This window comes from Ictalurus furcatus, chromosome 17 (assembly GCF_023375685.1).
Source record: "Ictalurus furcatus strain D&B chromosome 17, Billie_1.0, whole genome shotgun sequence".
Lineage (NCBI taxonomy): Eukaryota > Metazoa > Chordata > Actinopteri > Siluriformes > Ictaluridae > Ictalurus > Ictalurus furcatus.
The window spans coordinates 3,757,575-3,880,074 of record NC_071271.1 but is presented as its reverse complement, the minus strand read 5'-3'; the positions used below and the strand labels follow the sequence as shown (position 1 = coordinate 3,880,074).

Genomic DNA, 122,500 nt, shown 5'->3' with positions numbered 1-122,500 from the left:
AACTAGAAAATGGGAGTTAGTGACTAGGAAGTCAGTAAAGGGGTCGGGGGGTTCGAATCCCGACTCCGCCCTGTGTGGGCGGAGCTTGCATGTTCTCCCTGTGCTTGAGAGGTTTCCTCCAGGTACACCTGTGTCTTCCTGCAGTCCAAAGACATGCCTCGTAGGCATTTCCAACTTGAGTCCAGTCAGAACTCTGCGATGTCAGTGTAATATTATGTACACACACACACACACACACACACACAGACAGTGCAGCTCTCCTCAATGAACCCTATGTGCATAATTTGTATAATCTTCATTTGTAATGAAGTCTATGAGCACAACCTCTCCAAGCCATTTTCTCTCTCTCTGTGTGTGTGTGTGTGTGTGTGTGTGTGTGTGCACGTTATCTCTCATGCACAGACTTTAGTCACTGGTGCTTATTTGCATATCAGGCCGTGTTGCTGCACATTAATTGGTCACCTTTGTTGTAACTGCTCACCTTGGAATGTCAAAACTCTTAAGAGGTGTGAGATCTCTCTCTCTTACACACACACACACACACACACACACACACACATGGGGTACAGATGGCATCATCTTTTGCCCGACATGTGTGGTTGATGCCCTCAGAGTATGCTGGAGTGTGATTGGCTGCAGCTGTATCCATGACAACGGCATTTAGAAATATTGCAAGTGATACAACTGTGAACCGATTTACGGATTTGTGTGTGTGTGTGTGTGTGTGTGTGTGTGTGTGTGTGTGTGTGTGAGAACTAGATCATGTTCATAGGCAGTATTGGCTGGGAAAAGAGGGAATTACACTGCAAGATGTCAAAGGGAGGAGGGACTGGGGAAATGAGTGTATGTGTGAGAGAGAAAAAAGAGAAATAAATGAGAAGTGAGGGAGAATAACTACAAAAAGAGGAAGAAAGACAAAGAGGTAGAGGATGTGAATGGGATGGAGGACAAAAAAAAATGGTGTGTACTGTATGTGAAAGAAGGAGAAAAGAGTCAACGAAATATATTTCTCGCTTGATCAGTTTCTGAACCTGTAACCACGCCGGCACGCCATCATCACCACCAGCCGATAAAATCGATTTCTCCGCCCAGCAGCACTCCTGGTGAGGTCCTTCCACTGACGTTATTACTCCAGCTCGATGTAGCTACGCTTATACACAACTCTAACGTTAAAGGAAAACTTTACCCTGAATGATTTTTGCTTTGTCTCTTGTCTCCGCCCCTTCTCCTCCCAGTGACGGCTGGGCGGACCGTTATGACGTGACTGACGGGTACGTGCGTGAGGCAGCAGGTGGGATCACAATAAAACTGCGATCCTTGGACGTGAAGTGGTTCGACGATTACTACTTAAAATTACGTCCTGACAACAATCTGCGCAATCCGTGGTTCCCGGAGTTCTGGCAGCATCGCTTCAACTGCAGACTAAAGGGTCATCCTCAGGAGAACCCTGACTACAACCGGACCTGTAGCAGTGAGTACACACACACACACACACACACACACACTCACATACACAAGCTATTTTTCTTTCACTTTGTTGTAGACATAACAGCCAGGTTTTCCTCTCATAGTCCGACTGATTACCCCCCGTGTACACGATCTATCTAACACACACAATGATGTACAGTATGCGTACACACTAGCTACGGAGCCATTGTTATGCTAGTAGAATCAGAAAGACGTGGGCAGGTGGAGGTGGGGGATGAGACTCATCGCATCTCTTGGCAAAGAGGTTCACTTATTTGTCTATGTATTCCTGAATATATTTACACATTAATGGAGGAGAGACAGCTTTTCATGTGATAATCACTGCCTCAGCCTATTTCGACTAAAAACCCTTATCAATAATCACACACCTGCCCAAGCACAGCTCTCACTTAGCTCAAAACCACTTTTAGTAGCCTACCCTTTTTCCAACCACATCGCGGTAAACTAATTTACAAACGACCGAAACGCAACTTAACCCAAACATACTGCAATACAATCAGAGTAAACTCAGAAAACTTTTCTGTTTAAAGTTTAACACGAACCTGCCTGGCCCAAACCAGTCAGATTCATCAAAAACCAATTTAATAACCTTTTTATTTTATTTTATTGCAAACCCTGTTCAATAATCGACAGTTGACTTAAACCCAGTTCAATAACACAAATTCAACCCCAGTTCAATAACCCAAAGTCAAAACTAGTTCAATAATCCAAACTCAAACATAGCTCAATACCCCAAACTGAAAACGAGTTTAATAACCCAAACTCAACCCCAGTTCAATAATCCAAACTCAAACATAGCTCAATAACCCAAACTCAAAACTAGCTCAATAGCAGACTCAACCCCAGTTCAATATATCAAACTGAAGCCTAGTTTAATAACCCAAACTCAAAACTAGCTCAATAACCCAAACTGAAGCCTAGTTTAATAACCCAAACTGAAGCCTAGTTTAATAACCTAAACTCAAAACTAGCTCAATAACCCAAACTGAAGCCTAGTTTAATAACCCAAACTGAAGCCTAGTTTAATAACCCAAACTAAAGCCTAGTTTAATAACCCAAACTCAAAACTAGCTCAATAACTCAAACCAAAGCCTAGTTTAATAACTCAAACCAAAGCCTAGTTTAATAACTCAAACCAAAGCCTAGTTTAATAACCCAAACTAAAGCCTAGTTTAATAACCCAAACTAAAGCCTAGTTTAATAACCCAAACCAAAGCCTAGTTTAATAACCCAAACTCAACCCCAGTTCCTTAAACAAATAACTAACATAGAACTAGCCCAGACTCATCTCAGGAACTCACAGCTGGTTAAACCCAAGTCAGCAACCCAAAGTTCTTATAACGTTTTGGTTTGATAATTCAGCAATCCAAAATAATAATGCAAACCCAGCACAAATTCCTTTAATCCACAGTGGGACCAAAACATTTATACTAACTCACAACTGGCACAAACACAGCTCATTCACTCAAACCCATTTCACTTCCCAGCCTGATTTAAATAACCCACAGAGTCAAACCGTCCGCAATCATCTCCAAAACCCATGCCAATAAATTAGAATGAACCCAAACACCTTTTCAGTAAATGAGAAATGGCCCAAGCCACTCTCATTCAAGCTGCAATCAGCTCAGATCCATTTTAGCCATAATTAACCCACGATTCACCCAAACTCAAACCCATTTCCACAGCTGATAATTAGAATGAGTTTAAACTCACTTCAGTGAACCATAATGGACCCAAACACGTTTCAGACCCGGTCCAAAACGTTTCCAACGACATGTCTGGCCAAAACCCTTTAAACTAGATCAACAATTGTATACCTGCCTCAAAAACCTCAATTAAGAACAAATAACATGTCTCCAAAGACCTGTCTATTCACACCCCAGATCCGACTACACCGCGCCGGATTACGCTCTTTTATTCTTCATTTAGTGATTCCTTTTTCACCAAAACCAGTCTGTTACACGTAGCGTGCCTGGCCATTCTGTTCCCTTAACTCCTCTGCCCTCATTGCCCCTCTTTCTATGATATTCCTTTCTTCCTTAACATTCTCTCTCTCCTCCTCTGATTCTTTTCCGTTTCATTCTCCATTCATACCCGAAGCACACGACTGTTCACGCGTCACATGAAAGCCGCACGGTTTCAAATAGCTCCATTTCAATAAGAAAAGAAGAGGGGGATATGAATGAAACGCAATTTGTGACCGCCAGTGAATTACTGAATTTTGGTTTGAATGAAAGTGTGTGAGTGTGTGTGTGTGTGTGAGAGAGAGAGAGAGAGAGAGAGAGAGGTAGGTGTTCTGAGGTTAAACTCCAGGATTGTTCTGATGTAGTGGATGAGGTTGGGAAGGAGGAGAGTGTATCAGGACTTTGATACACACACTTACTCGACACTCATACTCCTACACACTGAGCTGCAGTAGTCTACCCTGCTATCTTGAGGGCAACTCATGCATCATATACGTATATGTTTCAATGATATGGAAACAGGAGATGCCGTGAATGAGTGTGTTTTGAAAGCCGTAGCTGGAATTACAGTCATTGAGTTCATACACAAGAGTCTTGGAGGTCACTGGTATTCGTGTTTGGATGTATATGTTCACAGATTCTGTAGCTACCATGTTAAGCTGAGAGAATAGTTGATATGCTTGATTTTGTGGTCAGATCTCCCTTCAGTGGAGAGCTGCACCAGGACGAAATTCTCTCATTATTCATTATTATTATTAGGTGGAAAAAAGAAATTGGTAAGAAGGAATTACTGATGTGACATTGATCTGACAGGTGCTATAATTGGGTATATATATATATATATATGGGTATTTTGGTGGGGTGCAAATAAAATATCCCTGACTAATGACTCAGAAGAAGGACCTGAACATTTAATTACTATAGCAGCTGCATTTAATTTCAATGTTCAAGGCTGTATTAAGCACCAGGTTTGTCAGGAAAATCAAATGAACACCAAAGCCTTTGATCGGTTACAGCTTACAAATGTATGTATTTCCAGTGAATGCTAAATACTGAATATTTTTTTTATCCAAAGTGACACTTGTCAAATGAATGGAATTACAATCCAAGCAGTGAGCTATTAAAGCAGAGCAGAATTTCAACTGAGGTAGATACTTCACTCGCTGTCTCACAGACGTCTGTCCTTCCTTCTGTGTCTTCGTCCCGTCTAGAGCGAGATTCGCTTCGGCAGCAGTACGCTCAGGACACTAAGATGGGTTTTGTAATAAATGCGATCTACAGCATGGCGTATGGGCTTCATATGATGCAGAGAGCTCTCTGTCCTGGTATGGCGGGACTCTGTGATGCCATGCGGCCAATCGACGGTTCCAAACTGCTCGAGTTTCTCATGAAGACCAACTTCACAGGCGTCAATGGAGAGAACATCTACTTCGATGAGAACGGAGATTCGCCGGGAAGGTACGAAGAGCATTCAGTCAGTCAGTAGGTCAGACGCTGAGTCAATTCAGTCTAACTCAGTTACCTCAGTCAGTAACCGAGTCAGACATCCAGCGAGTCGGTCAGTAACCGAGTCAGACATCCAGCGAGTCGGTCATTAACTGAGTCAGAGATCCAGCGAGTCGGTCATTAACCGAGTCAGAGATCCAGCGAGTCGGTCAGTAACCGAGTCAGATATCCAACGAGTCGGTCAGTAACCGAGTCAGACATCCAGCGAGTCGGTCAGTAACCGAGTCAGACATCCAGCGAGTCGGTCAGTAACCGAGTCAGACATCCAGCGAGTCGGTCGGTAACCGAGTCAGACATCCAGCGAGTCGGTCAGTAACCGAGTCAGACATCCAGCGAGTCGGTCAGTAACCGAATCAGACATCCAGCGAGTCGGTCAGTAACCGAGTCAGACATCCAGCGAGTCGGTCAGTAACTGAGTCAGATATCCAGCGAGTCGGTCAGTAACTGAGTCAGACATCCAGCGAGTCGGTCAGTAACTGAGTCAGATATCCAACGAGTCGGTCAGTACCGAGTCAGACATCCAGCGAGTCGGTCATTAACCGAGTCAGAGATCCAGCGAGTCGGTCGGTAACCGAGTCAGATATCCAGCGAGTCGGTCGGTAACCGAGTCAGACATCCAGCGAGTCGGTCGGTAACCGAGTCAGACATCCAGCGAGTCGGTCGGTAACCGAGTCAGACATCCAGCGAGTCGGTCAGTAACCGAGTCAGACATCCAGCGAGTCGGTCAGTAACCGAGTCAGACATCCAGCGAGTCGGTCAGTAACCGAGTCAGACATCCAGCGAGTCGGTCAGTAACTGAGTCAGACATCCAGCGAGTCGGTCAGTAACTGAGTCAGATATCCAACGAGTCGGTCAGTAACTGAGTCAGACATCCAGTGAGTCGGTCAGTAACTGAGTCAGACATCCAGTGAGTCGGTCAGTAACCGAATCAGACATCCAGCGAGTCAGTCAGTAACTGGATCAGTCATTCAGTCGCTCAGTCAGTCACTAGGTTAATCAGTCAGTCGGTCTTTTGGTCAGTCACTCAGTCAGTTAAGCTATATAAGTGTGTGTGTGTGTGTGTGTGTGTGTGTGTGTGTGTGTAGTTATGTGATCATGAACTTTAAGAAGATGGGGAAAGACTATTACGACTACACTAACGTGGGCAGCTGGGACAACAGCGGCCTGCAGATAGACGATGACGAAATCTGGCCGAACAAAGACAGCATCATTAAGTCGGTCTGCAGCGAGCCCTGCGATAAAGGACAGATCAAGGTCAGTGTCTCCCACACAACGAACACTTTCCCCTGTCTTATACTAACCACGTTATTCTCTATGTTGACTTGTATCACAGTTTAAACACCAGAATCACCAGAAAAAAACTCAACCCCATTTAACACCTCCCTTCACTAACCACACCCCAATTAGCCCCACCCATAACGAGCTACTTCACTGACCCTGACTTTACTAAGCCTGCCCCTCATATAACCCTACACGTTAGTAGTTCAGCTCTTCCTTCCTTCAGGTTCCGCTGTAGCTGACTCTCTCATTGTCATTGGGACTGAAAGCCTACATCATTATTCTAATTTAGTGCGGCAATCCAGGTGGTGTAAGATGAACAAATGTTGCTCAGGGTTGAAGAAAAATCCTGAAAGGAGGCTGGTGTTGGACAGAAAGGGAGAGAAGGAAGTTAGAGTTTTCTTTCCCAGTGGACTTTAACACAGTGGCAGAATTAGTGAAATGTCACTGTGTGCCTTAATGACATTTCTCTAAGTGGTTACAAAATGTCAGCTTTAAGTTCGACCTTGATTTATCACACATTAAATGGACTGATGAGTTCCAGCAGGCCTGCAGTGATTCACTTCGCTAAGCTCATTTAACACTTTCAGAGGTGACAAATTGGATGAAACTTTTTTTTTTTTACATTTAGTCCAGCTTCAACCTGTAATTGGCTTCAGGGCTCCTTAATTAATCAGGAGCTCATGGAGAACCCTGGTCTGTTTACTGTTGCATTGAAGCACATGCATGCATTTGCTGTATCTATCTATCTATCTATCTATCCATCTATCTATCTATCTATCTATCTATCTATCTATCCATCTATCCATCGTGCACTCCACTAATATTGTCACCCTTGGTAAATATGAGCAAAGAAGGCTGTGAAAAATTGTCTTTACTGTTTAACCTTTTGATCTTTTGTTAAAAAAATTCACAAAAATACTCTTCACTCATGGATATCAAACAATCGCAAACACAACACAGGTTTATCCAAAAAAAAATCTTTGTTAAATATAGGTGTGCAACAATTATTGACACCCTTTTAGTCAGTACTTTGCGCTACCTCGCTTTGCTGAGATAACAGCTGAGTCTTCTCCTATAACGCCTGATGAGGTTGGAGAATACATGGCGAGGGATCTGAGACTGTTCCTCCATACAGGATCTCTCCAGATCCTTCACATTTTGAGGTCCAGTTCACACCACAGGTTTTCTATGGGGTTCAGGTCAGGGGACTGGGATGGTCATGGCAGGACCTTGATTTTGTGGTCAGTAAACCATTTTTGTGTTGATTTTGATGTATGTTTTGGATCATTGTCCTGGAAGATCCAACCACGACCCATTCGAAGCTTTCTGGCAGAGGAAGTCAGGTTTTCATTTAATATCTGTTGATATTTGATAGAGTCCATGATGCCATGTATCCTAACAAAATGTCCAGGTCCTCTGTCAGAAAAACATCCCCAAAACATTAAAGATCCACCACTATATTTAACCGTGGGCATGAGGTACTTTTCCATACGGCTACTTCTCTGTGTGCGCCAAAACCACCTCTGGTGTTCATCTCCAAAAAGCTCTATTTTGGTTGCATCTGACCATAGAACCCGATCCCATTTGAAGTTCCAGTAGTGTCTGGCAAACTGAAGACGCTCGAGTTTGTTTTTGGATGAGAGTAGAGGCTTTTTTCTTGAAACCCTTCCAAACAACTTGTGGTGATGTAGGAGACTTCGGGTTGTAGTTTTGGAGACTTTCTGACCCCAAGACGCAACTAACGTCTGCAATTCTCCAGCTGTGATCCTTGGAAATTTTTTCTCCACTCGAATCGTCCTCTTCACAGTGCGTTGAGACGATATAGACACACGTCCAATTCCAGGTTGATTCATAACATTTCCAGTTGACTGGAACTTCTTAATTATTGCCCTGATGGTGGGAATGAGCATTTTCAATGCTTGTGCTATTTTCTTGTAGACACTTCCCATTTTGTGAAGCTCAACAACCTTTTGCCGCACATCACAGCTATATTCCTCGCTCTTACCCATTGTTATCAATGAATAAGGGAATTTGGTCTATGTGTTACCTCATATTTGTACGCCTGTGAAACAGGAAGTCATGGTTGAACAGTTTCCTGTCCCTAGTTACCACCCAGGTGTACTAAAAAATGTAAAATATCAATGAGAATATACATCATATATTTTTTTCTCATATGAATTCATAAGGGTGCCAATAATTGTTGCACACATATTTAACAAAGATTTTTTTTTGGATAAACATCTATGTATATATCTATCTATCTTCATTATCTCTATCCTTTTAGTCCCATTCTGTAAACCTTATTGGCAAGCCGCCTTAAAAAATGCGTAGTGCTCCTCCTATTCGTGTCTGCATCTGTCTCCCCGTCTCACTGTCTTTCTCACCGTCTCCGTAGGTGATCCGTAAGGGCGAGGTGAGCTGCTGCTGGACGTGCACCCCCTGTAAGGAAAACGAGTTTGTGTTTGATGAGTACACATGCCGAGCCTGCGAACTCGGATCCTGGCCTACTGATGACCTCACAGGTACGGACACAGACAGACGGCCAGTAACGAGTGACGAATTAAAGTCAACAAAATGCCGGGGATTTGTTTGAATTTCGCTGACATTTCTACCCTAAGGGGCGTGGTTTCTTCCAGGATGACCCCGCCCCATGCACGATGGCTCGCTGAATGCTTTGATGAGGATGAAAAGAATGTAAATAACAGGCTTTGTTTTTCGCAGTCACCGTATTGTGCTGTGTTTTCATTTACTACGTGAGTGAAGTGTGTGTGCAGGTCTGAAGAATCTGTCCTCCTATACTGGGACATATTTGACTTGGCTGGTACACGTACGTGGACGCCATCCTGCAGCCATGTTTCTGTCCTCATACGAGACAAGTATTTCAACATGTACAGCATGTATATAGTGATGTAGCGAATTAAAAGTATGATACACTCGATATATATACTCGCTTAGCTCCCACGTGCACACGTTACGATTTCATGACCTCAGATTAACGAAGTGGGTTCATGACGTTGTGCGCATAATTAGCTAAGCTATAACAAAATAAAACGCAAAAAGATACCGAACACAATCCGTATGATTTAAGTTCAACCGAATTTCCGTGATTAATCCGACTGTCACATGGAGGACTATTCACGCAGCCGTATATCAGCGATATACTAGACTAATGTTAGATGCCGATGCTTGCCATCATCTCGTTCCTATATCGTCATGGTAGACTTTCGTTCAATTGCTAAGGAGTTAATCGCTTCCTGCTTGTATGGTACACAGTATCACATTTAACAGCAAAGTAAAAAAAAAACAGTCCGCATTTTCTATCCCGAATATTCCCGCCCCGCCCCGCCCCGCCCCGCTTCTACTCAAGAAATCTCAGAGGCGTGAACTACACCACGGAGAATTGAATCATCTGAATGTGGAGCAACGTACACTGCCGCGTAACCCGACTCTGAATACGAGTAACTCTCCCAGTGTAAGCACTGAGTTAAGTCTTGGACTCTGAATAAAGGCGTGTGTGTGTCTCTGTCTCTCAACATACAGAGAGAAAGAAGCTCTCTGTCTAAGTGCGTAAATCAGATTAGTGAAGTAATCTGTCCGGGTAGGTGTTTATCTGCATGGCTGGGTGTGTTGTGGTGTATTTGTGTGAAATAGACAATGAGAGAGAGAGAGAGAGAGAGACAGGACAGCTTGTAAACAAATTGCTTTCGCGTCTCTTGGAGGCAAATTGTTTCATTTCACCGTGTGATTTTTCATTAGCCGTTTAATAAGGAGATGAATACACGAAGACGTGACATCTGTCGAGGCAGTTAATAAAGCAGAGATGCCTTCAGACAGACGGATTTTGTTCAGCTTACAAGATTTCACATTCAGGTTTCGACGGGTTTTCATTTTCGTTCCGAGCGTCATTGCTTCACTTCATTTTGCTTCACTGAAGTGATGAATAATTACACAGTCCGAGAGAGAGAGAGAGAGACAATGAGAGAGACAGACAGAGCGACAGGTCCTACGTTTGGATATTTATGGTTTCTTCCTTATCAAGTGTAATAAGAACAGGAATAAATAACAACAATAAGCAGCAATAGGTTAATAATGAATAATTCATGAGGTTGATGAATAATTAATTAGCGCACTGTTACACTGCAGAACTTATTCGCATTCATACTGCAGAGTTTTTAATATTAACGAAGAGCAACACCGCCACAAGCATCTTTCTCTGTCTCTCCGTCTCTCACCGCTTCAGTCTTACTCTCCCCAGTCTTTTTCTCTCTCTCTCTCTCTCTCTCTCTCTCTCTCCTTTCTCTCTCTGTGTATGTCTCAATCTAAATTCCTCTCTCACTGAACAAGTGAACGGTGTCGAGGGCATTACTACGGATACCGTGATTCCTAAATAAAGAGTAAAAGGCATGCTGTTAGGGGAAAATAAAAACATTTACGGCGTAAACGTGAAGCGGCCCGACGTGAAGCACGTCCTAAAGTGTTTTATTCCTCTTATACGATTGCATTTATTTATTTATTTATTTATTTATTTATTTATTTATTTCTTAACACCGTCCCATTGCACGTTTTATCCGTGGCATAAATGCTTTTATGGAAAAGACAGCTAAGATAAATCGATGAACGTGTTCCTGTCGTACGTGCTTTGATCAGGGTTGCCAGATCTGCGCGACAAAAGCATCCCGACAGCCCAGGCACTATACGAAGACTTCAAATGTATGAGGAGGAGAACCTGTTCTCGTACGGCGGTTTCGTATCTTAACGCTCGAGGGGGTTTCAAGCAGAATGCCGGCTGATTGCACCTAAAAACAGACACGGACACATCTGTGTACATCTGGCCCTCTATCTCTCATCTTATCTATGCGTCTCAGTCTCAGTTTTTCTCTTTCCTTTCCTTTCTATGCCTTGTTGACTGACGTCTCCATCTGCCTCTCTTTCTCGATCTCTCAGTATGTCCTTATACAGCTTCCTCTGTTTGTTTGTTTGTTTGTTTGTTTATTTATTTATTTCCTACACTCTCTGCTCCGCTCCGCTCTGTTCTGCATGTCTGCTTCTCTTCTCTACTTCCTGTCTCCTTCTCTGTATTTTGGTATGTACGTACGCACTACTGTGCCGCCCCGTCATTATAATAGTGAAATAAATCATAAATAATAGACAACTTGTCAACGCTCGAGATCTCAGGCAGTGACGGACTGTCACATCTTTCGCAGTGTGTACCGCTTGTGCGTCCTTCCCCAGAGGAAGAAGTGTTAACATTTGGCTATGAAAATAAGCGAGTGCAGCTCTGTATCGATCTCTCATGGTAAACACAGTCTCTCGCTGAGCCTGTAGCTGCTCATCTGTCAGACAGTTCATACGCTCTGTTTAGGGTGCGTAACCCGGCTCTGAATACACAGAACTTTCCCCATTGTAAATATTGACATAACTTTTGGACACTGGTTATGGAATAAATCAATAATCCTTGCGGTTTCTTCTTACGCTCTCTGCAGGTTGCGACCCGATCCCGGTCGAGTATCTGCACTGGGGCGACCCGGAGCCGATCGCGGCGGTGGTTTTCTCCTGCCTCGGTCTCCTCGTCACGTTCTTCGTGGCTGCCGTGTTCGTGGTGTACCGTGACACGCCCGTGGTGAAGTCGTCAAGCCGTGAGCTCTGCTACGTCATCCTGTTCGGGATCGGCCTGGGCTACGTCTGCACCTTCTGCCTGGTCTCTAAACCTCGCATCATTTCCTGTTTCCTGCAGCGCATTGGCGTCAGCCTGGCGCCCGCCCTGAGCTACTCGGCTCTCGTCACCAAGACCAACCGCATCGCTCGCATCCTGGCAGGCAGCAAGAAGAAAATCTGCACCAAGAAGCCACGCTTCGTGAGCTCGTGCGCCCAGCTAGCCATTTCCTCCTTCCTGGTCCTGGTGCAGCTCGGCATCATCGTCACGCTGCTCGTCCTGGAGCCACCGGACGTCGTCTTCCACCATCCGTCCATCCGAGAGGTCAAGCTCATCTGCAACACTAGCAACCTGGGCGTGGTCGCGCCGCTCGGCTACAACAGCGTGCTCATTCTCAGCTGCACCTTCTACGCGTTCAAGACGCGCAACGTGCCGGCGAACTTTAACGAAGCCAAGCACGTGGCGTTCACCATGTACACCACGTGTGTCATCTGGCTGGCGTTCGTACCCATCTACTTCGGCTCGGACTACAAGATTGTCACGACGTGTTTCTCCGTGAGCCTGAGCGGCACTGTAGCGCTCAGCTGCATGTTTGCACCGAAGGTCTACGTCATCCTGGCCAAGCCTGAGCGTAACGTGCGGAGCGCCTTCACCACTTCTACAGCCGTGCGCATGCATGTGGGGCGGGGCAAAAGTACACCGCCGCCCACCAGCAGCCTAGCCAACTTGTGGAAGAGACGCCCCTCATCCGGGGACACGCTCAGGTTAGACACTATATATGTGTGTGTGTCTGTGTGTGTGTGTGTGTGTGTGTGTGTGTGTGTGTGTGCAGCATTCCAGTAAGTGCTCTGCCACTCGAGTTAACCTGTAATGTGATTACACTAATAAATGTGTAGGACACACACACACAAAATTAAGTGCCCATCAAAATACAGTCGTTTATTAGAGCTTTAGATAAAAATAGATAGATGGACAGACAGAGAGAGAGAGAGAGAGAGAGAGAGAGACAGAAACACAGAGAACAGATGGTGAGACATATGTGATTGTGTTCTTGTGACCTACATGTTGTATAGTTTTGGACACAGCGGACCGATAACCATAAGGCTGTTCTGTTCTGTGACGTCTCTGATTGGTTACTCGTTTCAGTATCAGTATCACTGTCTGTGGGGGGAAAAAAAACAACAACGACATCCTACAAACAATAACGTGTAAATAAATGACGAGATGTGACGAGTTTGTCTCGAGAACTGAATTAACGGAAGACGACACGAACCGTAGATATCATGATCAGAACGAAGTCGCGCTATTTTTGAGATACCGGATGCGGTCAAATTCGCCGTAACGTTATTCTATAGACGCCGCCCTGTATTTTTCGCGAGCTTTAAGGGCTTCTCGGTTATGTCCATCCGTGGGGGACAAAGTTCTACATAGAGAACCCTTACAGCGGGTTGAGGAGGCTAAGATAACTTAATTATCCTGTGGATGACTGCATCAAGAGCCCTTGAAGAATGACCTCTGAAATGAAACAGGAAGTAGAACACGAGTCGGTTTCCTGTCGCTTAGGGTTTTTGAGCATTCTGTTTCCAACGAGAAGTAAAAATGAGGGAAAGGGCAACTCCGATAAGAGCGAGAGAGAGAGCTGTGCGGACGAGAGAAAAGTGAACGAATTGACAAAAGAACCCTTGTCTGAGTCAGCGTTAGTTTAGATCAATGTGGGAGATCTCATTAATGGAAAAGAGTCCACGTTTGTTTTCAATTTCCTTCACTGTCTCTTTATGTATCAGCACTCTTCTGCTCATCTCTCTCTCTCTCTCTCTCTCTCTCGCAGCCTCTATGGCACTTTCTCTCTCTTTACAGCGGTTCAAATGTTTTCAAGCACTCAATCAACACTACATGATAAAATCCACATGTTCATAATGAGATAAGTCGTAACTAACGAGGCTAATTAACCCCAAAGGAAGCAGAGGGATAGAGAGAGAGAGAGAGAGAGATAAATAAATATAGCCCTATCATTGCATTTGCAGCTCCACGGCAATTCATTCAAATAAATGATCATGACCTTTTCCTAAACCCAGAAGAATAAAAACAAGACACGTGGATTTAAAAAAAAAAACCACACACATCCGTGAATCAAGCAACTATGAAATATCCTCGTGTCTCAGTCAATCTGCTTAACACAACTTGAAAAATATCGATGGATAGACGGATGAATAATGTTCCCAATATGTCAACTCTTTCTTATTTCTTCTCATATTGTTAGGCAGGTGTCTCGAACCCCCGACTTCAGTTAAACTTCTATTACGTGCCCTAGACTCAACCGAAACACGTAACCATAACAACGATAACGTAAACAGTTTACGTCCCGTCAGTATGTCTTCTTTTAATTACACACACGCTTCGTCTACAGCAGGTGGAAATGTTTTACTAAAAAGACAAAACACCAGAGCAAAACAACATTCACCTAGCCGTAACCATAGCAACAGTCATAATATGTGAGGGGGGAAAGGCGCCAGCTAGATGCGTCCCAGTAGCGGGAATTAGTGTACACGACAGCACTACTGAATACTCGATTCTGATTGGTCAGAAAGGGTTGATTCATTTTCTATAACAGCAGCTGTGACAGTAGTGCAGGTTTATATCAATGTGCTCGTTCTAATACGTTGCTGTTCCTATGGTAACGGCTTACACAGGGGACTTGTATGGCGAACACTCCAAAAACACAGGAGAAAAACATGTGTAATTATTCATATGGGTTTATTTATGTGCTGTGGAAGTTAGACAAGCTTTATTATCTTTAAGACAGAGAAAATAAAAGAGAGGCTGGTAAGGGGAATGATGTTCCACAACATTAAATGTAACTGTAAATGGGTAAAAAGTACAATGTGTCATTCGTCAATGTAGTTAAAAAATTGTTATTGCTGGCAAATTGCTGTGGTATAAGAGGAATAAAACACTTCGGGACGTGCCGTTATAGGAAAATAATCAACTTTGGGGTGATGAAAGAAACTCTGCTTCACACTGGGTTGCATCAGACTACTCTATCGTTGATTATTTTCCCATAACAGCACTACACCCAAGTGTTTCATTCCTTACAAAATTCCTGCCTCATCCTTTATTTCCTGATATTGGAACTCACTGTTAGCTTTGTTTGTTTCTCTTGTTTCCGTTTTTTGTTTTTTTTTTAATGAATAATTTGTTTGTATGTTTGTTTTCCTTGCTTTTTGCAGCTCTAACGGTAAATCTGTGACGTGGGCTCAGACGGAGCGCAACTCCAAAGGTGGCCACTTGTGGCAGCGTCTCTCCTTCCACATCAAAAAGCGCGAGAACAACCAGACGGCCGTGATCAAGCCTTTCTCCAAGGCGTCGGAGGATGTCACGCCTGAAAGCGCTACCGATAAAATGCTATACGAAGTCGCAGAGAGCGAGGAGCGATATCCGATCACGTATCGGCCTCAGACTCCGTCACCAATCAGCACCGTGAGTCAGAGGACGGGAGAAGTTCTAGGGCGGAGCCAAGGCCCTGATGATGAACAGATCATCAGCGTTTCCTCATACGTCAGCCAATCGTCCCGTAGAGAAAGCGGATCGTGTGCTGGAGCGATAGGAGCTGGTGGGGGCGTGGTTGTGAGCGGAGCCGTGGGAATTAGGGGCGGAGTCTCTAGCTCATCCCAGGGCTCGCTAATGGAGCAAATCAGCTGCGTTGTGAACCGTTTCACAGCTAATATCAGTGAACTCAACAGCTTGATGCTCTCAAGTTCACCTCAGCACTCTTCAAAAGTCCCGGCCCCTTACTTCCTGTCCCGAGACATGTCCATGCCTGCCACCATGACGACCTATGCTGAAATTCAACCCCTTCCACCTGTGGAGTCAAACGGGGGCCGTCCACCCACTTCCTGCCCCCTCGGCGGTCCTTCGGGCGTTAAAGAGAAGATTTTGGAAACGACCGTACACGAGTCCCAGGCTTCGAAAGGAGACATGGAGGAAATTCTCGCGCTAACGCCACCCTCGCCGTTTAGAGATTCTGTGGCGTCAGGAAGCATCTCGAATTCTCCTGCATCTGGATCGTCACCCAAATACGACTGCTTGGTACTGAGGCACTACAGCCAGAGCTCCTCGTCCTTATAAGGACCTTGGATGCAAGAAAGTGGCGAGAATATTAATTCGAGACATAAGAGAACGGTTTTCTGGTGTGTGTGTTTACATGTTGTCGCTGTTGAATTTGGCAAACAGCCAGAGCTCCTCGTCCTTAAGAGGACTGTAGAGACAGAGCACAGGAAATGAGCGAACGAGGGTTGAAACAATAATAAAAGCTGATGATTGATGAATAACAGCATCTTAGAGAGGATAGAAGGACCTTAGAGGTGAGGAAAGGAGAAGGAATGATGGGAATATTCAGATGAGATCTGATGGAGGGTAAAATCGCTAAAAATCAGTGAATAACGATGTCCCAGAGGATGTAATACAAACAAACACAAGTGCAGAAGTAGAGCCAGTGCTCTAGACTCAGGCAAGAGGGGTGGTGTGATATCGAAATGATGAATAATATCTTGGAAGAAGAGATACGAGGCAACTTATGATCTTAAAAAAAAAAAAAAAGAGGGAACAAGGGTGCCGTTGTACAGATGAAAAGATATGTAGGAAATGAAACTTGTATATCCTGAAGGAAATATACAGGGCTTGATGGAGGGATGAAAGTAATATAAAGGAAATACAGGATGGAAGGAAGTAAGAAGGGAAATAAAGAGGAAGGAGTTGAGCAAAGGGAGGGAGTGGCAAATGGAGAAATAGCAGAGACAACAGAAGAGAAAGAAAGGAAGAAAGAAGGGAGAGAGAGAGAATGTGAGAAAAGCAGACAGAAAATTGAAGAACATTGAGAGACAAAACATGGGAAGTACAGGATGAAAGTGTGAGAGTAAAAGGAGAAAGAGAAAACGAGAAGAAAAATAATGGTGCGAGAAAGCAATGAGACAAAAAGTGAGTGTGCACATGCACTCTGTGGAACACTGATCGGTCGGCTCGGCTGTGAAGCCCGTTATGACGTCATGACGTGGCAGATGGAATTCAAATAGACGGACGTTTCCATCTTTCAATATGTTTTCATCTTTCAAAATGAATTTTAAAAAGTGCCTTGCAAGCACTGTAATAACGGCTTCCTGGACATGGTAAGGACATCTGAGTGGGTTTTACTGTCCGATTTAGCCAAGAAATGAAGAGACGTCGAAATCGTTGTCCTTAGAAGGACCCTAGAGACAGAATGGATAGAACAAGAACGCGGATAATACTTTAAAGAAGTAAGAAAAGTATAAAAGTGATGAATAACTCCTTTCTAGAGTAGACATGAGGAACTCTTTACCGTCTTTACACGAAAGATAATGAGACGAATATGAGCATTTGGTCTCGCATGGGTACAGCTTCAGTGACTGGAAAAGATGTAGGATGTGTAATAAGGAATTCTCAAAGAGAGTAGAGAGGGTAAAAGAAGGAAGCAGGTGTAGGACTATTAATTAAAGGAAATATATGCGAAAGGTGAAATATACCAGTGCTGAGTGGATGAATAATGGCATCCTTGTTCCCCAAAGTACTAGTAAACCTACTCTGCACATGTACAGTATGATGGAATTCCTTAAGGTCTAATTGTGTACCTTTGATGACTTACCTTTCATCCCATAGGTCGTGGGTACACGAGTAGCTGGTTTGTGTGTCTAAAGCGCTGAACTACGGCCATTTCATTTCGATCAATCAGATTAGTCGACTCTGGTGCGGCAAATCATTGGTTCGGTCCGCTGAAATACTCGCCATTTGACGACCCCCGCTAGAGATCCTCAAACTAAAGATATATAAACAGATTTGAAGGTAACACCCACCCCAATAAGGTCCACATTAGAACCTTTATTTCTGAGAATGCTGTGATTGTTGAATAAATGGTTTACTAGAGCGAGGCTGTCAATTCCAATCCGTCGATGAGGCTATGCTTGAGCTAGCACAGAGGAGAAAGTGTGGAAATACTCATTTGAGACATAAGAAAGATGTGTAATGCTGAAATGGATGAATAACAGCATACTAGACAAGACAATAATACAAATACAAATACCACCTGAATTCCTCATCCTTAAAAGGACCTTAGAACATGAGATGGAGAATGGGGACGACGAGAAACAAAGGCTGTAATGCTGAAATGTATTGAGAATAGCTTCTGAGATGGAATACAAGAGCCTCCCTTGTCCTTAGGATGACTGAAAATAGGACGAGTGTCACAGACGTACAGTGTTTATTGTGCGTGTTTACATGTTTTCACTGTTAAAGTACACCTGGCCAAACGTAGAGGCTACTGAAGCGTCTTAAAGCATCAAGACTTTCTACGGACATGTGACATAAAATAATGGGTTTTTTTTTTTTCGTTGTTTTGTTTGGTAGTGGCCTTAAATATACACGGCTCTCATCTAATTAGAGATATTTTTATGAACTGTTTACTCTGTGCGTGCGTGCGTGTGCGTGCGTGTGTGCGTATGGGATAATGGGTACCAGAAAATTGACAGTGATATGAGGACTGTCCATCCAAAGCTGGCATCAGGCATGGAGTTTAGAAAGGGCTGAGAAACTCTTAAAACTGGAAAGTGTGTTTAAAATGCACACACACACACACACACACACACACACACATATGGACAATTTAAAAATAAGAACTTGAGTTCGAGGACCTGACCTAACAGACTCTGCAAAAAGTGCTGTTTAATTTCTTGCAAAATCCTGTAAATATCCACCAAATTGTCATCTTTTATTTGTTCCCATTTTCTACTTTCCGTTCTAATTTTTCTCTTCTTCTTTTTCTCTTTTTTTCTTTCTCTAACCATCTATTTTCCTGTGCTTTCCAAACACCCAGGATGTTCAATTCTAAATTAATGATTGTGATGATTTTTTTTTTTTCTGTGAACCTTGAATAGCGTGGGACCAAATTTCTCGTACCTCTGTGTCTGCTCTTTATTTAGCGGTGTTTGTTTTCGCCGAACTGAACACAATACTAGTGAATCAAATACTAGTGAACCTAACGGTGTAATCTACTGGAGTGTTAAGATAATGATTGTCGCAATGAATCAGATTAATAAATCTATTCAGTTGAGATTGTCCCAGTGAACCACGTGAATGAATCGATTAATTTGAGATTGTCCCGGTGAATCAGATGAATGAATCGATTCAATTGAGATAGTCCCAGTTGATCGCATGAATGAACTGATTCATTCGAGATTGTCACAACGAATCAGATGAAGGAATCGATTCATTTGAGAATGTCACATTGAATCAAGTGAAGGAATCGATTCATTTGAGATCGTCCCAGTGAACCAGGTGAATTAATCAACTCGTTTGAGATTGTCACACAATGAACGGATGAATAAATTGATTCATTTGCTAGCTGTTTAGCTAATGATAATCAACAGAGTAATAATTCACAGCATTTTATTCAAATGTTAATGCTCCCTGTAACACGCAGTTTCGTTCATAAAGGGCTTTTAGCACAACAAAATCCACTTTACCCAAAAACACACCATGAAAATCGCAAAAATCTACATACATACAAAAGGCACGGTAAGAGAAAACTTTATAAAATTTTTTGTTTGCCTCATGAAAACCTCAAGAAAATATCTAGATTGGAATCTAAACGAATGATCAAACATGCAAAAATTTAAAAGATGTCATTTCTTACAGATCACACATACCACATGTACCGATAATGAATATGACACTATTCAGATAGCTAGTTGTTATACAGTATAATGAATAGAAAATGACTAGTTTGTAGTGCCAAAGGAGCTTATTTCATAAAATATTGACGTCAAATGTTTCTATGTTGACAACACTGTATTGCTTTTTATAAAAAAAAAAAAAAGTTTTTAAAAATACAGAAAAATGTAATATATACTAAATATTCCAGATGTAAAGCAATACTACAGTGAACACACACACAAAGTACCGAGAAATGCACTGAATTTGATTCCTATATTAATTTTAGCTGAATGTGGGTCACACATAAAATACTATTAAATGTAATAACATGTGTAGTAAACACAATGTACCTCATTTGAACACTACTGCAAAAGTGTATTTTTTTTTTTGCATCAAAAGAAACGATAAAGAGACGTGATGAATATTTAAGGTGGGACTAAGGTAAAAATTAAATTTCAAATAATTTTGTATGTTGGAATTAATTGGGGGAGCTTATTAAAATTTTTAATCATTTTCAATTCAAGAGCTGTATAAAAGATTAGAAATATTTATAATAAGAGATTTTATAGTGAAATAATTAGGAATTACAATCCCTCATGGTGTGCAAATAAATAAATAAATAAATCATGTAAAATGAACTTAAAACCTATATATATTATATAAGAAATGAAATTACAATATAATTAATTTGCCTGTAATTAAAGACCTCAGTTGTTCTATTTAAAATGTTCACATTTTTATTTATTAAATGAAAATATTAAATGAAAAAGTAGAGTAAAATAAAATACCGCTTTAGCCCTACGTGTTTGACATAAAAAATTCTTTTTTAATTTTTTAAATTTTTTTTAAAGATCTCTCAGAAACTTCTCGTCTTAGGTTTTTCACGTAGCTCGTGTGAATTGTCGTTTACATTTTGTTATTAGAGAAAATATTTATTAGTTGATATGTGGAAAGAAAATTGGGGTAATAGAATACAATATCTGATCTTTTATTCAAAATATACACGAGAAAATGAGAATAGTACACTCGTGTACCAAAAATCTGAGTGTACTCCTAAGTTTTTAATTCGATCAGTTATCAAAAACACATAGTGCTCGGTCTTCTACTTGGAAGAATCCGCTATTTAAAAATGAGCTGTGTAAATCCATAAAATGGAAAGTTAGTTAAAGGTGAAACGTAAAACGAACATCTTATATACTACATAAAGGATGGAATATTGTTGGAGAAATATTATTTACATTTGAGTAACACATTCATTTTTTTGGTACCTGATCAAAATCGATCATCGGTAGTGGGCTCAAAAGTTTAAACTTTGAATCCCAGCCCGTAACACACACTTCTCAACTTGTGCTGTGTAAATGAAGCTGTAAGTGCTTAATTGATTATTATTATTATTATTGTTGTTCTTATTATTATTATTATTTATTTTTTTTAGTAAATTTGGTTGCTTTTTTTTTATTTGTTGGATATTTTGCCTTTTTGGATATAGAGTTGTGTAGACTGTATAATTATATCGTTAAGGTGATTTATTATTTTTTTTATGATTCTGAAATAGTTTCATGTTGTGCGAAAATGATGCTTAGAGTCATCTTCCTTTTATTTTCTTTTTTTATTTAAATTTATGGACATTTCGACATCATGGTGTTGCTGTGTGGGAAGATTCCATATCTTTTGAATTGTTATTAAAAATCTGGAATAGAACCACGACTCTGTGATTTAATGCAGTACGAATAGAAGAAATCACCTCGGGTGTGTGCTTGCTATAGGGAAATAATAAGTGACTAGGCGTGAAGCGGGGTTACTCTCACCACCCTGAAGTTGATTACTTTCCAATCCTGACGTGTTTTATCGCGGTCAGGGTACAGATGTTTGTTTATTGAAAAATGACAACATACTTATTTATTCATTTATAGTTAATAACATTTCATGTTGATAGGAAACATTGATATATGGAATGTCGATTCAGAAATTAAGATTAAGAATGTTCCAGAATACAACGCTGTAAACTGTTAGGAACCTTCCAGCTTTGAGCAAACGTTTTAGTGTTAATGATACATTTAAATCTACCAATCACTTAGTAAAAAAAAAAACTATAATAATATCATTATAGTAGTAAACAATAGTAGATATCCCAGGAGTTATTTTAAAGTATGGGCCTCTTGTACTGACATACCGACTAGCAATAGTAACGTAACGTACGCAAACTCAGAATGCAAATCATAATTCTAACTTTATTCCCAACCGTTTTGGTCACCTGTCAATTCCCTCCCAGTTCTCCGCTGTCACGTGACGAAGGTGAAGGCTAACACATGCTTCACATGCAAGACACCTGAAGCCAGCCAACCGCTGCTCATCAAACTACTGCTGCGTCGCAGGGTGGCGTAATACACTCCGAGGAAAGTGCTATCTACCTTCTTCTGCATACATGAGCTCACAGCAGATGGTTGTGGATCTCCCGATGGTAGTGTGAACGCTTTTCTGTTATGCCACTCGGGAACCCATAAACTTTAAATACACACTTGGCTACCACTGAAGTTAAGTTCTAGTATGTGTGTGTGTGTGTGTTGTGTGTTTTTCTGTCAGATGGCACACTTATGTAATTACAGTGTGGGCGAAAATGATATACGGTAAGGGTCTCCAACACACACATTCACTCTCTCTCTCTCTCTCTCTCTCACAAACACACACACACCATACAATCACATGCAAATTGGAGAGCATTTTCAGAAATTACACCAGTCACCCACCTCTCTCTCTCTCTCTCTCTCTCTCTCTCTCTCCCCTCCCCTCTCTCACACAAACACAATGGAAGTGTGTGTAGTCTCATTAGAGCCCCTCTCTCTCTCTCTCACTACCCCTACACACACACACACACAATGGAAGTGTGTGTAGTCACACACACACACAAACACATGCTCCTTTTAGACAGAGAGCTTATTATCTCTGGCCACCCAGAGATAATAATGTTTGTGCGTGTGTGTGTGTTTTGTTCGTGAAGCACTGTGATAAACACTTGATTTCACATCTATGCTTTCTCAATTTAAATCAAATAAATATTATTACTTAATATTGGTTACACACACACACACACAGGCTGTAATGATATAAATAAAAAATACACTTTGTGACTAATTCCTGAACATTCCACCCCTACTGTGTGATTATTATGGGCTGTGAGTCACGGTTGTCGTGGAAATCGCTTGCTTTATGGTGATTGGTTGGTAGTGTAATTGGGACACAGTGTGTGTGTGTGTGTGTGTGGTGGGGGGGGGGGCATTGTGGCGCACTGTGCAACACATATATAACACATTCAGCATATCTGATTGCACTTTGCATTTATTTATGTATATTTTATATACGAATACACTTTTGCATATATTGATCAATCGACGATATCTACGAACCTTAAGCGTTCTTCGGTTTGTTTCTCCGGTGAAACCCTAAACGTTCTACACAGTGTCCTATAAAAGACAGTTTCCCTATCATATAAAGAAGCAAAGAACCGTCAATTATCCAAGTAACCCCTGAAGAACCATTTTTCCTAATTGTATACCTTTTGTTAAATTGCAAACGATCTGATTGTGATGGGATTTGGGGTAATCGACAGAACGTTTACAGCAACAACGGTACTGCGTTTTACATAGCTCGTTAATCAAAAGCAATTCTGCTAATGTCTCCTAAACGCACTGTGTGTGGTTCTACATTTCCACATCGCGCTCTTAGTGGAGTACTAGGTGAATAAAAAGCCTTAAGGCCCGTTCACCGACGCCTTTTTTTTTTCATTTTATTTTGTGTGTTAATTTTTGCATATCATGGATTCCTCCATGTATTTCATACACTGCAATTATAAAAATTAACACGGCAAACAACTTGATCCATAATCCGTAATAGCTAAATAAATGTTATATAATGTCATACCACAGTGCGGTTGAATGCTCAAATCGGATTGGTCCAATCTGAAAGTGTGTGTTATTTTCATATAACTGTACCTCCGGCTGTATCGTAAATGACAGATTAATATTAATGCGCTCGTTCAGATATGACTTGTACAGCGGACGCGCCACATAGTCTAAGACGAATAATAAACGCTTTTGAAAAAATTATTGTTTAGTAGCAAAACGTAGAATCATTGGTGAGGTTTTTTTTAGTCAACAATTATTTAACAGATAGAGAAAGAGAGGTTTAAGGTGGGACTTTATCGCAGCCATAAAGTGTGTGAGAGCAGGAACTAACTTCCACAACATTGGTTCTGTACTTGTACCCTGCACAATGGCAATAATGTTGAATCGAATCGATTCGAATCTAATTAAATCTAACTTTAAACTGTTAAAAAGCATGAAAAATTGTAATCATAAGCAAATTGCCGTCGTCAAGAGTGCTCCTGTATTAAAATAATGCACTTTCAAGGGCTTTTCTCCCATAGACAGCTCTCTGGTCTTCATGTTGGTTTATCCTTTTTAACAGCAAGTGCAGTCTTCACAGGCGAAACCCAGGGCTCAAACCAAGAATATACATTCAGAGCTATTAATTCTTTTAAAAAACAATCTAACAGGTCACACCTAGGCAACAAGAAACACCTGTCAGCCACATGTTCCAATATTTTTGTTCACGGCACACAAAAGGTGCGATGTTCTAAGTTGTTTTACACATCTAGATGTAAATATCAGGAAACGAAAGCTGAAATTCGACTTTTGAGTAACTCAAACCCAAATGTCTTCAGCGTATAGCAAAAAACCCTAAAGAATAGACCTAGCCGGTTCCGATACCTTCCGAGGGGACTGTATGTGTACAAACTTTAATGGTTTGTATCCTCAAGGGGTCTAGACGTAAAACCGTTGCCACTACAGCTAAAGAGACGGTATAGACTTTCACACTAAACGATTAAACACAGAACAAGTGGGACCGTGCACATGAAACGTCTGTGGCAGCAAATTAATTTGTCTGCAAATTAATCAAGCCTGAATTGAATCAGAGACCAATTAAATTTAATCAGTCTCTCCACATAGACTCTGATTAGATCACTGATTAAGGCTGAATCCTAAATTACTCCCTGCTCCCTATCTAGATAGAACTGGAAATAAAGTCTTCTTGCACTCGGTGTCTCTCTGTAGTGCCTTATACAACCAATAAAAATAGTTTTTATTCATCTAAAAAATTCACAAAATCTTAATTTCAAATCACGCACTGATTTTAGTTACTCATGTCTAAGTGGTACTTTGGGGAAAACATTAACCAAGGCTAACAACAACAGCTCTATTGCTAATCTCTCAAATGTTAGCTAGCATTGATTAGCATTCAGCTAGTTTGTATAGGTCTAATCACTAGTTGTCACAATACAAACTGCCATGATGAATACAACGTGTACGTAGCAGCAGCAGCAAAGGTTAAAGGTTAGTTTTGTTAGGAATGTAGATCAACTCCAGGATCAACTAAATGTCTGATGTTAAAAAGTTACCTAATGACTTTCTGAACATATCATTATACAGAAATGTAGCGATGTTGTGAGTAGAAAGTAGCGATTTTATTTTGAAATGTAGGAAATAAGACTAAGTATTAGGCAAAAGAAAAACTCAAGTAAATACAGATACCCACCTCTGCCTAGATATCATGGGAGTCAGCATGATTCAGCTTCAAAATGAAACTCAATAAATGCTCTTGCACATCCAGTTCAGGTTTTTTCTTCAGACACATGACATATAAGATAAGATAAGATAATACTTTATTAATCAGTTATACTTTATTAATCCCAGATGGAGAAATTGATGAAAATATGAGTAACATTATGTAAAATTCTTATCCACAATAGTAAATCTGAAATGACAGAAGTGGTACATGTAAACAGAATCGTAACTAGAATAAAATAAAATAAAAATAATTTTTTTTAAAAAAACAGCAAAATATTGAAGTGACTGTGTATACATACAAATTCTGAGGCATGGTTACGATAGATAGACAGATAGACAGATCAACAGACAGACAGACAGACAGATAGACAGACAGACAGATAGACAGGCAGGCAGATGGTCGGAAGGGCCGACCAACTGAGACAGATAGACAGATCAACAAACAGACAGATAGACTGATAGATAGACAGACACATGGATAGATAGATAGATAGATAGACGGAAGGGCTATTATACCAACTAACCCACTGACAGATAGACAGACAGACAGATAGACAGACAGAAAGATTGACCAACACATAGCTAGATAGATAGATAGACAGTTAGAAAGCTAGATAAACAGACAGACAGACAGACAGATAGCGCTGACCAACTGACCGACAGATCAACAGACAGATAGACAGACTGATAGAGAGACAGACACATGGATAGCTAGACAGACAGACAGACAGATAGACAGATAGATAGACAGTTAGAAAGCTAGATAAACAGACAGACAGATAGTGCCGACCAACTGACCGACAGATCAACAGACAGATAGACAGACACATGGATAGCTAGACAGACAAACAGACAGACAGACAAATATATAGATAGATAGACAGGAAGAGCTGACCAACTGACAGACAGTCAGACAGACAGACAGATAGATAGACAGACAGACAGGCAGACAGACAGACAGACAGATAGATAGATAGACAGACACAGATAGACAGATAGATAGGTAGATAGATAGACAGATAGATAGATAGATAGACAGACACAGAGAGATAGACAGACAGATAGATAGGTAGATAGACATATAGATAGATAGACAGGAAGAGCTGACCAACTGACAGGCAGGCAGACAGACAGACAGATAGATAGACAGATAGATAGGTAGATAGATAGACAGATAGACAGACACAGAGAGATATACAGACAGATAGATAGGTAGATAGATAGACAGACAGATAGACAGACAGACAGATAGACAGACAGATAGATAGACAGACAGATAGTCGGAAGGGCCGACTTTATTTAAAAAAGGGACATGTTTTAAAATGTAAGTAAATGATATAAGATAAACGTTGCACCATGTCTGTGTAATAATAATCCACTTATCTTAGTAAATAATATTTAAATTGTGGGGGGTTTTTTTTGTCTTCATGAGAAAGTACCGCAGCCTCGTACACGGCCCTAAACACTTCCTCTTCCTGCCTCTGCGTCACTGTCACGTGACTGTGGTCACATGATAAGAGCGGGAAGTTGCCCAGTGTTGTTCATGTTTGTGTTCTGGACGGGAAGAAAGACGCCAGGAGTCTCCACAGCTGACCGAGAGAGAGAGTGTGTTCTACTTGTGTCCAGACGTTCGTTGTTTAAAGCAGGAAGTGCGGGAGAGTGTGCGGGATGAAGGCGTTTTTGCTGTGTTTGGTGGTGTTGTGCTGCTTTGGCGGCTCTTTGGGTGACACTCCAGCTAACTGTACCTATGAAGAGCTGCTGGGAAGCTGGATATTCCAGATCTCTAATGTGGGACAGGATAAAAGCATTGACTGCTCCACTGCTGGTGAGAGATATGCCCTTTCCTGTAGTATGGCACACCCTGGAGGAATTCTAATTATTATGCTTTAGAACATTGTGTACTCTGGTGTTAATTCAGTTGTGTGTGTGTGTGTGTGGTTTTGTGCAGGTCCGACAGTGAAATCCGTGACTGTGCATTTACAGAAATTATCTCAGGCTGTTGATGATCTTGGAAATACCGGCTTCTTCACCATCATCTACAACCAGGGCTTCGAGGTGGTGCTCAACGATTACAAATGGTTCGCCTTCTTCAAGGTTGGTGTCTCGTGTATCCCCCTCCCCCGGGTTCTTTTCCATTTTAGGTGAGACCATGTGACACCTCATGACTAGACTTGCTCGGAAACTTGAAGCTTCCTGTATCACACCAGCTCACATGACTGTCTCGTTAATGAAGTCTAGTCCTAAGTCATGATTTCTCTACTCTGTGTATCTCATTTCAAGCTGTTCTGGATGGAGTTCTTTGCTTAAAAACAGAAATGGGTATGAAGTAATACCTTCTAGGACGTGTTCCTGTAGGTTATGGATGGACGCTTTGTGGATTCGACTCCCTAATTCCTGTGAAAGTGGACTGTATAGTGGGAGGGATGAACCCTTCTCCCTCCTGCTGTTATAGGAAAATAATCAAGTGTCTGTGGTAACTGTTAGTACCCTGTGGTTACTGTTAGTACCCTGAAGTGGATAATTTTTGTAAATATATAAAAGCATATTGTGAAGTGAGGCTTTTTTTTATATTTTTATATATATATATATATATATATATAAAATTCCTTTACAATTTCCCTTCATCAAGCCGTGTTGATGATTCAGCATAAAAGTTCAGCTCACTTCCTCCTCGAGTACCTTACGATGGTTGCAGTCACATGCTATGACATGGTGTTTTGACATTTCAGCTGTGAAACATCACGACTCAGCACTTTTTTTTTTTTTGCTTCTTTTCGCTTTTACCACACACACACAAACACACACGAGACTCGGCTTTCACAGCTCACGAATAAATTACTAAATAAACTCGCCATGATGAAAATGCACGTTGCATCGATTTGATATGTGTTTTTAACATTCCTTTCTCACTCTTTCTTCCTCCCTCAGTATTCCCAGGAGGGCTCTGTGGTCAAGAGTTACTGTGATCAGACACTTCCTGGTTGGGTTCATGACGTTCTGGGGAACAACTGGGCCTGTTTCACTGGGAAGAAAGTTCAACCTGTGGCTCCTAAAACCTACTACATCCCTGCGCCTGCCCCGTGAGTGTGTGTCTTAATGCTGTGTGTGTGTGTGTGTGTGTGTGTGTGTGTGTGTGTGTAATTACTACCTTTTATACTCGTGTACGTGTGTTTTCAGGTTCCTGCAGCTTTATAAGCACGATCTGAGTTTCGTGGAGCACATTAACTCGGTACAGAGCTCATGGAAAGCCACGACCTACAGAGAACACGAGATGTTCACCATCCAGGAGCTAACACGGAGAGCCGGAGGCCGCAGATCCCACTTCCCCCGGTGTGTATACGCACGTATGTACGCAGACGTGATGGTTCAAATCACGCATGCACTCCAGAATCGTGTCGGAAACGATGGTTCAGACGGTGACGTTGAAAATTATACTTTGGTTTTTATTCTATAAACACGTAACGGTTAAATGGTTCTTCAGGGGTTCATTGAAGAATTTAATCCGCAGAGTGTTTTTCTTTGTTTTCGTTTTGTTTAAGCTTTTTTCACTTTTAGTTTCTATATTTTTAGTGGGTTTTTTCCTTTTTTTCTATTTTTTTTGTCGTGTTTTTCATGCGTGTTCTTTTTAATTTCTTTCTCTAGTTTTCTTTTTTCCTTGTATTTTTCTTACTTTTTTTTGTTCTTCTTTTTTGTTTTCTTTGTAGTTTGTTGTATTTCTTTTCTTTCTTTTTTTTCCTTTGTGCATTTTGTAGTGGTATCTATCTCCTATGGCATTTTTTTTTGGGGGGGGTAGTATTTTATTTTATTTTTTTTCACTTTTTTTTTTTTTTTTTTTTTAATTTTTTTTCTTTCTAGTGTTTGTTTATTTATTTATTAAATACTAGTATTCTTTTTCAAGTGTTTTTCCTCCTTTTTCTTTGTACTATTTTTGTAACAGTATTTCCCTTCTTTCTAGTATTTTCTTTAGTGTTTTTTTGCCCCTTCTTTGTAGTATTTTTTTCCACTTTTTTTGTAATCTTTTTCTTTAAGGCATTTTTTTCTAGTGTATTTATTTATTTATTTATTTATTTATTTATTTATTTATTTAAATACCAGTATTCTTTATTTCTAGTGTTTTTCCTCCTTTTTCTTTGTCGTATTGTTTTGTAACAGTATTTTCCTTCTTTAGTGTTTTGTCCCCCTTCTTGGTAGTTTTTTTTTTTTCTTTTGTCACTTTCTAGTATTTCTAGTATTTTTCATACTAGTATTCTTTCTAGTGTCTTCCTTTCTCTTTATTTGTAGTATTTTTTTTTTTTTTTTTTTTTTTTGGAATAATTTTTTTCTACTTTATTCTTTCTTTCTTTAATTTTTTAGTATTTTCTTTGCTTTCGTATATATTTATTCTTGTTAGCTTTTTGTTGGTGCTTTTTTGCCAGTTGTTTACAGACGAGTGAGCGGCTCACACACACACTATGTAGTGCACTGTAAAGGGTGTGTTGCCGTTGCACGTATTTGGACTTGGCTCTGTACTCGGGTTATGAAGTACCACTGTGTCCATTATGGTGGTGTTTAGAATCCATTTACACACGGGCTGTGTGTTGGAAAGTATTGGCCCCTACACCCTCTGTAGTGTGCTGTGTATCCTGTAGGTAGCCATTTTGTGGTTCACTGATCTGATCTTTTTATTTGTGTTCGTACTGAATGGGTTCCTCTGGTCAGTGTTGTAGGTTCAGGCTAATAAAGCTGTATTCTATTGTCCTGACTCCTCCCCGTGTTCCTCAGACGCGTAAACTCTGCCCCCGTCACCCCAGAGCTTCACAAGATGGCTGCCGGTCTGCCAGAGCAGTGGGACTGGAGGAATGTGAATGGAGCCAATTACGTCAGTCCAGTACGCAATCAAGGTGGGGCTCTGGATCTCCAAAAATTTATTTTAAGTAATCAGGTCAGTTTACAATTTTGAAGTATGAATGTTTTATTTAATTTATTGCTTTTCTTTTCTGTAGCGTCGTGTGGTAGCTGCTACTCATTTGCCACGATGGGGATGCTGGAGTCACGGATCAGAGTCCAGACCAACAACACTCAGCAGCCGATCTTCAGCCCTCAGCAGGTCGTCTCCTGCTCACAGTACTCCCAAGGTACACATACACACTAACTTACTCCATTCTGTTTTAAGACGAGTCACAAGGTGAGTTAGTATTCGAGTGTCGTGGAATGCTTGTTCTTTGAGCGTGCACCGTTTTCCAAGTGCACTACATGGAGTTTGAACTGTCAAGTGGACTTCAAATGCACTTTAAACGCTCTTTATAGAGAACAAATCATGTGCACTATATAGGGCGTTAGAGCCTGTATGTAAATAGACTGGCATAGCAGATTCCTATATTTCTGTATAGTGGCTCCTGGATATGTAGTGCACACTGCATAGGGGCCAACAGATCCATGTTTTCTAGGTTCTTGCACTTCATATGCTGTGGGAAAACGACTCCTAATCCTAAAGTGTCCTACACCCGTGTGTGTGTGTGTGTGTGTGTGTGTGTGTGTGTGTGTACAGTAGGTACACCCTCTGTAGAGTGTCCGTGTACATCACGTGCCCTACATAGGGTATCCATTTTTAAATAAAAAAAGGCTGTTTTGGGATTTAGCCTTCTACTTGATATCAACGTACACTACATGGAGGGTTGGTCCTACACCCAACACCCTACATAACCACTTGAGAAGGGCCTTACATAGTGCACTAGATACCTGACCGGTCGAAGTTGTCATGGAAACGTGACTTGTTTAATTTGCACACTAATGAAGGAATTTGTTTTGTTTTTTTCCTCGAATCTTTCTAGGGTGCGACGGCGGTTTCCCGTACCTGATCGGAAAATACGTGCAGGACTTCGGCGTCGTCGAGGAGAAGTGCTTCCCTTACACCGCCAAAGATTCTCCCTGCTCCGTCTCAGCCGACTGTCCTCGCAACTACGTTTCCGACTACCACTACGTCGGCGGCTTCTACGGCGGGTGCAACGAGGCGGCCATGATGGCCGAGCTGGTGAGGGACGGGCCGATGGGCGTGGCCTTTGAGGTTTACCCCGACTTCATGCACTACAAAGAGGGCATCTACCATCACACGGGTCTGCGTGACTCCATCAACCCTTTTGAGCTGACCAATCACGCGGTGCTGCTGGTGGGCTATGGGCGGAGCCAGGAGACGGGCGAGAAGTACTGGATCGTGAAGAACAGCTGGGGAACCGGTTGGGGCGAAGACGGCTACTTCCGCATCCGGCGCGGGACCGACGAGTGCGCTATAGAGAGCATCGCCGTGGCAGCCAAACCAGTCACTCAGCTGTGAGGTCACTTCCTGTTTGGTTTGGCATCGAAGAGCATGTGTGTGCGTGTGTATGTCTGCCGATTGTGATTGAATACTGCATATTCAAGATTGTCTTTGTTTTTTTTTTGTTTCTTAAAAAGGGAAATTTTAAGACAAGCTGCTGTCGCTTTAAACGTGATCCGACTTGGCTGTGTCCCAAATCCTTCCTTTTGTTTACGACTATAACGTGAGGCATTTGGGATTATGGTCACGAGGTACAAAACGCAGTGACGTCAGCGGTTATTTTAAAATGTACTCTCGATTGGTAACCAGTCAGATTGTTGAAATAATTCTATAGTAATTTAATAACTAAATTTGTTTATAAATTCTCTTATTCAGTTCGTTTCACTCTGGTGCCTTCGATAATCAGGACCGATCTGCTTTATTGGAAAAGGGATTTATATATTTTTTTATTTTATTTTATTTTTTTTTATTTTTCCCTCACGCGCATTAGCTAAAGCTGCTAGCATGTGTTCATTGTTCATGGCTCTGTCCCAATCCCATTTCCACACTTCAGTCTAATAACTGACCCTTCCTCCTCTAGCAGATTTAAAAGGTGGTATAAAGGGACGCAGTGTTTGATTGATTGATTTTAATTTTTTTCAGGTGTTGTGTACAAATCGTTTGTCGAGCACAAAACACACGTGGCAGTATTTCAGTTTAAATTCTCATGACTACCTTGCGATTTAAAAACGTTCAGATGTCGAGATTTGATTTTTTTTAGAACTGATGAATTTTATGCTGATTTTTTTAAAAAAAAAAATTGTGCAATAAAAACTGCTTTTGAAAAATTGTTTACTTGATGGAGGGTTTTATTTCTTTATGCGGGTCTCTTCACATCCTGCGCTTTAAAAATTTAAAAATTTTTATTTATTTATTTATTTATTTATTTATTTATTTATTACAATTTGTCATTCTCTAAATTTAGATTCAAATGTAGCCTGAGGCCTTGATTGGGGAGGAGAAAGTACTGCAAATGTATTAAGTATTACTTTTACTACACATGAACTACTTCCACTGGAGAGATCTTTCATATAGAGCCCCCCCCCCCCCCAAATAAATGTAATTAACTAACTATTAAATTTTAATTACTTAAATACAGTATAAATCTTATTTTTTATATATATATATATATATATATATATATATATGACAGACTCACTCACTTTTAGTAACCATGTCATACTGATCCAGGTGGACCGTTCCGTTATTTTTTTTTTTTTTATATATATATATATATATATATATATATATATATATATATATATATATATATATATATTAAAAAAAAAAAAAAAAAAACACGGCACGGTCCACCTGGATCAGTATGACATGGTTACTAAAAGTGAGTGAGTCCGTAGGGGGTGCCAATACTTTTGCCTCACTCGTGGTTTGGGTGTTTTTTTTTGGTTTTCCCCCTCTCTATTAATATATTACGCAGGGTGCTAATAATTATGGACGGCTTTGTGTGTACATATCTCCACATCTTGGCATTCTCTACCTCAATTCCAACATGCATCCAGTACATAGGGCCCACTACGACGGTCCCTTAAGGTACCGTTTGAGACCCTGTTTACGCTAGGAGGGTTTGCGATTGATTTGGGATCTGGCCGAGTGATCCCTAATCCCTAAATCCTCGCTTATGGGAAAACTCTGCGAAGGGCTCGAGCGGCTCCGTCTCATTCGTCGCTCGCCATGCAGCGGAGGGAGCATCGCTATAAGGTCCTGGTGATCGGAGACCTCGGCGTCGGGAAGACGAGCATCATCAAGCGCTACGTGCACCAGCACTTCTCCGCTAACTACAGGGCCACCATCGGAGTGGACTTCGCCCTCAAAGTGCTCAACCTGGATCAGGACACGATCCGGCTGCAGCTGTGGGACATTGCAGGTGAGATTTTACACACACACACACACTTATTATAAATAAACACTTGACTCTTGAAGATATCTGATGGTTTAAGCTTATCAATAGGTTTGAACTGATGTGGATTGTTTTTTAAAAGAAAAGATTTCCACTCACGTGGTACCCGTCGCAGCATGTGACTCTAATTCCCCCAAATCTCACGTCAGACAAAGCCAGAAGTTCCTGCGTGTGATGCTCACGTGAGAGAGATTTCTCATGCACAGTGCAAAACAGCAGGTTTGGGCTGTGTTCCAAATGTTTAGCTCGTTATCTTCTTGTTCCATTCGGCTCTATCTGTGGCTGAACCTCCGAGCAAAAGGCAGCCAGGTTTTGGGGTGGTGGGTTAAAAAACAAAACATGATGGTCACGTGACAAAGATTTCTCATGAGAAGAAAAAAAAACCCTCCCAAGAACAGGTTTGGTTCCAAACTCAACAATCCAGGACTAGTTGGCGTTCTCTGGAGAACATCTTCAGTTTAAGGATATAGTGGTTTAATTGAAAATATTCTGAAAATTAGCAGTGACTCGGTTTATGCTAGCTGCTAATCAGTGAAGTAGCGAACTAGCTAGCAGGCCACGTTCCACTTTTCTAGTGGCTTTCTACGGGACATTACGCTATTTAAGGGCCCAGTCTCCCGCGCTCTGTCTCTCTCCGCAGGTCAGGAACGTTTCGGAAACATGACGCGTGTGTATTACCGTGACGCCCTCGGCGCCTTCGTGGTTTTCGACGTGGCGCGGTCGTGCACGTTCGAGGCGGTGAGGAAGTGGAAGGAGGATCTAGACGACAAGGTGAGCGCGTCGGGCGGGAAACGGGTCGCCGCCGTGCTGCTCGCAAACAAATGCGACCAGGACAGAGACGACGCCTTCGCCAAAAACTACGGGCGAATGGAGCAGTTCTGCCGAGAGCACGGCTTCATCAGCTGGTTCGAGACGTCAGCCAAGGTACCGAGTCTGAACGCGGGTGAGACGACATGATCGTGAGTGGTGCAGTCTGTCGTCATAGTAACGGCCTGCAACTTAGAACTGCAACCCGTTCTCACCTGTGTGCATTACTAACGCTTATTTCTTTCTATTTAAAAAAAGATATTTATTTATTTTGTTTTTTACTCTTTCTTCTTTCTTTTTAAAATCACTTTTTTGATTATTTGATTTTTTACTGTTTATTTTGTTTGTTTTTTCTTTTTTAACTTTTTAATAATTTAATTATGTATTTTTTTGTGCGATTTCGTTTCATTTTGTGTTTATTTCTTTCGGTCAGTTCTTTGCCTCGTTTCCCCCACCTTTTTAATTTTTTCTTTCTTTCTCTTAATTTTAGTCTTATTTGCCTTTTTTCCACTTATTTGTAAAACAAAAAAAAAATTAAATAAATTATTTTTTACTTTTTTCATTTTTTAAAACTTTTTTTTTACAATTATTTATTTTGGTCTTTTTTTTATTATTTGCCCTGCCTTCTTTCTTTCTTTTTCTTTTCTTTTTCTTATTTCTCTTTCATTCAAAAATTTTTAATTCTCTGAAAATTTATTTTTCTTTCTAAATTTGATTTTACTTTTTAAAATACATTTTCATTTCTTACTTTATTTTATATTTAAGTTTTTACTTTACCTTTCTTCTTTGTTTATAAAAAACTTAAGATCATTTTATTTTGTTTCTGTTTATTTTCTTATTTCATTACACATTCCTTCTCTCTCTTCATCTCTTCTCTCTCTCTCTCTCTCTCTCTTGCTTCCTGCTGAGTCACCAAGTAATGAATATGCAGATGAAGCAAGTCATGAATATTCATTAGCATATCAATCACACTCCCTGGTTGTGAAACTGGGTGTGAAGATTCTCTCTGTCCCCTCCGTCCAACCCAATCCCCCCCCCCCCCTCTTTAGGAGAACATTAATATAGATGAAGCTGTTACCTGTCTAGTGAGACACATCATGGCCAGTGAGACAGAACTGCTCCAGACGGACGGCATGAACATCTCCCCTAAACTGGATTCGGGACGCAGCCCGTCCTGCTCTGCCTGCTTGAGGCCCTAAGTCACTCTATCCTCACTTCACCAACACCCTTCATCCCTTGAAATACTCCTCGTCCCACCTCACACACACACTATTATATACAGCCGTGTGTGTGTGTGTGTGTGTGTGTGTGTGTATACAGTCGCCATGTGTTATAAAAAAAGCAACTGTGCATTCGTATCCATAGCAACTGACTTGAAACACTTCACACATCAGCAACCTTATAGAGCAACCTGAACATCTCTCTCTCTCTCTCTCTCTCTCTCTCTCTCTCTCTCTCTCCATTATTCACACATTCACTTGTCATTTCTGAATCAACAGGAACGTGTTTGTTTTGTTTAATAATGATGGGAAAATTAGATTAAGACCGTACAAATTATACAAATGTTAATCATCCATTTCTGATTACATCATCGACTGTATCGCTGTTATTTATTTGCTGTGTGTGTGTGTGTGTGCGCGCAATGTTTTATTGTTTACATGTTATTAAATGTTGAATGTAAAGTGATTGGACATGTGATTTACTGTGTTACGTAAGGACTTGGGGTCGCGCTGTTACAGGAAAATAATCAGTGACTGGGTGGGGTGATGAAATGAATTTTCCTATGATATAACATCCTGAAGTGATTTATTCCTCATATAGCACAGCACTCTGCCAGTCAGTACAATGTTATTTATTAAAGAAAGAAATGGCATACTTTTTATCTGTTTATGGCTACATTTAGTGTTGTGGAACATCTGCAAAACAAGTTACTTCCTGTTATCACTTGTGTTATAACCTGTCCAAAGTCTAGAGACAGTTTCATCCATAAAACAGAGAGATATGAGTGTGTCAGTGTAACTGGATAGAAAGTGTGTGTGTGTGTGTGTGTGTGTGTGTGTGTGTGTGTGTGTGTGTGTGTGTGTGTGTGTGTGTGTTTGACCACAAACAGACCCAATCGATGAGGCCGAAAGATCAAGTGAAAGGTCAACCATGATCAACAGATTTGTCAATAGTCAGATGTCATGTGACCCAATCACGTACACACACAATGTAGGGAAATGATTTCTTGTTAACCATTGGGGGGAAAATCATTTACTGGAGAGAGACACACACATTCAAAGTCTGCATGTGTGTGTCAATATATATAATATATATATGTGGCAAACTACACACTCTCTCTGTCTCTGTCTCTCTCTGTGTGTGTGTGTGTGTGTGTGTGTGTGTGTGTGTGTGAGAGTTTTAAAGGAAAGACCTTCAGGGATGGGAATATGAATAATGAGATGTTGAGTTTAATTAACGACACAGCTCTTCAGACGAATACAAATGACACACACGCACACACTTTGGCGTCCTTCAGTCGGGAGAGGAGACAGAATTGATGGCGCTGTCTGACCGGATAAACATGGAGACAGCGTGTGTCTTCTGGTTCAAAAAACACACTGATTCTTTTCAGTGAGTCAGATCATTCGGCTCAGTTCACCACTAAGAGTTGCCTCTTATAGACTCTTTGGCTCTCAGCTGGATACAACTCAATTTTTCCTCCAAAACTGTATAAAGTTTCAAATATTCTGACCAGGAATTGTTATTTTTCCTAACTATGTCTGAAATTGTTCAAAGAAATCCTACTCTATGTTCTAATTAGCAAAATAGCATTGCTCTGTTAGATCAGTGATTCATTTATTCATTCCGCTTTTTTCTGGTGGATGCTTGTAGTGGCAACATGCTGAGAAGGTTAGCCTAGACCGCTGGTTCCCAAACTTTTCCAGTTCAAGGCCCCCCCAAATGGCATTAACATTTGACCGAGGCCCCCCTTTTGCAAGATGTCTTTAAAACACGTTAAAAATACAGACTTCTGAATATATCCCCCCTTTTTATTCATAATTACATCTTACATCTTTACATTACATTACATTAGGAATTGATTGTGTGTGGTTGTCCGAGAGTGAGAATTTATTTTTCACACCAAATTGTTGAGGCCCCCCGGGCGCCCCCTGGCGGACTCCAAGGGGGCGGCGGCCCCCACTTTGAAAACCACTGGCCTAGAGTTCCCTATCCCCAGCCACAGATCCTAGCTCCTCTTGGGGATTCCCTAATGTTCCCAAGCCAACTGTATGATATAATCCTTCCAGAGGGTTCTAGGTGTACCCTGGGCTTTCCGTTGAGTGGGGCATGCCTGATATTGTCTCTCTCTTGCTGATACTCTAGTTAGAGCTGACCTGGGGTGTCCTTGTAAGGTGTCCAAGCCGCCTCAACTGGCTTTCTTTTGAATGTAAGGACCAACAGCTGTACTCCAAGGTTCTCCTGTATTGTTGAGATTCTCACTCTATTAAGGAGAGCAATCCATATCCAGTCCATACCATTCCATCTCTCATACTAACTCGGACTGCTTCGTCACCAACGAAGTGACATCCAACATCCCCAACGCAAGCTTCCATGCCAAGGATCTAGTGCGTCTAAGGCTGCCCAATCCATGCTTGCTGCCATACTAGTATTGCACCAACACCCAATGGCTCCATGCCATCATTTGGGGCTGAACCTGGGTAGGAGGCCTGGTCACTTCAGGAACCGCACCCATGGCTTGGCTCCATGGTAGGGTCTCAGTAACCATAATCCTGGCAGGGTACAACTTGAGCTTTTTTTGTACCCATCATAGTCATCTTTAGGATGACTTTTACGAAGCTTCTTCAACACTACAAGGTCTCGGTTGACTGTTTAAATTCTCCAATCTTACCTACTGGCAAGGTGAGTAGAAACCAGAGAACCCAGAGAGTCACCTGAGCTCAGGAACTGGTGACCCTGGAGGTGTTAAGGGCAAGGAATCACCCTACCTACACTAAAACAATTATAATAATACAGATGTACTGTATATACAGTACTTCCGCCCAAACATTTTGACACGCACTAGTTAAATTCTAGTTAAAACTTCATCTCGGCCTTGCTCTTGCGTTCATTTGAACTCGTTCTCGACAAGATCTTGGCTACTTGTGGTCTTGAACTTTGATTGAAAAGGACGAATGTGGCTGACCTAAAACCTATCCTGCGTTTCATTATACTCCTTCGTTCCAGCAAATCCAGTCCCTGAATGGATGAATGGGTCAATAAATGGGTAAATGGATGGGATTGGTGGATTTATAGATGGTTGGATGGATGAATCGATGAATAAAGTGGTGGGTGAATGTATTATACTTTATATCTTCTTTTTCTTTTCTCTCTCTTCTCATCCTACCTGTTGCCCTCCCTCTCCCAACTCCAGAAAGAAAAGAGCCTATCTGTCTCTCCTGGTCCTCCTGCCAAATGGAATTGAAAGCACAGCTGCTTCACGTGGACACAGGTGCTTTTTTCATTTTTTTCCGTTATGAGATGGAATAAGAATGAGATGAACGTCAAACCCAATAAGAAAGGCTACGTCCCAAACCACATAGTGTTGTACTGCATAGTGTGTCAGGATAAAACGCCAACAATAGTACAGACTATTTATGACTGGGTGTCGAGATTAGACTAATTATCTATGAATCTGAAATATTGAAGGTTCTAATGTGGTTTTGAAGTTCTAAGAATTGCCGCCCAGACGTTCTTAGACATCACTGATAATGCATAGAGATTACTCTCCAGCTGGCATAACACACACACACACACAGGCCACCATCCAACGCCACAGCTGGGTATGTTTCAATCATGAGGACGCACACACTTGCGTCAGACATTTTGATTTCAGTCCAGACTTCATCACCTTATTGAAATAAGGTCTCGTTAGTGTGGGTGTGTTCATTTTACGTACTATAAATAACACAACTTCACACATGGTGCTTGGACTCGGATCTTCTAATAAGATCTTTAAATGGATAAGTCTCTCATTCTGTCACATTGAGCGAGATTCTGTCCATCATCAACTATAGATTCGTTTGTCTAAAAAAGAAGCTGGTTGATAAGTAGGGTTTAACTAAACAAGCTGAAAATTAAGACAGTCATCTGGGGACGTGTAAGGTTTAGCGGAATACACAATATCACTAAGCTAGACGAAGTTATATGTGGTTTAGATGGATTATGAGGCTACTTGATGAATGGGGTTTAACAAATAAGGTTATCTGATGTGATGCGAGGATTAGCTAAATATACAATAATGCTAATTGATAAGTTAGGTTCAATCAAAAGGGGTTACATGTGGTTTAATTAATACGTTACGTTTAGCTAAATTGGGTTATATGAGGCATCTTATTAAATGACGTTTAGCTTAATGAGGTTATACGTTCAGATCATTGTCATGACATGAGGATAAATAAGACAGAAGGAGTCTGTGAGGCTGCATCAAGCCCACTGATACTATACGTGGATTACTCTATGCTAAGTGAGGCGAAGTGAGACAGCGTTCTTATCAGTGCTACACAGGGGGCAGGAGTGTGGGGTCGGGTAATAAATGATTTGAGTTATAAACCTACCGAGTTCCTTTATTTTACTCTCTTGTTAGCTTAACAGTCATAACATCGAACACCACATGCCCCCGATGAAACAGCTGGTCTCTGTGAATCGATGTTCTCTGTACTACGTGAAACGTAAAGGTGAAATACTCGGTGAGCTGGGCGATTTAACGATTGCGGTACAATTGAGCCTTTGTAACGTCTTACAAAGACCTTCTCATGAGGTTCCTTTTGCTGACGGGCTGCATTCTGGTCTTAAATGAATAACACGACCGAGTTTTTAAAAAATTATATTTTATGGCATAGAATTAGCAAATACACAAAATGTTAATTAGCATCCGGACTTATGGTATGATGACAGTAAGGATGTTTTAATTAATTAATTATTTATTTTTTAAAAATTATTAGTAATTTACTTTCACTGACATCATCAGCCGGTATCAAAACATCATCGAAAATAAACAAGGAGTTGGAGAACTTACTTTTCTTCTTCCCATGATCTTCAGGAAATTCAAATGATGCAGCTTCCTGTCAAACATGATGAATGCAGGAATGGGTGGACTGGTGGATAGATAGATGGTGAGTACATAAATGTATTTCTGGTTGAAGGGGTGGGTGAATAGATGTATGGGTAGAAGTACTGGTGAATGAATGGATGATTGACTGGTGGTTGCATGCATGATGGGTAGATGGATGGACTTGTGGATGAATGAATGAATGAATGTTTGGTGAATAGATGGTTGTTTTTGTGAACAGATGGAAGAACCGTTCTATTAATGGCAGGATGCACAGTTGGCTAGATGAATGCAGGAATAGATGGGCAGATGGATTGAAGATTAGTTGGCGCAGGTATTATTTGGTGAGCAGATGATGGTAGAATAGATGGGTAGGTGGATGAATTGATAGGTGGATGAACAGATGTATGATGAATTTGTGAATAAATAGATGTATAGGTAGAGGAACTGATGAAGGGATGGATGCTGGATTGGTGGGTGCTAGATGATAGGTAGATGGGGCACACGGTGTCTTAGTGGTTAGCACGTTCGCCTCACACCTCCAGGGTCAGGGGTTCGATTCCCACCGTGGCCCTGTGTGTGCGGAGTTTGCATGTTCACCCCGTCTATGCTTCTGTTTCCTCCGGGTACTCCGGTTTCCGGTGTGAGTGTGCCCTGTGATGGATTAGCCTCATTTTGGCACCCTGTCCAGGGTGTACCCCGCCTTGTGCCCAATGCTCCCTGGGATAGGTTCCAGGTTTCCCCGTGACCCTGTAGGAAGGATAAGCGGTATAGAAGATGTATGGTGGATTGGTGGATGCCTGTATGGTTTGGTGGATGAATGATTGATGGATGGTAGATAAGTAGATGGTAGATGGTTTCATGATTTGATAGATGGATCAATGGTGTATTGGTGAATGGTTTAGTGGCTAGATGAGGATGGGTGGGTGAGATGAATGGTTAGGTCCAAGGATTAATCCAAGGATTAACCAATGTGGATGAATTAAGGACATTCAGCGACATGTATTTCCGCCTTCCGACAGAAATTCAGTCCCTCTCTGGTCCTCAATAGATGGATGTTCCAATGAATGGGTAATGATTGTATGATTATAAATGTTAATAATTATATTTCAAGGTAGAGTGTATCAATGTTTTAAGCCATTTATTCGAAACACGCAGGTAGGTGGTCCTGACAGGAACTCAGTGATGTATACGTTTACTTCACATTTACAAATGTACATGTATACTTTTACTTTACATTTACAAATGTACATGTATACTCTTACATGTACATTTGTAAATGTTCATATCATTGGGATTCCTGCTCATGGAAACTATCAATTATTTATAAAACCTTTCTTCATAACTTGTAATTCACTCATAATTTGTAACACTGGAAAGCCTATAAAATCCGATCAATGCATTCAACGTAGCTGTGATTTATGGGTAATCTGGGCAAGATACAACACTCCGTATACATACAAATAGAGGTGTAAAGCTGTATTATCGTATTAAATTGGCTCATCTCAAATCACCATCTAGCTGTGTGAGGCCTTTATTTTACTATAGTTCATAATGTTCAAGTCTTCTATATGTTGTGAAATAGGATTTCTGAGATTTAAATCAATTTGATGACACTACTTGAGGTGAATTGAAGATACATGAAGCTAGTAGTGCCTATACAAAGCTAAATGAGGATACATGAGGCCTCCAGCAGGGTCTCATCTTTACATTTAACCTCCTATAGCTTCACTTCGCCTCATTTTGCTTTTACTCCATTTTTGTTGAACCTCTAGACTATGGTTGAAGGGGTGTAGATTAATGTAGCCTCATTAACCATCATGAGCCTTCATGCCTCATTTAGCCATGTAGCCTCATATAAGTTTCAGTCCATTTCATTTAGCCTCATTTAGGACCAAGTATTCATAGACGTCCTCTGTATTTTAGTTTCTATCAAACCAGACTAGCATCCTGGTAATAGACACTAACATTGACGAATGAGTCTGTGTGTGTGTGTGTGTGTGTTTGTGTGTGTGTGTGTGTGTGTGTGTTTACAGCCTCAGTAATATTACCTCTAGGCGCCATCTGGCTTCAATTTTGTAACTGACCAATAAAATAAGAAATGGTTTAATAAAGATGGTCTTACTAATGTCTAGACTGTGTGTGTGTGTGTGTGAGAGTGAGTGAGAGAGAGAGACTCCTTTCAATTCATTAACCAATAAACTTGTCTGTTCTTAGAAGACTACAACATTCACAGGACCACAGAATATGCATTTAGCTTAAATATCATCAAACTTTTTTATCTTATTGATGATGAATTGGATGGATAGATAGATGGATGGATGGATGGTAGAGTGGTGAATTCATGAATAGTTTGCTAGTTAGAGTAAGTGTTGGGTGGATGAAAGGATTGGTGGATGGATGAATAGATCGATAAATGGTTGGATGGCTAGATTGATGGATGCACAGTTGGCGAGATGAATGCAGGAATGGATGAATTGGTGAATGTATAGATTGAAGGCTTAGTAGATTTAGATATGGGCTGGTGAGTACATGATGGATGGGTGGATACATGTATTTCTGGTTGAAGGGATGGATGAATAGATGTATGGGTTGAAGTACTGGTGAATGGATGGATGATTGATTGGTGGATGCATGCATGGGTAGATGGGTAGATTGAATGCATAGATTGTTTGGTGAATAGATGGTTGTTTTTGTGAACAGATGGAAGAACCGTTCTATTAATGGCAGGATGTACAGTTGGCTAGATGAATGCAGGAATAGATGGGCAGATGGATGGATGGATTGAAGGATTAGTTGGTGCAGGTATTATTTGGTGAGCAGATGATGGTAGAATAGATGGGTAGGTGGATGAACAGATGTATGATGAATTTGTGAATAAATAGATGTATAGGTAGAGGAACTGATGAATGGATGGCTGACGGATTGGACGATACATGCATGGTTTAATGAGTAGATGATAGGTGGATGGGTTGATGAATGGATAGATGGATGATGGATAGTGGATTGGTGGATGCATGCATGGTTTGGTAGATAAATAGATGAATGCATGGGTAGATGGTTTCATGAACTGATAGATGGATGGATTGATGGATAGTGGATTGGTGAATGCTTATATGGTTTGGTGACTAGATGATGGGTGAGATGAATGGCTAGGTCCAAGGATTAACCAATGTAGATGAATTGAGGACAGGATGGATGGAAGGATTATATTACATGTAGACATGGGTTGGTGAGTAGATGATGAATAAATGTATGATGGATTAGTTGATGAATTGGTGTATAGAGGTAGTGGTGATTGGATGGATTCTTGATTCCATGTATGGTTTGGTGAGTAGATGATGGATGGATGCAGAGATGAATCTGTGGGTACATAGGATACTGAATGGATAAATTGATGGATAAATAGATGGCTAGATAGATGGATGGTTAATGGATAGATGTATGGTGGATTAATGAATGCTTGCATGGCTTTGTGAGTAGATGATGGATGTGATGTATAGATGGTGGACTAGTGGATAAATGGCTAGATCACAGAATAACCAACCTAGATCACCAGATTGTTTGATGGATGGATGGATGGAAAGATGGATGTATTAAAGTATTAATAGATGCAGACTGGTGTATAGATGTATGGGTAGAGGTACTAGTGGATGATAGATGGATGGTAGATTGGTGAATTCATACATGGATTGATGAGTAGATGATAAGTGGGTGGATGAATAGGTTGTTGGATGAATGCATTGGTAGTGGATGGATACATAAATGAGTGGATAGATGGATGGTGGATTAACGAGTGCATGAGTGGTATGGTGAGTAGATAATGGGTGAGACGGTTGGATAGATTGGTAAATTAATGGAAGGATGTACAGTTGGTTAGATGACCGCTGAAAAATGGATGAGTGGATGAATGTATAAATGGATGGATTAGAAAAAAAGGATGGATTGTTGAGTAAGTAGTGGGTGGACAGATGGCTGTGTGGATAAATGTATAAATATGTGGATGAATGAATGGATGATGAATTGATGGGAGCAATCATGGGCCCATGAGTACATGATGGGTGGATGGATGCTTGGCTGATGTATGGGTAATAGGATGAACAGGTGAATAAATTGATGGATGAGTGGATGTATTCATGGGCGGTTGGATGGTCATTTCATACTATAATAATAGGTGGTAACACTTCTGACTTGAATTTTAAAACCTGCTTTACAACACACAGGAAATGAAGAAGAATTTGACGCTGGTCTTGTGCTGCTCTCTAGTGTGCGTGATGGGAATTGCATAATTGTGTGAGTTCACAGTGTATTAGTGTTTTTCAACTTTGTTTGGTGGGGGTGGGGGGGGGGCTGTTATACTTTACACATTTATGAATGAACTCGTGAAATTACTTCACACCACACATTTAACATTAGACAGTGTACATTTAAAATGATTGATTTAAACTCTTATTCAAATTGTTTCAGAATAAAATATATCCTTACTGTCTTTCTATTTCTCTCTTATTCTCTCTATCTCATTCCTAACCCTCTCTTCCTGTTGGTGAAATGATCATTTTGAGGAATCACTCTGTCGTGCTTGAGAAAGGAGCAGAGGACAGGACCAACATCTTGTTTTATAGCATATAATCGGAATTCAATCGGGAAAAAATATTTATGCAAACAAAGGTAAAGTGTAAGTGCAGGGCTGTGTGTATATGATGTACAGACCTATGTTTATTGCAAGACATGTTGCAAAGATTGAGAGAGGGAAAGAGGGAGTAATAGAGTGGGTAATGGCTGTACATCATAAATACAATAGGTGTATGTGAAATAATTGTTTCCCATTCAAAAGGCTGAAAAAAGAAAAAAATGTGCCTGCCTTTTCCAATGACCAATTTTTGGGGGATAATTTCTGGTATTTTGTGTGTTTTTGGAGATTGAAATGGTTGATCTGGAAAAATTTTGGCTGAAACCTGCCAACTTTGGTTAATGATATTGCCTCAAACACAGTTGAACAAAAGTATGTCTAAATCCACTAAAAATGAGCTGCTAGACTGTACCTTGGATGACTGAACACTGGATGTCTGAATGCTGGATGACTGAACATTAGGTGAATATATGCTGGATGACTGTACGCTGGATGACTGTATGCTGGATGACTGTACGCTGGATGACTGAACACTAGGTTATTGTATGCTGGATGATTGTATGCTGGATGACTGAACACTAGGTGACTGTGTGCCGGATGACTGAACATTAGGTGATTGTATGCGGGATGACTGAACGCTGGATGACTGTACGCTGGATGACTGTACGCTGGATGACTGAACGCTGGATGATTGTATGCTGGATGACTTTATGCTGGATGACTGAATGCTGGATGACTGAACATTAGGTGACTGTGTGCTGGATGACTGAACATTAGGTGATTGTATGCTGGATGACTGTGTGCTGGATGACTGAATACTAGGTGATTGTATGCTGGATGACTGAACACTGGATGACTGAATACTAGGTGATTGTATGCTGGATGACTGAACGCTGGATGACTGAACACTGGATGATTGTATGTTGGATGACTGAACGCTGGATGACTGAACGCTGGAAGACTGAACGCTGGATGACTGAACGCTGGACGACTGAACGCTGGACAACTTAACACTGGATGATTGTATGCTGGATGACTGAACGCTGGATGATTGTATGCTGGATGACTGTATGCTGGATTACTTTATGCTGGATGACTGTACGCTGGATGACTGAATACTGGATGATTGTATGCGGGATGACTGAACACTGGATGATTGTATGTTGGATGATTGTACGCTGGATGACTGAATGCTGGATGTCTGAATGCTGGATGACTGAACATTAGGTGAATATATGCTGGATGACTGTATGCTGGATGACTGTACACTGGATGACTGAACGCTGGATGACTGAACACTGGATGATTGTATGCGGGATGACTTTATGCTGGATGACTGAATGCTGGATGACTGAACACTAGGTGATTGTATGCTGGATGATTGTATGCTGGATGACTGAACGCTGGATGACTGTACGCTGGAAGACTGAACGCTGGAAGACTGAACGCTGGATGACTCTACGCTGGGTGACTGAACACTGGATGACTGAACGCTAGATGACTGAACGCTGGATGATTGTATGCTGGATGACTGAATGCTGGATGACTGAATGCTGGATGACTGAATGCTGGATGACTGAACGCTGGATGATTGTATGCTGGATGACTGAATGCTGGATGACTGAATGCTGGATGACTGTACGCTGGACGACTGAACACTGGACGACTGAACGCTGGACGACTCTACGCTGGGTGACTGAACACTGGATGACTGAACGCTAGATGACTGAACGCTGGATGATTGTACGCTGGATGACTGAATGCTGGATGACTGAATGCTGGATGACTGAATGCTGGATGACTGAACGCTGGATGATTGTATGCTGGATGACTGAATGCTGGATGACTGAATGCTGGATGACTGAATGCTGGATGACTGTACGCTGGACGACTGAACACTGGACGACTGAACGCTGGATGATTGTATGCTGGATGACTGAACACTGGATGATTGTATGCTGGATGACTGTATGCTGGATCACTGATCACTAGGTGATTGTATGCTGGATGACTGAATGCTGGATGACTGAATGCTGGATGACTGAACGCTGGATGATTGTATGTTGGATGATTGTATGCTGGATGACTGAATGCTGGATTACTTTATGCTGGATGACTGTACGCTGGATGACTGAATACTAGGTGATTGTATGCTGGATGACTGAACGCTGGATGACTGAATGCTGGATGACTGAACGCTGGATGACTGAACGCTGGATGACTGAACGCTGGATGATTGTATGTTGGATGATTGTACGCTGGATGACTGAATGCTGGATGTCTGAATGCTGGATGACTGAACATTAGGTGAATATATGCTGGATGACTGTATGCTGGATGACTGTACGCTGGATGACTGAACGCTGGATGACTGAACACTGGATGATTGTATGCGGGAAGTCTTTATGCTGGATGACTGAACACTAGGTGATTGTATGCTGGATGATTGTATGCTGGATGACTGAACGCTGGATGATTGTATGCTAGATGACTGAACGCTGGATGACTATACGCTGGATGACTGAACGCTGGAAGACTGAACGCTGGATGACTGAACACTGGACAACTGAACACTGGATGATTGTATGCGGGATGACTTTATGCTGGATGACTGTATACTGGATGACTGATCACTAGGTGATTGTATGCTGGATGACTGTATGCTGGATGACTGATCACTAGGTGATTGTATGCTGGATGACTGTATGCTGGATTACTTTATGCTGGATGACTGTACGCTGGATGACTGAATACTAGGTGATTGTATGCTGGATGACTGAACGCTGGATGATTGTATGTTGGATGACTGAACGCTGGATGATTGTATGTTGGATGATTGTACGCTGGATGACTGAATGCTGGATGACTGAATGCTGGATGACTGAATGCTGGATGACTGAACGCTGGTTGACTGTATGCGGGATGACTGAATGCTGGATGATTGAACGCTGGATGACTGAACGCTGGATGACTGAACGCTGGATGACTGAACGCTGGATGATTGTATGTTGGATGATTGTATGTTGCATGACTGAATGCTGGATGACTGAATGCTGGATGACTGAATGCTGGATGACTGAACGCTGGATGACTGAACGCTGGATGACTGTATGCGGGATGACTGAACACTAGATGATTGTATGCTGGCTGACTGAACACTGGACGCTATCTGCTCTCTTCTGCATACACGAGCTCACAGATGCACATGATTGGCTATTGTCACTGTGATTGACAGGGGAGAGAAAGTATACCCCTCCCACCAGAGAGAGGATGGCCAATTTTGCTCCCTTGGACCTCCTGGCCACGGATGGCTGTGTCATTGTTGATTCGAACTTGTGATCTTTTTATACCTTTTTACATTGCCACTTGAGAACCCTGAAATGTCCTTTAATAGACTAAATACAAATTCTGGTTGTGCTGTTACTGGAAATGTATTAACTTCTACCAACTGGTAACAGTAAATCTACTGTGCGTAAGGCCACAACACACCACTGGGTTGTTGGTTATTTTCCTACATCATTACATAGTTGGCTACATACATATAAGGGGTGCCAATAATTCTACAGCTGAGTGTGTGTGTGTGTGTGTGCAAGTTCTTATTAATTATGTCGATATTATTCATATATATATATATATATATATATATATATATATATATATATACACACATATATATATATATATATATATATATATATATATATACACATATATATAAATTGTTATTATGAATTACCTTTGATTGGGGCGGAGCTTATTATAAGGGCCTCATCGGCTACTCTGTGGTACACACGTTGCCACGCCCCGGTGTTAACCGAAATATATATTGCATCGTTGCTCTTTCACACATAACCCGCCGCACGCGCACACACACACACACACACACACAAATCCTAGCAACTACAACCCAACAAGTGTGCGCGTGCTGCGGATTGGATGCGCGCGCCGTCGCCGAGCCAAGCGACTACTGCGCCGCGGGCTCCTCCCCCATTTCGCAGCGGTGTATGGAAACGGCACAACACACACACACGCACGCACGCACACACATGCTCAGCGCGCGCAGGGAAACGCGCCAGATGTTACTTATACTCTGCACGTGCGGGGAAAACCGGACCGTAATGGCACGCGCGTTCATTCCTAACCCAGCCTAGATTCAAATGATGATAACAACAATTAGTATTATTATGTAAACAATTCTAGGTGCGTTTATTAAAGGCGAGGCCGTCATGGTGCACACCGGGATCTGCGTGAACGGATGATGACACCGACCGCGACGTCACGAGACCGTAAGTCGCACGTGAAATTGATTTCCACGCCTGATTAACACGCCGTGATTTGTGTCTGCCGCGCGTTTCCAGGCATTTACAGTGTTGCATATGACTTGTGCTCATGTTCAGGTTTTCGGATCATGCTAAGCTGCTAGGCTACAGATGACCTGCATGCATTTTATTTATTTATGTATTTATTTGTTTAGAGGAAATTGCAAACATGCATTTCCGGCTTCGATGTCATCCACCTGTGGGTCAAGGCCAAGGGCATCCTTTGGCATGGTATTTAAATAATAATGAATAAAAACCTTGTAGTTAGATGTTGTATCTAGATGGTTCATTTACACCTGGATGATTTTCCTGCTCAAACAGATGTGCACAATATATCGGTTAATTATCGCAATATTCTTGGCCTTTTGCAAAACTGATCCACTGCAGAAAGGCTGCAGTATGCAAATGAACCTCGGGCAATATTTTATTGCATGCTGTAGCTAAATCTCCTCATCCTGACCAATGTGTTAAATTGTAGACATTTAAAGAGGGGTTCGAGCTATTATTGCTACTTTTAGATACTTCATTTTTTGCCTTAGAACGTTTCTTTCCATCTCGTGATATTCCTCTGTGGATCTATAATACTAAAACAGTAAAATAACATTAATAATATAGCGCTGTATTCAGAATCTACGACAGTATTTATGTGGGGAAAAGTTACACATATTCAGAGTTGTGTTACACACCTTGTGCAGCTGAGGTTGCCAGATTTTTCTGTCAGACAAGGACATTATGCCTTTTTTTTTTTTTGTAAATTTGTTGTCAATTATAATACGGTGCCATACAAAATCAGGACGCAATGTGAAAATGAAAAACAGACCATTTTAATACGATATAATTCGAAGGTGGGGCGTGCTGAAATAAAGCGAGGACACCGCTAGTTTCGTAGTTGTAATCATTGCTGCAAATTTGGTTTAGTGTCACAACATGGCCTCCATGCAGTTGCGTTATGGAGCAGCTTTTAATAAAAACCTAACACTTGATCCAGCGATCTTCGCGAGTAACCGTGGATACGGGGAGCCTTCAGTGTTAGCGCTTTGTATATCGCTTTTCAGATCATAATGTTAGTGTTTTAGAAATGTTTCTAAGGTATTTTGCGCACATTTTGCAGGTTAGCGTTAGCTGTTTTTAAGACTAAATTCCCATCCCGTTGTAATGCTGAGATTTGTACGTCTAACTAGCTGTCCAGTCCGTGCGTTAGTTCGCCGTGAACGAGCGCGCCCTTTTCTTTGAAGTGTCCGAATTGAAGCGAGTTATTCATTTTGCACACAATCGCGCGTATTGTTCATTCATTCTCCAAAGACGAACAGCGCGCTCGCGCTTCTGTCGTGCCTGCATTTTTGCTTTGTTTCATTGAGCTTTGTTTCGTCTTTAATGAAGTCGGCCGCGGGCCTACACACCGCCGTGATTTGTGAAACTCTGTTGGCTGTACGTCTGAGAGAAGGCGGGACGCTTCGTGTTACAAATACTTCTTAATTCAAAGAGCAGCTTTGAAGCAGTGCACGCTCCTGAATTAGCCCCAGTCTCCCAGTCAGGACATTAGTGTTAGGGTTACGTCATATTAATTTGCATATGTTAATTATTTACGCAAAGCTGAACCGCTTTGGGAGTCTGATAAACTGATTTCCGAAAAAAACAACAACAACAAAACGAGATGACTGCTTATAGCTACTATAACATAAGTGATAACAGGAAGTAACTTATTTCACAACATTAAATGTAACTATAAATGGATAAAAAGCACTAATTAAAGAAATCGTTCTTCAAGTTACTACCGCAAAGTTGACTGTTTTCCAATAACTGCTCAGCCTGAAGTGCTGAAGTTCCTCATTGACGACTGATTTTTATTGTCACGTTGTACGTTTTAACCATTTATAGTTACATTTATTGTCATGGAAACGAGTTGGTTCCTGCCATCACTTATCACTTCTGTTATAGCAACTTATCTGATTTTTTTTTGTTTGTTTGTTCCCCCCAAAATGTATTTATTTATTTTATTGTTTTACTGGGACGCACGCCATTACCGAGCACTGACTCCGGAGACTCCTTCTATATCAACAATTCTACATTATTCTTTGTTAAATAACATTTTAAAATGTAATAAAAAAATTTTATGCGATTACGTGGAGGCCTTGTGAATGCGCAGTTACTATAGAAATGATCATGTATTACAATAAGTGCATTAATCTAGAGGTTCTAAACGGTTGTAATTTGGCCCGCAGCTGTATCTAATGTCTGAAAGAATGAATCAAGACCTTCTGACCAATCAGATTCGAGAATACGATGAACACCTGGATTATTAAGTGCTATTCAAAGAGCTCGATGCTAAACACCAGCACCGTTTGTTTTTTTGATGAACATCTTGAAGGACTTGAACGGAGTTTTGGATTGTATGTGAGGTGATCTCAGCGAGTATTGAGTGTAGTTCTGTAGAGCTGGAGGACTTCCTGAGTGAGATCAGAACAGCCTCATGCACAGACAGGGGAGATAAATATGTGGATTGCATAAGAACATCTGTTTTTCTTGCTGTAAATGCTGTTTTTGTTTTGGATGTCGTCAGTATATCCAGCTGAGGGTCTTATGAAACATATAACAGAAGAGAACAAGAGACTCCTTCATCTGGCCGTGTGAGGGTCTACTGTCTCTCTCACACACAGACTTGTGGCAGAAGTTCCAGTATCTCAGAGTGTCGGAGCTGCAGCAGCACATTGTGGGGGTCTGAGTGTAAACTCCCTCCCAGTGGAAGTGCACACTCCTTATAATCACACACTTCTCTCTCTCACTCTCTCTCTCTCTCACTCTCTCTCTCTCTCTCTCTCTTTCTTACTATCATATCATTCTCTTTCTTCTTATTCTTTTTTCTTTCTCTTTCAGAATCATATAATTTTCTTTTTTTCTCTCTTTTTCTTTTTCTTTTTCTTTCTTTCCTAGAATCATATAATTCTCTTTTTGTTTGTTTGTTTGTTTCTTTCTTTGTCCAATCTTTATTAGACTCATCATTCTTTCTTTCCTTCCTTGTCCTTTCTTTCTACTTTCCTTGTCCAATCTTTCTTTATTAGACACATAATGCTTTCTTTCTTTCTTTTATTGTCCTTTCTTTCTTTCTTTCTTTCTTTCTTTTTCCTTTTTATTTATTTCGCCATTACTTCAGTCACAAACACATTTTGTATCTTTCTTTCTTTCTTTCTTTTATTGTCCTTTCTTTCTTTCTTTCTTTCTTTCTTCCTTCCTTCCTTTCTTTCTTTCTTTCTTAGACACATATAAATTTATTTCTTTTTCTTTCTTTCTTTCTTTCTTTCTTTTTCCCTTTTATTTATTTCACCATTACTTCAGTCACAAACACATTTTTTATCTTTCTTTCTTTGCCAATATTTTTCTTTCTTTGTTTCTTTCTTCCTTCCTTCCTTCCTTCTTTCCTTTGGATGGTATAAGGGTGCCAAAACTGTATACGAAAGTATAAATAATGCCAAAATAACTGGCGGTCAGAGTGGAAAAGTGTATGTTGGACAGGATGCCCTCATGCTAACAACGTCTCAGCAACCAGCTGGGTTTATAATCGTACTTTATCCAGCTGTTACAAAACGTGTATAAATGCGCGTCACATCTGCAAGTCCAGTCCACGTCCGTATCACACTGCACGTAACATCTGTTTACAGCTGTAGTGAACTTATTTGGAGATGTAGTAATGTCAGTACAGTCTAAAAATAATACTGTTATATTATCGGTGTACGGAAAACAATCGATCGAACAAATCCAGCGCCTTGTCTTCCCACATATGAAGATAAAATGCTAAATATATTTATGAAAGGAAAATTCTGATAGCCTGGACACTGAAAGAAAATTGTGATTGCGACACAAAGCACATCCTGCGTCATAGTTCACTTTTAGAAAAGCCTTCTGAGATTCTTTTCTGCTCACCAGAGTGTAAAAAGAGTGTTGTAAAGAGTAGTTATTTAAGTTACCGTAGCCTTCCTGTTAGCTTGAACATGTCTGTCCATTCTCCTTTGAGCTCCTTCATCCACAAGGTGTTTACACCCACAGAACTGCTCCTTCATCCACAGAACTGCTCCTTCATCCACAAGGTGTTTACACCCACAGAACTGCTCCTTCATCCACAGAACTGCTCCTTCATCCACAAGGTGTTTACACCCACAGAACTGCTCCTTCACCCACAGAACTGCTCCTTCATCCACAGAACTGCTCCTTCATCCACAGAACTGCTCCTTCATCCACAGAACTGCTCCTTCACCCACAGAACTGCTCCTTCACCCACAAGGTGTTTACACCCACAGAACTGCTCCTTCACCCACAGAACTGCTCCTTCATCCACAGAACTGCTCCTTCACCCACAGAACTGCTCCTTTACCCACAAGGTGTTTACACCCACAGAACTGCTCCTTCATCCACAGAACTGCTCCTTCACCCACAGAACTGCTCCTTCACCCACAAGGTGTTTACACCCACAGAACTGCTCCTTCACCCACAGAACTGCTCCTTCATCCACAGAACACTGCTCCTTCATCCACAGAACTCTGCTCCTTCACCCACAGAACTGCTCCTTCATCCACAGAACTCTGCTCCTTCACCCACAGAACTGCTCCTTCACCCACAGAACTGCTCCTTCATCCACAGAACTCTGCTCCTTCACCCACAGAACTGCTCCTTCACCCACAGAACTGCTCCTTCACCCACAGAACTGCTCCTTCATCCACAGAACTCTGCTCCTTCACCCACAGAACTGCTCCTTCATCCACAGAACTCTGCTCCTTCACCCACAGAACTGCTCCTTCATCCACAGAACTCTGCTCCTTCACCCACAGAACTGCTCCTTCATCCACAGAACTGCTCCTTCACCCACAAGGTGTTTACACCCACAGAACTGCTCCTTCATCCACAGGACTGCTCCTTAATCCACAGAACTGCTCCTTCATCCACAAGGTGTTTAAACCCACAGAACTGCTCCTTCATCCACAGAACTGCTCCTTCACCCACAAGGTGTTTACACCCACAGAACTGCTCCTTCACCCACAAGGTGTTTACACCCACAGAACTGCTCCTTCACCCACAGAACTGCTCCTTCATCCACAGAACTCTGCTCCTTCACCCACAGAACTGCTCCTTCATCCACAGAACTCTGCTCCTTCACCCACAGAACTGCTCCTTCATCCACAGAACTCTGCTCCTTCACCCACAGAACTGCTCCTTCATCCACAGAACTGCTCCTTCACCCACAGAACTCTGCTCCTTCACCCACAGAACTCTGCTCCTTCACCCACAGAACTCTGCTCCTTCACCCACAGAACTGCTCCTTCACCCACAGAACTGCTCCTTCACCCACAAGGTGTTTACACCCACAGAACTGCTCCTCCATCCACAGAACTGCTCCTTCATCCACAAGGTGTTTAAACCCACAGAACTGCTCCTTCATCCACAGAACTGCTCCTTCACCCACAAGGTGTTTACACCCACAGAACTACTCCTTCACCCACAGAACTGCTCCTTCACCCACAGAACTCTGCTCCTTCACCCACAGAACTGCTCCTTCATCCACAGAACTCTGCTCCTTCACCCACAGAACTCTGCTCCTTCACGCACAGAACTCTGCTCCTTCACCCACAAGGTGTTTACACCCCCAGAACTGCTCCTTCATCCACAGAACTCTGCTCCTTCACCCACAGAACTGCTCCTTCACCCACAGAACTGCTCCTTCACCCACAAGGTGTTTACACCCACAGAACTGCTCCTTCACCCACAGAACTGCTCCTTCATCCACAGAACTGCTCCTTCACCCACAGAACTGCTCCTTTACCCACAAGGTGTTTACACCCACAGAACTGCTCCTTCATCCACAGAACTGCTCCTTCACCCACAGAACTGCTCCTTCACCCACAAGGTGTTTACACCCACAGAACTGCTCCTTCACCCACAGAACTGCTCCTTCATCCACAGAACTCTGCTCCTTCACCCACAGAACTGCTCCTTCATCCACAGAACTCTGCTCCTTCACCCACAGAACTGCTCCTTCACCCACAGAACTGCTCCTTCATCCACAGAACTCTGCTCCTTCACCCACAGAACTGCTCCTTCACCCACAGAACTGCTCCTTCATCCACAGAACTCTGCTCCTTCACCCACAGAACTGCTCCTTCATCCACAGAACTCTGCTCCTTCACCCACAGAACTGCTCCTTCACCCACAGAACTGCTCCTTCATCCACAGAACTGCTCCTTCACCCACAAGGTGTTTACACCCACAGAACTGCTCCTTCATCCACAGGACTGCTCCTTAATCCACAGAACTGCTCCTTCATCCACAAGGTGTTTAAACCCACAGAACTGCTCCTTCATCCACAGAACTGCTCCTTCACCCACAAGGTGTTTACACCCACAGAACTGCTCCTTCACCCACAAGGTGTTTTACACCCACAGAACTGCTCCTTCACCCACAGAACTGCTCCTTCATCACAGAACTCTGCTCCTTCACCCACAGAACTGCTCCTTCATCCACAGAACTCTGCTCCTTCACCCACAGAACTGCTCCTTCATCCACAGAACTCTGCTCCTTCACCCACAGAACTGCTCCTTCATCCACAGAACTGCTCCTTCACCCACAGAACTCTGCTCCTTCACCCACAGAACTCTGCTCCTTCACCCACAGAACTGCTCCTTCACCCACAAGGTGTTTACACCCACAGAACTGCTCCTCCATCCACAGAACTGCTCCTTCATCCACAAGGTGTTTAAACCCACAGAACTGCTCCTTCATCCACAGAACTGCTCCTTCACCCACAAGGTGTTTACACCCACAGAACTGCTCCTTCACCCACAGAACTGCTCCTTCACCCACAGAACTCTGCTCCTTCACCCACAGAACTGCTCCTTCATCCACAGAACTCTGCTCCTTCACCCACAGAACTCTGCTCCTTCACGCACAGAACTCTGCTCCTTCACCCACAAGGTGTTTACACCCACAGAACTGCTCCTTCATCCACAGAACTCTGCTCCTTCACCCACAGAACTGCTCCTTCATCCACAGAACTCTGCTCCTTCACCCACAGAACTGCTCCTTCATCCACAGAACTCTGCTCCTTCACCCACAGAACTGCTCCTTCACCCACAAGGTGTTTACACCCACAGAACTGCTCCTTAATCCACAGAACTGCTCCTTAATCCACAGAACTGCTCCTTCATCCACAAGGTGTTTAAACCCACAGAACTGCTCCTTCATCCATAGAACTGCTCCTTCATCCACAGAACTGCTCCTTCACCCACAAGGTGTTTACACCCACAGAACTGCTCCTTCATCCACAGAACTCTGCTCCTTCACCCACAGAACTGCTCCTTCATCCACAGAACTCTGCTCCTTCACCCACAGAACTGCTCCTTCATCCACAGAACTGCTCCTTCACCCACAGAACTGCTCCTTCACCCACAAGGTGTTTACACCCACAGAACTGCTCCTTCATCCACAGAACTGCTCCTTCATCCACAGAACTGCTCCTTCATCCACAGAACTCTGCTCCTTCACCCACAGAACTGCTCCTTCACCCACAGGACTGCTCCTTCATCCACAGAACTGCTCCTTCATCCACAGAACTGCTCCTTAATCCACAGAACTCTGCTCCTTCACCCACAGAACTGCTCCTTCATCCACAGAACTCTGCTCCTTCACCCACAGAACTGCTCCTTCACCCACAAGGTGTTTACACCCACAGAACTGCTCCTTCATCCACAGAACTGCTCCTTAATCCACAGAACTGCTCCTTCATCCACAAGGTGTTTAAACCCACAGAACTGCTCCTTCATCCACAGAACTGCTCCTTCATCCACAGAACTGCTCCTTCACCCACAAGGTGTTTACACCCACAGAACTGCTCCTTCACCCACAGAACTGCTCCTTCACCCACAGAACTGCTCCTTCATCCACAGAACTGCTCCTTCATCCACAGAACTGCTCCTTCACCCACAGAACTGCTCCTTCATCCACAGAACTGCTCCTTCATCCACAGAACTCTGCTCCTTCACCCACAGAACTGCTCCTTCATCCACAGAACTCTGCTCCTTCATCCACAGAACTGCTCCTTCATCCACATAACTCTGCTCCTTCACCCACAGAACTGCTCCTTCACCCACAGAACTGCTCCTTCACCCACAGAACTCTGCTCCTTCATCCACAGAACTGCTCCTTCACCCACAGAACACTGCTCCTTCATCCACAGAACTCTGCTCCTTCACCCACAGAACTGCTCCTTCATCCACAGAACTGCTCCTTCACCCACAAGGTGTTTACACCCACAGAACTGCTCCTTCACCCACAGAACTGCTCCTTCACCCACAGAACTGCTCCTTCATCCACAGACCTCTGCTCCTTCACCCACAGAACTGCTCCTTCATCCACAGAACTCTGCTCCTTCATCCACAGAACTCTGCTCCTTCATCCACAGAACTGCTCCTTCATCCACAGAACTCTGCTCCTTCACCCACAGAACTGCTCCTTCACCCACAGAACTCTGCTCCTTCACCCACAGAACTGCTCCTTCACCCACAGAACTGCTCCTTCACCCACAGAACTCTGCTCCTTCATCCACAGAACTGCTCCTTCATCCACAGAACTCTGCTCCTTCATCCACAGAACTGCTCCTTCACCCACAGAACTGCTCCTTCACCCACAAGGTGTTTACACCCACAGAACTGCTCCTTCATCCACAGAACTGCTCCTTAATCCACAGAACTGCTCCTTCATCCACAAGGTGTTTAAAACCCACAGAACTGCTCCTTCATCCACAGAACTGCTCCTTCATCCACAGAACTGCTCCTTCACCCACAAGGTGTTTACACCCACAGAACTGCTCCTTCACCCACAGAACTGCTCCTTCACCCACAGAACTGCTCCTTCATCCACAGAACTCTGCTCCTTCACCCACAGAACTGCTCCTTCATCCACAGAACTCTGCTCCTTCATCCACAGAACTGCTCCTTCATCCACAGACCTCTGCTCCTTCACCCACAGAACTGCTCCTTCACCCACAGAACTGCTCCTTCACCCACAGAACTCTGCTCCTTCACCCACAGAACTGCTCCTTCATCCACAGAACTCTGCTCCTTCACCCACAGAACTGCTCCTTCACCCACAGAACTCTGCTCCTTCACCCACAGAACTGCTCCTTCACCCACAGAACTGCTCCTTCACCCACAGAACTGCTCCTTCACCCACAAGGTGTTTACACCCACAGAACTGCTCCTCCATCCACAGAACTGCTCCTTCATCCACAAGGTGTTTAAACCCACAGAACTGCTCCTTCATCCACAGAACTGCTCCTTCACCCACAAGGTGTTTACACCCACAGAACTGCTCCTTCACCCACAGAACTGCTCCTTCACCCACAGAACTGCTCCTCCATCCACAGAACTGCTCCTTCATCCACAAGGTGTTTACACCCACAGAACTGCTCCTTCATCCACAGAACTGCTCCTTCACCCACAGAACTGCTCCTTCATCCACAGAACTCTGCTCCTTCACCCACAGAACTGCTCCTTCATCCACAGAACTCTGCTCCTTCACCCACAGAACTGCTCCTTCATCCACAGAACTCTGCTCCTTCACCCACAGAACTGCTCCTTCATCCACAGAACTCTGCTCCTTCACCCACAGAACTGCTCCTTCACCCACAAGGTGTTTACACCCACAGAACTGCTCCTTCATCCACAGAACTGCTCCTTAATCCACAGAACTGCTCCTTCATCCACAAGGTGTTTAAACCCACAGAACTGCTCCTTCATCCACAGAACTGCTCCTTCATCCACAGAACTGCTCCTTCACCCACAAGGTGTTTACACCCACAGAACTGCTCCTTCACCCACAGAACTGCTCCTTCACCCACAGAACTGCTCCTTCATCCACAGAACTCTGCTCCTTCACCCACAGAACTGCTCCTTCATCCACAGAACTCTGCTCCTTCACCCACAGAACTGCTCCTTCATCCACAGAACTCTGCTCCTTCACCCACAGAACTCTGCTCCTTCACCCACAGAACTCTGCTCCTTCACCCACAGAACTGCTCCTTCACCCACAAGGTGTTTACACCCACAGAACTGCTCCTCCATCCACAGAACTGCTCCTTCATCCACAAGGTGTTTAAACCCACAGAACTGCTCCTTCATCCACAGAACTGCTCCTTCACCCACAAGGTGTTTACACCCACAGAACTGCTCCTTCACCCACAGAACTGCTCCTTCATCCACAGAACTCTGCTCCTTCACCCACAGAACTCTGCTCCTTCACCCACAGAACTCTGCTCCTTCACCCACAGAACTGCTCCTTCACCCACAGAACTGCTCCTTCACCCACAAGGTGTTTACACCCACAGAACTGCTCCTTCATCCACAGAACTGCTCCTTCATCCACAGAACTGCTGCTTACTAGACGTTTTGGGTTTTTTTTGCACCATTCTGTTTAAACTCTAGAGACCGTGTGTGAAAATCCCAGGAGTTTCCGAAATACTCAAACCACCCATCACCAACACCCATGCCATGGTCAGTCACTGCGTTCATACCTTTTCCCCCTTTCTAATGTTTAGTCAGAACATTAACTGAAGCTTTTGACCTGTATCGGTGTGACTTTATGAATTGCGCTGCTGCCACATGATTTTCGGATTGGACAGTTTCATGAATCAGCACGTGTGCATGTGTTTCTATTAAAGTGGCCGGTAAAATGATATATACATCTATACAATTCTAACCATAGAGTGCAAATGATATTTTCAAACAACCCTAAGCAAACCTTTTTATTTTCATCTTTGTACGTCTGCCTTATTAACATCACTCGCTAACTATGCCCAGTTAGCAAGACCTCATTCACCAACCACCATTTTGCTAGCCTGGTATTATTAGCGTAGTTATTATTATCATTAGCAGCGTTGGCATATTTTTTGCCGGGTGAATTTGTCTCTTGAATATAGAGTTGCTCGACTTATCCCAGATTTTCCAGGGTTAAGGATGACCCACTTCATTTAGTGCTGCGTGTGCAATGAGTCAGCACTTTTCAAAATGTGCTCATAAAGCTGTACAGTCTGCTTCGCTTCACTGTGGCACAAAGCATACACACACACTAGATAGATAGATAGTTAGATAGATAGATAGTTAGATAGATAGATAGAGCTCCCTACTGAAAAGAGATGTCTGTTTTTGGTAAAGCCTGGCTGGAATGAACTGTGCTGGTGAAAAAAGTGGTCAGTCCTCCATTTTAAGTCGATCCAAGCCCACCATTTTGAGTCCATGTTTAGTTTATTATCGGGTGTCTTGTCATCTTTACTACGATTCTTTAGGGGAAATTCTTTAGTTACGAACATGTTCTGTTGATATATTTTTAAACCACAGCACTATTGAATTGAGGATTCTGATTGGTCGGAAGGCGTTGGTGAATTTTCTAGAACAGCAGATCTGACAGTAGTGCAGCTGTAGTAACAAGTCATTCACAGAAGCTCCATATATATGGAGACGATCCATATATATATATATATATATATATATATATATATATATATATACACGTGTATATATATGTATATGTGTGTGTGTGTGTATGTATGTGTGTGTGTATGTGTGTATATATATATATATATATATATTATAAAACGAAACTCTAATAATGAACATTTATTTAAATAAAATTTTTTCTCTGTAAGGAGAGGTTTATTTCACATTTATGGAAGGAGTCTCCAGTGTCAGCGCTTTGTAGCAGTCAGTTTTCCGACATCTTCAGGACAGACTGTAAAGTGTTTGTTTTGGAGTTTGTTAACACGACAAATGAACCATAAGCATAAATGTATATAATTAATAATTTAAAATAATAAGGGGGGGGTGATCACAGGCAAATCGTTGTGGTGAAAGAGGAAGAAATCAGACGTGCTGTTTGTGGTTGTGGTTCGTGTTTGTTACCCAGATGAGGACGGGTTCCCTTCTGAGTCTGGTTCCTCTCAAGGTTTCTTCCTCATATCATCTCAGGGAGTTTTTCCTCCCCACCGGCTCGCTCAATAGGGATAAATTCACACACTTAAAATCTCTATCCTGTGTTTATATGTTTCTGTAAAGCTGCTTTGAGACAATGTCCGTTGTTAAAAGCGTTTTATGAATAAAATTGAATAGAATTGAACGTGACACGGGGACAGTGTTATTGCTAGCGCAGCTACATTGCCGTACAATAGGATAAATGTTGTAAGATTCACATCCCCACTTTCCTAATCATAGTCATTTCCTTTTCATAGTCATACTAATGAAATGCACAGCCTAGAAGTAGAGGAGAGTTTAGTCCAAACGTTGGACTCGGAGATCCAGAATGCATTGCAGCATGAGTAATGGAAGAGGCTAGGAGATGACGAGCATGATGGCGGAATTGGTATGAAAGTTGAAGTTACAGATGAGGAGCTGAGAGAGCTCGGATGACTTAAACGAATAAAGCGCCGCTGCATCACTCCCTTTACATAGAGATGAAGAGACGAGCTAAATCCCACTGACAGCGCTATCAGCAGGTAGAACACGGGGCATCGTGGGTAATGTAGGAAGCCATTAACCAAAGTGAAAATGTCAATCAGTATTAGTTAATACTAAAATAAAATAGTCTTAAAATTCTTGGACATCATTGGATGTTCATTTTAAAGATAAATATGTGTAAAACTGTGGATTTCTCCTGTTTTCTTCTTCGCTCTTCTGTCTCAGTCTCTCAGTGTGTGTATGGAGTTGTTTTTTTGTTAGTGTGGCGTCAGGGTTGTGACCTTGGCTGATGATGGTGCCAGTTTGTGATGGAGTGTGTGTATGTTTGTGTTTGTGTGTGTGTGTGTTGGGTGGGGGGAATTCCGCTGATGTCATGACATATCGGTGAGTGTGTATGTGTGTGTCTTTTCCCAGCAGGGCGGCTGCTATGACAACAGCACAGCAGCGACCCTCAATTTACACCCCAGAGCCTCTCAATATACACACACACACACGCACTTGTTCTTCATTGTGTTTTGTAATTACAGTGTATAAGAGGTGAGTGCAGTGTTGTTATTCCTCACACATTTCCTTCTTTCTCATTTGGTCTTGCTGTCAGTGTGGAGTTTCGTAACTTTCCCCTGGATATCCGCGTAGGTTTCCTCGGGGTTCACCGGTTTCCTCCCACCTCTGCTGATTGGCTACACTAAATTGCACCCCAGGTGTGTATCCATGTGTAAATGTGTGCGTGCGTAGCGTCCTGTTTAGGGTGTGTTATAGTTAGAATGGGTGAATGTTTGGAAATTTGAATTCCAGCTGCCAGATTATGATGTCATAATGGCCGTTAGTGCAGCTGACCAATCAGCAGCTTCGTTTAAACTCGCATGTAGTGGAAGTGCACACTCCTTATAAATATTTTCTATCTTTCTTTCTTCCTTGATATTTAAAAAAAAATTATTTAATTATTCCTTCAGTCACAAATTCATATTTATCTTTCTTCCTCTGCTAATATTTTCTTTCTTTCTTTCTTTCATTCTAGCTGTTTTAAAAAAAGATTTCATTACTTCAGTTACAAATTTTCTTTTTTTTCTTTCTTTTGTTCTTCTGTTCTTCCTGTTTTAAAAAATAATTTCATTACTTCAGTCACAAACACATTTTTATTTTTCTTTCTTCGTCTGCCAATATTTTTTTCTTTCTTTCGTTCTAGCTGTTTAAAAAAAAACATTTCATTACTTCAGTCACAGAAAATTTCCTTCCTTTCTTTCTTTCTATCTTTCTTTGTCTTTCTTTCATTCGTTCTTTCTTTCTTTCTGCCAATATTTTTCTTTCTTTCTTTTTCTTTTTTTCTTTCTTTCTGCCAGTATTTTTCTCTTTCTTTCTTTCTTTCTTTCTTTCTTTCTCTTTCTTTCTGCCAATATTTTTCTTTTTTTCTTTCTTTCTTAAAAACCACAGTCCTGGGAGTGAAGTCTTCATCCTGGTTGTCTTTTGTTGAGGAGCCCTTTGAGGGAACTGTGTTTCATCACTTCAGTTTAGAACGAGCCTACAAATACAGTGAGCGTTTCTCCCCTTCAGATTGCCCTGAGACGGTTCATCACCTGACAAGACTGCACCAGTTATTTCCTGAACACCGAAGCAGTGCATGATGGGATATTTATATTGTACCATTAGTGATAATGATGATAATCTTCCTTTGTTCAGCTGTTCCTGTAAGTGTCCAAATGTTCTATGGGTTATCCATGTGAAACTGCATTGTTCTCTCTAGTGTGTGTGTGTGTGTGTGTGTGTGTGTGTGTGTGTGTGTGTCATATTTGCATGTCCACACAGTGTGTGCTCTGTCTGGATAAGAGAGTACATTAGAGGGAACAGAGGGCCCTGTTAATACACACACACACACACACACACACACACAGCAAGTGCAGTGGAGATGATAAATTGCAAACAAACAAGTAGAGGTTTACAGAGAATAAGAGAGAAGAATGGGCAGATTGACTACTAAGAACAGTGAACTGAAAAAAGAGAGAGAGAGAACAGAGAAAGATATAGAGATGGGGAGATAAAGATATTGATGGGAACTGCTTTTTTAATTTTATTTTAATTATAGATAGATAGATGGGTGGAGGGGTGGATGGATAGACCGATGGGTAGATAGAACGATAGGTAGGTAGATGGGTAGATTGATAGATTAATAGGTAGGTATGTAGATGGGTAGATATATAGATAGATGGGTAGATAGGTAGGTAGATGGATAGACAGATGGGTAGGTAGATAGGTAGATACAGTGTCTCACAAAAGTGAGTACACCCCTCACATTTTTGTAAATATTTGATTATATCTTTTCATGTGACAACACTGAAGAAATGACACTTTGCTACAATATAAAGTAGTGAGTGTACAGCTTGTGTAACAGTGTAAATTTGCTGTCTCCTCAAAATAACTCAACACACAGCCATTAATGTCTAAACCGCTGGCAACAAAAGTGAGTACACCCCTAAGTGAAAATGTCCAAATTGGGCCCAAAGTGTCAATATTTTGTGTGGCCACCATTATTTTCCAGCACTGCCTTAACCCTCTTGGGCATGGAGTTCACCAGAGCTTCACAGGTTGCCACTGGAGTCTTCTTCCACTCCTCCATGACGACATCACGGAGCTGGTGGATGTTAGGGACCTTGTGCTCCTCCACCTTCCGTTTGAGGATGCCCCACAGATGCTCAATAGGGTTTAGGTCTGGAGACATGCTTGGCCAGTCCATCACCTTCACCCTCAGCTTCTTTAGCAAGGCAGTGGTCGTCTTGGAGGTGTGTTTGGGGTCGTTATCATGCTGGAATACTGCCCTGCGGCCCACTCTCCAAAGGGAGGGGATCATGCTCTGCTTCAGTATGTCACAGTACATGTTGGCATTCATGGTTCCCTCAATGAACTGTAGCTCCCCAGTGCTGGCAGCACTCATGCAGCCCCAGACCATGACACTCCCACCACCATGCTTGACTGTAGGCAAGACACACTTGTCTTTGTACTCCTCACCTGGTTGCCACCATACGCTTGACACCATCTGAACCAAATAAGTTTATCTTGGTCTCATCAGACCACAGGACATGGTTCCAGTAATCCATGTCCTTAGTCTGCTTGTCTTCAGCAAACTGTTTGCGGGCTTTCTTGTGCATCATCTTTAGAAGAGGCTTCCTTCTGGGACAACAGCCATGCAGACCAATTTGATGCAGTGTGCGGCGTATGGTCTGAGCACTGACACGCTGACCCTCCACCCCTTCAACCTCTGCAGCAATGCTGGCAGTACTCATACGTCTATTTCCCAAAGACAACCTCTGGATATGACGCTGAGCACGTGCACTCAACTTCTTTGGTCGACCATGGCGAGGCCTGTTCTGAGTGGAACCTGTCCTGTTAAACCGCTGTATGGTCTTGGCCACCGTGCTGCAGCTCAGTGTCAGGCTCTTGGCAATCTTCTTATAGCCTAGGCCATCTTTATGTAGAGCAACAATTCTTTTTTTCAGATCCTCAGAGAGTTCTTTGCCATGAGGTGCCATGTTGAACTTCCAGTGACCAGTATGAGGGAGTGTGAGAGCGATGACACCAAATTTAACACACCTGCTCCCCATTCGCACCTGAGACCTTGTAACACTAGCAAGTCACATGACACTGGGGAGGGAAAATGGCGAATTGGGCCCGATTTGGACATTTTCACTTAGGGGTATACTCACTTTTGTTTCCAGCGGTTTAGACATTAATGGCTGTGTGTTGAGTTATTTTGAGGGCAAATTTACACTGTTACACAAGCTGTACACTCACTACTTTACATTGTAGCAAAGTGTCATTTCTTCAGTGTTGTCACATGAAAAGATATCATCAAATATTTACAAAAATGTGAGGGGTGTACTCACTTTTGTGAGATACTGTAGATGGATAGATAGATGGGTAGATGGATAGACAGATGGGTAGATAGATGGATAGATAGATAGATGGGTAGATGGGTAAGTAGATAGATGGATGGATGGATGGATGGATAGATAGATATGGAACAGTGAGAGGATATAAAGATATAAAGCTAGTGTTGCTGTGCCTGATGCGTCCCAGAGCAGGTTACTTCACTTCAGGCAGAGGGCCAGAAAAATGCCTGAGAGCTTTTGACAGGAGCGAGAGAGGAGTAAAAAGCGAGAGAGAGAGTGAGATGGAGGGAAGCCTTGTGTTTGGATTTCTCACCGAACTTCAAAGAGAATTTTCTCTCATCCATAATTGATCAGGCTCAAGTGTAACACACTCATGATCTTCAGCAGTGTGTGAAGATGAACATAGCTGATACCGTGTGTGTGAGAAAGAGAGGGAGCGAACCAGCAAGCCGACGTGCACAAATGACAGGCAATCATTCCAGACAGACACGTGGTTGACAACAGCAAGAAATAAATGACAGAAAAGGGGGATTTTTTAAAAAGCCGGATGACTCTGCTCTCAAAACAAATCTGTCAACATATTACAAAAAGAACAAGTCACAATAACTTTCAAATACTGAAAATATATTTGCCAACAATTTCCCTATAAAGCTAGCTAGCTAACTTACAGCTACCATGAAAAAAAAGTACCTCAGGTTTGCACTTGTTGCTACAATAAGAGATCGGGGGATGGGCAGTGCTTTCTGATTGGGGTGTGTTTATGGTCTACAGAAACTGCACAGAAATGGAAGAAGCTGAGGAATGAGAGAGAGAGAGAGAGAGAGAGAGAGAGAGAGAGCGATGTGAAAACTGATGTCTCTCTCTCACCTTGGAGACAGGGGAAAGTATAGCTATCAGGAAGCTATGAAGTATATTCATGCGTCAGCTTGTTCTGTTTAGGGGGTGGAGATAAATGGCAACCCTAATTAGCATTAATTCCGCCCTCAATTATATTCCGTTCTTAAATTATATGTTTAATGTGCATTATTATAGCTGATCTGATACTGCTTCATCCAGTACGAGATTGACACATATTTCTAAAACTGTATATAGCAATATATAATTTTTGTTATATAATTTGACAACATTTTGTACACTGTATATTTGCATGGCTAATCCCATTCCCGCCCACTCATGAATAAAATTGAACAAATCCCGCCTGCTCCTGCAGATAGTTTGAATCACTCTTGAGACGTTCTGATGAACTACTGTGGCATACAACTCTATGAGGAGTGTCTTCATCACTTAGTGGCATGTTACACTGAGAAGCCTACTCTATTGCCACGTGAGCATCTTCAGGTTCTACAAGATAAATATTTCCCTTCTCAGTGCAGCAGATGTCACTGAATACCTTTCTAATTAGTAATGGGTGCCAATTTCCTCAAGGAACTGTAGCAGATGTTATGGTATATCTTGGTATTACTGTGGTTCTATGACCCCCTGAACAACCACCAGGGATCATTGGTTCCACCAGGCCTATCCAGCAAGAACTCTTTTGCAGGGAACAATGGCTGTATTAAAGCAGTATTTATTGCAAACACTGCACCATAGATCACTTGTGCAGCATCTGCTCCTTGTGATTTTCAGCATCCCAGGCTTCTATATATGACAAATGGCTGTACAATAGATGGTAACATTGGTACACCCAGATGACATTTGGGATACAACATTTAAATGGTTATCTTTCTGTGTCTGATGCTTTTTCTCCACTGTTTCTCCTCTTTCTCAGGTTATGGTGACTCCGTAAAAGCCAGAGGAACACAGTTGCACACTCAGGATCAAGTCCTCTGAGGTTAATACAGTATGCTGATGACATCCTTGCCACACAACAGGTAGTGCGCTTCATGAGCAGGGAATCCTCTTTATAGCTATGGATATGCTGTTTTTATCCTGCTTTTGGACATGGCATCATAGATCATAAGAATTAAATAAAGCTATGCATTTATTTTTAGTACCTGCATAAAAAAAAAAAACATAGAAAAGTGCCAGTCCTAATCTGTAAATATGGTGTTGTATGTGTTTCAGAATTTGAATTATGGGTAACGTGGAGAGCCAGTATGGCAGCCACAGTTTCTATGGCGACCGTGAACGACAGTTGTCACGGAAGCGAGTGTCCCGATCGTTGCGTCTATCGGGGAAGCAGTCGTACCGGAGAAAACCTGAGCACCGTAACTCGGAGACAAGCACACGCTCCAGCAGCACTCCCAGCATCCCACAGTCGCTTGCTGAGCATGGCCTGGAGCCGTTTGACGACGCTGATGCACTGCCGCACTTCAGCTCCCCCATCTGGGTGGACCGGGTGGCTATGAATCTGCGGCCTATGAACTTCCACAAGGATTCAGCTCACGAGCCGTGTAACAACACTTCAGCTAACATTCCTGCTGTTGATGCTGACAATGAGCAAAGTACGCAGGACACCTCCAAGCCGCCAGATGGCGCCGGTTCTTTCAAGAAAAAGCGTTCCAAATCTGCAGACGTTTGGAGAGATGACTCTTTGGAGGTATCTCTGTCTGATGCAAGTTTGGAGCGCTTAACAAGCACAGAAGATCTCACGGACAATGCTAACATCACTGATGTCACCCGTGCTAACTCGCTGGGTGAGCTTTACACACCGCAGAGCTACGCCAAGAAACGCCACAAGGGTGGAGCTGTATGCAGAGACAGTTTGGAGGACAAGATGCTGTCTCCATGCGAGGATGATGGTGCCACCTATGGAGCTTTCACACTGCCCTGCCGCCGATCTCATTGTCTGTCAGAAGGTTTGACCAGTCACCAGGCAGCAATGCCAGGGAGACGGGCACAAACCATACAAGTAAGCTTCAGTATTTCAGTGAGTTATAATTTGGTTAAAATGATCTTGACAAGATAGTGTTTAGATAGAGTTTACTGACAGTAACAGACAGGTTACTGTCTGTGCAGAGGTTTGCAGACGAATGTTGTACCTGTATGTTTTAGCTGAATATTGTATTTGAATTTTGGAGTTGAATGTTGTAGGTGGATTTTGTAGTTGAATGCTGTGGTTGAATGTTGTAGCTGAATGTTGTATTTGAATTTTGGAGCTGAATGTTGCAGGTGAATTCTATAGCTGAATGTTGAATTTTGTAACAGAATACTGTAGCTGAATGTTACAGCTGAATGATGTGGATGAATTTTATAGTTGAATATTGCAGTAGAATTTTGTACTTGAATATTGTAGTTAAACGTTGTAGCTGAAAGTTGTAGTAGAGTTTTATAGTTGAATATTGTAGTTGAATTTTGTAGCTTAAATTTTGTAGCTGAATGTTGTGGTTAAATGTTCTAGATGATTTCTGTAGCTGAATATTGCAGTTGAATTTTGTACTTGAATATTGTAGTTGAATGTTATAGTTGAATTTGTTCTTGAGTTTTACAGATGAATATTGTAGTTAAATGTTGTAGGTGAAAGTCGAAGTTGAATTTTATAGCTGAATATTATAATTGAATCTTGTAGCTGAATGTTTATCTTGGACAAACAGAATAACTTTTTTGCTTACCCAGTTTGGTATAATTACATCCCCTTCGTCTCCTCTCCCAGTTTGAAGCTGGAATTGTAATATGGATGCTGGAAGAATTTAAATACTAGCAGTGTCATTTGAAGCAAATATGCAATTTAACTGAGGTATCACTTGTTATCTGCCCTAGCCTTGTCACTTCTTCTTCCATGCAAAAAACCCAAACTCATATTTGCTGTAAGGAGAATTTTGTGTACAGTGTGTTTTAGCAAAGTGTCTAAAATGCTGAGCTGCAGTCATGCAGTTCAAATAATATGACCTCAAGATAGTTAAGACATTCACATCGGCAAGCGATGACAGCTGACCATTTCTTTTCTATGTTTATTCATGCTCCGTGACAGCGGCAGGTGAGATTTGAATTGATTTTCTTAGTCCTATTCAAATTAGATGTAAATCCAGATGGGTGGCTCAAATGATTCTTCGGACCAATCCTGGTGGTGTGTGTGGTCTAAACGTTTCTTTACTTCCCCTCGCACAACTTTAGTTCCTTCCTATTTAGTTCCCATTTAAGTGGTCAGTACACACCCAGAAAAGACAAACTACAAGCGACACGAGCGACCTGTGGCTTGCTGGTGTGAACCTAGGGTAAAGAGAGCAGCTTGAAATGGACTACATTTAATACAACACATTTTGCTGGGATTTGAACCAGTACCTTTGTGGATGAATCCTGCAGCATGCCCGGTGGGGATGATGCGACATTGTGACTGTGCTTGGTACCTTTTTGACAAGCTTTCTTTTTTTCTCTGGTTCAGGAGACACATGTCTGTGTGAGCTGCTTGCTTCCTTTCTCATGCTAATGAGCATAGTGACATGGGAACACAACAGAAAATATGTGTGTGTATGTGTGTATGTGTGTGTGTGTGTGTGTGTGTGTGTGTGTGTGTGTGTGTGTGTGAAAGAGAGACAGAGACAGGGGGAGAAAGAGAAGCATTTCAAAGTTTGCTTGAGATTATTCATGTCTGAAAGAAAGTTTTTGTGTGTAGTTGCAGTATTTGTGTTTGTATTCCTTAGTCACTGGAAATGAATAGCATGCTAAGTTGCCTGGTTGGGTCATGTGACCCTGGGTAGATGCTGGGTTTGGTGGGTAATCTCCCATCAGCCCTTGCCAGCAGTGTTGGGAGCCATTGAAGTGCTCAGACACGCTGCGTCCCAAATATGATCAGTTTTCAGAGCTTAAGATGCTCCCTACTGAGAAATCAACACGCAACCCGAAAGAGCCGGCGGAAGCGGTATGAGAAGTGCTGAGGAAGTGTGGGATTGAGAGACAGACAGACAGATGTACATGTATGTGAATGCAGCATGTCTCTGTCTCCGTTTGTACAGGACGTGACAGTAGGGGACATCATTGAGCTGGAGGACAGCGGGATCGATGGCTTGATTGGAGACGGTGGTGTGTGTGAGCTCCCGTCTCGCCGTTACAAGGCCCTGTCTGTGTACTCCACACCAGCAGGGGGCAGTGGAGACACACCTGACTCTGGCGTGCAGGTATTACAGGAAAACCACTTTTAGTACATTAAACTGCAATGTAACATACTTTACACCATGTGATTAACACCACTAAACAGCAATTAGAAAAACATATGACATGGATTTATGCGGAAATAAATCATTTTTAGGCTACAGTGTGTGGAAATGATTCGAAAACCACATGATGTGTTTTCTTTTTTTTCCTTCTCTTATTTTCTCTCAGAAAAGGAGCAGAAGGAAAAAACCCCACAACTTTATATAATGCTAACAAAGTCCGTATTGTCTTCTGTAAGGTGGGGTGGTGGTAGAAAAAACACAAGCAATGTAAAATTCTAGCAGTAATAATTAATGTGTGTGTGTGTGTGTGTGTGTGTGTGTGTGTGTGTGTGTGTGGGTCTAGAATGTTATTTAAAAACAACGATATCATGTAATTTATTGATGAGGAAGCAAAACATTTGCCGAAACAGCTGTGATATTTAAGCATTGTGGCATTCTTCACATCTGTCTTGTCTTTTATTTGCTAATAACGGGAAGCTTTGTTGGACGTCATCGCTTGGATAACTTGAAACTCCAGCATGACGTAACAAAATCCTACGAAACAGAATTAACACGATCTGTTGAATCACTTAACACAGGGCGTGTACGAGAACTTCCGGCAGGAGCTGGAGAAGAGCGGCTGCAGGGCGGAGACTCCGGAGGAAGGGGCGTCGGCTCTAAGTGACGAACTGAGCTCGGCCAATCAGACGGAGGCACTTGCCGGTGTGACCGAAGGCTGCGTACGCAAAGCCGGCCGTCTTAATGTGAAAAACCTGCTCGTGCACAAGAAGAACAAGAAGGTGGAGCTCGCTGCTCGTCGCAAGTGGAAGAGCTACTGGGTCTCGCTAAAAGGTGCCGACATTTAGGGCTGTCACGTTTTTGGTGCCAAATTTGCACATTATGTTGACGTGTTCTTAACTAGAATTTATCCACGCAACGTCAAATATTGGTCTCAAGGTACAAATTCATAATACATCATGAGTTCTTCTTCAACAGCTAACAAATAACTAAGATTGAGTCATTTGGTATGTGTGTTAGTGAGCGCTGTAACCGTGATGGTGAAGAATTCATGACAGACACCAGCCTGCACTTCTCACCGTTGGCCACTGGAGAGCAGAAAAGCTTGCTTAAATCAGAGGAATTGGACATGCGTTTATATACACAAACACGTGTGTCTTACTATCCTGGTGGGGTCCTTCCATTTACATAAATATTGACATGTACCGCTGATTATTAAGGTCAAAACAGTTAGATATTCCGATCCCTGTTTGATTGTTTGGTCCCCACCAAGATATAAAAACTTGCCCTCGTACAATTTCAGTATAATGTAAAGACTAGGGTTACTGATATTATGTTGTTGTGTCTACCCATTGTGCCCCTTTTCCCAGGATGCACTCTGTTTTTCTATGAGACGGACGGGCGTTCGGGAATCGATCACACCAGCATCCCAAAGCATGCCGTCTGGGCGGAAAACAGCATCGCACAGGCCGTTCCTGAGCACCCAAAAAAAGATTTTGTCTTCTGCCTCAGCAACTCAATGGGAGACTCCTACCTTTTCCAGGTAAAATAATATTTCTTAGGCAGCGATCTTCATAAATAATAAAAGTACAATAAAGTGAGTTATTGATTTAAACAGTACATAGTGTATTCCTCCATCTCTCCGTCTTCACTTCCACCTCAACTATTCAACTTTCTGTGGCACACCATCTTTTTCTTTCACACTCAGGTGACCATTCTTCAGTCTTCCTCTTTCTGCACCTCATCGTCATTTCTCCATGTTCTCCTTCCACCATACAGTATTTAACTCATTCCTGGTTCTGAACCTCATCCTCATTTCTCCATGTTCTCCTCCCACCATACAGTATTTAACTCATTCCTGGTTCTGAACCTCATCCTCATTTCTCCATGTTCTCCTCCCACCATACAGTATTTAACTTGTTCCTCTTTCTGAACCTCATCCTCGTTGCTCCATGTTCTCCTCCCACCATGCAGTATTTAACTCATTCCTCTTTCTGAACCTCATCCTCGTTTCTCCATGTTCTCCTCCCACCATGCAGTATTTAACTCATTCCTCTTTCTGAACCTCATCCTCGTTTCTCCTTGTTCTCCTCCCACCATCTTTAACGCATTCCTCTTTCTGAACCTCATCCTCATTTCATTTCTTCATGTTCTCATCGCTGCATGTTTACTTCATTCCTCTGCTTGTACCTCATCCTCATGTATCCATGATCTGCTCCCTGTACCTTAATCTCATTCCTCCTTTAACTCCTCCACCCATCTTTGCATTATTCTTCCATTTGTAAAACATCCATCTGTGTCTTCATTTTTACAAATGTCTACCATTTCTGCCACCACATTCACATAATCTCTCCTTCAGCATTACCTCCTCCATCTTTACATCCCACCATGTTTGCTTCTCGGCTTTTTCTTTACTTTTTGCTTATCCACTAATCACACCATGGGACACCTCCCAGGCCTGATTGACCATCCCTCCATCTTTATCTCATCCATATGAGTCATCCCTGTGCCTCATTCTTATTTCCTTGCCTTTTCCTCATTCATGAAGCACTTCTACTTATACACTCTCTGTATTTACTGGGAACACACTGTATACACCTGTATATCTGTCTCTGTAAAGACATGTAGTCAGACAGAGGTGGAGAACTGGGTGACAGCGATCCACTCTGCATGCGCGGCCGCCGTTGCTCGGCAACATCACCGCGACGACACGGTACGCTTCCTGCGCTCTGAGATCCGAAAACTGGAGCAGAAGATCGACATGGATGAGAAGATGAAGAAGATGGGAGACATGCAGCTGGCCTCTGTCACCGATACCAAGAAGAGGAAAACCATTCTGGAACAGGTAAAGTTGGAGGAGGAGGAGCTAGAGGGAGGTGGGGCTAAATGGTCTTAGGCAGGAGATAAAGGCAAGACTCTCTAGAAACCTTAGTTGGAGAGATCGAAATGAAGGAGGGGCTGTATGGAGGAGGATCTACTAATATTTTCCTGTCTTTCTGTCCCTGTCTCTCTCTCTGTCAGATCTCAGTGTGGGAGCAGAATCTGGAGTGTTATAACGTGGACTTGTTCCGATTGAGGTGTTATTTTTGCAGCCTGCAGGGAGAGGAGCTGCCCAATCCGAAGCCTCTTCTCTCAGTGGCCTCACGCTCTACCAAACTCTCCATGGGACGTCTCGGCTTCTCGGTGTCTTCCTTCCACGCTCTGGTGATCATCCCTCCACCCTTAAATCATCTCTCCGTTTCTGCATCTTTACCTTCCCTTCATCCACTAAACTCTCCACGGGCTTCTCCGTCTCCACTTTACATACTCTGGTGACCATCTCTTGATCTTCACCTTACTATTTCTTCTGTCCACTTTTACCTGATCCTCATCCCCCTGTCGTTACCACTTTCCTTCATCTTTACCTTATTACTTAGTGTATGACCCTAGATCCACAAAACTCTTGATAGGAGTCTTTTGTCTGAAGATCCAGAAACTGGACAATTAAAGGCAGTGCCAAAATTTGTCACAGCATGACCAGTGAGAGTCCACATCTGTCACAAGTTGGGGCAATACTGGTGAACCTTCAGGCTAATTTGGCCTTGGACATATGGAGATGGGGAACTATCCTGAATTGTATGAACATGTGCCTGGCATATCCTGCAGTGCAGTGGTGGCTCAGTGGTTAAACTTCTGGGTTGCTGATCAGAAGCTTGGGAGATCAAGTACCAGCACTGCCAAGCTGCCACATTTGTGGCCTTTAACAAGGTCCTTAACCCTATCTTCTCCAGGGGGTGTCATATCATGGCTGACGATGATCCCTGACCCTAGTTTCCTGGGGAAATTGCACCTCTAGTTGCTGGGTTAAAGGATGTCTCTAAATGTGCTGTACAATCAAGTGGGTTTGTTCCGGTTCTGACAAAACCAGAAACTTGCATATCGATCCCCATCCCTACTTCTTTTCCTTAACCTCATCTACTTCCTTATCCTGAACTCCTCCTTATTTCACTCAACTCTCCATGGGACACCTCAGCTTCCTCCTCCTTGACCCTTCATCTTTATCATACTTTATCCTTCCATCCTTACCTCCTCATGGGACACCTTGGCTTCACTGTGTCCTTATTCTATGCCACACTGACTATCCCTCCATCTTCCCCAGACTCTTTACTTCCATCCACCCCCTCTATCCACACCTCATCATTATTCCCCCACATTTACCTCTTCCTCATCCAATTCACTCTCCATTGGAACCGTCTGTCTCCTCCTCCTCCCAGGATCTGACGTATACCTCTCCATCTTTTCCTCATCCTCATCCATCCATCCATCCAACTACTAAACTCAATGGAATATTGGTTTCCCCATCTCCTATTTTTTTTTTTTTACCACAGTCCTCCTTCTTTATTTAATCCCTTGTTTTTCCCTTCTTTACTCCCTCGTCCTTCAATCTTTACCTCCTTGTCATTGCTATATTTTTACCTTATCCTTATCTTCTAATCTAATTATTTAACTCTATCCTCCTTCAATATCCTTTATATCTCAATTTTCCGTTCTCTACCTCCTTCATCCTTCAATATTTTCCTCCCCCCATCCCTCCATCATGACCTCATCCTTATCCACCCATCTAATTACTCATTTCCATGGAGTCCTTCGGTTTCTCCTCGTTCCACGTCCCTCAATTTTTCCTTCTCTGTGCCTTCATCCTTCAATGTTTACCTTCTCGTCGTCATCCTTACATCTTACACCACCCTTATCCACCAATCCAGTTAACTCTGCTCCATGAAATTCCTCAGTTTCCCCGTCTCTTCCTTCCGTATCCCTTCATGTGTATCTCACCCCCCCACCCCTCCATCTTTCTTATCCTTCCATTTTTCATTCTCTACCCCTTCATCCATCAATGTTTACCTCTTCCTCTTCCTACATCTTTACTTCATCCTCATCCTTACGTCTTCCCTCATCCCCATCTCTCCATCTTTCTCCACCAACTCTTACTCAAGTCTGTGGAATCCCAGAGTTTCCCCATCTCCTCCTTCTATATCCCTTCATCTTTACCTCATCCCTCCATCTTTATCTTATACCTCCATTTCAACCTCCTTCATAATGAAATATGTATCTTGTCCTCTTTCTCTGTCTTTACCTCATCCTCAGTCTGACCGCTCTTCCACTCGTAGTTATCCCTTAATCTTATCCACTTTCGGTCATTACCTCATTCTCTGTTCTGCGTGGCTGTATTCCATCTCTTCAGCTCTCTATCCTCATTTCTTCCTCTTCTCAAATTTTCTACTGCAGAAAGAAGAAACTGAGGGTCAAGAAGATTCAGTTCTAATTTATTTTAGTCTCAGTACTGTCGTTCCCTCTGTTAGACGTTGGTGCGAAGTGTGTGTGTATGTGTGTGTGTGTGTGTGCGCTGGACATTTGCTTCAGGCTTTGGCTGGTCGATATAGTGTGTGTGTGTGTGTGTGTGTGTGTGTGTGTGTGTGTGTGTAGCCACCCACAGCCACAGTAGAGAGAATTCTGGGATAGCAGGGGATAAAGAGCTTTCTGAAATGCTAACACTCACACCTCACACACTGGATGATATTTTAGGCTTTTTATAGTCTGTATTGAACTTTTTTTGTATTGAACCTCCAGAGAGAAACAGCACAAAGGGTGAGAGAGAGAGAAACACACAGAGGGGGGAAGAAAGAAAGACTGAGACATGCAGATCAAAAGACAAAGAAAGTGGGCGAAAATGGGAGAGACTTCGAGTGGGAGAGACAGTGTGTGTGTGTTTGTTTTACTATGTTAATGCATTGATTATGTGCTTTTATTTAGTTACATTGTGAAGAATAAAATGTAAATATGACCTTAGACACACACACACAGAGAGAGAGAGAGAGAGAGAGAGAGAGAGAGAGAGAGAGATAGAGATGGAGTGGAGGAGAACAGAGAGAGAGATGAAATGGAGGAGAACAGAGAGAGAGAGAGATGGAATGGAGGACAACAGAGAGAGAGAGATGGAGTGGAGGAGAACAGAGAGAGAGCAAAAGAAGGGAAACGAGAATCCCAGGGAGAAGTAAGGGAAATTGAGAGAGAGGAAGAGAGTGAAACTTTAATAACTATTATATAAAATAATAAAATAATGTGTTTGAAAGATCTCTCTGTGTGTGTGTGTGTGTGTGTGTGTGTGTGTGTGTGTGTGTGTGTGTGTGTGTGCGTGCGTGCGCGCGTAGGTGGCAGCACGTACAGAAAGTGGTGTTCGGAGGCGAGCACACGCCATGTCACACTCCACTGGCAAGCGAAAAAGTCGCTTCTCCTCACTGTGGGGACTGGAGACGAACTCAAAGAAGAAAATACACACCCACACACACCCCAGCATTGAGCAGGTTCTCTCTCTCTCTCTCTCTCACACACACACACACACACACACACACACACACAGGTTTTACTATTATTGAGAGGCCATATTGATCTAGAATGTACCGTGTAGAAATCATTTCATGCCTACTAACTAACAGTCTGTAACTTCTTCCACCATGAGAGAGTCTTCGTCAGTAACTTCATTTAATCACACCACTGCATCATTGATTATTTTCCGATATAGTACCTCATTTTACCTCACAGTACCTCACCTTTTGTAGAGGTTTAAAACATGAGCTTAACCACGCATTCTTTGGGGGGGTCGTGTCCCCTGCAATGTTGAGGAAATACCAATCTGTCCCCCCAATATACAGAACAAAACATTTTCTATATGTCCCCCTTTAATGAACCCTGCCAACGGATCTGTCTTTTCTACATCTATTCTATTTATTTATGTCTATTACTTTTTAATATATTTCCGTTTGTTAAGGAAAATCGGTGTGTGCCCCCCCTCCAATTATACACTTGGTTGCGCCCATACTCAATGCAAGTTCGTTGATGTATTTTAGCCGCTCAGTCTGTAAGAAATGGAGACAGCAGCCAAGTATACAAAAGTGCAGCAGAACATACAAGCTTTTTTTCAGACAGTAAGTAACTAGATACCTAAATAGTAGGTAACCTTAGCTTAGTATAGAAGGCATCATACCGTGGCTTGGTTTGTTCTTAAGAACATCAATTAACTTTTGATATTTGCAGACCTACGAAGTAGGCTAGGCTAACGTCAGTTCCAGTTTTTGACCATTAACGTTACATTCACTTGCATACCCTCCTGCCGAGTTCGCTGTGAACCCTCACGTTGTGACAGACTGTTATAAATGCGAGTGAAAGTGAGGAAAGTTGCACAGCATTTTGTTCCTTTACACTACATTTGGCCTAAGGACAACTAAGTGATTTTACAAATATAAGGTTCAGCATAATGCTGAGCTGTGCTAGCTTGGCAACGAGAGATATGAAACTAACGTCTGAGTTCTCGCCATATTGTAGTTAAACATTCAGAACTAGTTATGGCAGTTTGTCTTTAGAATTAAGATAAGAAAACTCCAGTACCCTTTACATAGCTAACATTTCAGGTTACCACTATATATTGTTGTACACTTTATACACTTATTACATAGCAAGCTAAACAGCATGATGACATTAACATAATACATGAGACCAGTTACACAAACAGAATATTCAGTTTATCAAATTAAAATGATCATCTAAGTCAGTCATTGCTCTTCTGGGAAAATAATGGTACCTGGTCACAATGGACAGCACAGCACTGCTTGGAAGCATCCGTGGGGAAATTGTATTTACAACATATATAGTGTTGAATTTAGTTTCATAGGTAGCCGTCCTTTCTGAGTCTGTTTAAAAGTCGTGATTGCGTGTTTAAATGTTAGCGTGTGTGGTTTCCCTGCACACATCTTAGCTTGCCTCTACTTGGTATGGTAGGTTTCATGGTAGGTTATGGAGCAGAGAATACATCTGCGCACAGGACGTCCACAGCGCCCTACAATTTCCCCATGCTGTGGGAGCTTCTATCACTCAGAAATCACGTGAATTCAAACGGGGAGGGGGAGGGGCTTGGACCCGCCAATGTCCATACCATGGTTACGCCCTTGATTTAAAAGCATTGCGTCTTCTGCGTTAGTACTCATGAGCCTTTCAGTGAAATATAAAGCACAGCGCCCTCTGGTGGATCCACAACCTCCACTACATAGTAAAGCCTTCGAGTATGACTTCATTTTTGGTCGTTTAATGATGTCATCTGTTTATTAATAGTGCATTATGTCTTAGTTTTCCAGTGTGAGTACATTACTCACACACACACTGTCTCAAGAAAGCTATGAATTTGCTTTTTGTTTGCAGGTGTTTGCAGAAGGGGAGGAGTCAGTGAAGAGAGATCTGGAGGGAATGATGGAGGAATCTTCAAGAGGAAATGTGGTAAGCTCTAATCATCCATCCATCCATCTATTAAACAAAAATTGTTTTCAGCATCATTGCTGTATTCTTGATCTTTCCATTTCCCATTTTCAAACTATGCTTTACTCATCTATAATCTGTTCATCCGTCCATAGCTTTGCCCATCCACCCTTATACATCATTTAATGCATTGCATCCATTGGTCAAGCCATATGTTCATTTGTGTGTCTGTCATCTATATTGTATCTGTTTATCCATCATCTGTTCTTGTATTTAGCAATCCATTCACCAGCTCGTTTCCATGTGCCTATCCATCCATCCAGCCATAATCTGTTCTTGTTTCAAATAATCTATTTATTAGTTTGTGTATCCATCCATCCATCCATTTGTTTCATAACTAATTATCTTATTGATTTACCCTTTCATTTATCTATACATCAGTACCTCCATTTTTGTATGTATTTATCCATCCATCTTCTATCTAATTATCTGTCCATCCATCCATCCACCGTTCTAATCCTCCATCTGTCAATGCATCCATTAATCATCTATCTCTATCTGTTTTATATCTTTGCCTATTCATTCATGTATCTACTAGTAGATCTATTCATCCATCCATCCATCCATCCATCCTTCCATTGTCCATAATGTGTTCTAGCAATCAATTTATCAACTCTTGTATCTACCACAGATCCATCCATCCATTCATCCATACATACAGTACATACATAGATATATCCAGCCATCTGTTTTGTATCTAATTATCCTATCAACCCTTTCATTTATCTGTCCCTCTATCAGTACCTCCATTTTGGTGTGTAACCTTTCATCCATCCATCCAACCATCCATCGTATCCAAGTCTCACTAATAATCCGTCAATCATCTGTCTCTTCTTGAATCTACCATCTGCCCATCTTTACATTCACCATTCTTTCAATCATCTGTCTGTTTTATATTTTCAAGTCTTTTTATATTTTCATGTATCAACTAATCCATCCATTCGTCTATCCATCCATCCATGCATCCATCTATCTAGCACAGAAACGAGAGACCAGACTCTAGCATGTGTTTCAGCCTGTTTATTTTTTTGTCCCACAGAAAGATGAGCAGGTGTGTGTGACGGGCATGGTGAAGGACCGCCTCACGCCCTCCTGGGTGTGTTTGCCCGACGGTCGTCCCATTCTCACCGTAATACGGCCTGGAGAGTCAGCACTCGACACACTCGAGACCATCTGCAAGGTGTGTAACATGACTTCCTCATCAGTATGTTTTCTATCATGTTTTACTTGAAATTTGTGCATAAACGGCTTGAATTTAAATACTGTAAAGGGCCATTAATATTTCCAAAAAAATCAGAGCCAATAGTTGCAGGATTTTTTGCTTTTATTTGTCTATCCACCCACCCATCCATCTGTCCATCCATCCATCCATTATTTTATTCTACCTGTCTGTCTGTCTGTTGGTCTATTTATCTATTTTTTAGCTATGCATCCATCCAACTATTCTTTGTATTCATTCATCTATCCATCCATCAATCTTTTACATACCCCTCTATGTACCTATTAATACATCCACAGTACATTGGGTGGCTGTGGATCAGGTGGTAGAGCGGGTTTTCCACTAATCGTAGGGTTGGCGGTTCGATTCCCGGCCCACCTGACTCCACATACTGAAGTGTCCTTGGGCAAGACACTGAACCCCAAGTTGCTCCCGATGGCAAGTTAGCGCCTTGCATGGCAGCTCTGCTACCATTGGTGTGTGAATGGGTGGGTGCGTGTGTGTGTGTGTGTGTGTGTATGTGTGTGTGTGTGAATGGCTGAATGAGACACAGTGTAAAGCACTTTGGATAAAAGCGCTATATAAGTACAGACCATTTACCATTTTACATCCATTTTTGTATCTAATCTTGTTTGTCTAAACACCCATCCATCCATCCATATATTCTATCCATCCATCCATCCATCCATATATTCCATCTATCCATCCATCCATATATTCCATCTATCCATCCATATATTCCATCCATCCATCCATATATTCTATCCATCCATCCATCCATATATTCTAGCCATCCATCCATCCATCCATCCATCCATCCATATATTCCATCTATCCATCCATCCATATATTCCATCCATCCATCCATCCATATATTCTATCCATCCATCCATCCATATATTCCAGCCATCTATCCATCCATCCATCCATATATTCCATCCTTCCATCCATCCATCCACTCTTCCATATATTCCATCCATCCATTCATCGTCCATATATTCCATCCATCCATCCATATATTCCATCCATCCATCCATATATTCTATCCACCCTTCCATATTTTCCATCCATCCATCCATCCATATATTCCATCCATCCATCCATATATTCCATCCACCCTTCCATATATTCCATCCATCCATCCATATATTCCATCCATCCATTCATCGTCCATATATTCCATTCATCCATCCATATATTCCATCCATCCATCCATCCATATATTCCAGCCATCCATCCATATATTCTATCCATCCATCCATCCATATATAACCCATATATATAATATATATAACCCATATACCCTAACCCTAACCCTAACCCTATATTCCATCCATCCATCCATCCATCCATATATTCCAGCCATCCAGCCATCCATCCATATATTCCAGCCATCCATCCATCCATCCATCCATATATTCCATCCATCCATCCATCCATATATTCCAGCCATCCATCCATATATTCCAGCCATCCATCCATCCATCCATCCATATATTCCAGCCATCTATCTATCCATCCATCCATTCCAGCCATCTATCTATCCATCCATCCATCCATCCATCCATATATTCCATCCATCCATCCATCTATATATTCCAGCCAGCCATTCAAATCGATAAGTATTTATTTATTTTTGTAAAAAAAAAGTGTAACTGAAGCAGTATCTGCAAATAAAATAATAGGAGACTTTAATAAACTAGGAATAGGAAGTTTTAATAAATACAATAAATAATAATATATTTATGTTAGAATGGCACTGTCACCAATGTGACTACATTTTAAGATATTTTATTTGCTAAGATATCATTTTTGCAGTCATGAAGGAGTAACAATAGTGCCAGCTAAACATCCAGCCATTCCATTACTCTGTGTTGCATTTGCTGCTTATCCATGCATTAATGTGTGTTTTTGTGATATTTAGGCATTTATTTACTTATGCACACATCCAATATTCAAATACAAACAACTGAATTGCCAAAAAATGTGTGAATAAAAATGATCTCCCCCTATCTCTTGTTTTCCAGGCTCATGATTTGGACTCAACCAAACATTACCTGCGTTTAAAGTTCCTGATCGAGACACAGGTGCAGTTCTACATCCCCAAGCCAGAGGAGGACGTATACGACCTGGTATATTCAAACAGTTCATGCATAGAGACACTAATAGAGACATTATCAGCTGTTAGTCATTGAGATGCCACAGCAATTACCAGCGTTGAGTGTATGCATTATTATTGGACTGAAATGCGTGGCATTTCAGCATTCCGGGGGGAAAAAAAAGAAAAGGAAGTGATAGGTGTGTAGACAGGATATTCAGATAGGACTGTATTCAGAGTTGGCGACTTAAGTCAAGAGGTTATGTCAATAATTAAGTGCCTTATACTCAGAGTCATGTTAGGGACCTCGTTATTCAGCGGCCTAGAAAAAAAGCACTTGATCCAGCACATTGTACAAGATACTACAATCGAGGTCAGTCATAATGTCTGCATAGGATTTTAGCATTATTTTAATTCTCTATTTTTGAGTTGTCAGATTAATAAAGTAATCGCAATGTTTTTTTTTTGTTTTGCTTTTTTGTTAATTCAATGCCCTCTCTCACTCCTGGAAAAACAGCTCTTCATGGGCTATTAATAAATTAAGTGTCACATTTTTGTATGTCACGTTGGCCTTGAATTTGAGTGTATTTCCAGCCCATCAAAACATAGTGTTTTTACGTCCAACTGTCAGACAATGGAGCTGGATTTAATTTCAAATTTTAATTCAGTCCTCACTATAAGCAGTTAACTCAACTCTGAATATGGCCCATAGAAGTCAGTTTCATCCAACCTTAGAAATGGAAAGAATTCGTTTCGTTGTTAAATGAAGGATTGATAATACGATATAGGAATTATTATTATAATTTTTTTGTTCGAGGTAGTGGAATAACTGAAGCATTGCATCAATTCAGAATTAGTATGCATGTCAGGCTTTACTAATGAATTTATCTTCTCGAATAAGCACAGCTCACCATTTACTGATGTCTCTCTCTCTTGTCCCTGTGTGTCCTTTTTCTCTGCTTATTCCTTCTACTGTAAATGCCCAGTTGCAAAGCTTTGCTACCTGCTGTGCATGTTCCTGTCACATTCTCACAAACTCTCTGTGGTGCATCGCAAATCGAGACGTTTTCTCTCTCTCCAATTTTCAGCTCTACAAGGAGATCGAGCTCTGCTCGAAGATTAAGAAAGTCATTCAGTTTGACAGGGATGAGTCCTGCATGATCGGCTATGGTAATAATTACTCTGTATGATGTCTCAGTGGAAAAAAAACAAACCTTTGTATGTAAGTGCGGTTTGTCATTCAGATCGATCCGATGCGTGCTAGTTCACGTCATACTCTTTCTGACAGGTTTCTCGATCTCTATGGTGGAGGACGACAGCGTGCAGCAGCTCTACATTACGGACGTAAAAGCAGGAGGATTAGCGTTCGCCAAAGGTTTATTACTTCTCTTCTCTGGTTAATTATCCTTTCTGTCTCTCTCTCCTCTCCCCAGCTCTCTCGTTCTTTCGCTCCCGTTAATGGGTGTTATTGCTGTGCCACACAGCATTACATAACACATGCATTGAAGGCTTTGTGGGTTTCGGCAAGCTCGGATCAGACATGCCAGCTGACTCATGCTCCACTCAGAAGAAAAATAAGTAACGTTATAGCCCTCCAGTGCCATCATACCAGCCTTACACCAATTGTTTCCAGTGTCATATATATGTGCTGTGGAACATATGGTGCCCAGTTAGACTCAATACAAGTCAAGACATGTTTTGGATGGAATTTTTTTATATTGATGCACCAGTGTCAGGAAGCTGGCAAATATGGATCTAAAATCCATCCGAGTGTGTTTTATTGATAATATTTCATACTTTCTTGAGAACTGGGTCAACAGTAGAGAGAGAAAAGTTAGATACCAATGAGTCTTCTTGTGAAACTTTCAATTCACTATTTGAACTAAATCTAGCTAAATGATTAATCACAGGACTGATCATCAATATGTCAAATAGTAAGATTAAATCAAGACAGTCCGTGTTGTGAGCTTGAATCTTATGAAAGGAGTTTATTCGTGATTGTCCTAACACATTCAAAATAACCTTGATGACTGAGAAACTGCATTTAGACCATTTAATATGGCGTATTAAAGAATGAAATGACTGCTGGGCAATGCAGGTTTGAATGCGGGCGACGAGATCCTACAGCTGAATGGAAAAAACTCCAGCACATTGACATTCTCCGATATGAAGATGGCATTCTCTCAGGCATCTCTCTCACTCACTGTGAACACACTGCCCCTGGTGGACCGAAGACAACACTGTTTCCTGCCCCCAAGACGCTCTGATGCTGTCCAGCAACTCTACACCGACATCTTCTCCCAGAACCAGGGTAAGTCAAGTCCGAACCAGGAGAACCATGTGGACTGGTATGAGTTGGGTTAAAAGAAACAGGGCACTGGTGAGTTGGAAAATGGAAGAATCATGGTGAGTTGTTTAGATGCAGCAGGACCACGATAAGTTAGGATATTATAGGATACAAGAGATCCTGCATGGGGTACCAGAAGAACTTGGAAGGGCCTGTCAGAACCAGCATGACCAGAGTAAGATAGTTTGCTTTTCAGAAACTTGGGATGATGCGGTTAAAACCAGCAAAGCTATGATGAGGTTTCAACTAGCGTGGGTTGAGTTAGAATTAAAAGACCTAGGATGAGTTGGATTATTGGCCGAACCAGCAGAACCGCAGTGATTTGAGTCTGAAAAAGCAAAACTACTGTAAATGTTTGTTTATAATATCAGATTATAAACAAATGCAAAGTGGGTAGAATTGGGTTACCGTCAGAATTAGCAGAACCATTGCATTTGGTTGGCCAAATTTTTTGGTAGGCTTTTAGAAACAACAGGAACAAGATGAGTTTGACTGCAACCAGCAGAACTAGCAGACTGGCAGTTTGTTGGTTTAAAGCAGCAGGGACGTGATTGATTGTTATAGTCAACAGAACCAAACTGAAGAACTTTGACGACGCTAGTGAAAGAACTAGGAAAAGTACGATTAAATCCAACGGAACCATGGTGACATTCAAACTAGTGTGAATTGAGCTCCTTTTAGAACCAACATATCTAGCATATAGTAAGTTAAGTTATTGGTAGAACCAAAAGAACTGGTGTTGGTTTGGAACCAATAGAAGCCAAATGAGTTTGGTTGCCTTATGCTGATAAGGGACTACCCTTTATATGAGCAGGGTTTTGTTGCCATCAGAACCAGCAGAACCATGCGAGTTGGGTAGTCATTGGTACTAAGTTCTGTTGATTTCAGAGCCAATGAAATCAGGCTGAGTTAGATTGGAAGAGGCAGAATCAGGTGAATTGGCAAATGCTGGGTTTAATGCATCTAGGCAATGATTCAAGGATAACTGAAGCCAATAGAACTAGTCTGGGTACAAAGAGAACGTGGATGAGCCTGGTTATGGACAAAACCACAAGGACAAGGGATAGTTTGTTTGGGTTTGCTTGCAGAACTCACATAACTTGGGAAAATTGGGTAAGAATCCGAAGAACTATTGTGATTTGGGTTGGAACCAGCAGGAACTGCTATAAGTTTGCTTGCTTTAAAAACCAGAAGAATGTAGTTGAGTTATTGGCTCTTAATATACAGCATTTACAAAGTAGATTGGGCTACCAGCAGCAGAACCAGTTGCAGAACCATGGTGAATAGGATTGCCATCAAAACCGACCGAACCAGAAGTTCAGAAGTTCCAATCTGTGGATTTAAACCAGCAGAAGCATGGAGAGTAGATCAGAACTAGGGTGATTTGAATTGTTTTTATAACAAGTAGACTTTCGAGGAGTTGGATTATTGGAAGAACTGCTGTATGCAGCAGTTGTTTTCAGAACCAGCAGAATTGTGGTGAGATGTGTTGGATTCGGCTGGACCATGGTGAATATATCGGAACTGGAGTTATTTTTTGAGCAGGTAAACCTAAGATAAGTTGGGGCATTGGCAGGACTACCAGAATCAGGGTGAGTTTGTTTGCTTTTAAAACAAAAGGACTTGAGGTAACTTGGACTTTTCACAGAGTTCGCATGAGCAAAGTGGGTCAGAACCAAAAGAACTATGGTGTATTTTGGTTAGCCATCTTAACCTGCTTGAGATGGTGTGTCAAACCTCACAGAACCAAAATGAGACAGATTGGAAGCACCAGGGCAAGGCAACTGGTATGCTTTATCAACCATTAGAAGAGGATGAGGTTGGATTTGTGGCAAGATCTGGGGTCACTTGGTTTGTTTTCAGGACCGAGTTGGGCTACCGTGAGAAACCGGGCCAACTGCCGTCAGAACCAGGAGAACTACTTGCAGCATGCAATGCATCTGTCTTTGTGGTGTCCTTGTCTCCGCAGTAATCTTATACCTATACTTTTGTCAATGGTTCATTGTTCATAATATTTTGTTCTTTCTGTCATTCAGTTAAAGTTATTTGTTAACACCATGACAGTAATGAGTGTTTCCACACTAGCCTCACTCTGTACCGATTTCTTCCCAGAGGACATTCTGGATGATGGAGTTGGGCTGATATCAGAGACGTCTGGGGACAGCCTGGACGATGACGCCGAGCTCTTTAGCGAGTACAGGGACTATGAAAAGGTAAAGATCTCCAACTGCCTGATGCAGTGTTTTACTGCACCTTTGTCCAAGGTGGCTTGGTGGTTCAGTGGGTGTCATTGCTGTCTCACAACTTCAAGGTCCCAAGTTCTAGCTCGAGTTACCGTTTGTGCTGTTTTGCTTGTTAAGGGTTGCCTACGGGTTCTCCAGTTTACATCCAAGGTGTATTTCCACCTTTAATCTTGTGTTCCATGGTTAGGCTTTGGACCTACTGTGACACTGGCCAGGATAAAGCGTCACAGAATGAACAGGAATGAATGATTTACTTGAATGATATCCATTTAACCATTATTAGTACATTACTGCAGTCCAGTCAACAATATTTTAGCATATTACCGTGGTCCAATCGCAGCTTTTTTCTTTTAGATGGAGCTAGTTTGAAAACCGTAGTTATAGCTATAGGTAGACACACATTACACACATACAATGCACGTATAGATGGCGCGCGCACACACACACACACACACACACACACACACACACATGCTGAGAATAGGTATTTGCAGGTCTCTGGGATTCAACGCTCTGCTGCCTACATGGAACTATATTCAGATCCACACCTCAGGTGTCTCCAAGAACAAGCATATTAATTTTGCAGTTATAGGCTCATTAGCTCATTTACTTTGAAAGCCAGTGACGTCGATCTCCTTTTTGATTTGAGTTTACGTCCTAATTGCTAGTTAGTGTAAGCAGTTAAGCCTTCCTACCTTTCTATATAGAAAAATCTACTGTATATACGAGAAGATAATCAGGATCTAATGACCGTTCTGGATTCCGGATCTTTGTGACTCAGCATACGTTGTGTGCATGAGTCGTGGTAACACATTGTAGTAATATTTAATAATAATTTCACACAAGGATAGTATTCCTCCTTGTGTTCCACACATGTTTTCAGAGCTTATTGCAGCTTTTATGGCACAGCTGTTGGAATTAGCGTTTCTGTCCATGCATCTGTATCTTGATTTAGCATGCTGTTATTCCACCAACTGCTACAGAACTCCCCCCTCCTCTATCCACAGGGGTTTGTGTCAGTGAGGTTAGACTGCAGTAGAACACCATAATTAGCCTAAGGGCACACACACCTGCACGCACACACACACACACACATTGACATACACACTGTTGTAACTCCCACACAGGGAAGGTTTTTGGCTCGAATGCATGACGTGGTCTTTTATACTGAGGGATTGATTGGTACTCGTTGAGATGAATCTGTCTTTTACTAAGTGCTCAGTTATACACACACACACACACAAACACACAAACACAACAGGAGGCGGGGGGCGTACGTGTTCTGTAAGCACAAATTTGAGCTCTGTAGCACTGAAATGAAACCATTATCACTGAAGGCTGGTTACAATATTGAATGGGAAAGCTAAGTAAGTCTATTGCTTATCATCAATAACATGGCATTATAATTACCAAATCATTATGGCAGAGCTTTATAGCACAGTGTTTCAATATAGGCATAAACTTATTACATATGGGTCTCTTGTTGAATTGGGTACATTAGTGAATTTGGTCTCTTGGTGAATCAGGTTTCTTGGGGAATCGATTTTTTTATTTTTTTTTTGCTGAATCTGGTCTTTTGGGGAGTTGGATTTCTGGGTGAATCAGGTCTCTTAGTGAATCGTGTCCGTTGGTGAATCAGGTCTCTGAGTGAATCGGGTGCATTGGCGTACCAGGTCTCTAATGAATCGGGTGCATTGGCGTAATAGGTCTCTTAGTGAATAGGGTGCATTGGCGTATCAGGACCCTTAGTGAACTCTTAGTGAACCAAATGCATTGGTGAGTTTGTCTCTTGGTGAATCGGGTCTCTAAGTGAATCAGATGCATTAGTGAGTCGGGTCTCTTAGTGAATCAGATGTATTGGTGAGTCGGGTCTCTTAGTGAATCAGATGTATTGGTGAGTCGGGTCTCTTAGTGAATCAGATGCACAGGTGAGTTGGTCTGTTAGTGAATCAGGTCTCTGAGTGAATCGGGTCTCTTAGTGAATCAGATGCATTGGTGAATCAGGTCTCTTAGTGAATGAAACGCGTTTGTGAGTCGGGTCTCAGTGAATCAGATGCACAGGTGAGTTGGTCTCTTAGTGAATCAGATGCACAGGTGAGTTGGTCTCTTTAGTGAATCGGGTTTCTTAGTGAATCAGACAAATTGGTGAATCAGGTCTCTTGGTGAATCAGATGCATTGGTGAATCGTGTCTCTTGCTGAACTGACTGTATTGCATTTCTTTTATTTTTCTAGGTTAAGAAAAAAGGATGTTCTGTCTGTCTGTCTAGCTACTCTAGCTAGATAGTATTAAGACAGCATGAGAGAGAGAGTGTTAGAGAAGATTTGAAGGACGAAGCTGTTGCTTTGGAAGTAGAGTGCGTAGGTGGGCAAACGAGAGAGTAATAGAGAGAGAGAGAGAGACTCCAGTATTTCATCGCGACTGCGATCACAATTTTCTATGTCTTGTATTTCATTTGAGAGCAACTGGAGAGTTAGAGAGAGAGTTTTAGAGAGAAAGAGAGAGAGCGAGTGCTCCAGTCTGGTGAATCTGTGAGTCTCTGTATTCAGTCTTCAGCATCAGTGCACAGTGAGGGTGTGTGAGTGTGTTTCCCATCTGCTCTGGGCTCAGCACGCGGTGTGTGTATGTGTGTGTGAGTGAGTGTGTGTGTGTGTGTAAGGATCAGTCATGTCAGTGTTAAAGCGGAATCGACAGAGCAAACGTTCGTCTGAGTCCATCTACGACATGCTGCACCTGGTGAGCAAAAGGCGCGCACACACACACACACACACACATACATATATATATATATATATATGTGTATATATATGTATATATATACATATACACAGAGACTGTTCTGTTTTCATCTCTTCAGTTTTTTAGAGTTGTGTGTTTATCTATTGGTAGACGCTGCATTCTGTCACACACCTACATTACTGACATTAATGAGAATGAAAATTGGTGTGTCACTTTTGTGACTTTAGTGTGTGTGTGTGTGTGTGTGTGTGTGTGTGAAGGCATCTTTTATTTATTTATTTATTTATTTATTTATTTATTTTTAGAGTTCCAGCATTTGTTGGATTCTGCGTTCCTGTACTTGCTGATTTCTTTTTTTTTTTTGCTCTCTTTCTTAATTATTTATTCGAATATTGATGTTTTTAAAAACTTACCACAAAATCAAAGGCATAGCAAACATTCAAAAGGCAATAGTTATATTACTTGCATTTTAATAATTTTCTTGTAAATGTGTTTAATATTTCTGCCACTAAATTGACTCCATACATAACTGTCTCGGGTTCAGAGTTTATATAAACACAGATGGACAGAACACACTGGCATTGTGCAGTGGTCTGTGTGTGTGTGTGTGTGTGTGTGTGTGTGTGTTTGGCTGCCTTGATCGTCTTGTCTTACTTGTTCCTTTCAATTTCAAACAGCAGGGACAGAGAACAATGAGTCCTCTCTATCTGTCTCTTAGAAACACAAAGATACCAATTTTATTATTTTTTTTCGCACCTTCTGTCGGGCTCATGGATACTGAGAAAATTCAAGAAAGAAATGCAATTATATGAATGTATAAAAGACACTTGTGCTTCACTGGCTGGCAAACACACACACAGACACACAGTGTAGAGCCAAATGTACAGAAGTTTTTTTTAAGCACCTTTGATCCCTATGATGCAGGTGTGTGAAATTATATTTCTTTCTTCCTTAAATTTTGTTTACTCACTTGTACGCTATGTGATTTACAGTTGAACTGAAACCTATCTAGGGAAAGTCCACTCACAGTGTTAGGATGAGAAGGTGGATCAGTTTGCCCCAGATTACATCAAATTGAAGACAACCCTAACTGTAAGTCACTAAGTTTAGATCCCAGGATTAACTGTATACCCAAATCTTAACCCCAGACCTTGAGTTTAGATACAAACTCCAAACCTTAGACACTAACCAACAGCATACACTATAAACTCTAACTCTAGATTCAAACATTAAACCTATACCCTAAACCCACAGAATTACCTTAACGGTAACTCTTAACCCTAGATCCTAAACCCAACTGTAAAACCTAACCTCAATCCCCAACCCTAACGATCAAATTTAACCATAGATCTCAACCTCAACTGGAAAACATATCCATAGATCCTTACCCTAACTATCCAACTTAACCGTAGATCCCAAACCTAACTGTAAACCCTAACCTTATTTCCCAACTCTAACTATCCAACTCGCCCCTAAACCCCAACGTCAACTGTAAACCCAAGATCCAAACTTCAGCTGGAAAACATATCCCTAGATCCTTACCCTAACTAGCCAACTCACCCCTTGACCCCAACCGCAACTGTAAATCCTAACCCTCTCTAATCATAGATTCCAGTCTTAAATGTAAAACGTAACCATAGATCCCAACCGTAACCTCCACTGTAAACTGTAACTCTAGATCCCAACCTAAAATGTAAACCTTAACCGTAGAACCAAAACTCAATTGAGACACAGCTGTAAATCTAACCATAGACCCTATTCTAACTGTAACCTTAGTCTTCGATCCCAACCTTAACTGTAAACCTTAACCCATGTTCCCAACCTCAACTGTAAACCTTAACCCGCGTTCCCAACCTTAACGGTAAACCTTAACCCATGTTCCCAACCTCAACGGTAAACCTTAACCCATGTTCCCAACCTTAACGGTAAACCTTAACCCATGTTCCCAACCTTAACGGTAAACCTTAACCCACGTTCCCAACCTTAACGGTAAACCTTAACCCACGTTCCCAACCTTAACGGTAAACCTTAACCCACGTTCCCAACCTCAACTGTAAACCTTAACCCACGTTCCCAACCTCAACTGTAAACCTTAACCCACGTTCCCAACCTCAACTGTAATCCTTAACCCATGTTCCCAACCTCAACTGTAAACCTTAACCCACGTTCCCAACCTTAACTGTAAACCTTAACCCACGTTCCCAACCTTAACTGTAAACCTTAACCCACGTTCCTAACCTCAACTGTAAACCTTAACCCACGTTCCCAACCTTAACTGTAAACCTTAACCCACGTTCCCAACCTCAACTGTAAACCTTAACCCACGTTCCCAACCATAACGGTAAACCTTAACCCACGTTCCCAACCTCAACTGTAAACCTTAACCCACGTTCCCAACCTCAACTGTAAACCTTAACCCACGTTCCCAACCTCAACTGTAAACCTTAACCCACGTTCCCAACCTCAACTGTAAACCTTAACCCACGTTCCTAACCTCAACTGTAAACCTTAACCCACGTTCCCAACCTTAACTGTAAACCTTAACCCACGTCCCCAACCTCAACTGTAAACCTTAACCCACGTCCCCAACCATAACGGTAAACCTTAACCCACGTTCCCAACCTCAACTGTAAACCTTAACCCACGTCCCCAACCTCAACTGTAAACCTTAACCCACGTTCCCAACCATAACGGTAAACCTTAACCCACGTTCCCAACCTCAACTGTAAACCTTAACCCACGTTCCCAACCTCAACTGTAAACCTTAACCCACGTTCCCAACCTCAACTGTAAACCTTAACCCACGTTCCCAACCTTAACTGTAAACCTTAACCCACGTTCCCAACCTTAACGGTAAACCTTAACCCACGTTCCCAACCTCAACGGTAAACCTTAACCCATGTTCCCAACCTCAACGGTAAACCTTAACCCATGTTCCCAACCTTAACGGTAAACCTTAACCCATGTTCCCAACCTTAACGGTAAACCTTAACCCACGTTCCCAACCTTAACGGTAAACCTTAACCCACGTTCCCAACCTCAACTGTAAACCTTAACCCACGTTCCCAACCTCAACTGTAAACCTTAACCCACGTTCCCAACCTCAACTGTAATCCTTAACCCATGTTCCCAACCTCAACTGTAAACCTTAACCCACGTTCCCAACCTTAACTGTAAACCTTAACCCACGTTCCCAACCTTAACTGTAAACCTTAACCCACGTTCCTAACCTCAACTGTAAACCTTAACCCACGTTCCCAACCTTAACTGTAAACCTTAACCCACGTTCCCAACCTCAACTGTAAACCTTAACCCACGTTCCCAACCATAACGGTAAACCTTAACCCACGTTCCCAACCTCAACTGTAAACCTTAACCCACGTTCCCAACCTCAACTGTAAACCTTAACCCACGTTCCCAACCTCAACTGTAAACCTTAACCCACGTTCCCAACCTCAACTGTAAACCTTAACCCACGTTCCTAACCTCAACTGTAAACCTTAACCCACGTTCCCAACCTTAACTGTAAACCTTAACCCACGTCCCCAACCTCAACTGTAAACCTTAACCCACGTCCCCAACCTCAACTGTAAACCTTAACCCACGTCCCCAACCATAACGGTAAACCTTAACCCACGTTCCCAACCTCAACTGTAAACCTTAACCCACGTCCCCAACCTCAACTGTAAACCTTAACCCACGTTCCCAACCATAACGGTAAACCTTAACCCACGTTCCCAACCTCAACTGTAAACCTTAACCCACGTTCCCAACCTCAACTGTAAACCTTAACCCACGTTCCCAACCTCAACTGTAAACCTTAACCCACGTTCCCAACCTTAACTGTAAACCTTAACCCACGTTCCCAACCTTAAATGTAAACCTTAACCCACGTTCCCAACCTCAACTGTAAACCTTAACCCTAGATCCTAGGTGTAATTGTAAACTCTAATCACAGAACCTAACCTTAAACCGTAACTGTAGATCCACACCTCATTTGTAAGACATAACCCTGGAGTGGCTCTAATGGGCATCAAAATAATATCATGGGAGAAAAAGTGAAAGTGTGGTGAGACTTTGGACATTTTTACATCTCACAATTGATTTGGATTAAAAAACTTTTAAAAATATACATCTGTAGTATTTAGTTAGTATTTGGGTGAAGTGGCTTATTTATTAAATTAAAGCCGGTGTCATGAATTCCCTCTCTCAATATGCTGCGTGTTTATGACCATGGTTCGTTCGTTGTTCTCCACGTTCTTTCAAGTTCAGTCTCCGCCCTGCCCCGTCATTGGTTGGTTTCCCTGTTGTGTTCATCTTTCCTGTGTTAAGTCCTTGATTAGTTAATCGATTTGCACCCTGTTGTGCCTTAATATTTCTCAAAATCCAAAATCAACTGTTTCCTGCGTTTCTGAGGTATGATTTTTCTGTTTCTTGATTGTCTCATTGCTTATCAATCCCATTTGTATCCTGCCTTCACTCACTGCATATTACACTTGATATAAATAATGAACATCTACAAGACCGGGTTGTGGAAAAATGGGACAGAACATATAAGGCTGTCCTTGAAGTAAGGGAAAAAACAGTATTGTCCCTGCATTGGGGCCTAAGAGCGGGTCTGAGGACAACATGTTGGAACCAGAAAAGGGTTCCAATCACATCAACATAGATGATTCGTTTATGACCAAAAAACAGAAACAGCGCAAATGAGTGAAATTTGGCCTGCACCCAGTTTATGACCTAATCAATCATAGAATTCTGCTTGTTTCTTCAAATTGATGATGATGATGATGATAATAATAATAATTAAAGCTGCCAAGCACCCAGACTCTGTGAGGCACCCATTCACAAAGAAAGCAGAGCCATAGGCTCTATAGGCAAACTATAGGCAAAGGGACTATAGTCAAAGGGATTCAAGAATGATTCATGCATTTTCCAGTCCATTATGGGAGAATGGTTTTGAATATCAGAGTTCCTTTGATCAATTTTGTTCAGACAGGTCTCAAGATGATGTGAGCCAAATTTGGTGAAGATGAGAGAAAATGTGGATTAGGAGTAGCATAAATGGCACTTAGATGGAGGCAATTCTGGCATGTTATTGCAATTTTTGACCGGTATGTGGTGCTGTCACAAAATTTGTTGCATAGCTTCGGGGCATGGTCCTGATGATGTCTTCCAACATTTGTGCCAGTGTACAAAGTCGTTGCTGAGATACAGCCTCACGTCCTGTTTGGAGACTTCGCTGTCAGATTCGTTGGCAGATTACGGACAAACCGTTTTAAATATCAACATTCATTTGATAATGGTTTTGAGGCTTACTCTGACCATGATCTATGCCAAATTTTGTTGATGATTGGACATAATTTGTAGGAGGAGTAACGAAAAAACAGTGTTTGACCAAACCCAAGATGGTCAACAGGAAGTACACTTGAATTTCAGATGTTGGTGTGCGTTCACTTCAGCATACCCCAGCGAATTATAGGAAAAAAGAACTTTAGAACAAACTCTTTTTAAATGATATAAGGAAAAATACCCAGAAGTTGTTACATGTCATCAAGTGTCTTGGGTACATTCAGGGTGTGGTCCTGAAGGTACTTATCAAGTTTCATGATGATGTGTAGATGCATTGCTGAGATCACATCCTGCCAGTGTGTTGCAGAAGAATGGTTTTGAATATCAATATTCCTTTGATAACTTTTATTCAAACAGGTCTGAAGATGATGTGCGCCAAATTTGGTGAAGATTGGACGAAATTTGGAGGAGGAGTAGCATAAATGGTGGTTAGATGTAAACATTTTTTAGCATGTTATTGTTAGCTTTGAACAGTAGGTAGTGTTTATTTTGTGTGTTGATCTGTTGTTTGTGTGAGTGTGTTTAGAAAATTAAATGTAAAGATTCTCACATGGTTTAGGAGTTACTTGAAATGTTTGGGTTAAATCATGTTTATTCTATTCTCCATCTTCATACCGGCATTATCTATCTTGTTACTCACTGGTCGGGTGTTCAGTTATCTTCAAATGTCACATGTTTCATTACCTCAGCGTAGTACAATACATCCAGAAAATATTCCCCATCTCTCCGTAATATAACACGGTGGACTCGCGAGCGGCAGCGGCGTTTGTCCCGCCCACATTACGTTTAGCGAAACTTTTTTATCGAAACTGTAAGAGTAGCCGGAGATAGCCAATTAGCGTGCGAAACCGAATGTAGCGAGTTAATGTTAACTAGCAAGTGAAAGGAAATTTAGCAAGTGAAAGCTAAGCTAGCAAGCGAAAGTTAACTAACTGTTTAAAAAAAAAAAAAAAAAAACTAGCAAGGGAAAATCTAATTACCTTGTGAAAGCAAATACCAATGAGTTCAAGTTGGAATAATTGTTCATTTTTATTATTTTTTAAAATAGTATTGTAGTAGCATACAATTCTTTTAAAATCTCACACTCTGTTCTCTGGGACTTTAAAATGTATTTTCGATCAATTTTCTCAATTTCTCTGAACCAAACCGGATTTTTTTAAAAATTGCAGCTTCAGTAATGGTCTGCACTTATATAGCGCTACAAAGTGCTTTACACTCAACCCCCCCCCCCCCCCCCCCCCATGGTAGCAGAGCTGCCATACAAGGTATCATGCAAGGGTTGGCATCGGGAGCAACTTGGGGTTCAGTGTCATGTCCCGAGACACTTCGGTTGTGGAGTCATGTGGGAAGAGAATCGAAATGCCAACCCTACGGGAATCAGGGAATCGGATTCCCGGGAATCGCCATGAACCTACGGGAATCAAGGAAACTAATTCCTGGGAATTGTCAGGAACCTATGGGAATCGAGGAATCGAATTCCCCGGAATCGCCACAAACCTATGGGAATCGAGGAATTGAATTCCCGGGAATCGCCACGAACCTATGGGAATTGAGGAATCGAATTCCCGGGAATCGTCGGGAATCATACCGCCGACCCTACGATTAGCGGACAACCCGCTCTACCACCTGAGCCACAGCCATCCCCCAAACTAACATGATTGTGTTTAAAAAGAGTATCTTAGAGAGGCAGAATCTCTCAGAAGTAAAGATGGGATGCGATCTGGATGGAAGTGTATGTTGCGCTAAAAACATGTTGTTTAGTATGTTTCAAATATTAACATGTTAAATAAACACATTAATTATTACATTCAATCAACAAAATAAAAAAATCACAGTAAAGTAGAGCCAAAGGGACTCAAGCGTTTCATTCGGGATGTGTACAGAACGTTTTGCCCATGGACAGTGGTGGAATTCTCTGACTGTAGACGGAAAGGTCTAGAAGAAAAAAACGGGCAGCAGGGTGGCGTTGTTGCTGCAGCCGCCACTACTACTGTGGAAATCTTTTTTTCTTCTTGCAATTAAAATAAATTCTGAGGTATTTATGTTTTTCTCATCGCTCTGGGCGTTTATCTCCACTTTGTGGCTCAAGACGATGCGAGCCACATTTGGTCAAGATTGTGGTTCTAGGAAGCTGAGACTGTCCTCTATCACTGTTCCAAATGTCTTTTCCCCCTTCTTTCTAAGGAAACGTCCTCTTTTACACATACGGTTTTACAAATTCTTTATAACTGCCACTTCCTGGGAAAAAAAAGAGACAGAAATGAAATCAAGATGGAGAAAGCGGGAAGAGACGGAGAGATGCAGAGAGAAGTTTGGTGTGAAGTTGACATTTGCTGTCACTTCTGCTCAGAACATTCAGTCCTCAGTAACTGGCAATCACAGCGTGTGTGTGTGAGAGAGAGAGAGAGAGTGCATACGTGTGCGCGTGCATGCAGTTCTGCTCTTCATCAGTCCGTTGGTGTAAATATGTCCCCATGGCAACCGCTCTGAAGGACAGGTGCTCATGCTTGTGTTTTAGTTCAGAGTAAAGTAAAGCTGTCGGTAGGAGAAAAAACAGAAGTAAAGACAGACGATAGAGAGAGAGAGAGACTGATAGAGAGAGAAGAATACAGTCATTGTACCAGAATGCATCTGACCTAGACATTCAGTTCATTATGAATGCTGCGGTTCAACACAGGCACCTGGTACGCTGCTGTATGTAAACGCGTCTCTGCTCGAGACTCTGCATGCCGTGATTGAGTGTGAAGTGAAAGCTCAGGACTAAAGAGAAAATGCACGTTCCGTCTCAAAGAGATATAGTTGGTTCTTTTTTTCCGTTTATAGTTACGCCTGTAAAACAAGAGCGTTCCTGTTGTTATTTATGCTACGTTCCCTCACCTGACATTCTCTCTTTAAGTGCAAAAGTTAATATAAAGACGTTCATACGTTAATGTGCCTCTGGTTGTGCGAGTCCCCGTCAGGTGCATGCGTATGTGGAAGAAGAGAGCGTGCACGTTGCGTATTGCCAGTTGCATGGCACATTAAAAAAACAACAACATGCATTTAGGCTCATAGTCTAGTTTCATAAATAACAGCCAAGGTCCTTCAGGAGTGCGGCCTAATTGCTCTTGAAAACAGGCACAAAACACTTCATACACCAGGTCCTGATATATAAAGTGAGATGGCGAGACAGAAACACGGCAGTGAAGGGAAAAAAAATATGGAATGAGAGAGGGAGAGACGCAGAAAGAGAGAGAAACGGAGTAGAAGGGAGAGAGGACGGACTCTGAGAACGATTTTAACTCAAAATAGCTCAAATCAGTTCAAAAGATTTTTTTTTAGCTCCCATTCCCACCTGTCTCTCTCTCTCTCTCTCTCTCTCTATCTCTCTCTTTCTCTCTCTCTTTATCTCTCTCTTTCTCTATCTCACTCTCTTTATCTATCTATTTCTTTCTTTAGCTCTATGTCTTTCGCTCGGTAACTTACACTGCATATAGAAAGAGGGAAAAGGGAAACTGCAGTGGATCCCTAATCTCTCTCTGTCTCTCTCCCTCTGTCTCTCTCTGTCCCTCTCTTCGTCTCTCTCTCTTTCTCTCTCACTCTCTCGCTCTTTCTCTCTCTCTCTCCAGAGCACGGAGCAGGTCGCTGCTTTTTGCCGAAGTCTTCATGAGATGAGCCCTTCGTCGGAAGCAGCTTCGGCTTCGTCCTCTTCCTCACTTCCTCGTCAGCTCTCAGATGCGGACAAACTGCGCAAGGTCATCTGTGAGCTCGTGGAGACCGAGCGCACCTACGTTAAGGTGTGTGTGTGTTTACCATTCAATTTTTTATATGATTTTTGAATATATATATATATATATGTTCAGAAAAGCGTTCGCCCTATCCTTGAGAGATTGCAACTATGAGTTTTTCACTGGAAGTCAAGATTAGCCATGCTCTTTACATGGGAGGGGCATACTGTCTGTCTCCTTGTCAATCACATCGACACTAGCCAATCGTGAGTGTCTGTGAGGTCATGTATGCAGAATAGGGTGGATAAATAATAATAATAATAATGTTACAGAGACTCCTTCTATACATGTTAAATAAACGTCTACATAGACCGTGCGACAAACTTGTGTGTGTGTGTGTGCATGTCTTTTCAGGATTTGAATTGTCTTATTGGGAGATATTTGACTCCTCTGCAGAAGGAAAGCTTCCTCACCCAGGATGAGGTAACACACACACACACACACACACACACACACACACACACACACGCACTACAGTGGGTGGTGTAAAGAAGAGCAAGGGACTGTGTGTGTGGGCGAGTGAAGTGCTATGTTGAGCACTGTGTGGGATCACACTGGCACACTGGCAGTAAAATACAGATGTGTCCATACATGTCTCACACACACACACACACACACACACACACACACAGTCTCAGGATTTGGTTTCCTCACCCCAGGAAAACGTTTTATTTTTAGCAAACTCGTCTCATTTTCTCAAGAGTGACTTGAGGATGAAGAAATATCGAAAGCTAAGCTAGCTAGCCTTGTTGTTTTTTTTTTGTATCTTTTCACTACCCACTTCATCAGTACACAGCACAGACGTGCGATTACTCGCAAAGGTGACCGAAAAGCGAGGATCCCTTTTGCCTCTAATAGCAACGAGGATAAAATATTCTCTTAGTTACAACAAGTAGAATTGTTTGCTAATCTATTAGCCATACTGAAGTGTGTTAGCTAGCTAGTCATCTAATCTAATGAGCTGCAGCGCAAACATGTTTTTCAGTGTGTTAGCGAGCAAACACTCATGTTTCACTGTTTAGTTGGTTTATTTTTTTGAGTGGTTTAAAGAGACGCAGACAGACGCATTAGCATAGCAATGACAGACAAGCTGACTGATTAGCGTAAGCAAGTAATCAGTTCTTTTGAACGGAACAGCGCGATAACATTAGATTCCGCAAGATGTCGCTATTATAATTTGGTAAATATTTGTTCATGTCTGGAAGCCAGGTCTTGATATGAAATTTGCTCTGACTTTATCAGTAGAAAACTATGATAGATAGCAAAGATAACCAGCTAGCAATAACTTCCTGTGGTAAATCTAGCTAGTTATATAAGTTAGCATTGTCAGTTATTTTGTCTTTGTTTAGTTATTTTGTCTGCTTTTCTTCTTTAAATGTTTGGTATGATGTAACTTCACCTCCTCGTCAGTTATAGATCTACAGGCAGGTATGGGTGAAGTGAATCGAGTTTGTTCTTGGCACGTTAGCATTGTAAAAGCAAGCTTGTGGTGCGTGTTTAAGCTGGACGTGTTGTTCGGGAACCTTCCGGAGATGCTGGAGTTTCAGGTGGAGTTTTTGCGCACGCTGGAGGACGGAACGCGACTCGTCCCTGACCTGGAGAAACTGGAGCAAGTCGATCAATTCAAGGTGAGAAAGGAGACTCACGGTAGTACCAGATGCTAAGCTCTATCTTTGGACATCACGTTATTTTCGACACTGGTGTTAAATATTTACAGCGGTGCTTGAAAGTTTGTGAACCCTTTTGAATTTTCTACATTTCTGCATAAACGTGACCTAAAACATCATCAGATTTTCAGGCGAGTCCTAAAAGTCGACAAAGAGGACCCGATTAAACAAACGAGACAAAAATATTACGCTTGGTGATTTGTTTATTGAGGAAAAAGATCCAATATTGCGTATCTGTGAGTGGCAAAAGTATGGGAACGTCTAGGATTAGCAGTTTAATTTGAAGGTGATATTATTAGAGTCAGCTGTTTTCAATCAATGGGATGACGATGAGGTGTGAGTGAGCGAGTGCCTGGTTTTATTTAAAGAACAGGGATCTATCGGAGTCTGATCTTCACAACACATGATTGTGGAAGGGTATCGTGGCACAAACAAAGGAGGTTTCTGAGGACCTCAGAGAAAGAGTTGCTAGCATTTAAAGTTAGAGGTCACCCGATCGTTTAGTTAGTTCAAGTAAATTGGAAAAACATCACAAATAGACTTCAGTTTAGTACTAGCACATAATCTGTTTTTGTGATTATAAATGATCATTAAATAGCTAGCTAATTTTGCTACAACTAAATAATTTGCCCATAATCACCTCGTTTTTGCTCAGCGCCAAAAAACCCTCATAACACAGCCGTTCTCAGTAGGTACCCGAGTGTACAGTATCTTCATCTCTCTCTGTCTCTTGTTCTCACCCTTCCAGAAAATACTCTTCTCTCTCGGCGGTTCGTTCCTTTATTACGCCGATCGCTTTAAGATCTACAGCGCATTCTGTGCGAGTCACACTAAAGTCCCCAAAGTCCTGGTGAAAGGTAATACCGCTCAGTCTTTCTCTCGGTCTTGTTTTTTTCTATTAGAAACACGGCCGAGAACATAGAGAACATACTCTGTCTAGAAAACATTTCTTGTGTAAATTGTGAGGCCTGCTGTGTGTGTAATTTCATAGTGTAGTTGTTATTATAAGATTTGAAAATGGACAACCACGCGTCCTCTTTTAATAGGGTGCCATTACTTTTGTCCTACTTGAACGGCTAGTCGTATTTCCGTTAGATCAATTTCTTTAATATGTAATGGCCGCGTTTCTAAAAGTTTTCATTATTAATTGTGTTTACCTGAAATTAATAAGTGATTGTATACAATCTGTATAGTATTGTATATAAAATTATGATGTCCTTGTATACAAATTATTTATGAATAAATTAATTAATATGCAGGTTTATTAAATGAAGCCCATTGTGTGGCATGTTGACCTCCTAATGTGTGTGTGTCTGTATGTGTCTGTATGTGTCTGTATGTGTGTGTATGTGTGTGTGTGTGTGTGTGTGTGTGTGTGTGTGTGTCCAGCAAAGACGGACCCGGACTTTAAGGCGTTCCTGGACGAGAGGAACCCGAAGCAGCAGCACTCGTCCACACTCGAGTCATATCTGATTAAACCCATCCAGAGAGTGCTGAAGTACCCACTGCTGCTGCGTGAGCTTTACACACTCACCGACCCCGAGAGCGAGGAGCACTACCACTTGGATGGTAATATGTGTGTGTGTGTGTGAGAGAGAGAAAGGAATTGTGAGATACATTTGTTATTGTGCATGTTTGGTCCCCACAGATATTGAAATCTAAATTGAGTGTGTGTGTGTGTGTGTGTGTAGTGGCAGTGAAGGCCATGAATAAAGTAGCCAGCCACATTAACGAGATGCAGAAGCTCCATGAGGAATTTGGTGCAGTGTTCGACCAGCTCATCTCAGAACAGTCCGGCAGTAAGAAAGAGGTGTGTGTGTGTGTCTGTGTGTGTGTGTGTCTGTGTGTGTGTGTGTCTGTGTGTGTGTGTGAGATAACTTACAGGATAGCGTTACTGAAGAAGATGAGTAACTGGACTGTGATTGCAGGTAGCTGATCTTTCGATGGGAGACCTGCTGCTACACACCACTCTGATTTGGCTCAATCCTTCCTCATCTCTCGGAAAATGGAAGAAGGAGCCACAACTCGCCACCTTCGGTACATCACGCACGCCTGCTCCGACAAGCCGTGTACTTTTTATTCGTTTGTCGTTACGTTTAACGTCATGGAACGTCCACAAAACATTTTCGTCCTTGTTACCCTGGGTCACCGGGGAACACTTCGGGAAGTGCTCTTATAGGAAAATAATCCACTCTGCTTTGTGTAGGGCTGCGTAGCGCTGCGTAGGGCTGCATGGCGCTGCCCCGTGGTGGATTATTTTCCTGTAACAGCACGCCCCCAACTGCGTTGTTCTTTACTTGCACACAGTTACACACACAAGATATTATCAAAAATATATTTTATGATGTATCCGCTGCTTCCTGAAAACATCCTGCTCTCCGATCCTTTCATTAGTGGCGTTTCATTCTCTTCTTGCTTTCAGTGTTTAAAACAGCCGTCGTTTTTGTCTGCAAAGACGGCTCCAAACAAAAGAAGAAAATGGTGAGTCATTCCCGTTTCTCTCTGTCTCTCTCGCTCTGTGTCCTTTTCTCTTATCTTCATCCCTCTCTTTTAGTCTGACATATAATAAATAATAATACAAATTATGAGGGGTGTCTCACACAATGTTATCTATCTATCTATCTGTCTGTCTGTCTGTCAGGGTGGGTCACAACGGGCATCGGTATCAGGTGAAGACAGAGACCCGTTCCGTTTCCGTCACATGATCTCCACTGACGCCCTTCAAGTTCGAACCCTGACTGGTGCAGGTAACACACTGTGACCACACTCCTCTCACACACTCTCTCACACTCTCTCTCTCTCTCTCTCACACACACACACACACACACACACACACACACACACACACACACACACACACAAAATAATCACAGTACACAAGGTTTCCAGAGAAACAGGACTTTTGTCCAAATTTTCCTGTTTTTCTCAAAATGTTTGTGTGCTTCACTTAATTTTTATTACTTCCACAAAAAATTAATAAAGTACACTGTATGTATGCTCACCAGCCACTTTATTAGGAACACTTGTACATCTGCTCATTCATGAAATTAGCCAATCATGCGCTTAGCCAAAAAGTGTGATCTCGGTGACTTTGAAAAAGGTATGGCTGTTGATGCCAGACGGGCTGGCTTGAGTATTTCGGACAGTGCTCTGTAGAGTTTAAACAGAATGGTGCAGAAAACAGAAAAATATCAAGGGATCGGGACGTCTGCGGGTAGGAAACGCCTCGCTGATGAGAGAGGTCGGAGGAAAATGGCCAGACTGGTTCGAGCTGACAGAAAGGCTGCAGCAACACAAATAACCATGCATTACAACCCTGAAAAAAAAAAAAAACGCCTCTGAGAAAAAGCATCTCGGAACGCACGCCATGTCAAACCTGAGATCACATTTATTTTTCTAGTTTGCATGACCTTATGCAATGCACTGCTTGGCTGAGCGGATCACTGCATGAATGAGCAGGTGTTCCTATTAAAGTGGCCAGCGAGTGTATGTGGCATAGTTGTGTATTTGCCTTACAGATGGTGATAGCGCTGCGGTGTGTGAGATCATCCATGTGAAATCGGAGTCGGAAGGAAGGCCTGAGAGAGTGTTTCACCTGTGCTGCAGGTCAGACCATAAAATATATATAAATACACACGCTTAAACACACCAGTACAAAAAAAACCACACCTACTAACATTAAAGTAAAAATAGGTGGTAGGGTGAGTCTCGCTATCTGTTTTCGAGTTTCTGATTTGCTTCTGAGGCACGGTTGCTAAAGGACTTCCTGTTTCCCTGGAGACCTTGTGTACTATGCTCAGTATCTTACTATGCTTTTGTCCTGCCTTGACAAGTCTGCTTTCTCGTAATGTATCATAGATGAGCGAGCTCTGATTGGCTCTCTCTAGTGAGATCTCTCTAGAGGCTCTCTCTTTCTTGTTGGTTTTCAGTGTTGTTGGATGCAATGCGAAATACCTCGTGGCCTATAACTCCCTTACTCACTCAATCTCTCATGTGTAGGCAGTACATTTGGCACAGTGTTGAATGCAGAGTCCACAAACAAAAGCCAAACGTAGGTAGGAGCCTCAACTAGTCTGCTGGTTGTGGACTTGAATATTTAATATGCAGGCTGAGTGCATCTACTGATTCATTCATTCTGTTGGCAAACTAGGCGTCTGAGGTTGGAAGAGCTATGTCAAATGCCACAAATGTAAATGCAATGCTTTCCAGGAATTTTGATGAACACCCCCGACATGCAGTAGTATTGCTGATTACAGAGAGGTCTTGTGGAAATTGATCCACATCTCCACTGTTTTATGGGAATGTAACAGCAATTTGAAACTTTTTCCGGCTAAAGATGTTACACCCACTGATCTGGAGTTCTTACAGCTGGCATGCATTCATTCATTCATTCGTTCATTTTCCTTCCACTCTTCCTGGTGGGGGTTCCAGTGGCAACAGGCTGAGGAGGCGACATACAGGTCTAGTCTGTCAATCACATTCCTGGCACCCAACAGGCATTGCACCAGACCCCCAGCATTAATCTTGCAAGTGCTGAGTCCACAAGATGGTGCCGTGTCACTATTTCTGGTTGAACCTGACCGGGTTATGTGGGTGGTCCAGTCACCAGGCACTCACTTGCAGACACTACCCCCAGGCCTGGCTCCAGGGGTGGGTCCTGGTATCCCTAATCCAGGAAGGTTTCACTCAGTCTTTTTGCACCTTTCATGGAGGTGTTTAAGGTCACTCTTTTCTGACTACTCTCAGATCCATTCACCAAGGGTAGACCTACAGAGGTTATGTGGGTTACATGGGTGGCCCAGTCACCAGGTCCTCACCTGTGGACAATACCCCCAGGCCTGGCTCCAGGGGTGGGTCCCAGTACTCCAAATCCAGGCAGGTTGCACTTAGTCTTTTTTGTAAGTTTCACGGTGGTCTTTAGGATTACTCATCATCTGACTTCTCCCCTCATATCCATTCACCAAGGGTAGACCTACAGAGGTTATGTTGGTTACATGGGTGGCCCAGTCACCAGGTGCTCACCTACAGACACTACTCCCAGGCCTGGCTCTAGGGGTGGGTCTTGGTATCCCTAATACAGCAGGTTGCACTCTAAGGTGAAATTAAACCCTCGGTCACATAGCCCTGAGGTATTCCAGCCCTGGGTTGGTAATCTCAATGAAAATGATGGTGGAGAACATGTGACATGCAGGTCATAACAAGCAGGTAAGCTGAAAATCTCAGTCAGAACCAAGGCAAGCTTTTTTTTGCATGTGCCAGGTGAGATTCCAGCTGGATCTTTGGTTTTGAATACCCTGAGAACATGTTTTCCTTAATTATGATGGGGGTCATAGGCTGCATTATAGTTCAGTCTGTGCAGCACTTGAGTGAGAAAGTTGAGGTTGTTATTCTTTATCTTTCTAAATGTGTTGATTTAAATGATTTAAGCATCTGATCTTTGTATCTTTTGGGGTTTTAACGATTTAAAAACTCTACAACTCAACAGTTGTGGTTATTGAAGCACGGAGCTAGTCTGTCCTTACACCTGGCTTTTTGCTAACCTGATTTTGTTGTTCGGTTCTGTTTCACATCCGCCCGATCTTCTCTGTCTGCTGCTGATCCTCAACACGTTTTGGATGAGACATTGAGTGGATGAGTCCACATAGTCACAAGCAGCTTGTAACGATTCCCAGTCTGTGATGCTCAACCAGTTTTGGAGCATCATAACTTTCTCAAATGGCCACATTTTGGCTGTAGTCCTGGTTGGTTTGTCTATGTTTGGATGCCGTCTGTGTCAGTGCATAGACAGATTTGTTCAGGGTGGCACAAGGGAAGGAACATAAGTAGTATAAAGTGTCCTCCTAAGGCCTTTGGTTGCAGATCATTTGGATTGGAGTGGATTCTGGTTGTGAGGACAGAGAGTAAAATTAGTCGTGAATTAAAAAATTGAGTTTGGTTATTGGATCTTTTTAGCCAATCACATGGTTTAACTTGCGGAGGCATGTTCAGTGGACAGGACGTGAAAATTTGGGCAAGTCTGTGCCCTATTAGTTTAGTAATATCAGTGCACCAGTTATTGGTTCTGTGTTGCCATCTGGCTCTGGTCAAATTAACCTGATAAGTCCACCGCTGTCAAGTCTCACAGAACAAAAAGGCTGTGGTAATCATTATTAATGCATATTCCTAATATGAACTGAATTTAGGTCTCATCAGGAGAGTACATGAATTTGGCACCTACCAATTTGATGTTGCGAAATTGTACCCTTAAAGCATCTTAATACAAAATGTATGAGACGCCGGAGTGTTGGAAATGTGCTCTATACAGTTTAAGCCTCTGATTAAAAGTGAACTGAGGTCTGAGTCATCCTGCCTTTTGCTTGTGCCATCTCTTTAGTTCTCCCGAAAGCAAGAAGGACTTCCTGAAGACAGTGCATTCCATTTTAAGAGACAAACAGAGACGGCAGCTGATGAAGACAGAAAGTCTTCCTCCTAGCCAGCAGTATGTGCCGTTTGGAGGGAAACGTCTGTGCGCTCTGAAAGGAGCTAGACCCACGATGAACCGAGCAGGTACACACACACACACCCATGTGCTAATCTCACCTGGTAGACTTGCTCGTAGATACACCTGCTAAAATGACCTAAAATAACATGCTTTCCATTTGTGCACAGCCTCTGCTCCAACACGTACTTTGGGTCGGCGCAAGCTAGTGCGAAACCGCTTCACCATCGACACGGACATCGTGTTTGACACCGACGCCGACTCGCCAGACTCCCAGGCTTCCCTGCAGCCAGGCGACACAGACCGCTGGGTGGAGGAGCAGTTCGACCTGCAGCGCTACGAGGAGCAAGAGCAAGCAAAAGAGACGGATTTACTGAGTGATGAGGACGGTGACGACGAAGACCTCAGCCAGGACCTAGACGGACCCGTGTCGGCCATGTCACTGGAGGACGAAGAAGAGGAACCTAAAACTGAAGGCAAAGACTGCAAATCCCAGCATGCTTTGAGGCTGTCCCATCTTGGGAAGCAGTGCGCCATGTCGGTGGCCAGCGTAGACGAGCAGTCGGTTATTGCCGATGAGAACGTGTGGGTGCGACGGGAGATGAGCAGTACTGACAGTGATACACAGAACGAGTCACAGAGCTGAAGACTAGCTCACGTTTCATTATTTCATGAGAACAGAGTTTAGTTCGAACACCATACAGTAATATAGAGCTCGCGTAGGGATGGCTGAGCGGAATTCGGACAGAAACAAAAAAGAGTCAGAAACGTAACGACCAGACTTTAGATACTTCAAAGGAAATACAAAACCACTAAATACATCGGGCAAGTGCTAATCCCTATTGAGCAGCACAGTCTTACTATTGTGCTGCAAGTGCACACTTACATTACTCTTTCTAGAAGAAACCCATCGAGCGCAGAGATTCTCTCCAGCACCACAAATATACAGCAGGTGATAGATCTAATACCTAAACGCTCTCTTAACTAGCACTTTGGACATAAGATTACTTCAGCCGTGTCAAGACACTTTCAGTTATTTCAGGCGTCGTCTTCAAATTTACACCACCCAAACAGTAGGTGAGATGGAACGTGAATATCTAACCAGTATCGGCTTGATGTGTGAAATGTACAATAACAAAACGTACAACCATAAAAACACTGAGACGACATCGTGTGACATTGGCCAATTAATACCATGTTTTTGTTTGAAAAACATTCCCAATGGATTGACTACTGATTTGACTGTAGGTGTGAATGTATGCGCATGGTGGCCTGAGGGTGTATTTCCACCACACACCCAGGCTTCCTGGGTGAAGCTCCCCAACCTTGATCATGATATGGAAGATAATAATAATACTATTGCATTCCGTTTATATAGCACCTTTCCAACGCGCAAGGTTACTTCATAATGGCGATTCTCAATCTATTCCAGATTGATTCCTATGTAACCATGTTTCTACGACTTAAGGGAGGACTTCCAGAGCGTGTTTTTATTTGGGACTTTCAGAGTATAACCAGTTGCTTGCTTCCTTACCAAGTACCAATAGCGAAATTGTCCCCTTGTGACCATGTCCTCATGTGTTCAGGCTATAAAATAGCCCCTGCTATATCACGTGCATGCTCTGGCCGTTCTCGTCAATCCAGGTGACCCAGGTTGCCATGTGGTCCAGAACAAAATGAAGTAGAACCTAATCTAACCTCGGTTCTACAACAGACCAGAAAATCGTTAAAAGGCGATGTAAGGATCACAGAGCTACAGTATACTCAGCATCTTAAATCCTCCACAAGACGAGAAGGGAAAGAGGATGAGCTTGACGTAATGGGGACCTTTTTATAGGCTGCATAGTCATGCTCTTTGTACCGGACAAACGGGAATACTCGACTAGCTCCTCTGGTAGTCCTTTCAGTCTTAAAACTTTGGTGACACACGTAACCTTCCATTCTTCTTCCTTTCATTACAGACCACCAGGCCGGTTGCTTTTGAAATTGATCTCACGGTCAAAGGTGATGACTTTGCTATTAGTTCTCATTATGTACATGAGTATATTCCCCTAGTACTGAAGGAAACTGCCTGGAAGTCCAGAACTAAAGGCAGCAGAACTGGATTCTTTTGCAATTTTTTTGTATTTTTGTTTTACCAAAATCATTTTAAACAAGGTGGCTTGTATTTGGTGGTACCGTTTTAGAGCGCTATTAGGGTGGGCAAGTACACTGATCACTGATGTGTGATTACCTGGAGGAAGGGGATGATGGAAAAACAAAACAGTGTTGTTGTGATGTCTTCCTTATTAGCGAGCAAGTTACCAGAGCATGTTAGCAGAATCAGAGAGAATCGTTTATGATCGGCTACGCTACTTTGGAGCGCTGGATTTGTACCGGAACTTCTGAATCGTCAGTAATATGGTAGCATTGTGACGTGAAGGTCCAAAAGTTCATTATATCATCATTCTTACTTGGGGGAAACTTTGACCTCAGAGGTAGTGTTTTTTTTTGGTTTTTTTTGCACATGCTACAATTTCAGCAAAGCCTGGAAAATCTGAAACAGTTCAGTGATCAGTGATGGACAGGAGTGCTACAGTCACACAATCGTATGTCACAGGATGCCGGGATAACACACTCATGCACCCGTGCTTTTTCCACTACGGTCTCTAAAAGACTCTCGTGTGTGGGTGCTGTGTTCCGTCATACACTCAGTATATTTATTTAGTTACTACACAAGTCCCCAGTCTCTCCATGTTCATTTTTTTAATTCTATATGTTCAATTTGTCTCAAGCACTTATGCTTTTTATTTATTGCGTCAATCTAAAGTATAGTCATTATTAGCCTTCTAAATATTATACTAATTCTAATAACGTGTACAGACTTGTTTTAGTAAGAGCAGCGCTTTCTTTTTTTCTTTCTCTTTCTTTCTTTTTTCTTTCTTTTTTTTTTTAAAAGTTGTACATATTTGCATTCTTTTCCAAGTGTTTTAAAATTTAATTATTTTTTTCATTTTGAAGAAAATTATCAGGATTGAACCATTTTGTACATATGTACATATACTTTATATACATAAGTACACGTATACACGTAAGGTAAAGGTGTAGGGGATAACCATCCAAGGAAATGCATCATGTTATCTACTTCCAACGGCACATTTTCAAAGAAAACAACATATAAAGTCGGTTTTAAGGTATATTTCTGCTAGCTAGAAACGCTCCAAAATACAACATTGATGCTAATTTAGGCAGTCTGAGCAACATAACCTGAACGGCACGAGTTTTATTTTCGCCTGTAGGTGTGTTCTAGCAGGCCGCGCCCCTTGTTTAGTTGAAATTTAAATCGACACAAACAGCCACAGAGCTACGGGTGTAAAAAATATCACTAGAATACCGAACGTCACTGGTTTATCTACAGCGATAACACGTGTTCCTAACAATTTCATGCTCAGCACTGACATGTCTGTGGTCGATTTATGAACCCAGTGCGAGGAAGCGAGGAAATAAATTCTCAACGCTGTGATAATGTACAGTACAACAATCATTAGGTGTAGCAGTCTGGTAAAACCCTACACATGGTGAACTCTTGCCATGTCCTCCTATATAGAAGTAAAGCTCTAGGTGAACAAGGAGAACATTACGTGTAAACATTTTATTCAGGCTACAGCGCAGGAGCATCGTAGACATTTTGACGGTCGGTATCGAATCGATTAGGATTATGTGCATTTTTCTAGGACACGTAGATATCGAGCCACTTGATCAAAGCGTGACATTCACGGTGCAAACGTGAGAGTCACGCTAAACTAGTGAGGCTTTTAGACGTCTTTAGGCAGACGGACTGTTATAAGACAACGCAAGGTTGGAAGGTAAATAAAAGCGGTATTATTGTTTTCATAAATTTGAGGTGTTATAGGTAGAAAAAAAAAAACAAGTTTTCATGGTTTATAAAAATACCATTTTTTAAAAAAATGCTTAAGCTCCAGTGAAATCTTGAAGGTTTTCCAGACTGTTAAGCGTATTAAAGCAGACTGTTTTTGAGCCAAAACGTTAAAAAAACAAAAAAACAACAACAATCAGCTAGCCTCAATTGTTAGCTAAACGTCTAAGTTGTAAGACCTTCAGGTTAAAATGTTTGGGGTTTTTTTTTTGTTTTTTTTTAAGCATGTAAAACGCTGACACGTGAAGCACGGTGGTCCTCCAGGGCTCAAGTCGAGTCGGATATTGAGTTGGACACGTCAAGGTTAACTTATTTTATTGGTGGTTCTTTCAGCAAAAGAAATTCGTCCGTACAGGATTTCACTTCACAGGTTCGTGGAGGGTTTTTGTCTCTGTGTGTGTGTGTGTGCGCTTTTTTCGAGGGAAAACTACTTTGGCGAAATTGTAATCGCACGAAATGGTTTCGCAGTGATGTTTGTTGGTACAGTAAACGAGAGCTGTACTCATGTCAGACGCACGTGAATCGAAGAGAACTTTGAATGAACGCGTGTCGTGATTACACACGTGACTTGACGTGACACGTCTCGGCCCGAATCTGCCAATTAATATTCGTTTCTGCGGTCGCAAAATGGAGGGACTGATCAGTGAATCCAAGATGAAGGTTCAGGGTCTTGCTTTAGGGTTCAACTAACACCATTTTGGTCAATAAACAGTTCACATCTCATTATACAGTCGTGAAGTCAATAAACTTTAATAAACCCCCTGCACCTTTAGACGTCGGAGAAAGGCTTTTGAATATTCTTCTGTTTTGTCCGTTTAATTATCCCAGCATTATTTATCAGGAGAGTCAATTATGTTATTATTTTGTTTGATTCTGCATAATGCTTTGTTTAACACTATATAAATCCTGTTTTACTTGAATTTTTCATTTTTTCTAAAGCAATAGTGGTTTTTAAGTGATAACAGTGGTTTTTTTGTTGTTGTTTTGCTTTTTAAAAAAAAAAAAAAAATATATATATATATATATATATATATATATATATATATATATATATATATATATAATTTTTTTTCAGCAAAGCTCAAAGCAATCCTCATCCTTTGTGAACGCAGGTAGAATGGCTTCTTCTCCGAAAACCGCCCCCAAAAAACTGTCCGTTTGAGAACAAAGCCGGCTTTATGCTGTGTGATTCCAGCACTCGTATAAGATCGTCCCACTATATGAGATGATCCGACAAAACTCTCGCTTGAATTGTAGAACTGGCTGCGAGATTCCACGTGTCCTCCACGTCAGCTTACATGGAGAAGATCAAATACATCACCGCTGATCTGTACTCACAGCCAAGTAAATCTTTTAGTGTGTCATTTTCTTTATCTGTGACTGCAGATCCAGGCTGGAAATCTTCACAGCATAAAGCCGTCTCTCCCTAACCCGATATTCTCAATCCTCTCTCTGTTCCGGAACATATTTCTGTTTCATTCTTGCTCAGAAACAAGAACAACCTTGGCTGCGTTGCTGAAAAAAACAAACAAACAACAACGTCTTGTACCGTCATATTATCTGGCTAGCTAGCATGGCTTGATAACTAGCTAGCATGCTAAATATCTAACTTTCTATCAAGCTACTAGCAGAGACAAATCAGCAGTTATTTATGGATAAAATTGGAATAATAAAACCCTGAAGACAGACAATCAGATGATCTATCTATGGGTTTTTCTTTCTTTCTTTCTTCTTAATATTAATTGAACCTTTCAAAGGAAACATTATAAGAACGCAATGCTTTCCGGGTAAGTTGGGCTCCTGAGGTATACAAGGATAAGAGGTCAGGGAAAAACAAAGGATTAGTGTTAATTATTAATTATTAATCGCACTTTTGATTATTTAATCTGGAGTGAAATGATACGACAAATGGATTCGTTGTGCTTATCTTTCTTTTTAATGTTTAAAAAAAAAAAATATATATATATATATATATATATATATATTTTTTTTTCCGTGTTGAGAAATTCCAAATGTGCTGAATGCAATCAAATCCAAGCGAAATGCAAAGTGGGGGAAAAAAATAAATAAATATTTTAGATGGATGTATTGTGGAATATTACTTATAAAAGAAATATACCCATTGTGCTACAGAGGTCATTTTTATTTTGTAATTAGAGCGGTGTATTGATATATCAAATAAAATTGTTTCGTAAATATCCACAAACATTGTTCGAGCATGTTTTATTCATTTTTTCATTTTCCAGTTTCGTTTTCCAGATGTAGCAAATGCAAAACTGAAGTACTGTATAGTGACTTTAATATCGACTGTGCTGCTATTTCGAGGTAAAATGTTTATAGTCGAGTGTTTATATCGTTTTTAGTAACGTTTGAAGTTATTTATCTGAAACATGCACATACTTTACGTGTCTTTAGAATGTTTACACACAAACTTTACTTTACAGACGTATTTGTAAAGGGAACGTAATAATCGGTGGGAAGGAAATGGCACCCGACCATGAAATCAGCCGCGAGAGAATATTATTCGTTGTCTTCTTCATTGTTTACTAATATCTGTGAACATGAGTTACGATTAAATGAATGCTTCCATCTTTACTGATAAACGAAAACAACAACAACAACAACAGGGACTTAAACCAACCAAGATTTTTTTTTTTAAGCAGACAGTAACAACAACAATGTGGATATCCCGCTCCAAAACCATGTCCATTGATATAGAATTGGCTGCTGTAACAGCCTCCACTCATCTGAGAAGGCTTTCCACGAGATTGTGGTGCATGGTTGTGTTTTGTAAATTGTGTTCATTCAGCCACAAGAGCGTTACTGAGCTCGTGCACTGATGTCAGACGAGTTCCAGTTCATCTCGGAGGTGTTGGATGGGGTTCAAGTCAGGGCTCTGTTCAGGACACTGGAGTTCTTCGACACCGACCTTGGCGTACCATGTCTTCATGGAGTTCTCTTTGTGTACGGATGCCGGATCAGGTTTGGCTAGGTAACCATGGTAACCCTAACCCTGTAAATCTACAGCACCCAAACAAATTCCAGACAATCGTGTGCCAACTTCCAACAGTTTTATTTATAGTACAGCACGTTAAAAAAAAAGCAGTTTTTTCTATAGAATCCAAGTGAAGTTATCCACTGAATAACGAATGAGATATGCGTTTAGACCGTGCTCAGTAAGTACAATGGTTAGGCTATCCATGTGGGGTGAAACCGTCAGGGTATCTGTGTGGTACCCTCCACAGCATCACGGCAGTTTCTAGGCTATCCATGTGGGGCCATCCTCAGCAGTAGTGAATGATTAACCGGTGAAGGAAGCTCCAAGCAGATGTAGAGCACCAGGACGGATCAGGCAGGTCCAGAGGGCAGAACGAGTCAGGGTGAGTTGATTCCTCTGTGATGAAGATGACAGAACCCACACTCCTGAGGGGAGATGCTTTTCCAGTTTTCCACAATGGGAAAATTCTTCAGGACAGAGAAGTCGACGTTTTCCGGTTACCAGGTAACGTAACTAGCTGCTTTTATTTGAAGTTAGAGGCTGCTGAGGGAGTGACTTTAGAGCAGATAGAACTTTAGCAGTAACAGGAATGAACTTGTTTGGATGATATTTTGCAACCTTGCATAGATGAAACTCCTGTACTGTATAAACGCAAAAAAGTACGTCGTGTCATTGTTTAATTACTAGAAAATGTGTAATCATTGGCAAATCCTTGTGGTATAAGAGGAATAAAGCACTTTAAGACATACTGTTATTTATTTAACTTTATTTGACCAGGAAGTTCCACTGGGATCAAAAATCTCTTAGAAGAGAGACCTGGCCAAGGTAGCAGCCATACAAACTCTCAACGAAATTCAAATGCAGCATGTACAACATGATATACTGTATGTAGAGCCACAATAAACAATAGACAGGAATGATATTGTTAATAACCCTTATATTCGCTCTTCACCTGAGACTACAGTGGATTTTTAAAAAAAAAGTCTACACACCCTTGTTAAAATGGCAGGTTTTAGTGAAACTAAGTTAAATCATGGAGGGAGAAAAACAAGAGACTTTCTACCCAGCTTGCATAAGTATGTACACCTTTTTTTTTTAACGGTATAATCGGGAATGTGGCAGTGTTCAGAATCAGCCATAACATTAAAACCACCGGCCTAACATTGAGTAGGTCCCCCTCTCCGTGTGCCCCCAAAACAGATCTGACCCGTCGAGGCATGGACTCCACAAGACCTCTGAAGCTGTGCTGTGGTATCTGGCACCGAGACGTTAGCAGCAGATCCTTTAAGTTGCAAGGCGAGGCCTCCGTAGATCGGACCTGTTTGTCCGGCACGTCCCACAGCCGCTTGATCGAATTGAGATCTGGGGAATTTGTTGAACACTGTCATGTTCCTCAAACCGTTCCTGAACCATTTTTGCTGCGTGTCAGGGTGCATTATCCTGCTGAGAGACGCCAATGCCATTAGGGAATACCGTTACCATGTTTCAGTAGGTGATACGTGTCAAAGTAACATCCACATGAATGCCAGGACCCAAGGTTACCCCCAACGGAAACTGGGGGTAAATGTCGTGAATCTAGACAACAACAAAAAAGGCCTTAATACTGAAGTGTGGCAATATGTAGCTGGGACATTAATGCCCACAGCATCCTGAGCATCATGTCCATACTGAGTATGAACTCCATAGCTAAAACATGGTAAATAATAATAATAATACTAATAAAATATAAATAAATAAAGTGGAACAATAAAATTGATACATGAGGATACCAGAGGAAAAATTAACAAAGTAATCGTTTTGTAAGAGTGTAATATTTAATTAGATAAAATTTCTATTTAGTTTAGTTTTTTTTTAAGAAATGATGTACAGGGTCTCCAGAAAAGTCAGGAACCAATAAGAGTAACACTACATATATCTAATTTTGTATCTATTATTTACAAAATATGCTCTATGTGTTCACGCTTCGGCTCTTTGAACATTTTCTCAGCCACTGTATCATGTTTTTGCAGATTTTGCTCAACATATTCAGATTTTTCGGATTTTTCTAGTGTTGGGTCTGAGTCCACCTTTGTCGAGTTCGAGTCGAGACCGAGTCCAAAAGAGGCCGAGCTGGACTCAAGTCCTTAATGGTCGAGTCCGAGTCAAGTCCGGCCGAGTCCAGACAGTAATTAAATTGAAAAAAGATTTGAAATTGCAATTGTGAACTCAACACTGAGCTGTTAAATTAATATATTAATGGACTGAAGGACAGTCGATTCGAAGATTCTGGAAAGGAACCTCATGCCTCACTGAGTAAACACTACCAAGCATCGGTCGTTACCTGATAGCAGGTTTCGGGAGGGAAGACATTTTTAATGAAACCTGGGAGATTTCTGTCCCTCCATTTAAGTACACTGACACTGCCCAAGTAAGTGTTTAGCTATGCAAGTTGTTTCGTCTTCGTTTTTTGTTTTTTAAAATAAAGTTCTTTCTCTAAAACCTTCAAAACCAGCCACTAGCCACATCCTCTATTTAACAGACTCTTGTGCTTACAAGGTTCACACTTAATTTACACGTCTTACCATCTCTTCTCAGGTTGGAAACTGCAGAGGAAGTTGAGACTGAAGATGTACACTTGAGCCTTTACTTCTGTTTACTCAACAGAAACTCCTGCTTGTAAGTAAATTGAGTGAAGTTATACTGAGCAGCAGATCGGTGTTATTGTTATTCTGCAATATTAAAAAAAAAGTGCATGTGTAGATGTACAGTGCAATGCAGGTTCACTTAAACTTCTGCATTTTAAAGTGTTACAACCTGAAAATGAAATGGACTTAAACTAAATCGTGTCATGATTGTAGACAAAGTAGCCCTGAATATTGACATTGGGGAAAAATTGATATATTTAGTCAAAATTATGTACAAATTTAGAAGAAATAAGCTCCGCTTTGCTGAGCTTTGATGAACATTAGCCGGGCTTGTTGATAACTTTTTGGAAACGCCCCATGGTGTTCATCAATCCGCAATAAAACAAACAGTCTGCAAATGGAGGGAATTATCCATAAGAGTGACCTTCCCACAAACCTCACAAGAGCACATGTTGAAGGAGGGGAAAACAAACCCAAGGAGAGCACCAAAAGTCCAGCAGTAAGCACTAGAATTTGAGACCTCTGTTCATGTGTAGTATAAGAACGGTACTCAACAAGAAGAGCATTAATGAAAGGACACCACAGAGACCTGGAAGTACAATAACATAATGCTTCTGAGACAAGATTCTTTGGACACATACCATCATTCAGTAAGTGCTTTATCCTCGTCAGGTTCATGGTGGTCCAGAGCTGGAACACTAGGCATGAAGCTGGAATACGTCCTGCTTAGTACACGAGTCCATTGCAGGGGCCCATGCACACCCCCCCATCCCACACACACACCCCCCACCCACCCACACCCATACACCCCCACACACCCACACCCCCCCACACCCATACACCCCCCCACACACACCCCCACACCCATACCCCCCCACACACACACCCCCACACCCATACCCCCCCCACACACACCCACACACACACACCCATACACCCCCCCCCCCACACACACACACCCACACACGCCCCTATACACACCCATACACACCCATACACACACACCCACACACAGCCTTACACACACACACACACACACACCCATACTCCCCCACCCCCCCACACACACCCATACATCCCCCACACACCCACACCCACCAACCCATACACCCCCCACACACACAGCCTTACTCACACACACACACCCACACACAACCCCACACACACACACACACACACACACACACCCATACCCCCCCACACACACAGCCTTACTCACACACACACAACCACACACACACACACACCCATACCCCCCCCCCCCCCACACACACACACACATACCCCCCCACACAACCACACACCCATACACACCTCTATACACACCCATACACACACCCACACTCACCCATACACCCCCTGTTGGCTCAAATTTAGCCTATTACCCAAAAACACTTAAAATTCAACATAGAAGCCAATACTCACATCTACCTCTGAGCCCAGTTGGAGATAGAAAAAAATACACCAGCCGTGAGTGAGAAGAAGCAAGGGTCCAGCTTTATTGTTCCATTCCACCACACGAGATCCACACCGATGAGAATTCTCAGAAGTGATCCCAATACCCTGAGCTTAAGCTCCAGTATTTATACTGTATTTACACATTAAATAACCCATATGTTTCAAGAAGACTATGATCTCACTACCAATAGGGTTAAAAAAGAGCTCATTTACCTTACTCTTATGTTCCAGAAAAGGGCTATTTCACTTACACATAGAATTGAAACCAGGGGTTTTAATTTACACATAAAATCAGAACCCAGGCATTTCTAATAACCCAGAAAATAAAAACCCGGAGTTTTTAGTTACTCAGAGAATCAGAAACCAGAGTTTTGAATTACACAGAGAATCAGAAAAGGGCTATTTCACTTACACATAGAATTGAAACCAGGGGTTTTAATTTACACATAAAATCAGAACCCAGGCATTTCTAATAACCCAGAAAATAAAAACCCGGAGTTTTTAGTTACTCAGAGAATCAGAAACCAGAGTTTTGAATTACACAGAGAATCAGAAACCAGAGTTTTGAATTACCCAGGGAATCAAAACCAGAGAATTTGAATAACCCGTAAAATAGAAAGTGGACAAGACTAAACAATCTAGAGTGACCTTGGTCTTACTGTTATCTCGCGGGGGGGCAGCTTGACTCAGCCACCCTTATAAATGGCTCCTCATGGTTCGTTCTTAAAATTAAGGCCTTCCTTGCGAGACAAGAACCCTCACCATTTGAGTCATGAGTAAGTTTACATTTTCCTGTATTTCTAGTTTATAATTTATTTTCATATTTGCACTATATTTCTTATTTTATATATATTTATACTACTTGAAAAGCGGTTTACTGTACTTCCAACTTCTTAATATCATTACAGTTCTACTGTCCTGCATATCCTACTATTCTGTTTTTTTATAGAGAGTTTCTCTATTACTATAAGATATTATTAAAGTTATTCATGTGTGTGTATGAGAAAGAGAGAGTGTGTGTGTATGTTGTGTCTACTTGCCCACCCTTGACTGTACGAGCGTGTGTGTGTGTGTGTATTAGCCCTCCTCAGCTCAGCTCGTATACCTCTTTTTGACTTTTTTGACTACTACTGCTCTTAAAGATCTTTAAAGTGTAATTCCAATTTGTCAATGTCCGCCTAATCCCGCTTCTATGTGTCTAGGTGCCCGTCTTTTCTTCTTCTCCCCTTTGCTGGATGCTAGGTCTCCCTTATGTTTATTTTATGACATTTTTTATCCACAACACCCCCCACACACACAGCCTTACTCACACACACACACACACACACACACACACCTATACACCCCCCCCCCACACACACACACCTATACACCCCCCCACCAACACACACAACCGTACTCCCCCCCACACACACACACCCACACACCCACACACACCCCCCCACACCCATACACCCCCCACACACACACCCATACACCCCCCCTACACACACCCACACACCCACACACACCCCTATACACACCCATACACACACTCCCACACTCACCCATACACCCCCCCCACACAGCCTTACACACACACACACACACACACACACACACACAACCACACACACACACACACCCATACACACCCACACCTATAGACACCCACACACACCCACACCCACACCCACACACCCACACCCACACACCCATACACCCCCCCACACCCACACACACATACCCCTCCCACACACACCCACACCCACACACCCATACACCCCCCCCACACACACACACACCCACACACCCCTATACACACCCATACACACACAACCACACTCACCCATACACCCCCCCCACACACACAGCCTTATACACACACACACACACACCCATACACCCTCCACACACCCACACCCACCAACCCATACACCCCCCCCACACACACAGCCTTACTCACACACACACACACACACACACACACACACCCATACACCCCCCCACCCACACACCCACACACAACCACACACACACACACACACCCATACTCCCCCCCCACCCACACACACGAATACACACATACACACACCTCCACACACACATACACACCCACACACACACACCCATACCCCCCCAACACACACACCATACACACACACACACCCATACACCCCCCCCACACACCCATACACAACCACACACACACCCATACACACACACACACACACACACCCATCCATACACACACAGCCTTACACACACCCATACACCCCCCACACACCCATAGACCCCCCCACACCCACACCCACACACCCACACACACCCCTATACACACCTATACAACCCTCCACACACCCATACACCCCCCCACACACACACACCCACACCCACACACCCATAAACCCCCCCCACACACACACCCACACACACCCCTATATACACCCATACACACCCATACACACCCCTATACACACCCATACACCCCCCCCACACACACAGCCTTACTCACACACACACACACACACACACACACACACACACACACACCCATACACCCCCCCACCCACACACCCACACACAACCACACACACACACACACACCCATACTCCCCCCCCACCCACACACACGAATACACACATACACACACCTCCACACACACATACACACCCACACACACACACCCATACCCCCCCAACACACACACCATACACACACACACACCCATACACCCCCCCCACACACCCATACACAACCACACACACACCCATACACACACACACACACACACACACACACCCATCCATACACACACAGCCTTACACACACCCATACACCCCCCACACACCCATAGACCCCCCCACACCCACACCCACACACCTACACACACCCCTATACACACCTATACAACCCCCCACACACCCATACACCCCCCCACACACACACACCCACACCCACACACCCATACACCCCCCCACACACCCATAAACCCCCCCCACACACACACACCCACACACACCCCTATATACACCCATACACACCCATACACACCCCTATACACACCCATACACCCCCCCCACACACACAGCCTTACTCACACACACACACACACACACACACACACACACACACACACCCATACACCCCCCCACCCACACACCCACACACAACCACACACACACACACACACCCATACTCCCCCCCCACCCACACACACGAATACACACATACACACACCTCCACACACACATACACACCCACACACACACACCCATACCCCCCCAACACACACACCATACACACACACACACCCATACACCCCCCCCCACACACCCACACACAACCACACACACACACACACACACCCATACCCCCCCCCACCCACACACACGAATACACACACACACCCACACACACATACACACCCACACACACACACCCATACCCCCCCAACACACACACCCATGCACCCCCCACACACCCATACACATCCACACGCACACCCACACACACACCCATCCATACACACACAGCCATCCATACACACACAGCCTTACACACACACACACACACCCATACACAAACAGCCATATACTCACACACACAGACACACATCCATACACACACGGCCTTACACACCCATACACACACAGCCTTACACACCCATACCCCCCCACACACCCCACACACACCCCATACACACCCATACACACACACCCACACTCACCCATACACCCCCCCCACACCCACCAACCCATACACCCCCCCCACACACAGCCTTACTCACACACACACACACACACCCATACACCCCCCCCACCCACACTCATCCACACACAACCACACACACACACACACCCATACTCCCCCCCACCCACACACACCCACACACAACCACACACACCTCCACACACACACACACACACACCCATACCCCCCCAACATACACACCATACACACACACACCCATACACCCCCCCCACACACCCATACACACACCCATACACACACACACCCATCCATACACACACAGCCTTACACACACACACACACACACCCATACACCCCCCCCCACACACCCATACACACACACAGCCATATACACACACACACACACACCCATACACACACAGCCTTACACACACACACACCCATACACACACAGCCTTACACACACACACACACACCCATACACACACAGCCTTACACACACACACCCATACACACACAGCCTTACACACCCATACACACACAGCCTTACACACACACACCCATACAGACACAGCCTTACACACACACACACCCATACACACACAGCCTTACACACACACACACCCATACACACACACACCGATACACACACCCATACACCCCCCCACACACACAGCCTTACTCACACACACACACCCATACACCCCCCCACCCACACACACCCACACACAACCCCACACACACACACACACACACACACACACACAC

General features: G+C 42.3%; 6 protein-coding genes across 6 annotated transcripts in view; all 6 read left to right on the top strand.

Moving 5' to 3' along the window:
- Positions 1 to 19,553, top strand: part of grm5b (glutamate receptor, metabotropic 5b) — a 49,591-nt gene extending 30,038 nt beyond the window's left edge. Inside the window, exons 4-9 of the mRNA XM_053647040.1 lie at positions 1,236 to 1,471; positions 4,664 to 4,910; positions 6,044 to 6,212; positions 8,635 to 8,761; positions 11,723 to 12,656; positions 15,120 to 19,553. Coding sequence (XP_053503015.1) covers positions 1,236 to 1,471; positions 4,664 to 4,910; positions 6,044 to 6,212; positions 8,635 to 8,761; positions 11,723 to 12,656; positions 15,120 to 16,017 — 2,611 coding nt within the window. The 3' untranslated portion in view covers positions 16,018 to 19,553. The remainder of the gene's footprint in view (positions 1 to 1,235; positions 1,472 to 4,663; positions 4,911 to 6,043; positions 6,213 to 8,634; positions 8,762 to 11,722; positions 12,657 to 15,119) is intronic.
- Positions 19,554 to 26,733: 7,180 nt separating this feature from the next.
- On the top strand, positions 26,734 to 32,357 carry ctsc (cathepsin C). The gene is made up of 7 exons (XM_053647036.1): positions 26,734 to 27,060; positions 27,184 to 27,329; positions 28,164 to 28,315; positions 28,413 to 28,565; positions 29,997 to 30,115; positions 30,218 to 30,349; positions 31,046 to 32,357. Exons 1-7 carry the CDS (start codon positions 26,904 to 26,906, stop codon positions 31,543 to 31,545), a joined length of 1,359 nt encoding a protein of 452 aa, XP_053503011.1. The 5' UTR covers positions 26,734 to 26,903; the 3' UTR covers positions 31,546 to 32,357.
- A 521-nt stretch (positions 32,358 to 32,878) lies between these two features.
- Positions 32,879 to 35,739, top strand: rab38a (RAB38a, member RAS oncogene family). Its single transcript, XM_053647039.1, has one exon. The coding sequence runs from the start codon at positions 34,145 to 34,147 to the stop codon at positions 34,439 to 34,441; it is 297 nt and encodes a 98-aa protein (XP_053503014.1). The 5' UTR covers positions 32,879 to 34,144; the 3' UTR covers positions 34,442 to 35,739.
- Positions 35,740 to 49,053: 13,314 nt separating this feature from the next.
- Positions 49,054 to 74,219, top strand: LOC128621330 (rho guanine nucleotide exchange factor TIAM1-like). Its single transcript, XM_053647030.1, has 8 exons — positions 49,054 to 49,298; positions 67,469 to 67,571; positions 67,765 to 68,551; positions 70,593 to 70,754; positions 71,372 to 71,624; positions 72,161 to 72,333; positions 73,411 to 73,635; positions 73,812 to 74,219. Exons 3-8 carry the CDS (start codon positions 67,775 to 67,777, stop codon positions 74,103 to 74,105), a joined length of 1,884 nt encoding a protein of 627 aa, XP_053503005.1. The 5' UTR covers positions 49,054 to 49,298; positions 67,469 to 67,571; positions 67,765 to 67,774; the 3' UTR covers positions 74,106 to 74,219.
- A 2,406-nt stretch (positions 74,220 to 76,625) lies between these two features.
- On the top strand, positions 76,626 to 85,231 carry LOC128621336 (rho guanine nucleotide exchange factor TIAM1-like). The gene is made up of 8 exons (XM_053647037.1): positions 76,626 to 76,821; positions 76,979 to 77,131; positions 79,020 to 79,094; positions 80,173 to 80,313; positions 82,380 to 82,484; positions 83,539 to 83,620; positions 83,739 to 83,825; positions 84,549 to 85,231. Exons 1-8 carry the CDS (start codon positions 76,708 to 76,710, stop codon positions 84,812 to 84,814), a joined length of 1,023 nt encoding a protein of 340 aa, XP_053503012.1. The 5' UTR covers positions 76,626 to 76,707; the 3' UTR covers positions 84,815 to 85,231.
- A 2,953-nt stretch (positions 85,232 to 88,184) lies between these two features.
- On the top strand, positions 88,185 to 111,916 carry LOC128621332 (rho guanine nucleotide exchange factor TIAM1-like). The gene is made up of 13 exons (XM_053647031.1): positions 88,185 to 89,775; positions 98,739 to 98,906; positions 99,252 to 99,320; positions 100,400 to 100,525; positions 101,313 to 101,421; positions 101,954 to 102,133; positions 102,256 to 102,374; positions 102,493 to 102,601; positions 102,987 to 103,045; positions 103,206 to 103,311; positions 104,083 to 104,170; positions 106,938 to 107,110; positions 107,213 to 111,916. Exons 1-13 carry the CDS (start codon positions 89,707 to 89,709, stop codon positions 107,686 to 107,688), a joined length of 1,851 nt encoding a protein of 616 aa, XP_053503006.1. The 5' UTR covers positions 88,185 to 89,706; the 3' UTR covers positions 107,689 to 111,916.
- Positions 111,917 to 122,500: the final 10,584 nt, after the last annotated feature.

Bases quoted from the DNA above. Each gene is read 5' to 3' on its own strand.
- rab38a (XM_053647039.1), top strand. From the start codon at position 34,145: ATGACGCGTGTGTATTACCGTGACGCCCTCGGCGCCTTCGTGGTTTTC.
- LOC128621336 (XM_053647037.1), top strand. From the start codon at position 76,708: ATGGAGGAGAACAGAGAGAGAGAGAGATGGAATGGAGGACAACAGAGA. The intron at 76,822-76,978 runs GTAAGGGAAATT...GTGCGCGCGTAG, and splicing joins AACGAGAATCCCAGGGAGAA to GTGGCAGCACGTACAGAAAG. The intron at 82,485-83,538 runs GTATATTCAAAC...TCCAATTTTCAG, and splicing joins AGGAGGACGTATACGACCTG to CTCTACAAGGAGATCGAGCT.
- LOC128621330 (XM_053647030.1), top strand. From the start codon at position 67,775: ATGGGTAACGTGGAGAGCCAGTATGGCAGCCACAGTTTCTATGGCGAC. The intron at 70,755-71,371 runs GTATTACAGGAA...CACTTAACACAG, and splicing joins CACCTGACTCTGGCGTGCAG to GGCGTGTACGAGAACTTCCG. The intron at 73,636-73,811 runs GTAAAGTTGGAG...TCTCTCTGTCAG, and splicing joins GGAAAACCATTCTGGAACAG to ATCTCAGTGTGGGAGCAGAA.
- LOC128621332 (XM_053647031.1), top strand. From the start codon at position 89,707: ATGTCAGTGTTAAAGCGGAATCGACAGAGCAAACGTTCGTCTGAGTCC. The intron at 89,776-98,738 runs GTGAGCAAAAGG...CTCTCTCTCCAG, and splicing joins TCTACGACATGCTGCACCTG to AGCACGGAGCAGGTCGCTGC. The intron at 102,602-102,986 runs GTACATCACGCA...TCTTGCTTTCAG, and splicing joins GCCACAACTCGCCACCTTCG to TGTTTAAAACAGCCGTCGTT.
- ctsc (XM_053647036.1), top strand. From the start codon at position 26,904: ATGAAGGCGTTTTTGCTGTGTTTGGTGGTGTTGTGCTGCTTTGGCGGC. The intron at 27,061-27,183 runs GTGAGAGATATG...GGTTTTGTGCAG, and splicing joins CATTGACTGCTCCACTGCTG to GTCCGACAGTGAAATCCGTG. The intron at 27,330-28,163 runs GTTGGTGTCTCG...TTCCTCCCTCAG, and splicing joins AATGGTTCGCCTTCTTCAAG to TATTCCCAGGAGGGCTCTGT.